The sequence below is a fragment of the Pristiophorus japonicus genome, chromosome 12 (assembly GCF_044704955.1).
Source record: "Pristiophorus japonicus isolate sPriJap1 chromosome 12, sPriJap1.hap1, whole genome shotgun sequence".
Classification (NCBI taxonomy): domain Eukaryota; kingdom Metazoa; phylum Chordata; class Chondrichthyes; family Pristiophoridae; genus Pristiophorus; species Pristiophorus japonicus.
In genome coordinates this window covers 9540397-9684575 of record NC_091988.1, presented here as the reverse complement: position 1 = coordinate 9684575, position 144179 = coordinate 9540397, and the positions used below count along the sequence as shown (strand labels likewise).

General features: G+C 45.7%; 1 protein-coding gene across 2 annotated transcripts; it reads left to right on the top strand.

The window, feature by feature from the left end:
• The first annotated feature begins 50630 nt into the window (after nt 1–50630).
• Nucleotides 50631–135328, top strand: ppp4r2b (protein phosphatase 4, regulatory subunit 2b). 2 transcript variants are annotated; one of them, XM_070895161.1, is made up of 9 exons: nt 50631–50800; nt 50978–51059; nt 94809–94979; nt 120890–120983; nt 123154–123191; nt 123288–123368; nt 124704–124844; nt 127388–127638; nt 133479–135328. In XM_070895161.1, exons 1-9 carry the CDS (start codon nt 50647–50649, stop codon nt 133769–133771), a joined length of 1305 nt encoding a protein of 434 aa, XP_070751262.1. In that variant the 5' UTR covers nt 50631–50646; the 3' UTR covers nt 133772–135328. The 2 variants fall into 2 exon arrangements, with proteins under 2 accessions (XP_070751262.1, XP_070751261.1); XM_070895160.1 differs by having other exon boundaries at nt 50975–51059.
• Nucleotides 135329–144179: the final 8851 nt, after the last annotated feature.

The window sequence follows — 144179 nt, the reverse complement described above, 5'->3', positions numbered from 1 at the left end:
CAGATTCACGGACTATACTGAGCAACCCACCTTGGACCCTATCTTTTTTGAACCACCAACACTCACACCAGTGGCAACCGGCACCACGGTTGACCACGAAGCAGAACCCATCATCCACAGCAGCCCAGCAGGGCCCAACACACCAGGCAGCCCAGCAAGGCCAGCTGCACAGCAGCCCAGCGAGAGCCCAACAGATGATTCAACAACACCAGCTTTCACACCGAGACGATCAACCAGGGCAAGGAGGGTCTCAGATCGACTCACATTGTAAATAGTTACACTATTGACTTTGGAGGGGAGGAGTGTTGTTATATATGTGGACTTGTATTTACCCTGTACAGCCACCAGAGGGCTCATCCCCTGGAGTCATAGAAACACAGAAACATAGAAAAATAGGTGCAGGAGAAGGCCATTCGGCCCTTTGAGCCTGCTCATTCCTTCAGTACCCCTTTCCTGCTTTCTCTCCATACCCCTTGATCCACTTAACCGTAAGAGCCATATCTAACTCCCTCTTGAATATATCCAGTGAACTGGCATCAACAACTTTCTGCGGCAAGGAATTTCACAGGTTAACAACTCTCTGAGTGAAGAAGTTTCTCCTCATCTCAGTCCTAAATGGCCTACCCCTTATCCTAAGACTATGTCCCCTGGTTCTGGACATCCCCAACATCGGGAACATTCTTCCTTCATCTAATCTGTCCCGTCGCGTCAGAATTTTATACGTTTCTATGAGATCTCCTCTCATCCTTCTAAACTTCAGTGAATAAAGGCCCAGTTGATCCAATCTATCCTCATATGACAGCCCAGCCATCCCTGGAATCAGTCTGATAAACCTTCGCTGCACTACCTCAATAGCAAGAACGTCCTTCCTCAGACTAGGAGACCAAAACTGAACACAATATTCCAGGTGAGGCCTCACTAAGGCCCTGTACAACTGCAGTAAGACCTCCCTGCTCCTATACTCAAATCCCCTAGCTATGAAGGCCAACATACCATTTGCCGCCTTTACCACCTGCTGTACCTGCATGCCCACTTTCAGTGACTGATGAACCATGACACCCAGGTCTCGTTGCACCTCCCCTTTTCCTAATCTGCCATCATTCAGATAATATTCAGCCTTCATGTTTTTGCCCCCAAAATGGATAACCTCACATTTATCCACATTATACTACATCTGCCATGCATTTGCCCACTCACCTCACCTGTCCAAGTCACCCTGCAGCCTCTTAGCGTCCTCCTCACAGCTCACTCTGCCACCCAGTTTAGTGTCATCTGCAAACTTGGAGACATTGCACTCTATTCCTTCATCCAAATCGTTAATGTATATTGTAAATAGCTGGGGTCCCAGCACTGAGCCCTGCGGCACTCCACTAGTCACTGCCTGCCATTCTGAAAAGGACCCGTTTATCCCGACTCTGTGCTTCCTGTATGCCAACCAGTTCTCTATCCACGTCAGTATATTATCCCCAATACCATGTGCTTTGATTTTGCACACCAATCTCTTGTGCGGGACCTTGTCAAAAGCCTTCTGAAAGTCCAAATACACCACATCCACTGGTTGTCCCTTGTCCACTCTGCTAGTTACATCCTCAAAAAATTCCAGAAGATTCATCAAACATGATTTCCCTTTCATAAATCCATGCTGACTTGATCCGATCCTGTCACCGCTTTCCAAATGCGCTGCTATTTCGTCCTTAATGATTGATTCCAACATTTTCCCCACTACTGATGTCAAGCTAACCGGTCTATAATTACCCGTTTTCTCTCTCCCTCCTTTTTTAAAAAGTGGTGTTACATTAGCTACCCTCCAGTCCACAGGAACTGATCCAGAGTAGATAGACTGTTGGAAAATGATCACCAATGCATCCACTATTTTTAGGGCCACTTCCTTGAGCACTCTGGGATGCAGACTATCAGGCCCCAGGGATTTATCGGCCTTCAATCCCATCAATTTCCCTAACACAATTTCCCACCTAATAAGGATATCCTTCAGTTCCTCCTTCTCACTAGACCCACTGTCCCCTAGTACCTTCAGAAAGTTATTTGTATCTTCCTTCGTGAAGACAGAACCGAAGTATTGGTTCAATTGGTCTGCCATTTCTTTGTTCCCCATTATAATTTCACCTGAATCCGACTGCAAGGGACCTACGTTTGCGTTTACTAATCTTTTTCTCTTCACATATTTATAGAAACTTTTGCAGTCAGTTTTTATATTCCCTGCAAGCTTCCTCTCGTACTCTATTTTCCCCCTCTTAATTAAACCCTTAGTCCTCCTCTGTTGAATTCTAAATTTCTCCCAGTCCTACGGGATCCCATAATCCCTTGGGAGCACAGGTATTTAAGGAGGCTTCACAGATTGGAGAGGCACTCTGGAGACCTGCAATAAAAGACTAAGGTCACACTTTACTTTGAGCTCACAGTGTTCAGTCTGACTCTTTCTCCATACACTACAACAACAATTTGAGCTTACAGTATAAACAGTCTTGTGGAGTTATTCTGAATATAACATTGTTGAATGGTGGAGCAGGCTCGAGGGGCTGTATGGCCTACTCCTGTTCCTATTTCTTATGTTCTTATGAGGGGTTTTAATAGAGTAACTGGGGAGAAACTTTCCAGTGGCAGAAGGGTTGTTACCAGAGGACACAGATTTAAGGTAATTGGCAAAATAGCCAAAGATAAGATGAGGAAACGTTTTTTAAATGCATCGAGTTGTTGTGATCTCGAATGTGCTGCCTGGAAAGGTGGTGGAAGCAGATTCAATAGAAACATTATAAAGTGAATTGGATAAATGCATGAAGGAAAAAAATGACAGGGCTAGGGGGAAAGAACAGGGGAGTGGGATTAATGGGCGAGTTCTACCAAAGAATTTGCACAGGCACGATGGGCCGAATCGCCTCCTTCCGTGTTGTATCATTCTATAATTCTACCATATAATAGAGTCGCAGTTTCTGCGGTCTCTCGTGGGATGGGCTGTATATTTTACAACCAGACTGCTAAATGGAGCTTCTTTATGCTAAATCTTTCCCCCAGGAGCCTGAAAGATTGGCTTCTGTACGCTGATCACAGAGTGATGTTCCTGACAGTAAAGACAGGACTGGCAGCTTGCAACATTCAAACCTCCCAGCTGAAGGAGCTCATGTGGCAAAGGCACAGAGTTCCTTTTACTGGTGATAGAATTTCTCTTTAATCTGCTGAAAATGATTTTTCATGAAACTTACAATATGTACGTCATTAAACAGGACTGTTTCAAAACTTGGAACTCACAGTTGCCAGCAGTTATTAGTTTCTTGTGGTCATTCCCAAATATCAATTATTTTCCAGTTTTAATTTTCCAGCGTTAATTTTTGAAATCAGCGAATCATCAGATCATCTTTTCAGGGTAATGTTTACAATCTGCTGGAATCGGTGTGGAATTACTGAGAAACAATTGAGAATTTTTTTTGAGAATGAATTTTGTGAACATACCACACAGCCAACGATAAAACACTGCAAACTGCCTTTCTTGTCCACTGGAGAGCTGGGCGAGACTTTCGGCACACCATTGCCCATTTAGCGCCCATATAAGCGCTGAGATTCCGGCGATCGCCCATTTTTGCTGAGAAGTGGAAACTAGCGCCCGATTATAGCCCAGATTATCGCCGAGTGCTACTTCCGGCATTTCGCTCACAATTCGCCCAAATGATCGCTGGCCCAAGAATAGGCTGAAGAAAAGCTTCAATAACTTGGCACTACCGGGAGGATCTGTAGTAAACCTGTAGGAGGCTGACAGGAGAATCAATTTGAAAGTGATTTTAAGGGCCTTTTTGACCCTCAACAAATACAAAGTGATTAGATGATTTGGCAAGGACAAATTAAGGGTGATGGCGGGGGTGGGGGGGGCCTGTAATTTCTCAACCAGTATTGATCACTAATCACATGCTGTAGAATAAAGATGGGAGAATAAAATGAGAAATGTTGCATACAAGTACATTTCTGCAATGTCAGGGTTAATATTAATCATGGATTTTTACACACTACAAGTAGAAGCAGAACTAGGGTATGTCATCCCATGAGGAAGGAAATGGAGTTCACCTCAGTTGGCTGAGATTTTATTTCATAAAGCAACAGGGGCGAGAATAAAAGAAAGGTTCGATAATGTTATTGATGGGGACCAGGTTCTCTGTTCTCTCTGTCAAACCCCGTGGGAAAAGTTCTTTGCCTGAAAAAAAACCGCGCATGCGCAGAACAGCCGTTGCTATGGACGCCAGCCCTGCACGACTGAATACATCGCTAAGGCCCATTTCACATCGCCAAGGCTATCGCCCAAATTAAAAAGGCAAAACTAGCGGTTTTTAAAATGGGCGATATTCCAGCGATCCTGAAAAATAAAAAAAGCACGAAGGCCGGAAACGATCATAGTGGAAAGTCTGATACTTTTGTCAGTTCCGGAGAACTGGAGCCAAGGCTTTGTCACTTTCTGCGACAAGTCGGAGAGTAGGGTTAATTCATTGCTGAGTGACAAGATTGTTAGAACATTAAAAAATGTTTTGCAAATGTGAAATTTAATTTTCCAAATGTATGTGAAACAACTAATTGATAAACAGAGATTGGTAAATTGGTTCATGGTTTGTACTAACATCGAAGCAAAGATTGAGTGTTGAAGTGTTCACTTTAACCTATATATTATGAAATGCACTTGTAATTACTGCTTCGATGAGTAGTGCACTTAGCAATATTATGTATTTCTAGGTATTATCGGAAATGCCAGTCATATTTTTATTTTCTGAATAATTTGTTTGTGGCATAGTTCTTCAGCATCTGCAATCAGTTAGTGTTGTGAACATTGTACATTCTTTTTTTCTTTGTTCCATGGAGTTTAATTTTAGTAAGTGGTTGCTATTATGCTCATAATAAAGGGTGAAACTGAGTACTGTATGCAATGAGTAAGTGTGACCTTAGCTCCTTTAATAAGACTCCAGAGTGCTGGTACAGCGTGGGAGGCCTGCTAATATACAGTGCTCCCAAGGGATGCCAGGATCCCTTGGGACTCCAACAGGTAGGCCCTCTGGTGGTGGTGTGATACAGGTTGCCAAGGGTTACATACATAACAGTTGCAATGACTTTTTTTAGCTTCCTGTTCCTTCATATAAACATACAAAATTGACAGGCAGCAAAAGACCAGCTGCTCCACACTCGTGATGGTTGGAGCCTCCGATGCAGAGATTCAGAAAATAAATTGCTGTTTGTACATTTGAGGTTAAAAAAGGCTGTAAAGAAAGATGTAGCATATTTCACATGCTCAGGATGTCCCAAAGCTCTCTACAGACCATTATTTACTTTTCAAGAGCAGTCAGTGTTGCCATGTCAACAGCCAAATTGCACACAGCAAGATCCCACAAACAGCAATATAATAATGACCAAATAATCTACTTTAGTGATGTGCATTAGGAAGCATACCTCTGCCCTTGCCGTCAGAATCAGGTGAATTTATAATGGGAAACAAAGAAATGGCAGACCAATTGAACAAATACTTTGGTTCTGTCTTCACTAAGTAAGACACAAATAACCTTCCGGAAATACTAGGGGACCGAGGGTCTAGCGAGAAGGAGGAACTGAAGGAAATCCTTATTAGTCAGGAAATTGTGTTAGGGAAATTGATGGGATTGAAGGTCAATAAATCCCCAGGGCCTGATAGTCTGCATCCCAGAGTACTTAAGGAAGTGGCCCTAAAATAGTGGATGCATTGGTGGTCATTTTCCAACATTCTATAGACTCTGGATCAGTTCCTATGGACTGGAGGGTAGCTAATGTAAACCCACTTTTTAAAAAAGGAGGGAGAGAGAAAACAGGGAATTATAGACCGGTTAGCCTGACATCGGTAGTGGGGAAAATTATGGAATCAGTTATTAAAGATGTAATAGCTGCGCATTTGGAAAGCAGTGACAGGATCGGTCCAAGTCAGCATGGATTTATGTGAGATGTGAGGAGGATGCTAAGAGGCTGCAGGGTGACTTGGACAGGTTAGGCAAGTGGGAAAATACATGGCAGATTGTGGATAAATGTGAGGTTATCCACTTTGATGGCAAAAACATGAAGGCAGAATATTATCTGAATGGCGGCAGATTAGGAAAAGGGGAGGTGCAACGAGACCTGGGTGTCATGGTACATCAGTCATTGAAGGTTGGCATGCAGGTACAGCAGGTGGTGAAGAAAGCAAATGGCATGTTGGCCTTCATAGCTAGGGGATTTGAGTACAGGAGCAGGGAGGTCTTACTGCAGCTGTACAGTGCCTTGGTGAGGTCTCAGCTGGAATATTGTGTTCGGTTTTGGTCTCCTAACTTGAGGAAGGACATTCTTGCTATTGAGGGAGTGCAGCGAAGGTTCACCAGACTGATTCCCGGGATGGCAGGACTGACATATGAGGATAGACTGGATCGACTGGGCCTGTATTCACTGGAGTTTAGAAGAATGAGAGGGGATCTCATTGAAACATATAAAATTCTGACAGGCCTGGACAGGTAAATTGTTCCCGATATTGGGGGGAGTCTAGAACCAGGGGTCACAGTCTAAGGATAAGGGGTAAGCCATTTAGGACTGAGATGAGGAGAAACTTCTTCACTCAGAGAGTTGTTAACCTGTGGAATTCTCTATCGCAAAGAGTTGTTGATGCCAGTTCGTTAGCTATATTCAAGAGGGAGTTGGATATGGCCCTTACGTCTAAAGGATCAAGGGGTATGGAGAGAAAGCAGGAAAGGGGTACTCGGGTGAATGATCAGCCATGATCTTATTGAATGGTGGTGCAGGCTCAAAGGGTCGAATGGCCTACTCCTGCACCTATTTTCTATGTTTATGTGTTTCTTCTTCCAACAATGTACGCAATGTTTTACCACCTATGCAATGCCTTTTACTACAACAGAAATGATTGCAGATTGCCGTTTATAATCAGCTTGTCCCACCGATCTAATCGCTCCCAGGATGCCTTCAGGACCGGCGCTCCGTCTGTCTGGATGGCCGAAATCTGAAAACAGTCCAGTTATGAAACAGCCCGCAGGGGATTTCCGGTAACTGACAGGTGCCGCACATAGGCACGGTTCCACGATCGCTTTCTTGTGACCAATCAGGCAAATAAAGAGGTCGTGCAACTCGATACACACACACACACACACACACACATACATACAAAGACTTGTGCTGGGGTCCATTCCCGTGGTGGCTCAGTCACTCCTATCAGCCGTCATTAAAACTCAGTTTTTCTCCAACTTATCAAGTTCTCGCTCAACCTGTGATTTTAATACATGTGGTACCAGCCTTGGTCTACAAAAAATAGGTTTGACATCCGACCTAATCCGAATATATGCATTGTATCCCTTGATCCCTCGTATGAGTTCTTAAATATGTTAGCATATTTCACCAGCGGACTATCTAGCCGAGACATAACCATTTCTGTACTACAGACGCTGTACCAATCCAAAGCACTCTTAGCCCATGAGTGTTGGCCGATTGGCGTATTTCACTGTAATAATAGGTAATCTTGCTTGTTGCCCCTGGTATTGTACTGCACACTCCATTTGTCCAAGTGTCTGCACTTTTCCCGCTGAATATGTTTACAGCTTCACTGGGCTCGGTATTAGTGGTATGCCCCTAAAATTCTTGTAATACACATCCTGATCCGTTATTGAGCAATCAGTCACTGTATCTATTGCCATATTAACCCATCAATATTAATCAATGCTAACGTTCTGAAATCCTGACTTAATGAATGTACTGCCTTGCCCTTCACTGCATATACACCAAAGCTTCTGATCGGTTTCCACCCAATGAAGTCTTTGATTATCGTTGGGCCTCTCCTTGGATTTACATGTGGCTTCAATGTGTCCCCTTACTTGGCCTCTTGAACCAACACTGTTGTGTGGTATGGTTGCCATTACACCTTTGACATCTATTCTTCTTGGTTTCATAAGTCTCCCTCTGACTAGGGTTCACTCTTTTCTGCATTTCTACAGCCCGGTGACTGTGAACTGTTACCACTGCCGGTAATGGGGGAAATTCTTTAATACTTTTTTCTGCCAGCTCCATGGAGGTGGGTATCTTGCAAACTTACTCTAAAGAGAGATCATCCATACCTAACAATTTTGACTTGATGTGTTCATCCGTTAGTTCACATAGAAATTTATTTCGAAGAGCCCTGTTTAGGAATCCTCCAAAGGTGCAGTTTAGAGATTATTTTCTTAATGCAACAATGTATTCACTGATGGTTTCATCAAGCCTTTGAAAACTTACAGAATTGCAAACTTACAGCTCTCTGGTATTTCTAAAGGCTGTGGATCAAACTGATTCTCTAATATCTGTAGTAAGTCTGAGAATGAAGCATCCTTAACCTTTCTTGGGGTTAACAAATTCACTAAGATATTATAATTTTCAGCTCCAATGATTAGAATATAAGAAATAGGAGCAGGAGTAGGCCATTTGGCCCCTCGAGCCTGCTCCGCCATTTAATATCTTGTCTGATCCGATCATGGACTCGGCTCCACTTCTCTGCCCACTCCCCATAACCCTTTATTCCCTTGTCGCTCAAAAAATCTGTCCATCTCCGCCTTAAATATATTCAATGCCCCAGCCTCCACAACTCTCTGAGACAGAGAATTCCACAGATTTACAAGCCTCAGAGAAGAAATTCCTCCTCATCTCAGTTTTAAAAGGGTGGCCCCTTATTCTGAGACTATGTCCCCTAGTTTTAGTTTCCCCTATCAGTGGAAACATCCTCTCTGCATCCACCTTGTTGAGCCCCTTCATTATCTTATGTGTTTCGATAAGATCACCTCTCATTCTTCTGAACTCCAATGAGTATAGGTCCAACCTACTCAACCTATCTTCATGTCAACCCCCTCATCTCCAGAATCAACCAAGTGAACCTTCTCTGAACAGCCTCTAATGCAAGTATATCCTTCCTTAAATACGGAGACCAAAACTGTATGCAGTACTCCAGGTGTGGCCTCACCAATACCCTGTACAGTTGTAGCAGGACTTTTCTGCTTTTATACTCTATCCCCCTTGCATTAAAGGCCAACATTCCATTTGCCTTCCTGATCACTTGCTGTACCTGCATATTAACTTTGTGTGTTTCATGCACAAAGACCTCTAGGTCTGTCTGTACTGCAGCCCTTTGCAATTTTTCTCCATTTAAATTATAATTTGCTTTTCTATTTTTTCTGCCAAAGTGGATAACCTCACATTTTCCCACGTTTTATTCCATCTGCCAAATTTTTGCCCACTCACTTAGCCTGTCTATATCCCTGTCCATATATAACTGACAAAATAGCTTTCATCTTCTCCTGAACTGCTGGATTCCTTAACTGCGAACCTGCCACACCTGCTGGGACTTTATTGATGTCATTACCTTTAAAAAATATTTGTAATCTTTCACTGTAGGATCTAACCGATTCCTTATTCTTGTCAAAAGCTCCGAAATTACTGACATAACTCGGTCATATCCATGTTGTCTTCTTAGCTTAATAGCCGTTTAATCACTCTCAGTAATTTTGTATTGCTTTCCAATGATTCTAAATGGCTTTCCACAAGCTCTTTTTATCAGTTCAAAACCGTCAATATTCACAAAAAAAATGGTACTACCATACGCTCATTCGGGAACCACACTGCCGGTATATCTTCTCACTGGGCTCCCCTTACAGTTGTCTTCTCATAAAAGGAAATTCCACCAAAATTTCTTCATGAAGGAAAGCCCATAGTGGTCACCATTTTTGTCGTGTATTTGCTTCATGGGTTCTTTGTTTAAGCATTTATAGCTACACATTTGCTGTAAAGAACTAGCTGGTTTATTAGCAAAGTTTTAACAATCAAACTGAACACTATCAGTCCATCCACCAGGCTCACAACTGCAGACCTCATCGTGAGAACCTGAACTCAATTAATTGGGGTTTAATTGAATCTTGTGAACCTCATGTGACTGGCGAAGCCACTCATAGTTCAACAGCGCCACAACTATTTTAAACTAAACTTTAAATCAAGTGCCCCCTTTTGATAAGGGCACTAGAACCCATAAATTGATACATTAAACTTTAAAAGAAACTTAGCTCAAATTAAAATTTGGTTAAAGGTGTAATGGTGCACTCCAGTCCCTCCGGTGCCCTCATGGAAGGCCACGAGCATACCGGTGGACACCGTGTGCTCCATCTCCAGGGATACCCTGGTGCAAAGATAGTTGCGGAAGAGAGGCAGGCAGTCGGGCTGAACGACCCCCTCGACCGTCCGCTGCCTGGACCGGTTAATGGCCACCTCCTGGTAGCAGGAGGCCCTCTGACCTGCCCGCTCCCCTCCACACGGGATGCCCAAAGATCAGGAGTGTAGGACTGAAGGGCAGCCAAAAATAGAGGTGCAGCCCCTTCAAATAATGGAAGAGGGGCTGCAACATCACACATTGCACATATACATGGAACACGGACTTCTCCAGACCGCAGAAATTGCAGGCGACCTGGGAGTCTGTGAACCGACTCAAAAACTTATTGCACAGGACTGCTCTATGCAACTCAACAGCTCCACAACTCTTTTGGTCGGATATCAATAAAACAGTTAAGTCAAGTGCCCTCCAATCTGGGGGACACTCCAAACATTTTTCAACTGCCCTTTTTTTGTTTTTTTTGTTGTTTTTTTTTTTACTTTTTTTTTTGGGCAATAAAATCATAAATTTTACAAGTGCCCCCTATAACGGGGGAGGGGGTCACTAAAAATCCGGCAATAAACAAATTAAACTTTAAAACATGTAAAATCATATTAAAATTTGGTTGCCGAGGGTGATGATGCACTCCAGTCCCTCCGGTGCCCACCTCTCACGGAAGGCCGCGAGCGTACCGGTGGACACCGCGTGCTCCATCTCCAAGAGGACACCCTGGCGCAGATGTACGCGCGGAAGAGATGCAGGAAGTCAGGCTGAACGACCCCCTCGACCGCCCGCTGCCTGGACCGGCTGATGGCCCCCTTGGCCGTGCCCATGAGCAGTCCTATGAGGAGGCCCTCGGACTTACCCGCTCCCCTCCGCACAGGATGCCCAAAGATCAGGAGTGTGGGACTGAAGTGCAACCAGAAATTGAGGTGCAGCCCCTTCAAATAATGAAACAGGGGCTGCAACATCACACATTGCACATATACATGGAACACGGACTTCTCCAGACCGCAGAAATTGCAGGCGACCTGGGAGTCTGTGAACCGACTCAAAAACTTATTGCACGGGACTGCTCCATGCAACTCAACAGATCCACAAGCCTCTGAGCATGCTCACAGGTGCACACATTACAGAAACAGACATCAAGCCAAGAAAGGAGAAATTGTGAGGGGTGATCGGAAGCTAGGTTGAAAAGATAGGTTTTTAAAGGTGGAGCGAAGTGAAGAGGTTTAGGTAAGAAGTCCCATAGAGAAGGGTGAGGCAACTGAAAGCTCTGCCACCAATGATATTTTTCTGTTTTATTTAAATACCGGCATTAATCCATTTAAAAAAAGCATAAAAGCTGTTAAAATATTGCAAAATGTAATATCATACCAACCTTTAAACAAAGTGTTCAACATGTTTGCTCATATCCCTAACAGTAATTTTTGGGCTTGATTTTAAAACGAATCACTCAGAATAGTATTCTTCAGTTGGTAACACTTATGCTCCAAGATTTAAATTAATGGGTAATGGTTTAACAGCAGTGTCTATTATTCCAGAGTTGGCCCTATAATCTCTCGCCACCTATTACAACAAACACAGCTAAAAGACATATCATTTCCTGTGCCTAATCATGGGTAAAGCCATAGAAGATTCATAAGCAGTGTAAAAATAGCTCCTCATTTCAGTAATTGTTAGAGAGCCCTACAATCATCATTAGAAGATGGCTTGTTCTGATGAAGGGTCATCGATCTGAAATGTTAACTCTGTTTCTCTCTCCACAGATGCTGCCCGACCCACTGAGATTTCCAGCATTTTCTGTTTTTATATTAGAAAATAACTGCTGTTTGTACCAGGATCTAGTTTACTTCTTTTGGATCCCATTGTTATGTAACTTTTCATGAAAATTTGATTAAGTGAGTGTTAGGCACTTAAGTGGCCCAGAGTCAAACATAAATCCAGTTAAATATTCTTGTTGGGATGTGTGTCAGCATAATACATTTCTCCATACATTGTTAAGTCCCCATATTCATCAACTGTGTGAATATCTAATACAACGTTCACATTTGATTGGAATACAGGGTGTAAATATTTCCACCCCTGGCCATCGACTGAACACCAGCCATTTGAGGAGGAGAAAAGATGATGAGATAGCCATTGTGGTGCAGACACATTTACAGCTCTTCACAAGCACAAGTAAGTCCATACCCAAAAGTTTTATATTTGATTTAGTTCATACTTGCATTTTTCAAGATGTTCCTCAGCAAATGTGAAGAAGCTTCATAAAGTATGGGCTTTGCAGAGTGATTATTTCAGTGTTAGACTGCTTTATCTGCACCTTAGTCCAGGGACGTGAAGGCCAGTTGTAGCATCCCTCTCCCCCCACCGCTGTTTGCACCAAGATCGGCAAACTCAACACAATCCGGGAGTCAAAGCTGGCACCTTCCTCATTTGTGTAGTTCACTGACAGCATGATAAACCGTGAGAGTTAAACTCACTTTACCAACATTTACCAACAAAAACTTGCATTTATAGTGCACCTTTAATGTAGAAAAAAATATCCCAAGGTGTTTCACAGAGGTGTAATCAGGACCCATCGACTTCAATGAAAATAAAAGTCGGGAGAGGTGTAAAATGAGCTGCCAACTCGTAATGTTATCATCCGTTTTACACTTTCGCACAAAGTCAAGATCGACCCCTTTGAATGAAATGGATCGTCATCATAGGCAGTCCCTCAAAGCGAAAAGGGATGAGTTCTGTTGTATGTGAATAAAGAGTCTGACTGGATACTGTGAGCTCAAAGTAAAGTGTGACCTTAGTCTTTTATTGCAGATCTCCAGAGCACCTCTCCAACCTGTGAGGCCTCCTTAAGTACCTGTGCTCCCAAGGGACTATGGAATACGTTAGGACTCCAGGGGACGAGCCCTCTGGTGGCTGTACAAGGTATATACAAGGTTACATATATAACAACACTCCCCCACCCCCAAAGTCAGCAGTGTAACTATTTACAAGGTGAGTCGATTTGGGGCCTTTCTTTCCCTGGTTGATTGTCTTGGTGCAAATGCTGGTTTTGGTGAATCGTTTGTTGGGCCCTCGCTGGGCTGCTGTGCAGCTGGCCTTGCTGGGCTACCTGGTGTGGTGATCCTGCTGGGATGCTGCGGGTGATGGGTTCTGCTTCGTGGCCAACCACGGTGTCGGTTGCCACTGGTGTGTATGTTGGGGGGTCAAAGAAGGTCGGGTTCAAAGTAGGTTGCTCAGGATAGTCCGTGAATCTGAGTTTGATTTGATCCAAGTCTTTCCGGTGAATGAGCCCATTTGAAAGTTTGACCCGAAGCACCCTGCTCCCCTCTTTGGCCACAATAGTGCTAGGAAGCTGCTTGGAACCTTGTCCATAATTCAATACAAATGCAGGATCATTGATTTCAATTTTATGTGACACATTTGCCCTATCATGATATGTACTTTGTTGAAGCCGCCTGCTCTCTACCTGTTCATGTAGATCAGGGTGAACGAACGAGAGCCTTGTCTTAAGTGCCCTTTTCATGAGCAGTTCAGCAGGTGGAATCCCTGTGAGCGAGTGAGGTCTCATGCGGTAGCTAAGCAGAACTCAGGATAGGTGAGTCTGCAGTGAGCCTTGAGTTACCCTCTTCAAGCCCTGCTTGATAGTTTGCACTGCTCTCTCTGCCTGACCATTGGATGCTGGTTTGAACGGGGCAGATGTAACATGTTTGATCCCGTTACGGGTCATGAACTCTTTGAACTCAACACTGGTAAAACATGACCAGTTGTCACTCACAAGGACATCAGGTAGTCCATGCGTGGCAAACATGGCCCGCAGGCTTTCAGTGGTGGCAGTGAACGTGCTTGCCTACATTATCTCACATTCAATCCATTTGTAGTGCGCATCTACAACCACAAGGAACATTTTACCCAAAAACAGGCCTGCATAGTCGATGTGTACCCTGGACCACGGTTTGGAGGGCCAAGACCATAAACTTAGTGGCGTCTCCCTTGGTGCATTGCTTAACTGTGAGCATGTGTTACATCTGTGCACGCAGGACTTTGAGTCCGCATCGATACCGGGCCACCGCACGTGGGATCTGGCTATCGCTTTCATCATTACTTTGCCTGGGTGGGTACCGTGGAGGTCACTGATGAAAGTATCTCTGTCCTTCTTGGGGACCACTACCCGATTGCCCCACAGAAGGCAGTCTGCCTATATAGACATTTCATCTTTGCGCCGCTGGTACGGCTTTATCTCTTCCTGCATTTCCACTGGGACACTGGACCAGCTCCCGTGAAGCACACAATTTTTTACTAGGGACAGTAAGGGGTCCTGGCTCGTTCAGGTTCTAATCTGTCGGGCTGTGGCGGGTGATTGCTCACTCTCGAATGCTTTTACAACCATGACTAAATCTGCGCGCTGCGCCATTTCCAGCTCCGAGGTGGGCAATGGCAGCCTACTGAGAGCATCGGCACAGTTTTCTGTGCCTGGACTATGGTGGATGGCGAAGTTGTATGCGGACAACGTGAGCGCCCATCTCTGGATGTGGGCCGATGCATTGGTATTTATCCCCTTACTCTTGGAAAATAGGGATATTAATGACAAATGGTCCTTTTCCAATTCAAATTTCAGCCCAAACAAGTATTGATGCATTTTCTGTACCTATAGGCACACACGAATGCTTCTTTTTCAATCATGCTGTAGGCTCTCTCAGCCTTAGACAGACTCCTGGATGCAAAAGCAACCGGTTGCAATTTCCCAGATGCATTAGCTTGATGCAATACACACCCAATGCCACACAACGATGCATCACATGCGAGTACGAAACGCTTACATGGATCATACAGTACAAGCAATTTGTTTGAGCATAACAATTTTCTAGCTTTTACAAAGGCATTTTCTTGGCTTTTTCCCAAACCCATTCGTCTCCTTTATGCAATAAGGCATGCAGGGATTCTAACAGTGTGCTGAGACCCGGTAAGAAGTTACCAAAGTAGTTCAGGAGTCCTAGAAATGTCCGCAGATCCGTCACGTTCTGTGGCCTCGGTGCGTTCTCGATTGCCTCCATCTTCGAATCGGTGGGCCTGATGCCGTCCGCCGCGATTCTTCTCCCCAGGAACTCCACTTCAGGCACCAGGAAAAGACACTTCGAGCGTTTCAACCTGAGCCCCAGTTGAGTCAACTAAGAACCTCCTCCAGGTTCTGCAGATGCTCAACTGTGTCCCGATCTGTAACCAAGATGTCGTCCTGGAAGACCACCGTGCACGGGACCGACTTCAGTAAGCTTTCCATGTTTCTCTGGAATATCACCGTGGCTGATTGGATTCCAAATGGGCATCTGTTATAAATGAAGAGACCTTTGTGCGTGTTGATGCAGGTGAGGCCCTTCGATGATACCTCCAGCTCCTGCGTCATGTAGGCCGAGGTCAAGTCCAGCTTCGTGAAAGTCTTTCCTCCTGCTAGCGTAGCAAAAAGGTCGTCAGCCTTTGGTAGTGGGTATTGAGGGAGAAACAATTGATAGTTACTTTGTAATCACCACAGATTCTGATGGTGCCGTCTCCCTTGAGGACTGGAACAATCGGACTGGCCCATTCGTTAAATTCAATCGCCGAAATGATGCCCTCTCCGTGCAGCCGATCTAGCTCGATCTCTACCCTTTCTCTCATCATGTACGGTACTGCTCTCGCCTTGTGATGGATGGGTCGTGCCCCCGGAGTTAGGTGGATCTACACTTTTGCTCCTTGGAACTTCCTGATGCCTGGTTCGAACAGCGAGAGGAACTTGTTTAAGAGCTGGGCACACGAAGTGTCGTGAGCGGACGAGAGCGCTCTGACGTTGTCCCAGTTCCAGCGTATCTTTCCCAGCCAGCTCCTGCCGAGCAGTGTGGGACCATCGCCCGGTACCACCCAGAGTGGTAGCTTGTGCACCGCTCCATTGTAGGAGACCTTTACAGTAGCACTGCCGATTACAGGAATCAGTTCCTTTGTGTTAGTTCTCAGTTTTATGCGAATGGGAGTCAGGAGTGGCCTTGAGGCCTTGCTGCACCACAATTTTTCGAAAGTCTTTTTGCTCATAATGGACTGGCTCGCGCCCGTGTCCAGCTCCATTGACACCGGGAGTCCATTTAATTCAACCTTCAGCATTATCGGGGGACACTTTGTGGTAAATGTGTGCACCCCATATACCTCTGCCTCCTCGGTCTGAGGCTCTGGTTCGTTGTGATCCTCCGTGGATCTGTCCTCCTCCGCAACATGGTGGTTTGCAGGATTAAAAGGCTTTACAGCTCGCCTGCACACTCGTTGGAGGTGTCCCATTGTTCCACAGCCTTTGCAAATGTACCCGTTGAAGCGGCATGAATGGAAACGATGATCACCCTCGCAGCGCCAACAAGGTGTTAATGGCCTTGCATTCATCACCCTTGATGGTGGACTCTGAGACATATGTGGACGTGCAGCTGCAGGCATGTGGGGCCTGCCCTGTATGTTGTGATTTGAAAGCAACATCACTTTGTTCACAGTACTTGTAGCAGCACTCGTGTGCTAAGAGATATGCTTACTATTGTCACTGGTGGCAATGAACGCCTGGACTATCGCTATGGCCTTACTCAAGGTTGGGGTCTCTACAGTCAAAAGTTTGCGAAGTATGGTTTCGTGGACAATGCCAAGTACGAAAAAGTCTCTGAGCATGTGCTCCAAATGTCCTTCAAATTCGCAATGTCCTGCAAGGCGTCTTAGCTCGGAGACATAACTTGCCACTTCCTGGCCTTCAGAATTTTTGTAGGTGTAGAACCAATACCTTGCCATCAGAATGCTTTCCTTCAGGTTCTTGAAACATAGAAACATAGAAAATAGGTGCAGGAGTAGGCCATTCAGCCCTTCTAGCCTGCACCGCCATTCAATGAGTTCATGGCTGAACATGCAACCTCAGTACCCCCTTCCTGCTTTCTCGCCATACCCCTTGATCCCCCTAGTAGTAAGGACTTCATCTAACTCCCTTTTGAATATATTTAGTGAATTGGCCTCAACTACTTTCTGTGGTAGAGAATTCCACAGGTTCACCACTCTCTGGGTGAAGAAGTTTCTCCTCATCTCGGTCCTAAATGGCTTACCCCTTATCCTTAGTCTGTGACCCCTGGTTCTGGACTTCCCCAACATTGGGAACATTCTTCCTGCATCTAACCTGTCCAAACCCATCAGAATTTTAAACGTTTCTATGAGGTCCCCTCTCATTCTTCTGAACTCCAGTGAATACAAGCCCAGTTGATCCAGTCTTTCTTGATAGGTCAGTCCCTCCATCCCGGGAATCAGTCTGGTGAATCTTCGCTGCACTCCCTCAATAGCAAGAATGTCCTTCCTCAAGTTAGGAGACCAAAACTGTACACAATACTCCAGGTGTGGCCTCACCAAGGCCCTGTACAACTGTGGCAACACCTCCCTGCCCCTGTACTCAAATCCTCTCGCTATGAAGGCCAACATGCCATTTGCTTTCTTAACCGCCTGCTGTACCTGCATGCCAACCTTCAATGACTGATGTACCATAACACCCAGGTCTCATTGCACCTCCCCTTTTCCTAATCTGTCACCATTCAGATAATAGTCTGTCTCTCTGTTTTTACCACCAAAGTGGATAACCTCTCATTTATCCACATTATACTTCATCTGCCATGCATTTGCCCACTCACCTAACCTATCCAAGTCACTCTGCAGCCTCATAGCATCCTCCTCGCAGCTCACACTGCCACCCAACTTAGTATCATCCGCAAATTTGGAGATACTACATTTAATCCCCTCGTCTAAATCATTAATGTACAATGTAAACAGCTGGGGCCCCAGCACAGAACCTTGCGGTACCCCACTAGTCACTGCCTGCCATTCTGAAAAGTACCCATTTACTCCTACTCTTTGCTTCCTGTCTGACAACCAGTTCTCAATCCACGTCAGCACACTACCCCCAATCCCATGTGCTTTAACTTTGCACATTAATCTCTTGTGTGGGACCTTGTCGAAAGCCTTCTGAAAGTCCAAATATACCACATCAACTGGTTCTCCCTTGTCCACTTTACTGGAAACATCCTCAAAAAATTCCAGAAGATTTGTCAAGCATGATTTCCCTTTCACAAATCCATGCTGACTTGGACCTATCATGTCACCTTTTTCCAAATGCGTTGCTATGACATCCTTAATAATTGATTCCATCATTTTACCCACTACTGAGGTCAGGCTGACCGGTCTATAATTCCCTGTTTTCTCTCTCCCTCCTTTTTTAAAAAGTGGGGTTACATTGGCTACCCTCCACTCGATAGGAACTGATCCAGAGTCAATGGAATGTTGGAAAATGACTGTCAATGCATCCGCTATTTCCAAGGCCACCTCCTTAAGTACTCTGGGATGCAGTCCATCAGGCCCTGGGGATTTATTGGCCTTCAATCCCATCAATTTCCCCAACACAATTTCCCGACTAATAAAGATTTCCCTCAGTTCCTCCTCCTTACTAGACCCTCTGATGTTCTCGGACCAGTGTGCACAAATCATTGTACGATTTCTCTGTGGGTTTCACTGGAGCAAGCAGGTTCTTCATGAGGCCATACGTTGGTGCCCCGCAGACGGTGAGTAGAATCGCCCTTCGTTTGGCAGCGTTCGCTTCTCCTTCCAGCTCGTTGGCCACGAAGTATTGGTCAAGTCGCTCCACGAAGGTTTCCCAATCTTCTCCCTCCGCGAATTTCTCCAGGATGCCCACTGTTCTCTGCATCGTTGCCTTTGTCATCTGTATCTCATCGCCAGTTGTTACATATGAATAAAGGGTCTGACTGGATACTGTGAGCTCAAAGTAAAGTGTGACCTTAGTCTTTTATTGCAGGTCTCCAGAGTGCCTCTCCAACCTGTGAGGCCTCCTTAAGTACCTGTGCTCCCAAGGGATTGTGGGATCCCTTGGGACTCCGGGGGATGAGCCCTCTGGTGGCTGTACAAGTTATATACAAGTTTACATATATAACAAGTTCACAGGTGTTTCAATGGAGGTCTTAATATTCCAGATTCCAAAATAGAAACATAGAAACAGAGAAACATAGAAAATAGGTGCAGGAGTAGGCCCTTCGGCCCTTCGAGCCTGCACCACCATTCAATCAGATCATGGCTAATCATTCACCTCAGTACCCCTTTCTTGCTTTCTCCCCATACCCCTTGATGCCTTTAGCCATAAGGGCCAAATCTAACTCTCTCTTGTATATATCTAACAAACTGGCATCAACAACTCTCTGTGGTAGGGAATTCCACAGGTTAACAACTCTCTGAGTGAAGACGTTTCTCCTCATCTCGGTTCTAAATGGCTTACCCCTTATCCTTAGACTATGACCCCTGGTTCTGGACTTCCCCAACATCGGGAGCATTCTTCCTCCATCTAACCTTGCCAGTCCCGTCAGATTTTTATATGTTTCTATGAAATCCCCTCTCCTTCTTCTAAACTCCAGTAAATACAGGCCCAGTTGATCCAGTCTCTCCTCATATGTCAGTCCTGCCATCCCGGGAATCAGTCTGGTGAACCTTCGCTGCACTCCCTCAATAGCAAGAATGTCCTTCCTCAGATTAGGAGACCAAAACGGAACACAATATTCCAGGTGAGGCCTCACCAAGGCCCTGTACAACTGCAGTAAGACCTCCCTGCTCCTATACTCAAATCTCCTAGCTATGAAGGCCAACATGCCATTTGCCTTCTTCACCGCCTGTTGTACCTGCATGCCAACTTTCAATGACTGATGTACCATGACACCCAGATCTTGTTGCACCTCCCCTTTTCCTAATCTGCTGCCATTCAGATAATATTCTGCCTTCCTGTTTTTGCCACCAAAGTGGATAACCTCACATTTATCCATATTATACTGCATCTGCCATGAATTTGCCCACTCACCTAACCTGTCCAAGTCACCCTGCAGCCTCTTAGCATTCTCCTTACAGTTCACACCACCACCCAGCTTAGTGTCATCTGCAAACTTGGAGATATTACTCTCAATTCCTTCATCTAAATCATTGTATATTGTAAATAACTGGGGTCCCAGCACTGAGCCCTGCAGCACCCCACGAGACATTGCCTGCCATTCTGAAAAGGACCTGTTTATCCCGACTCTCTGCTTCCTGTATGCGAACAGTTCTCTATCCACGTCAATACATTACCCCCAATACCATGTGCTTTAATTTTGCACACCAATCTCTTGTGTGGGACCTTGTCAAAAGCCTTTTGAAAGTCCAAATACACCACATCCACTGGTTCTCCCTTGTCCACTCTACTAGTTACATCCTCAAAAAATTCTAGACTATTTGTCAAGCATGATTTCCCTTTCATAAATCCATGCTGACTTGGACAGATCCTGTCACTGCTTTCCAAATGCACTGCTATTTCATCTTTAATAACTGATTCCAACATTTTCCCCACTACTGATGTGAGGCTCACCGGTCTGTAATTACCCATTTTCGCTCTCCCTCTTTTTAAAAAAAATGGTGTTACATTATCATTAGCTACCCTCCAATCCATAGGAATTGATCCAGATTCGATAGACTGTTGGAAAATGATCACCAATGCATCCACTATTTCTAGGGCCGCTTCTTTAATTACTCTGGGATGCAGATTATCAGGCCCTGGGGATTTATCGGCCTTCAATCTCATCAATTTCCCTGACATAATTTTCTGACTAATAACGATTTCCTTCAGTTCCTCCTTCTCGCTGGACCCTCGCTCACCTAGTATTTCCGGAAGGTTATTTGTGTCTTTATTCGTGAAGACAGAAACAAAGTATTTGCTCAATTGGTCTGCCATTTCTTTGTTCCCCATTATAAATTCACCTGAATCCAACTGCAAGGGACCTATGTTTGTCTTCACTAATCTTTTTCTCTTCACATATCTATAAAAGCTTTTGCAGTCAGTTTTTATGTTCCCTGCAAGCTTACTCTCATACTCTATTTTCCCTCTCCTAATTAAATCCTTTGTCCTCCTCTGAGTGAATTCTAAATTTCTCCCAGTCCTCAGGTTTGCTGCTTTTTCTGTCCAATTTATACGCCTCTTCCTTGGATTTAACACTATCCTTAATTTCCCTTTTTCGCCACGGTTGAGCCACCTTCCCCTTTTTATTTTTACTCCTGACAGGGATGTACAATTGTTGAAGTTCATCCATGTGATCTTTAAATGTTTGCCATTGCCTATCCACCGTCAACCCTTTAAGTATCATTTGCCAGTATATTCTAGCCAATTCACGTCTCATACCATTGAAGTTACCTTTCCTTAAGTTCAGGACCCTAGTCTCTGAGTTAACTGGGTCACTCTCCATCTTAATAAAGAATTCTACCACATTATGGTCACTCTTCCCCAAGGGGCCTCGCACAACAAGATTGCTAATTAGTCCTTTCTCATTACACATCACCCAGCCTAGGATGGCCAGCCCTCTAGTTGGTTCCTCGACATATTGGTCTAGAAAAACATCCCTAATACACTCCAGGAAATCCTCCTCCACCGCATTGCTACCAGTTTGGTTAGCCCAATCTATATGTAGATTAAAGTCGCCCATGATTACTGCTGTATCTTTATTGCACACATCCCTTATTTCTTGTTTGATGTTGTCCCCAACCTCACTACTATTGTTTGGTGGCCTGTACACAATTCCCACTAGCGTTTTCTGTCCTTTGGTATTCCGCAGCTCTACCCATACAGATGCCACATCATCCAAGCTAATGTCCTTCCTTACTATTGCGTTAATTTCCTCTTTAACCAGCAATGCTACCCCACCTCCTTTTCCTTTCCATCTATCCTTCCTGAATGTTGAATACCCCTGGATGTTGAGTTCCCAGCCTTGGTCACCCTGGAGCCATGTCTCCTTCATCCCAATTATGTCATTTTCGTTAATAGCTGCCTGCGCTGTTAATTGGTCCACCTTATTACGAATACTCCTCGCATTGAGACACAGAGCCTTCAGACTTGACTTTTAACACACTTTGTCCCTTTAGAATTTTGCAGTAATGTGGGCCTTTTTGATTTTTGCCTTGGGTTTCTCTGCCCTCCACTTTTAATTTCTTCTTTCTATCTTTTGCTTCTGCCCCCATTTTACTTCCCTCTGTCTCCCTGCATAGGTTCCCATCCCCCTGCCATATTAGTTTAACCCCTTCCCAACAGCACTAGCAAACAACTCCCCCTAGGACATTGGTTCCAGTCTTGCTCAGGTGCAGACCATCTGGTCCCACCTCCCCCAGAACCGGTTCCAATGTCACAGGAATTTGAATCCCTCCCTCCTGCACCTCTCCTGAAGCCACGTATTCATCTTAGCTATCCTGCGATTCCTACTCTGACTAGCACGTGGTACTGGTAGCAATCCTGAGATTACTACCTTTGAGGTCCTGCTTTTTAATTTAACTCCTAGCTCCCTAAATTCAGCTTGTAGGACCTCATCCCATTTTTTACCTATATCGTTGGTACCTATATGCACCACGACAACTGGCTGTTCACCCTTCCCCTCCAAAATATCCTGAAGCCGCTCCGAGACATCCTTGACTCTTGCACCAGGGAGGCAACATACCATCCTGGAGTCTCTATTCCCTTACAATAGAATCCCCTACCACTATAGCTCTCCCACTCTTTTCCTGTCCTCCTGTGCAGCAGAGCCACCCACGGTGCCATGAACTTGGCTGCTGCTGCCCTCCCCTGATGAGTCATCTCCCCCAACAGTATCCAAAGTGGTATATCTGTTTTGGAGGGGGATGACCGCAGGGGATCCCTGCACTACCTTCCTTCCACTGCTCTGCCTGATGGTCACCCATTCCTTATCTGCCTGAGTAACTTTTACCTGTGGTGTGACCAACTCACTAAATGTACTATTCACACCATCCTCAGCATCGTGGATGCTCCAGAGTGAATCCATGCGCAGATCCTGTGCCACAATGTGGTCTGTCAGGAGCTGCAGCTGGATGCACTTCCTGCACATGTAGTCATCAGGCAAACTGGGAGTGTCCCTGACTTCCCACATAGCACAGAGGGAGCATAACACGGGTCTGGGCTCTCCTGCCATGACTTAACCCTTAAATTAACTTAATTTGACAACAATGTCAAAGGTTACCAACTAATAAGGAAATAAAAAGAAGACAAAAAAGATTAAATACTTACCAATCCACCAGCCAATCACTTGCCCGCTTGGCTGTGACGTCACCCTTCAATTTCTTTCTTCTTCTTTGTTTTACCTTCGGCCTCTGCACCAGCTAGTCCCGAACTGCCGCCGCTCCGACTCACTGCCACCGTCCTTTATCTTCTCGCGCCGCTCCTCTCGCGATGCTGGCCCCTTGCACTGTCACCGCTCCAACTCGCTGCATCCTGAAGGGTGGAAGATGCCTGTGCGTGGATTTTTTTAACGTGTGGTGGCCGTTGCACACCAGCCACCACACGGGCTTGACAGAGCGAGGTCTTGGTCCAGTGGCAAGGGTTAACCAAGACAACTGTGTTATGTCTGCAACACCTTGTAACCAGCATTCTACCGGCACCAGGGGGTGTATCTGTTTGACTCCCAAGGGATCCCAGCATCCCTTGCGAGCACTGCATATAAGCAGGCCTCTCATGCCATGCCAGCATTCTGGAGTCAGAATAAAGAGACTAAGGTCACACTTACTCAAGTCTACAGTACTCAGTCACATTGCTTTATTTGAGACATAACAACTGCAGACGAGTAATAGATAACGAACCATCACGCAAAAATGCAGAGAACTGTTGGTATCCTGGAGAAATTCTCAGAAGGTGATGATTGGGAAGCCTTCATGGAGCGACTCAACCAATACTTCATGGCCAACAAGCTGGAAGGGAATGAGAACGCTGCCAAACGAAGGATGATCCTCCTCACCGTCTGCGGGGCAACAACCTATGGCCTCATGAAGAATCTTCTTGCTCCGGTGAAACCAACAACCAAATCATATGAAGAACTGTGTACGCTGGTCCGGGAGCACCTAAATCCAAAGGAGAGTGTTCTGATGGCAAGGTATCGATTTTATACATGTCAACGGTCTGAAGGCCAGGAAGTGGTGAGCTACGTCGTCGAACTAAGGCGTCTTGCAGGACATTGCGAATTCAATGGATTCCTGCAGCAAATGCTAAGAGACTTCTTTGTGGTTGGCATTGGCCATGAGGTTATCCTTCGTAAACTATTGACTGTTGAAACACCGAACCTGAGCAAAGCCAGAACGATAGCCCAGGCATTTATGTCCACCAGCGATAACACAAAACAAATTTTGCAGCATAAAGATGCATTGGCAAGTACTGTACACAAAGTAACGTCATTTTCAGGCAGGAATGCATATGACAGAATGTACACGCTGGCAGCTGCACGACCTCAGATGACTCAGAGTCCGCCATCAAGCGTTACTGCGAGGCAATCAACACCTTGTTGACGCTGCGGAGGTGGTCATCGAGTCCATCAATGCCGCTTCAAACACTATGCGTGCAAAGGCTGTGGAATAATGAGACACCTCCAGCGAATGTGCAGACGAGCTGCAAACCCTGCAGACCACCACGCTGCAGAGGAAGACCGATCCATGGCAGATCAAATCGAACAAGAGACTCGAACCGAGGAGGCAGAAGTGTACGGGGTAAACACCTTCACCACGAAATGTCCTCCGATCCTGTTAAAACTTTGAACTGAACGGAATTTTAGGATCCATGGAACTGGACACGGGTGCGAGTCAGTCTATCATGAGCAGAAAGGCCTTCACGAGGCTGTGGTGCAACAAGGCACACAGGCCCAAGCTGAGCCCTATTCATACCAAGCTGAGAACTTACACTAAAGAGCTGATCCCTGTAATTGGCAGTGCAGCAGTAAAAGTCTCCTATGATGGATCGGTGCATGAACTACCATTATGGATTGTACCAGGAGGTGGCCCCACACTGTTCGGCTGACTGGGAAAAATCCGCAGGAACTGGGACGACATCCGAGCGCTTTTGTCCATCGATGACGTCTCATGTGCCTAGGTTTTGAGCAAGATCCCGTCGTTGTTTGAGCCAGGCATCGGAAATTTCTTTGGGACGAAGGTGCAGATCCACTTGGTTCCTGGTACACAACCTATCCACCACAAGGCATGTGCGGTGCCATACATGATGCGAGAGAAAGTGGAGATCGAGCTGGACAGGCTGCAACGAGAGGGCATCATCGCACCTGTTGAGTTCAACGAGTGGGCCAGTCCGATTGTTCCGGCTCTCAAAGGCGATGGCATGGTCAGAATTTGTGGGGTCTGTAAAGTAACGATTAACCATTTTTCGCTGCAGGACCAGTACCCACTACCCAAGGCAGACGACCTATTTGCGACCCTGGGAGGAGGGAAGACGTTCACCAAGTTGGACCTGACCTCGGCCTACATGACACAGGAGCTGGCGGAATCTTCGAAAGGCCTCACCTGCATCGACACGCACAAAGGTCTGTTCATCCACAATAGATGCCCGTTTGGGATTCGATCGGCCGCGGCTATTTTTCAAAGGAACATGGAGAGTCTGCTAAAGTCGGTTCCGCGCATCATGGTTTTCCAGGACGACATATTGATCACAGGTCGGGACACCATCGAACACTTGCAGAACCTGGAAGAGATTCTAAGTTGACTAGATCATGTGAGACTCAGGTTGAAATGCTCGAAGTCGAGTTCTTAGGGAGAAGAATCGCGGCAGACAGCATCAGACCCACCGATGCCAAGCCGGAGGCCATCAAGAATGCGCCAAGACCACAGAACGTGATGGAGCTGCGGTCGTTCCTGGGACTCCTCAATTATTTCGGTAATTTCCTACCCAGGTTAAGCACCTTGCTAGAACCCCGACATGTGTTGCTATGCAAGGGAGATGACTGGGTATGGGGCAATCACAAGAGACTGCTTTTGAGAAAGCCAGAAATCTGTTATGTTCCAACAAACTGCTTGTTCTGTATGACCCTTGTAAACGTTTAGTGCTAGCTTGCAATGTGTCTTCGTACGCGGTCGGGTGTGTGTTACAAGAAGCAAACGAATGGGGAACATTGCAACTGATCGCTTATGCATCCAGGAGTTTGTCCAAGGCCGAAAGGGCCTACAGCATGATTGAAAAAGAAGCTCTGGCATGTTTTTACGGGGTAAAAAAAATGCACCAGTATCTGTTTCGGCTTAAGTTTGGGTTAGAAACTGACCATAAGCTGCTCATATCGCTGTTCTCAGAGAGCAAAGGTATTAATACCAATGCCTCTGCTCGCATCCAAAGATGGGTGCTCACGTTGTCTGCATGTATCTATGTAATCCGCCACACACTGGGCACAGAGAACTGCGCTGATGCTCTCAGTCAGCTACCATTGCCCACCACCGGGGTGGAAATGGCACAGCCTGCAGACTTACTCTTGGTGATGGATGCAATTGAAAATGAAAAGTCACCTGTTATGGCCCGCCAGATTAGGACCTGGACCAGCCAGGATCCTTTACTGTCCCTTGTAAAAAATCATGTACTTCATGGGAGCTGGTCCAGTGTCCCAGCAGAGATGCATGAAGAGATCAAGCCGTTCCAGCGGCGCAAAGATGAAATGTCCATACAGGCGGACTGTCTTTTGTGGGGTAATCGCGTGGTTTTGCTTAAGAAAGGCAGGGAAACATTTATACGTGACCTACATAGTACCCACCCAGGCATAGTAATGATGAAAGCTATAGCCAGATCCCATGTGTGGTGGCCCAGCATCGACTCAGATTTGGAGACTTGTGTGCGCCAATGCAACACTTGCTCTCGACTGAGCAATGTACCTAGGGAGGCACCGCTAAGTTTGTGGTCATGGCCCTCCAAACCATTGTCTCGGATCCACGTTGACTTCGCTGGCCCGTCTCTAGGCAAAATGTTTTTGGTTGTTGTGGATGCTTATTCAAAATGGATTGAGTGTGTAATAATGTCTGTAAGCACGTCCAGTGCCACCATCGAAAGCCTACGAGCCACGTTTGCCACGCACGGCCTGCCTGATGTCCTTGTCAGCGACAATGGGCAGTGCTTCACCAGTGCTGAATTCAAGGAATTCATGACCCGCAATGAGATCAAGCACGTCACATCTGCCCCATTGAAGCCCGCATCTAATGGCCAGGCAGAACGGGCAGTCCAAACCATCAAGCAAAGCTTGAAACGCGTGTCGGAAGGCTCCTGCAGACCCACCTGTCCCGAGTCCTGCTCAGCTACCGCACCAGACCCCACTCGCTCACCGGGGTTCCCCCAGCCGAACTGCTCATGAAAAGGGCGCTCAAAACAACGGTCTCTCTAATCCACCCTGATCTCCATGATCATGTCGAGGGCAGGCGGCATCAACAAAGCATGTACCATGATCGCGCAAATTTGTCACGCGATATTGAAATCAATGACTCAACTATTGACATGGTCGCAAATGGCTTGCTGGCACTGTCGTAGCCAAAGAAGGGAGTAGGGTGTTTGATATCAAACTCACAAATGGACTATCTTGCAGAAAGTATTTGGACCAAAACCAAACTGTGATTCACAGCCACGAGCAACCTGAAGAGGACACCACCAACTTCGACCCTCCGACACACTCACAAGTGGCAACTGACATCACGGTTGACCACGAAGCTGAACCCATCACCCCCAGCAGCCCAGCAAGGCCAGCCACGCAGCAGCCCAGCGAAGGCCCAACCAACTCACCTGCACCTGTGTTTGTACCGAGACGATCGGTAGGGAGCGGAAAGCCTGTCAATAAGTATATTTTGACTTTGTGGGGGAGTGATGTTATAAAAACATAGAAAATAGGTGCAGGAGTAGGCCATTCAGCCCTTCGGGCATGCACAACCATTCAATAAGATCATGGCTGATCGTATGTATTGTAACCAGCATTCTACTGCCACCAGAGGGCGCATCTGTTGGAGTCCCAAGGGATCCCAGCATCCCTTGGGAGCACTGCATATAAGCAGGCCTCCAATGCTGTGCCAGCACTCTGGAGTTAGAATAAAGAGACTAAGTTCATACTTACTCAAGTCTACACTGCTCAGTCGCATTGTTTTATTTGAGACATAACAGATTGGAGACCTGCTCTACTGCACGGACCTAGTGCACACACATATCGCAGTGTGGGCTGGCCCGTGCTGCCCCTGGGCCCTCGTCTCTTCTGGGCTCCGAACTCATGCTTGTCCTGATCACATCCCTCTACAATATCTCGCCGCTCCTTCATCCCTCCTGCTGTGCTGCCCGTACTACAATCAGCAACCTGGCTTCAGCCATTGCCCTCCTGCAGCAGCACGCGCTGTTCCCTGCAGTGGTCCTGACCTACTGATGGTCTTAGAAACATAGAAACATAGAAAAATAGGTGCAGGAGTAGGCCATTCGGCCCTTCCAGCCTGCACCTCCATTCAATGAGTTCATGGCTGAACATGCAACTTCAGTACTCCCTTCCTGCTTTCTCACCATACCCCTTGATTCCCCCTAATAGTAAGGACTTCATCTAACTCCCTTTTGAATATATTTAGTGAATTGGCCTCAACAACTTTCTGTGGTAGAGAATTCCACAGGTTCACCACTCTCTGGGTGAAGAAGTTTCTCCTCATCTCGGTCCTAAATGGCTTACCCCTTATCCTTAGACTGTGACCCCTGGTTCTGGACTTCCCCAACATTGGGAACATTCTTCCTGCATCTAACCTGTCTAACCCCGTCAGAATTTTAAACGTTTTCTATGAGGTCCCCTCTCATTCTTCTGAACTCCAGTGAATACAAGCCCAGTTGATCCAGTCTTTCTTGATAGGTCAGTCCCACCATCCCGGGAATCAGTCTGGTGAATCTTCGCTGCACTCCCTCAATAGCAAGAATGCCCTTCCTCAAGTTAGGAGACCAAAACTGTACACAATACTCCAGGTGTGGCCTCACCAAGGCCCTGTACAACTGTAGCAACACCTCCCTGCCGCTGTACTCAAATGCCCTCGCTATGAAGGCCAACATGCCATTTGCTTTCCTAACCGCCTGCTGTACCTGCATGCCAACCTTCAATGACCATGACGCCCAGGTCTCGTTGCACCTCCCCTTTTCCTAATCTGTCACCATTCAGATAATAGTCTGTCTCTCTGTTTTTACCACCAAAGTGGATAACCTCACATTTATCCACATTATACTTCATCTGCCATGCATTTGCCCACTCACCTAACCTATCCAAATCACTCTGCAGCCTCATAGCATCCTCCTCGCAGCTCACACTGCCACCCAACTTAGTATCATCTGCAAATTTGGAGATACTACATTTAATCCCCTCATCTAAATCATTAATGTACAGTGTAAACAGCTGAGGCCCCAGCACAGAACCTTGCGGTACCCCACTAGTCACTGCCTGCCATTCTGAAAAGTACCCAGTTACTCCTACTCTTTGCTTCCTGACTGACAACCAGTTCTCAATCCATGTCAGCACACTACCGCCAATCCCATGTGCTTTAACTTTGCATATTAATCTCTTGTGTGGGACCTTGTCGAAAGCCTTCTGAAAGTCCAAATATACCACATCAACTGGTTCTCTCTTGTCCACTCTACTGGAAACATCCTCAAAAAATTCCAGAAGATTTGTCAAGCATGATTTCCCTTTCACAAATCCATGCTGACTTGGACCTATCATGTCACCTCTTTCCTAATGTGCTGCTATGACATCCTTAATAATTGATTCCATCATTTTACCCACTACCGATGTCAGGCTGACCGGTCTGTAATTCCCTGTTTTCTCTCTCCCTCCTTTTTTAAAAAGTGGGGTTACATTGGCTACCCTCCACTCCATAGGAAATGATCCAGAGTCAATGGAATGTTGGAAACTGACTGTCAATGCATCCGCTATTTCCAAGGACCGGGACCGTGCCGATTTCTGGAAGAAAGGGAGAGGTGAAGGGCAGCAGATTGAGGGTGGTGGGGGGAGTCTCTCATCTTTCACCATCGGTCTTTCGGGGGGAAAGGACAGAAGTTGATGGATGATTAAGGGTGAAGTGAGTGACAACAGAGTTAGGAAAAGGTAGGTTACAGGGCTTGAGTGAGTAGTTCCAAGGGGAATAGCTTGAGATAGTGATGGGAATGAGGGGATGATTGGGGAAGGTGATGGTGGGAAGATGAAGGGATAGGGGACAAAATGGGAGTGAAGGGGTGGGAAGAAGCATAAATGATTGGGGATGGAATGGGAAGGGAGCCACCATAGACTACAATTTGGTCACAAACCTTACCCCGAAATGTAGCCTGCAGCCTCTGGTGACCCCGACCTGAAAGCAAAGAGAAGGAGAGATGTATAAGTGGGCGGAAAGAAAATAAAAACAATTTAGAGAGAGAGAAGCAGAAGAGAAGAGAACGTGAGAGACAGATACAGAAGAGGTGAGACAGAGAGAGGAACATCACCTGCAGACAGAGAGAAACCATATTCTTCAACTTACCGGAGATCGACTAGTATTGCGAGTTAAATCGTAAAACATTTCGTAGTTTGGGGAGCAGAGGAGTAGAACTGTTTGCAGTGTAGGATTTTTTTCGTTTTGTTTTTTTTTCTCAAAAGGGGGTGTTACCAGCCACTGGCGCCAGTTTTGGCCATTTAGGCCACTTTGGCCAGCTAATAGTTACTCCAAATCTACTTAGGCCGAATGGCCTACTCCTGCACCTATTTTCTATAGGCTGAGGAGTTGGGAAGAATAAAACTGAGGCACTAAGGCACCAACACTGGCAGGTGAGTGCAGCACAATAGGACTCAATTTTGGCCAGGAGTTGCTCCGTTTTTTTGGAGCAACTTGATTTTTCTGGAGTATCTTAAAAATCCCCATTTTGCACATTCACTTTGCGCCAGTGTAAGTGAGTTAGTTAGGATTTTTTAATTTAGTTTTTTTCTCAAAAGGGGGCGTTACCAGCCACTGACGCCAGTTTTGACCATTTAGGCCACTTTGGCCAGCTAATGGTTACTCCAAATCTACTTAGGCCAGCGTATGTGGCCACTTGTGATAACCCTTGCGGAGAGTTAAGAAATCAGCGCAGGTAGGTACATCGGAGGCCAGCAGAACTTAATGACTTGACTAAAGAATGTGAATAGGATCAGACAGCTATACAGGACATCATATGACAAACTTCGCAAAATTAATTTGCTATACAACAAGCATTCATGGAAGCTTAAATTACAAAAATAAAAGAAGTAAAAGATAGTTGATTAAATTGCCCTAATCCCTCAACTACTTAAAACAACTATTTGTTTGCAATGACTATACTGGGCCAAAATTGAGCCCATATGATCTCAATAAAGTCTATTTCAATAAATAAGATATTCTCTGTGTTCCTCCGTCACTTATGTTCTTCTTTCACAATAGCACCAGGTGAATAGGCTTGACAAATGGTCACCATTATTCACAAGAGACAAAATATATTTACATAATTTTTTCAAAATATCCAGAAGTCCAGGAAAATGACAAGCCATTAAGAAAGTTCAAAAATAGCTACAGTGCATAAAATGTCAAACCTGAGGTCGATCGCAGGGTCGGGCATCGGGTCCCACGCACACAGCGGCTGCAGCACACACACAGAGAGGCTGGGGGCGAGGAGCTACTGCGCATGTGCAGCCACTCCACTGCGCATGTGCAGATGTCCTGGCCTGTTTTCAGCGCAGGACACTGGCTCCGCCCCCGACTCGATTGGCACGCTGCGCGACGACTGAGGAGAGGCCGGACAGCGGGGCACGATTTTTTCGGTGCACTGATCAAAGGAGAAAAACGGCGCATCTCCGGTAAGTGCGCAGAAAAAAGGAGTGGGCCAAAATTGAGCCCTATATTTGGTGGAAACAACTTTGTAGTTTTATGTGAAAATCTTTATTTTGTTTGATTGAAGTAAAACTGATCTTAGTATATTTGTCCAGCCTTGTTCAGTTTTCTTTTGGACTTAAATCGGTAGAGTAAATGAAAGTAAAAACTATTCCTACTATTAAGGCTCATTCACATGGTGTGATAATGGAGGATAAGTGCTTATTTGATAAGCATTTGATACTGATTCCTTCTGGGATGTAAATCTTTATTCAGACGAGGTCATAGCTGACAGAGATAATTACAGATTGACTGAACATATTATGTATAATGATTTATAACTTTCCTGCAAGCACCAAATGACCAAAGCTTTATTGTAGAGTATTAAATATTCTCTCAAAACATAAATAAAGACCTGAGCAGATGATAAGAAAAAACTACAGATGCTGGAAATTGGAAATTTAAACAAATGAAAGCACTGAAAATACACAACAGGCCCATCAACATTTCAGAAAAGGAAAGTTAAGATGAACATTCTCGATGTAGACCCTGTATCAGAACGACCATCTACCATGCTGAAATGTTTCTTTTTTTCAGATACTGACAGGCTTGCGATGCATTTTCAACATTTTCTGTTTCTGTTTCCAATATCTGAAAATCTTTTCACTTTAGTACTTTGAATTTGAGTTCTTAACACTGTTTACTTTTGAATATCAAACTCATGACATTTTGAACAATTGTGACAAAACCAAATGTCCCAATGCTAAAGTAAAATTTCTTGTTGTTTCTGTAATGATTGACATTATACAGGGTGCAATTTGCTTCTCCAAACTCCCTTCCCTCTCCAAAGCCGTGTTGTCGCCTCCCAATCTGTGCCCATCTTTCCCACAATTCCATGTTTGAATCCCTTCAATCAGGTTTCCGCCCCTGCCACAGCACTGAAATGGCCCCTATCAAAAGTCACAAATGACATCCGATGTGACTGTGACCATGGTAAACTACCCCTCCTCGTCCTTCTCGATGTCTACCGGCTTTGACACACCATCCTCCTCCAACCCCTCTCTTCCGTCGTCCAGCTGGGTGGAACTGCACTCGCCTGGTTCCATTCCTATCTAGTCGTGGCCAGAGAATCACCTGCAATGGCTTCTCTTCCCGCTCCAGCACTGTTACCTCTGGAGTCCCCAAAGGATTGATCCTCGGTCCCCAACTATTTCTCATCTACATGCTGCCCCTCGACAACATCATCCGAAAACATAATGTCACGTGCCAAATGGTCGCAGACGAAACTGAGCTCTACCTCACCAGCATCTCTCTCGACCTTTCCACTGCCTTTGATTTGTCATGATGCTTGTCTGACATCCAATATTTAATGAGCAGGAATTTCCTCAACTTCCATATTGGGAAGACTAAAGCTATTGTCTTCAGTCCTTGCCATAAACTGTTTGTTGCACAAGTGGCAATTTCACTAGTCGTGTGACTAGTCATTGCCTGCGACGGTTCCGGAGTTAAATACCAAATTATACACTAGACAAATGACAGTATCGTTAATGTTCATTTAATACAGGAAAAGTACAAGACTCACTACTTATACTCTATAATTCTTCAATACAGAAGAAGTACAAGACTCACTACTTATACTCTATTTAACTCTGCTTAACTCTGCAGAATGGCATTCCAAAGGGTGTTCCTTGCCACTCAAAATACTAACTCGGTTCCACTCTATTTAACTCAACTCTGTTTAACTCTGCAGAACGGTGTACCATAAGGTGTTCCTCTCCACTCAAAATACTCTGTTTAACTCAACATACTCTCATAGTTACCCAATACATCCCAGGTGATCAATCCGGTCCTGACACTGTTCCTTCAAGGGTCGCTCTCTGATCCCTGCTTCTGTCGAGTGTTGGTCCCGGGTTCTCGCTATGGACTGTCCAAACTTGTATAACTTTATACCTTTTTTGTCCCTCTGTTAACCATATGTGTTGCTACTAATTGCCTGCTTGTTTCTGCAAGATACAGAGACATTCTGCTGTTATCACAACTTGTCTCTCGCCTCCAAGTTATTACCAAGTTGGGAGTCTCCCTTCCCATGTGTTAACATTATCTTGATCAATGAAATCCTTTCTTACCACCCCTTGCTGTCTCCACAGCTGGTCCTGTTACGGTAACTCCCTTGGCCTTCAATCTGTTATTCCGACACCTGACCTTTTGTTCGGTCATTAGCAATTGCCAGAACTTTGTCAACTGGCATTCAGTATTTACACACTATCTCTTACCCAGGGCGACTCCTTTGAATTTGGCTTTATTATCCTGTAGCTTCCCAGCTATTTTACAACTTTACCTCATCTCCTATCTCATTGACCCTGCTTGTTTTTTATGCAAGAGAGTTTATTTGTTTTTTAGACCCCAGGCCTGAACTAACTTCTTAAGCCTTTCTGATATTTCCACACTGTTCCTTAGCCAATGACTCCATCTCTCTCCCTGGCCACTGTCTGAAATTGAACCAGACTGTTCGCAACCTTGGCATGCTGTTTGATCCTGAGCTGAACCTCTGACCCCATATCCTCTCCTTCACCAAGACATTGTGCTTCCACCTCCCATCTCTGGTCCTGCTTCAGCTCATCTGCTGCTGAAACCCTCATCTGTGCCTTTGTTACCTCTAGATGCTACTGTTCCAATGTTCTCCTGGCCAGCCTCTCACCTTGCATTCTCAGTGAACTTTAGCTCATCCAAATCTCGGCTGCCCGTATCTTAACTCGCACCAAGTCCCATCCACCCATCACTTCTGTACTCTCTGACCGACATTGGCTCTCGGTCCAGCAACACCTCAATTTTAAAATTCTCATCCTTGTTTTCAAATCCTTCCATGGCCTCACCTCTCCCTATCTCAGTAACCTCCTCCAGCCCTACAAGCCTCGGAGAACTCTGCGCTCCTCCAATTCTGGCCACTTGCGAATCCCCGATTTTAGTTGCTTTACCATTGTCAGCCATGCGTTTTGATGCTTAGGCCCTAAGCTCTGGAATTCCCTCCCTGAACCTCTCTGCCTCTCTCTCCTCCCTTAAGATGCTCCTTAACACTTATCTCCTCGACCAAGCCTTTGATCACCTGTCCTAATAACTCCTTATAGAAACACAGAAACATAGAAAATAGGTGCAGGAGTAGGTCATTCGGCCCTTCGAGCCTGCACCACCATTCAATAAGATCATGGCTGATCATGCAACTTCAGTACCCCATTCCTGCTTTCTCTCCATACCTCCTGAGCCCTTTAGCCATAAGGGTCACATCTAACTCCCCTTTGAATATGTGGCTCAGTGTCAAATTTTGTTTGATACGCTCCTGTGCAGCGCCTTGGGAATTTTACTACATTAAAAGGTGCTATATAATGCAAGTTGTTGTTATATTTTTCAGTGCATTGAGACTCTGTTGTCTGAATTGATGACACTCCATGACTCCACTCCCACTCCTCCCTCTCACATTGGAACCAGCACATCTCCAGCAATTCTTTATTTTCACTCTCCTGCACTATCACCTGCAGAGTCCCCAAGGATCTCCTGTTGTTCCCCTCCTCTTCTCCAGCTACATGCTACTAGCCAGTGACATTAACTTCAGACAGAGAGTCAGTTTCCATATGTATGTTGATGACACTCAATTCTCCCTCTCCACCATCTCTCCTGGCCCCATCACTACCTCTACATTATTGGGCTGTCTATCTGACACTAAATCATGGATAAATTACAATTCCCTACAATCCCTCACCATCCGCCTTACTGTGGGTAAAGTGCCCAGTCTATAGGCTCTGATGGAAGAATTGAGAACAGGAACTTAGCTGGTGGAAAGTCACAGATGTGAAATCATTGTACTATTTCATGGCTCAGTGCATTATAGTAACACAGTACACCTTTATGGAGCAGTATAAATATATGTGCAAGAATTGCTCTTTCTTGCATGTGTAATTATCATGGTAATTGCGTGGATGTGGATGAGTTAGAAGTATGATAAAGCATCAGTGCAGTAAAAGTATTGATAAGAAAAACATGACTTTGATATAAAAATCTTTAAAATAAGAAAGATTTTTTTCCAGTTTTGCATAAGCCTATTTTTGTTGTGGTATCAGTCGACAGAAAAAACACACCTGGTCCTGGACTCAGTACATTCCAAAGTCACGCAGATCAATGGACCTGATAAGAATGGTGTTATATATGTGGACTTGCATTTATTCTGTACAGCCACCAGAGGGCACTTCCCCTGGAGGTCCAAGGGATCCCATAATCCCTTGGGAGCACAGGTATTTAAGGAGCTTCATAGGTTGGAGAGGCGCTCTGGAGACCTGCAATAAAAGACTACGGTCACACTTTACTTTGAGCTCGCAGTGTTCAGTCTGACTCTTTCATCATACACAATAACTGGCGACGAGATACAGATAGCGAACCCAAAGATGCAGAGAACAGTGGGCATCCTGAAGAAATTTTCAGAAGGAGATGATTAGGCAACTTCTTGGTCAACGAGCTAGATGGGGAAGAGAGCACTGCCAAATGAAGGACAATCCTCCTCACCATCTGTGGGGCACCAACGTATGGCCTCATGAAGAATCTGCTCTATCCAGCAAAACCCACGGAGAAATCATACGACGATTTGTGCACACTGGTCCGAGAGTATTTGAACCCGAAGGAAGGCATTCTGATGGCAAGGTACTGGTTCTACACCTACAAAAGGTCTGAAGGCCAGGAAGTGGTGAGTTATGTCGCCGAGCTAAGACGCCTTGCAGAACATTGCGAATTTGAAGGACATTTGGAGCACATGCTCAGAGACTTTTTCGTACTTGCCGTTGGCCACAAAACCATACTTCACAAACTTTTGACTGTAGAGACCCCAACCTTGAGTAAGGCCATAGCGATAGCCCAGGCGTTCATTGCCACCAGTGACAATATGAAGCAAATCTCTCAGCACACAAGTGCTGCTACAAGTACTGTGAACAAAATGATGTTGTTTTCGAATTGTAACGTACAGGGCAGGTCACACATACCTGCAGCTGCACGTCCGCAGATAACTCAGAGTCCACCATCAAGGGTGATGAATGCAAGGCCATTAACACCTTGTTGGCGCTGCGGGGGTGATTATCGTTTCCATTCATGCCGATTCAAAGAGTACATTTGCAAGGGCTGTGGAACAATGGGACACTTCCAACGAATGTGTCGGCGAGCTGAAAATCCTGTTAAACCTGCAAACCACCATGTTGTAGAGGAGGACAGATCCACGGAGGATCACGACGAACCAGAGCCTCGGATCGAGGAGGCAGAGGTACATGGGGTGCATACATTCACCACGAATTGTCCCCCGATAATGCTGAATGTTAAACTAAATGGACTCCCGGTGTCAATGGAGCTGGACACGGGCGCGAGCCAGTCCATCATGGGCAAAAAGACTTTAGAAAGGTTGTGGTGCAACAAGGCCTCAAGGCCAGTCTTAACTCCAGTTCGCACAAAACTAAGAACTTACACAAAAGACGTCCGAGCGCTATCACCCGCTGACGACACTTTGTGTGCCGAGTTCTTAAACAAATTTCCTTCGCTGTTTGAACCGGGCATCGGAAAATTCCAAGGAGCAAAAGTGCAGATCCACCTAATTCCGGGGGCACGACCCATCCATCACAAGGCGAGAGCAGTACCGTACATGATGAGAGAAAGAGTAGAGATCGAGCTAGATCGACTGCAAAGAGAGGGCATCATTTCACCGATCGAGTCCAGCGAGTGGGCCAGTCCTATTGTCCCAGTCCTCAAGGGAGACGGCACCGTCAGAATCTGTGGTGATTACAAAGCAACTATCAATCGTTTCTCCCTGCAGGACCAATACCCACTACCAAAAGCCGACGACCTCTTTGCAACGCTGGCGGGAGGAAAGACGTTCACGAAGCTGGATCTGACTTCAGCCGACATGACGCAGGAACTGGAGGAATCATCGAAAGCCCTCACCTGCATCAACATGCACAAAGGTCTTTTTGTTTATAACAGATGCCCTTTTGGAATCCGATCAGTGGCGGCGATATTCCAGAGAAACATGGAAAGTTTACTGAAGTCAGTCCCGCATACCGTGGTCTTACAGGACGACATCTTGGTCACAGGTCGGAACACAGTCGAGCACCTGCAGAACCTGGAGGAGGTTCTCAGTCAACTCAACCGCATGTGGCTCAGGTTAAAACACTCGAAGTGCATTTGCCTGCTGCCTGAAGTGGAGTTCCTGGGAAGGAGGATTGCGGTGGACGGCATCACGCCCACCAACACGAAGACGGAGGCAATCGAGAACGCACCGAGGCCACAGAACGTGACGGAGCTGCGGTCGTTTCTGGGACTCTTGAACTACTTTGCTAACTTCTTACCGGGTCTCAGCACCCTGCTAGAACCATTACATATCTTACTACGAAAAGGGGGCGAATGGGTTTGGGGCAAAAGCCAAGAAACTGTCTTTGTAAAAGCGAGAAAATTGTTATGCTCAAACAAATTGCTTGTGTTGTATGATCCATGTCAGCGTTTGGTACTAGCATGTGATGCGTCGTCATATGGCGTCGGGTGTGTATTGCAACAAGCTAATGATTTCGGGAAACTGCAATCAGTTGCTTTTGCATCCAATAGTCTGTCTAAGGCTGAGAGAGCCTACAGCATGATTGAAAAAGAAGCATTAGCTGGTGTCTATGGGGTAAAGAAAATGCATCAATACCTGTTTGGGCTAAAATTCAAATTGGAAACTGACCATAAGCCACTTATATCCCTGTTCTCCGAGAGTAAAGGGATAAATACCAACACATCGGCCCGCATCCAGAGATGGGCGCTCACGTTGTCCACATACAACTACACCATCCGCCACAGGCCAGGCACAGAAAACTGCGCCGATGCTCTCAGTCGGCTGCCATTGCCCACCACAGGGTGGAAATGGCGCAGCCCGCAGATCTAGCCATGGTTATGGAAGCATTTGAGAGTGAACATTCACCCATCACTGCCCGGCAGATCAAAACCTGGACAAGCCAGGACCCCTTATTATCACTAGTGAAAAGCTGTGTGCTTCACGGGAGCTGGTCCAGTGTCCCAGTGGAAATGCAGGAAGAGATAAAGCCGTTCCAGCGGCGCAAAGATGAAATGTCTATACAGGCAGACTGCCTTCTGTGGGGCAATCGAGTAGTGTCCCCAAGAAGGGCAGAGACACCTTCACCAATGACCTCCACAGTACCCACCCCCAGACATCGTAATGATAAAACGATAGCGAGATCCCACGTGTGGTGGCCTGGTATTGATGTGGACTGCGTTCACAGATGTAATACATGCTCGCAGCTAAGCAATGTACCCAGGCAGGCACCGCTAAGTTTATGGTCTTGGCCCTCCAAACCGTGGTCTAGGGTACACGTCGACTAAGCAGGCCCGTTCTTGCGTAAAATTTTCCTTCTGGTTGTAGACGCGTATTCCAAGTGGATTGAATGTGAGGTAATGTCAGCTAGCATGTCCGCTGCAAGCCTGCGGGCCATGTTTGCCACACACGGCTTACCCGATGTCCTGGTGAGCAACAATGGGCCATGTTTTACCAGTGCTGAGTTCAAAGAATTCATGACCCGTTACAGGATCAAACAAGTCACATCTGCACCGTTTAAACCAGCATCCAATGGTCAGGCAGAGAGAGCAATGCAAACCATCAAGCCAGGCTTGAAGAGGGTAACTGAAGGCTCACTGCAGACTCGCCTATCCGAGTCCTGCTTAGCTACCGCACGAGACCCCACTCACTCACTGGGATCCCACCTGCTGAACTGCTCATGAAAAGAGCACTTAAGACAAGGCTCTCGTTAGTTCACCCTGATCTACATGAACAGGTAGAGAGCAGGTGGCTTCAGCAAAGCGCATACCATGATAGCGCAAATGTCTCACGCGAGATTGAAATCAATGATCCTGTATTTGTATTAAATTATGGACAAGGTCCCAAGTATCTTCCCGGCACTGTCGTGGCCAAAGAGGGGAGCAGGGTGTTTCGGGTCAAACTTTCAAATGGACTCATTTATCGGAAACACTTGGACCAAATCAAACTCAGATTCGTGGACTACCCTGAGCAACCCACCTTGGACCCTACCTTTTTTGATCCTCCAACATACACACCAGTGGCAACCGGCACCACGGTTGACCACGAAGAAGAACACATCATCCACAGCAGCTCTGCAGGGCCCAACACACCAGGCAGCCCAGCAAGGCCAGTTGCACAGCAGCCCAGCAAGGGCTCAACAAATGATTCAGATGAATACGTGGCTTGAGCAGTGGTGCAGCAGGGAGGGATTCAAATTCCTGGGGCATTGGAACCAGTTCTGGGGGAGGTGGGACCAGTACAAACCGGACGGTCTGCACCGAGGCAGGACCAGAACCAATGTCCGAGGGGGAGTGTTTGCTAGTGCTGTTGGGGAGGAGTTAAACTAATATGGCAGGGGGATGGGAACCAATGCAGGGAGACAGAGGGAAAAAAAAGGAGACAAAAGCAAAAGACAGAAAGGAGATGAGTAAAAGTGGAGGGCAGAGAAACCCAAGGCAAAAAACAAAAAGGGCCACTGTACAGCAAAATTCTAAAGGGTCAAAGTGTAATAAAAAGGCAAGCATGAAAGCTCAGTGCCTCAATGCAAGTAGTATTCGGAACACAGGAGAGGGCTCTGAGCTAGTTAGAATGGGTGAGAGCGCAGATGAACAGGATCCCAACAAAGAATGCAAAAGGCAGGAGGCAACAGAGCAGAGTAGCACTGGGGTAAGTGTAAACCACAAGGTGATAGGAAGGGACAATATGTATGAATATAAAGGGGCTGCAGGAGGGGTCAAAACTAAAAATCATGGTTTAAAAACTAGTATTAAAACACTCTACCTAAACACACGCAGCATTCGAAATAAAGTAAATGAGTTGATGGCACAAATCATTACAAATGGGTATGATTTGGTGGCCATTACAGAAACGTGGTTGCAGGGTGGCCAAGACTGGGAATTAAACATACAGGGGTATCTGACAATTCGGAAAGATAGACAAGAAGGGAAAGGAGGTGGGGTAGCTCTGTTACTAAAGGAAGATATCAGGGCAGTTGTGAGAGATGATATTGGCTCTAATGAACAAAATGTTGAATTATTGTGGGTGGAGATTGGAGATAGTAAGGGGAAAAAGTCACTGGTGGGCGTAGTTTATAGGCCCCCAAATAATAACTTCACGGTGGGGCAGGCAATAATCAAGGTAATAATGGAAGCATGTGAAAAAGGAATGGCAGTAATCATGGGGGATTTTAACCTACATATCGATTGGTCAAATCAAATCGCACGGGGTAGCCTGGAGGAGGAATTCATAGAATGCATACGGGATTGTTTCTAAGAACAGTATGTTACAGAACCTACAAGGGAGCAAGCAATCTTAGATCTGTCCTGTGTAATGAGACAGGAATAATAAACAATCTCCTAATAAAAGATCCTCTCGGAATGAGTGGTCACAGTATGATTGAATTTGTAATGCAGATTGAGGGTGAGGAAGTAGTGTCTCAAACGAGCGTACTATGCTTAAACAAAGGGAACTGCAGTGGGATGAGGGCAGAGTTGGCTAAAGTAGACTGGAAACACACTAAACGGTGGCACAATTGAGGAACAGTGGTGGACTTTTAAGGAGCTCTTTCATGGTGCTCAACAAAAATATATTCCAGTGAAAAAGAAGGGCGGTAAGAGAAGGGATAACCAGCCGTGGATAACCAAGGAAATAAAGGAGAGTATAAAATTAAAAACCAATGCGTATAAGGTGGCCAAGGTTAGTGGGAAACTAGAAGATTGGGAAAATTTTAAACGACAGCAAAGAATGACTAAGAAAGCAATAAAGAAAGGAAAGATAGATTATGAAAGTAAACTTGCGCAAAACATAAAAAGCTGATAGTAAAAGCTTTTACAGAGATATAAAACGGAAAAGAGTGACTAAAGTAAATGTTGGTCCCTTCGAAGATGAGAAGGGGGATTTAATAATGGGAAATGTGGAAATGGCTGAGACCTTAAACAATTATTTTGCTTCGGTCTTCACAGTGGAAGACACAAAAACCATGCCAAAAATTGCTGGTCACGGGAATGTGGGAAGGGAGGACCTTGAGACAATCACTATCACTAGTGGGGTAGTGCTGGACAGGCTAATGGGACTCAAGATAGACAAGTCCCCTGGTCCTGATGAAATGCATCCCAGGGTATTAAAAGAGATGGCGGAAGTTATAGCAGATGCATTCGTTATAATCTACCAAAATTCTCTGGACTCTGGGGAGGTACCAGCAGATTGGAAAGCAGCTAATGTAACGCCTCTGTTTAAAAAAGGGGGCAGACAAAAGGCAGGTAACTATAGGCCGGTTAGTTTAACATCTGTAGTGGGGAAAATGCTTGAAGTTATCATTAAGGAAGAAATAGCGGGACATCTAGATAGGAATAGTGCAATCAAGCAGACGCAACATGGATTCATGAAGGGGAAATCATGTTTAACTAATTTACTGGAATTCTTTGAGGATATAATGAGCATGGTGGATAGAGGTGTACCGATGGATGTGGTGTATTTAGATTTCCAAAAGGCATTCGATAAGGTGCCACACAAAAGGTTACTGCAGAAGATAAAGGTACGCGGAGTCAGAGGAAATGTATTAGCATGGATAGAGAATTGGCTGGCTAACAGAAAGCAGAGAGTCGGGATAAATGGGTCCTTTTCGGGTTGGAAATCGGTGGTTAGTGATGTGCCACAGGGATCGGTGCTGGGACCACAACTGTTTACAATATACATAGATGACCTGGAAGAGGGGACAGAGTGTAGTGTAACAAAATTTGCAGATGACACAAAGATTAGTGGGAAAGTGGGTTGTGTAGAGGACACAGAGAGGCTGCAAAGAGATTTAGATAGGTTAAGCGAATGGGCTAAGGTTTGGCAGATGGAATACAATGTCAGAAAGTGTGAGGTCATCCACCTTGGAAAAAAACAGAAAAAGGGAATATTATTTGAATGGGGAGAAATTACAACATGCTGCGGTGCAGAGGGACCTGGTGGTCCTTGTGCATGAAACTCTTTTGGAGTCCTTGTGCATGAATCCCAAAAAGTTAGTTTGCAGGTGCAGCAGGTAATCAGGAAGGCGAATGGAATGTTGGCCTTCATTGCGAGAGGGATGGAGTACAAAAGCAGGGAGGTCCTGCTGCAACTGTATAGGGTATTGGTGAGGCCGCACCTGGAGTACTGCATGCAGTTTTGGTCACCTTACTTAAGGAAGGATATACTAGCTTTGGAGGGGGTACAGAGACGATTCACTCGGCTGATTCTGGAGATGCGGGGGTTACCTTGTGATGATAGATTGAGTAGACTGGGTCTTTACGCGTTGGAGTTCAGAAGGATGAGGGGTGATTTTATAGAAACATTTAAAATAATGAAAGGGATAGACAAGATAGAGGCAGAGAGGTTGTTTCCACTGGTCGGGGAGACTAGAACTAGGTGGCACAGCCTCAAATTACGGGGGAGCCAATTTAAAACCGAGTTGAGAAGGAATTTCTTCTCCCAGAGGGTTGTGAATCTGTGGAATTCTCTGCCCAAGGAAGCAGTTGAAGCTAGCTCATTGAGTGTATTCAAATCACAGATCGATAGATTTTTAACCAATAAGGGAATTAAGGGTTACGGGGAGCGGGCGGGTAAGTGGAGCTGAGTCCACGGCCAGATCAGCCATGATCTTGTTGAATAGCGGAGCAGGCTCGAGGGGCGAGATGGCCTACTCCTGTTCCTAATTCTTATGTTCTTATGTTTATGTTCAACATCACCAGCTTTCACACCGAGACGATCAACCAGGGCAAGGGCCCCAGATCGACTCACATTGTAAATAGTTACACTATTGACTTTGGGCGGGCGGGGGGATGGGGGGGCAGTGTTGTTTCTATGTGGACTTGTATTTACTCTGTACAGCCACCAGAGGGCTCGTCCCCTGGAGTCCCAAGGGATCCCATAATCCCTTGGGAGCACGGGTATTTAAGGAGGCTTCACAGGTTGGAGAGGCACTCTGAAAACCTGCAATAAAAGACTAAGATTGCACTTTACTTTGAGCTCACAGTGTTCAGTCTGACTCTTTCTCCATACACAACAAATGGCTTCCTGTATCACGCCTCAACCTGTACAACATTGGAGAAGTGTGGCTCTGTGCAAAATCACGACTGAAACAGCACCCTAAATATTGCCAACACAGGCAACAAACATTTCTGCCAGGAACTCGGGATGATAGCTGGAAATCAATTATTTTTAAATCAAATACAAAAAAGGTCTGTTTAGAATATCAGTGGTGAAGTTTCGCACATTCTGCTGCTTGTCTGTGAAGCTCTTCCTTGACTGAACCCCTCTTGCAAAGTTGCACCAGTTGTATGCACAAGCAACTGAGATACGCTGAAGCAGGTTTGCTGGAATGTGCACTCGGACAAGGCAAAATCTCTGGCTTGTTACACCAGTACAATTAAGAATGAGAGGTGATCTTATCGAAACGTATAAGATTATGAGGGGGCTTGAAAAGGTGGATGCAGAGAGGATGTTTCCACTGATGGGGAGACTAGAACCAGGGGGCATAATCTTAGAATTAGGTGCCGCCCATTTAAAACTAAGATGAGGAGGAATTTCTTCTCTCAAAGGGTTGTAAATTTTTGGAATTCGCTGCCTCAGAGAGCTGTGGCAGCCAGGACATTGAATAAATTTAAGACAGAGATAGACAGTTTCTTAACCGATAATGGGTTATGGGGTTATGAGGAGCAGGCAGGGAAGTGGGGATGAGTCCATGATCTTATTAAATGGGGGAGCAGGCTCGAGGGCCGCATGGACTACTCCTGCTCCTATTTCCTATGTTCTTATTACAACTTCTCAAAAGTCTTTGTGGCAAGGGTTGAATTTGTGACAGTTCTCTGGCTGCACTTTGTTATTATGGTAGACAGAGATTTAAAAAAAAATAAAAATAAATATGTGCAATTATGATCTATTTTCTAATGACTGATGTGCACATTATGTGTGTGTTTTGTTGGGTTTGTTGTGTTATGTTGTGCAGGGGACACACAGTGAGGGGCACAGGTGACTCTACAGGGCACACAGGGAGGGGGGCACAGGTGACTCTACAGGGCACACAGTGAGGGGTCTCAGGTGGCTCTGCAGGGCACACACTGAGGGGGCTCAGGTGGCTCCGCAGGGCACACAGTGAGGGTGGCTCAGGTGGCTCTGCACAGCACACAGTGAGGGGGGCACAGGTGACAGCAGGGCACACAGTGAGGGGGCACAGGTGGCTCTGCAGAGCACGCAGTGAGGGGGGCACAGGTGGCTCTGCAGGGCACACAGGGAGGGGGGCACAGATGACTGCAGGGCACAGTGAGAGGGGGCACAGGTAGCTCGGCAGGACACGCAGTGAAGGAGCACACGTTGCTCTGCAGGGGACACACAGTGAGGGGGCAAATGTGACTCTGCAGGACACACTATGAGGGGGCACAGGTGGCTCTGCAGGGCACACAGTGAGGCGGGTAACGGCGACTGCAGGACACATAGTGAGGGTGCACAGGTGGCTCTGCAGGAGACACGGTGAGGGGGGCACAGGTGGCTCTGCAGGGCACACAATGAAGGGGCACAGGTGGCACTGCAGGGGACACAGTGAGGGGGCACAGGTGGCTCGCAGGGCACACAGTGAGGGGGCACAGCTGGCTTTGCAGGGCATGCAGTGAGGGGGCACAAGTGGCTCTGCAGGGTAAACAGTGAGGGGGCACAGGTGTCACTGCAGGACACACAGTGAGGGGGCACAGGTGGCTCTGCTGGGCACACAGTGATGCGGCAAATGTGACTCTGCAGGGCACACAGTGAGGGTGGCACAGGTAGCTCTGCAGCGCACACAGTGAGGAGGCACAGGTGAGTCTGCAGGTGAGGCACAGTGAGGGGACAAATGTGACTCTGCAGGGGACACAGTGAGGGGGGCACAGGTGGCTCTGCAGGGCACACAATGAAAGGGCACAGGTGGCAATGTAGGGTACACAGTGAGCGGGCACAGGAGACTTTGCAGGGGCACAGTGAGGTTGTACAGGTGGCTCTGCAGAACACACAGTGAGGGGACACAGGTGGCTCTGCAGGGGACACACAGTGAGGAGGCAAATGTGACTCTGCAGGGCACACATTGAGGGCGCACAAGGACCTCATGAGGGGGCACAGGTGGCTTGGCAGGGCAAAAAGTGAGGGGGCACAGGTGATTCTGCAGGGGACAAGGTGAGGGGGCACAGGTGACTCTGCAGGATACACAGTGAGGGGACACAGGTGGCTCTGCAGGGCACACAGTGAGGGGGGCACAGGTGGCTCTGCAGGGCACACCTTGAGGGGGCACATGTAGCTCTGCAGGGGACGCAGTGAGTGGGGCACAGGTGACTTTGCAGGGGCACAGTGAGGGGGTATAGGTGGCACTGCAGGACACACAGTGAGGGGGCACAGGTGGCTCTGCAGGACACACAGTGAGGGGGCACAGGTGGCCCTGCAGGGCACACAGTGAGGGGGCACAGGTGGCTCTGCAGGACACACAGTGAGGGGGCACAGGTGGCTCTGCAGGGGACACAGTGAGGGAGCACTGGTGGCATTGCAGGGCACACAATCCGGGGCGCACAGGTGGCTCTGCAGGGCACACAGTGAAGGGGCACAGGTGGCACTGCAGGGGACACAGTGAGCGGGCACAGGTGACTTTGCAGGGGCACAGTGAGGGGCTACAGGTGGCTCTGCAGGACACACAGTGAGGGGGCACATGTGGATCTGCAGGGCGCACAGTGAGGGGGGCACAGCACAAAGTGAGGGGGGCACAGATGGCTCTGCAGGGCACACAGTGAGGGGACAAATGTGACTCTGCAGGGCACACAGTGAGGGGGCACCAGTGGCTCTGCAAGACACACAGTGAGGGTGGCACAGGTGGCTCTGCAGGAGAGACGGTGAGGGGGCACAGGTGGCTCTGCAAGGCACACAGTGAGGGGGCACAGGTGAGTCTGCAGGGCACACAGTGATGGGGCACAGGTGGCTCTGCAGGGGACACGGTGAGTGGGCACAGGTGGCTCTGCAGGTCACACAGTGAGGGTGCACAGGTGGCTCTGCAGGGGACACAGTGAGAGGGCACCGGTGGCTTTTCAGGGCACACAGTGAGGTGGCACAGGTAGCTTAGCAGGGCACACCGTGAGGGGGCACAGGTGAATCTTCAGGGGACACACAGTGAGGGGGCAAATGTGACTCTGCAGAGCACACAGTGAGGGGGCACAAGGACCTCTGCAGGGGTCACGGTGAGGGAGCACAGATGACTCTGCAGGGCATAAAGTGAGGGGACACAGGTGACTCTGTAGGGGACACGGTGAGGAGGCACAGGTGGCTCTGCAGGGCACACAGTGAGGGGGCACAGATGGCTCTGCAGGGCACACAGTGAGGGGGCACAGATGGCTCTGCAGGGCACACATTGAGGGGGCACAGATGGCTCTGCAGGGCACAAATTGAGGGGGCACAGGTGACTCTGCACGGCACACAGTGAGGGGGGCACAGGTGACTCTGCAGGGCACACTTTGAGGGGGCACAGATGGCTCTGCACGGCACACAGTGAGGGGGGCACAGGTGGCTCTGCAGGGCACACAGTGAGGGGGGGCACAGGTGGCTCTGCAGGGCACACAGTGAGGGGGGCACGGGTGGCTCTGCAGGGCACACAGTGAGGGGGGCACAGGTGGCTCTGCAGGGCACACATTGAGGGGGGCACAGGTGGCTATGCCCGGCACACAGTGAGGGGGGCACAGGTGGCTCTGCAGGGCACACGGTGAGGGGGCACAGGTGACTCTGCAGGGCACACTTTGAGGGGGGCACAGATGGCTCTGCAGGGCACACAGTGAGGGGGCACAGGTGACTCTGCAGGGCACACAGTGAAGGGGGCACAGATGGCTCTGCAGGGCAGACAGTGAGGGGGGCACAGGTGACTCTGCAGGGCACACAGTGAGGAGGGCACAAGTGGCTCTGCAGGGCACACAGTGAGGGTGGCACAGGTGGCTCTGCAGGGCACACAGTGAGGGGGGGCACAGGTGGCTCTGCAGGGCACACAGTGAGGGGGCACAGGTGGTCCTGCAGGGCACACAGTGAGGGGGGCACAGGTGGCTATGCCCGGCACACAGTGAGGGGGGCACAGGTGGCTCTGCATGGGACACAGTGAGGGGGGCACAGGTGGCTCTGCATGGGACACAGTGAGGGGGGCACAGGTGGCTCTGCAGGGCACACATTAAGGGGGGCACAGGTGGCTCTGCAGGGCACACAGTGAGGGGGCACAGGTGGCTCTGCAGGGCACATAGTGAGGGGGCACAGGTGATTCTGCAGGGGACACGGTGAGGGGGCACAGGTGATTCTGCAGGATACACAGTGAGGGGACACAGGTGGCTCTGCAGGGCACACAGTGAGGATGGCACAGGTGGCTCTGCAGGGCACACCTTGAGGGGGCACATGTAGCTCTGCAGGGGACGCAGTGAGTGGGGCACAGGTGACTTTGCAGGGGCACAGTGAGAGGGTACAGGTGGCACTGCAGGACACACAGTGAGGGGGCACAGGTGACTCTGCATGACACACGGTGAGGGGGCACAGGTGGCACTACAGGACACACAGTGAGGGGGCACAGGTGGCTCTGCAGGACACACAGTGAGGGGGCACAGGTGGCCCTGCAGGGCACACAGTGAGGGGGCACAGGTGGCACTGCAGGACACACAGTGAGGGGGCACAGGTGACTCTGCATGGCACACAGTGAGGGGACACAGGTGGCACTGCAGGACACACAGTGAGGGGGCACAGGTGGCTCTGCAGGACACACAGTGAGGGGGCACAGGTGGCTCTGCAGGGGACACAGTGAGGGAGCACTGGTGGCTTTGCAGGGCACACAATCCGGGGTGCACAGGTGGCTCTGCAGGGCACACAGTGAAGGGGCACAGGTGGCACTGCAGGGGGCACAGTGAGCGGGCACGGGTGACTTTGCAGGGGCACAGTGATGGGCTACAGGTGGCTCTGCAGGACACACAGTGAGGGAGCACATGTGGATCTGCAGGGCGCACAGTGAGGGGGGCACAGCTGGCTATGCACGGCACAAAGTGAGGGGGGCACAGATGGCTCTGCAGGGCACACAGTGAGGGGACAAATGTGACTCTGCAGGGCACACAGTGAGGGGGCACCAGTGGCTCTGCAAGACACACAGTGAGGGTGGCACAGGTGGCTCTGCAGGAGAGACGGTGAGGGGGCACAGGTGGCTCTGCAGGGCACACAGTGAGGGGCACAGGTGAGTCTGTAGGACACACAGTGAGGGGGCACAGGTGAGTCTGCAGGGCACACAGTGAGGGGGCACAGGTGAGTCTGCAGGGCACACAGTGAGGGGGCACAGGTGGCTCTGCAGGGGACACAGTGAGTGGGCACAGGTGGCTCTGCAGGTCACACAGTGAGGGTGCACAGGTGGCTCTGCAGGTGACACAGTGAGAGGGCACCGGTGGCTTTTCAAGGGCACACAGTGAGGTGGCACAGGTAGCTTAGCAGGGCACACCGTGAGGGGGCACAGGTGGCTCTGCATGGCACACAGTGAGGGGGCACAGATGGCTCTGCAGGGCACACATTGAGGGGGCACAGATGGCTCTGCAGGGCACAAATTGAGGTTGCACAGGTGACTCTGCACGGCACACAGTGAGGGGGGCACAGATGGCTCTGCACGGCACACAGTGAGGGGGGCACAGGTGGCTCTGCAGGGCACACAGTGAGGGGGGCACAGGTGGCTCTGCAGGGCACACAGTGAGGGGGGTACAGATGGCTCTGCAGGGCAGACAGTGAGGGGGGCACAGGTGGCTCTGCAGGGCACACAGTGAGAGGGGCACAGGTGGCTCTGCAGGGCACACAGTGAGGGGGGCACAGGTGACTCTGTATGGCACACAGTGAGGGGGCACAGGTGATTCTGCAGGGGACACGGTGAGGGGGGCACAGGTGACTCTGCAGGATACACAGTGAGGGGACACAGGTGGCTCTGCAGAGCACACCTTGAGGGGGCACATGTAGCTCTGCAGGGGACGCAGTGAGTGGGGCACAGGTGACTTTGCAGGGGCACAGTGAGGGGGTACAGGTGGCACTGCAGGACACACAGTGAGGGGGCACAGGTGACTCTGCATAGCACACAGTGATGGGGCACAGGTGGCTCTGCAGGACACACAGTGAGGGGGCACAGGTGACTCTGCATAGCACACAGTGATGGGGCTGCAGGGGATGCAGTGAGTGGGGCACAGGTGTCTCTGCAGGGCACACAGTGAGGGGGCACAGGTGACTTTGCAGGGGCTCAGTGAGGGGGCACAGGTGACTTTGCAGGGGCACAGTGAGGGGGTACAGGTGGCACTGCAGGACACACAGTGAGGGGGCACAGGTGACCCTGCAGGGCACACAGTGAGGGGGGCACAGGTGGCTCTGCAGGGCACACAGTGAGGGGGGGGCACAGGTGACCCTGCAGGGCACACAGTGAGGGGGGGGGGCACAGGTGGCCCTGCAGGGCACACAGTGAGGGGGGGGGGCACAGGTGGCTCTGCAGGGCACACAGTGAGGGGGGGGGGGGGCACAGGTGGCCCTGCAGGGCACACAGTGAGGGGGGGGCGGCGGCACAGGTGGCTCTGCAGACTGTGGGCCACCTGTGCAGCGCGCGTGCGCGGCGGCGCGCCCCGACCTTGCGGGCGGGCGGGGGGGGGGGGATGGGGGGCGGATGACGTCAGCGGGCGGCGCCATGTTGTGTGTGCCTCAGTCGGTGCCGGGGCCGCTGACTGGCGCGGGGGAAAGTTTACCGGGCGGCACTCGCCTTGCCGGTCAGTGGCGCGGGGCGGACGCTCTCGGTTGCACCGCCAAGATGGAGTCCGAAAGCCTCCTGGAAGCTGTGGCAGGTCGGTGGCCGGCGGGCGGGTGTTTGCGGGCGATGTGTGGCGGGCGGGCGGGCGGGCGGGAGGGCCGAGGGATGTGCTGCCCCTGCACTGGGGGCTGTGAAGCGGCCGGCTTTCCCCTCCGACCCGATAACTCGCCTCTCTCTCTCTCTCTCTCTCTCTCTTCCCCCCCACCAGCAGATTTCGAGAAAAAATCCAAGAAGGAAGTGTCGTCGCTGCTGGACCAGTTCCTTTGTCATGTCGCCAAGACCGGAGAAACCCTGTGAGTGAGAGTGTGGGGCCTGATGATGATTATGTGGTGGGGGAGAGGGAACTGAGGCCAACTCAGCCAGTGGCGGCGGGGAGGGAGGGGGCCGGGGTGGGTGAGGGACCTCAGGCCAACTCTCAGCCAGTTGGGTTGGGGGAACTGAGGCAGTGGAGGGGGCGGGGGGGGGGAGGTGGTGAGGGAACTGAGGTCAACTCTCAGCCAGTTTGGGGGGGGGGGGGGGTGGTGGAACTGAGGCCAACTCTCAGCCAGTTGGGGGGTGGTGGAACTGAGGCCAACTCTCAGCCAGTGGATGGTGAGGGAACTGAGGTCAACTCTCAGCCAGTTAGCGGGGGTGGTGGAACTGAGGCCAACCCTCAGCCAGTTGGGGGGGGGGTGGTGGAACTGAGGCCAACTCTCAGCCAGTTGGGGGGTGGTGGAACTGAGGCCAACTCTCAGCCAGTGGATGGTGAGGGAACTGAGGCCAACTCTCAGCCACTTGATTCGGGGGTAAGGGAACAGAGGCCAACTCTCAGCCAGGGGGGGGGGCGGGGGGGTGTGAGGGAACCGAGGCCAACTCAGCCAGTTGATTGAGATTGTGGGTTGTGTGCGTGGGCGGAGGGGATGAGGGAACTGAGGCCAACTCTCAACCAGTTGATTGGGGTTTGAGCCCCCAACAGGATGTGCCCGGCCGCACACCGCCCTGTGGAGCACTTTACCAGGGAGAGAGAGGAGAGAGCTGGGATCAGAGGAGTGCAAGGGATGGGATTACTTTCAGTTGTCGGGAGCTTTCAACTTGGGACCAGGGAGTCTTGGATTACATAGAAACATAGAAAATAGGTGCAGGAGTAGGCCATTCGGCCCTTCTAGCCTGCACCGCCATTCAATGAGTTCATGGCTGAACATGCAACTTCAGTACCCTATTCCTGCTTTCTCGCCATACCCCTTGATCCCCCGAGTAGTAAGGACTTCATCTAACTCCTTTTTGAATATATTTAGTGAATTGGCCTCAACAACTTTCTGTGGTAGAGAATTCCACAGCTTCACCACTCTCTGGGTGAAGAAGTTTCTCCTCGTTTCGGTCCTAAATGGCCTACCCCTTATCCTTAGACTGTGACCCCTGGTTCTGGACTTCCCCAACATTGGGAACATTCTTCCTGCATCTAACCTGTCTAAACCCATCAGAATATTAAACGTTTCTATGAGGTCCCCTCTCATTCTTCTGAACTCCAGTGAATACAAGCCCAGTTGATCCAGTCTTTCTTGATAGGTCAGTCCCGCCATCCTGGGAATCAGTCTGGTGAACCTTCGCTGCACTCCCTCAATAGCAAGAATGTCCTTCCTCAAGTTAGGAGACCAAAACTGTACACAATACTCCAGGTGTGGCCTCACCAAGGCCCTGTACAACTGTAGCAACACCTCCCTGCCCCTGTACTCAAATCCCCTTGCTATGAAGGCCAACATGCCATTTGCTTTCTTAACCGCTTGCTGTACCTGCATGCCAACCTTCAATGACTGATGTACCGTGACACCCAGGTCTCGTTGCACCTCCCCTTTTCCTAATCTGTCACCATTCAGATAATAGTCTGTCTCTCTGTTTTTACCACCAAAGTGGATAACCTCACATTTATCCACATTATACTTCATCTGCCATGCATTTGCCCACTCACCTAACCTATCCAAGTCACTCTGCAGCCTCATAGCATCCTCCTCGCAGCTCACACTGCCACCCAACTTAGTGTCATCCGCAAATTTGGAGATACTACATTTAATCCCCTCGTCTAAATCATTAATGTACAGTGTAAACAGCTGGGGCCCCAGAACCTTGTGGTACCCCACTAGGGGACACTTGTAAATTATATGGTTTTAATGCCCCCCAAAAAATAATAAACCCCCCCCCCCCAAAAAAAAAACTAAACAAAAGGGCAGTTAATAGTGTTTGGAGTGTCTTCCAGATCGGGGGGCACTCGATCTAATGTTTATTTGTTCCCCCCCCAAAAGAGTTGTGGTACCCCACGAGTCACTGCCTGCCATTCTGAAAAGTCCCCATTTACTCCTACTCTTTGCTTCCTGTCTGACAACCAGTTCTCAATCCACATCAGCACACTACCCCCAATCCCATGTGCTTTAACTTTGCACATTAATCTCTTGTGTGGGACCTTGGCAAAAGCCTTCTGAAAGTCCAAATACACCACATCAACTGGTTCTCCCTTGTCCACTCTACTGGAAACATCCTCAAAAAATTCCAGAAGATTTGTCAAGCATGATTTCCCTTTCACAAATCCATGCTGACTTGGACCTATCATGTCACCTCTTTCCAAATGCACTGCTATGACATCCTTAATAATTGATTCCATCATTTTACCCACTACCGATGTCAGGCTGACTGGTCTATAAATCCCTGTTTTCTCTCCCTCCTTTTTTTAAAAAGTGGGGTTACATTGGCGACCCTCCACTCGATAGAAACTGATCCAGAGTCAGTGGAATGTTGGAAAATGACTGTCAATGCATCCGCTATTTCCAAGGCCACCTCCTTAAGTACTCTGGGATGCAGTCCATCAGGCCCTGGGGATTTATCGGCCTTCAATCCCATCAATTTCCCCAACACAATTTCCCGACTAATAAGGATTTCCCTCAGTTCCTCCTCCTTACTAGACCCTCTGACCCCTTTTATATCCGGAAGGTTGTTTGTGTCCTCCTTAGTGAATACCGAACCAAAGTACTTGTTCAATTGGTCCGCCATTTCTCTGTTCCCCGTTATGACTTCCCCTGATTCTGACTGCAGGGGACCTACGTTTGTCTTTACAAACCTTTTTCTCTTTACATATCTATAGAAACGTTTGCAATCCGTCTTAATGTTCCCTGTAAGCTTCTTCTCGTACTCCATTTTCCCTGCCCTAATCAAACCCTTTGTCCTCCTCTGCTGAGTTCTAAATTTCTCCCAGTCCCCCAACAAAGAAATCATCAAACTTCCCCCAGGTGGGCAACATGGGCACGATATCTTTAGATAGCGTTGGGGCTAAAAGCTGACCTACCCCCTGGACGTGGATCCTAGGGTTTTAGAAGAGGTGGTTGCCAGGGATACTGGATGTATTAGTTGTGATCTTCCAGAATTCCCTAGATTCTAGATCGGTTCCCAGCGGATTGGAAGGTGGCAAATGTAACCACGTTGTTCGAGAGGAGGGAGAGAAAACAGGGAACTACAGGCCAGTTAGCCTGACATCAAATTTTGGAATCCATTATAGAAGAAGCGGTAACAGGGTACTTAGAAAACCGTAATATAATTAGGCAGAGTCAAAATCGTTTTACAAAAGGGAAATCGTGTGTAACAAATTTGTTTTTGGAGAATATAACTAGCAAGGTAGATAAAGGGGAAACCAGTAGATGTTGGGTATATTTGGATTTCGAAAAGCATTCTCTAAGGGGCCGCATAACAGACAAGATGGGCCAAATGGTATCCTTTTGTGTCGTAATTTTCTGTGATTCTGTAAAGGGTTGTTACGCAAGATAAGGGCTCATTGGGATGGGGGTAATGTATTAGCATGGGTCGAGGATTGGTTAATAGACAGAAAACAGAGGAGTGATAACCTGAAAATTACCAGTTTAACAGGCTGTAACCAGCAGGGTGTGGCAAGGATCACTGTTAGGTCTCAGCTTTTCACAATCTACATTATTGATTTAGATGAAGGGACTGAGTGCAATGTATCCAAGTTTTCTGTCGATACAAAAGTAGGTGGGAATGTAAGCTGTGAGGAAGTCTCAGCAAAGGGATATAGACAGCTTAAGTGAGTGGGCAATAAGGTGGCAGATGGAGTATAATGTGGGGGAAAGTGAGGTTATTCACTTTGATAGGAAGAATAGAAAAACATTTTTTTTTAAATAGTGAGAAACTATTAAATGTTGGTGTTCAGAAAGACTTGGGTGACCTCGTACAGGAAACACAAAGTTAGCATGCAGGTACAGCAAGTCATTCGGAACGCAAATGGCATGTTGGCTTCTATTGCAAAGGGGTTGGAGTACAACATAAGGGAAGTCTTATTACAATTGTACAGGACTTTGGTGAAACCACACCTGGAGTACTATGTGCAGTTTTGGCCTCCTATTCTGAGAAAGAATATACTTGCCTTAGAGGTGGTGCAATAAAGGTTCACTCGATTGATTCCTGAGGTGAGAGGGATGTCCTTATAAGATCATCATCATAGGCAGTCCCTCGGAATCAAGGAAGACTTGCTTCCACTCCTGAAATGAATTCTTTGGTGGCTGAACAGTCCAATACGAGAGCCACAGACCCTGTCACAGGTGGGACAGACAGTCGCCTGAGGGAAGGGTTGGGTCGGACTCATTTGCTGCGCACTCCTTTCGCTGTCTGCGCTGGACCTCTTCGCGCTCTCGGCGTGGAGACCCAAGAGCTCAACACCCTCCCAGATGCATTTTCTCCATCTCGGGTGGTCTTTGGCCAGGGACTCCCAGGTGTCAGTGGGGATGTCGCACTTTATCAGGGAGGCTTTGAGGATGACCTTGTAACGTTTCCGCTGCCCACCTTTGGCTCTTTTGCCGTGAAGGAGCTCCGGATAGAGCACTTGCTGAGGGAGTCTCGTGTCTGGCATGCAAACTATGTGGCCTGCCCAGTGAAGCTGATGGAGTGTGGTCAGTGCTTCAATACTGGGGATGTTAGCCTGGACGAGGACACTGATGTTGGTGCGCCTGTCCTCCCAGGGGATTTGCAGGATCTTGCGGCGACATCGGTGGTGATATATCTCCAGCAACTTGAGGTGTCTTCTATACATCATCCATGCCTCTGTGCCATGCAGGAGGGCAGGTATTACTACAGCTCTGTCGACCATGAGCTGGGTGGTAGATTTGAGGGCCTGGTCTTCAAACACTCTTCCTCAGGCGGCCGAAGGCTGTACTGGCGCACTGGAGGCGGTGTTGAATCTCCGCATAAATGTCTGCTTTTGTTGGTTAGAGGCTCCCGAGGTATGGGAAGTGGTCCACGTTGTCGAGGACCGCGCCGTGAATCTTGATGACTGGGGTGCTGTGCTGTGTGGCGAGGACAGGCTGGTGGGAGGACCTTTGTCTTACGGATGTTCAGCGTAATGGAGAGATTGAGTATATTGTGACGATACTCTCTGGATTTTAAAAGAATTACAGGTGATCTCATTTAAACATATCCATTCTGAGGGTGATTGACAGGATAGATGCTGAGGGGTTGTTTCCCCTGGCTGGAGAGTCTAAAATTAGGGGGCACAGTCTCAGGATAAGGAGTTGGACATTTAAGACTGAGATGAGGAGAAATTTCTTCACTCAGTGGGTTGTGAATCTTTGAAATTCTCTGCCCCATCGGCGTGTGGATGCTGAATCGTTGAATATATTCCAGCCTGAGATAGATAGATTTTTGGACTCTGGGGAAATCAAGGGATATGGAGATCAGGCAGGAAGTGGGTTTGAATTTTAAGATCAGCCATGATCTTACTGAACGGTGGAGCGGGTTCGAGTGGCCATATGGCCTACTCCTGTTCCTAATTTATTTTCTTATTAGGATGGGGTTGGGGGGGAGGGAATTGAAAGGGAGAGGTCATCTGGGGTGGCCTGGGGGAGGGAGGATAGAGGGGGAAGTGGTCTGGGGGAGGGAGGATAGAGGAGGAAGTGGTCGGAAGGTGAGGCAGTGGGAATTGGGGTCGATATTGGCTCACAGCAATTGAGTCTTGGGTCCCACTTTCATCTGGCAAGGCTTCAGATGCTTCTGGCTGTTGGACCGTGGGAACAATAATTATCCTCCAATCCAAACAGATGAGATTTGTGTTTCAAGTGGACCAATCTGGAAAAACACTCTTTCCTGCTCATTCGCAGTCCCCACATCATCTGATCACCAGGCAGCCATGGTGCGTGGCAGAGTGCACTGAAACAATTGATTTGTAAACCAGAGACCCAAGGCACCCCTTCCAGAATTGAGAGTTGTGTCCAATTGAAGGTGAAAGATGAAATACAAAGAGTCTGTATTGTTGGCCTTTTGGTGGATGGACAAAGTTTGTTTCCCAAAGGCATTAAATGAGCTCAGACTTCACCATCCCAAGTTAGGATTTTTGTTTATTTTAAGTGTGGATGAGATATTCATATATGTGTGTTTGATAAACTGGCATTTAGTGACTTTAATTTGGTGATAAATCCCACAGGAAATGGAAGTCAGCGCAAAGCCCCTTAATTTTATTTCTCACTCTCTTCCCTCGGCCAGTGAAAAGATCAAACTGTTTGAGAGGAACCTTAAAACAAACCTGATTCATACTTTAGATTTAAATTTGAATTCCTCCCTCCCCGGGTCTTTGGTAATTTACTCAACACTGAAGAGAATCCTGGCGCCCAACTGAGTCCTCAGTGAGCGGATTAAATACTGAGATGAAATCTCCATCCCGTGCAGTGTTGGCATGGTGGTTCCGAGCTTTACATGAACTTTTTGTTGGGGATCCCTGGGATGAGAGGGCCCAGCTCTTCGCCCTCCTTTTGTTACCGACTGTGGTTCGGGCGCTGTCGCCTTTCCCCAGGCCCGGTTGTTGGGAAAGTGCAGACACAGAGAGCCACAGGTTGAGTCGCACCTTGTCCCATCAGTTGCATAGTTTCTGTTGCAGAGGATTTCGGGCCTCGGGCGAGGCCTAAAACCTACAACCGGCATTTCTATTTTTAAATGCGACCGACACCGTGGCCTCTGCTGTCGTGTAAACTGGAAGCTGGACCGGGTGGGTGGGGTGCCATGTGAGGTGAAGGGTATAGAAGGAGGAAGAAAATCTTGGGCCGCGACTGTTCACCGGCTTTTGGACATGTTGACGGGGGGCCTAACCGCAGCCTGAGCTCTGGGTACGAAATTTGAACCGGCTCAGCGGCTTGCGGTGGGGTTCAGGCTCGGCCTAGTGTGGAGTCCTTGGTCATGGGGCCTGGAGCAGCATTGTGCAAAAGGCTGTTGAAAAAGGCTTTCAGGGGTTGGGAGCTTGTCAGCTGGATTGGCTTCACTGTGAGGTGAATGAGAGGTGATCTTATCGAAATGTATATGAGGGGGCTTTACAAGGTGGATGCAGAGAGGATGTTTCCACTGATGGGGGAGACTAGAACTCGGGGGCATAATCTTAGAATAAGAGGCTGCCCATTTAAAACTGAGATGAGGAGACATTTTTTCTCTGTGGGTTGTAAATCTGTGGAATTCGCTGCCTCAGAGAGCTGTGGAAGCCGGGACATTGAATAAATTGAAGACAGAGCTGGACAGTCTCTTAACCAATGAGGGGTTATGGGGAGCGGGCGGGGAAGTGGACCTGAGTCCATGATCGGATCAGCCATGATCGTATTAAATGGCGGAGCAGGCTCGAGGGGCCGTATGGCCTACTCCTGCTCCTAATTCTTATGTTCTTATGTTGCCGCCTTTCTGAATAAAATGTTCATTATCCACACATCCTTCACTGGCAGTATCTCAAACACACTCCGTTTGAACAGTGACAAATGTCCTTACCCACTGAATTACTTTGAAAGGTTGTGTGATGCTGGACTTTCTTTATAGGTTCACAGCAAATCTGGGGTTTGTAGGTTATTTTAGTTGTTCCGCTGAGAAACAAAGTATCTTGCTTTTTTGGTCTGGTGAGTATCTTGAATTGGAAGCTTCAGCTTGTAAATTGTCAACGATTTGGAGTACTTTACAACTCACTTGGTCTCTGCAGGAAATCTGTAATGTATCTGCTAATCATTTTTGTTTAAATTTAAATTAACTTTTTGTTCAATTAGTTTTAAAAGTGCTGACCATGTATGGACACCAATGGAGGGATTGCTGACCCATTGTGAGGAAGCAGGATTATCAATTCAAGCAGAAGCAGTTTGATCTACTTGTTGTAATTCACCCATCACAATGCGGCTCCAAAACGTGCCCAACCTTTCTACCGTTGTTATCCATACAATGTTTGGTAAAGCATGGTAAATATTTCATGGATGAATCTGATCTACGATTCTGTTGCCTTAAAACTGCGAATTTAGCAGACAAGTAAAATGGATGTCGTATTTTCTCTGTTTTTCTGCCAGTTTGTGTAGGTGGGGCAAGATCATTGTGTTGAAGGATGAGCTGGTTATAAGGGTGATTGTTTCAGGTATTGAGTCTGTAACCCCGTTTTCTGATCAGGACTTATAATTGCTTTGTGGCTCTGACCAGGGTACATGTGGATCCAGCTCAATTCGGAGCTTGGGAAGTTGTTCTTGACTTGTCTGCAGCCTTTGATACGGCTGACCACTCCATCCTCCTCCAATGCCTCTCCACTGTCATCCAGCTGGGTGGGACTGCACTCACCTGGTTCCATTCTTATCTATCTAATCATAGCCAGAGAATCACCTGCTATGGCTTCTCTTTCCACTCCCACATCGTTACCTCTGGTGTCCTCCAAGAATCTAACCTTGGGGCCTCCTCCTATTTCTCATCTACATGTTGCCCCTTGGCGACATTATCCGAAAACACATGTCTGTTTTCATATGTGCACTGATGACACCCAGCTCTACCTTACTACCACTTTTCTCGACCCCTCCTCAGTCTCTAAATTGTCAGACTGCTTGTCCGACATCCAGTTCTGGATGAGCAGAAATTTTCTCCAATTAAATATTGGGCAAGACTGAAGCCATTGTTTTTGGTCCTCGCCACAAACTCCATTCCCTAGCCACTGACTCCATCCCTCTCCCCAACTTCTGTCTCGGGCTGAACCAGACTGTTCGTAACTTTGGTGTCATATTTGACCCCGAAATGAGCTTTCCACTACATATCATATATATCAGCAGTCCCTCAAAGCGAAGATGACTTGCTTCCACACCAAAAAGGGATGAGTTCACAGGTGTTTCAATGAAGGACCTAATATTCCAGATCCCGAACTACATGTTGAAGGGTGGAAGATGCCTGTGCGTGAATTTTTTTAACGTGTGGTGGCCGTTGCACACCAGCCACCACACAGGCTTGACAGAGCTCGGTCTTGGTCCAGTGGCAAAGGTTACCCAAGACGACTGGAGATTTGCTTTGCTGCAAGGACCTAGTGCGCACACATATTGCAGTGTGTGCTGGCCTGTGCTGCCCCTGGGCCCTTGCCTCTTCTGAGCCCCAACCTCACGCCTCTCCTGGGCCCCAGTCACTTCCCTCTACAAACTCTTGGCTCTCCTTCGCCGCTCCTGCTGTGCGTGTCCACACTGCAATCAGTGACTTCGCAGCCGTCGCCCTCCTGCAGCAGCACGCGCTGCTCCCTGCAGTGGCAAGCCGCTGTACGCTGCTCCCTCCAATGGCCCCGGCCTGCTGATGGTCTTACAGGCCGGGACCGCGCTGATTTCCGGGCCGGGCCCTGCACGCTGCTCTCTTGATACAGCATAACTAAGACCACCTATTTCCACCTCTGTAATATCACCCGTCTTCGGCCTTGCCTCAGCTTATCCACTGCTGAAGCCCTCATCCATGCCTTTATTACCTCTAGACTTGACTATTCTAATGCACTCCTGGCTGCCTCCCACATTCTACTCTACCTAAAGTAGAGGTGATCCAAAACTCGGCTGCCCGTATCCTAACTCGCACCAAGTCCTGCTCACCCATCATCCTGTGCTCGCTGACCCATATTGGCTTCCGGTTAAGCATCGACTCGATTTGAAAATTCTCATCCTTGTTTTCAAATTCCTCCATGGCCTCACCCTTCCCTATCTCTCTAATCTCCTCCAGCCCCACAACCCCCTCCGGGATGTCTGCGCTCCTTTAATTCTGCCTTCTTGAGCATCACTGATTATAATCGCTCAACCATTGGTGATCGTGCCTTCTGTTGCCTGGGCCCCAAGCTATGGAATTCCCTCCTAAACCTCTTGGCCTCTCTACCTCTCTTTCCTCCTGGATGGAGTACCAAAGCAGGGAGGTCCTGCTGCAACTGTATAGGGTATTGGTAAGGCCGCTCCTGGAGTACTGCGTGCAATTTTGGTCACCTTACTTAAGGGAGGATATACTGGCTTTGGAGGGGGTACAGAGACGATTCACGAGGCTGATTCCGGAGATGAGGGGGTTACCTTATGATGATAGATTGAGTAGACTGTCTTTACTCGTTGGAGTTCAGAAGGATGAGGGGTGATCTTATAGAAACATTTAAAATCATGAAAGGGATAGACAAGATAGAGGCAGAGAGGTTGTTTCCACTGGTCGGGGAGACTAGAACTAGGGGGCACAGTCTCAAAATACGGGGGAGCCAATTTAAAACCGAGTTGAGAAGGAATTTCTTCTCCCAGAGGGTTGTGAATCTGTGAAATTCTCTGCCCAAGGAAGCAGTTGAGGCTAGCTCATTGAATGTATTCAAGTCACAGATAGATAGATTTTTAACCAATAAGGGAATTAAGGGTTACGGGGAGAGGGCGGGTAAGTGGAGCTGAGTCCACGGCCAGATGAGCCATGACCTTATTGAATGGCGGAGCAGGCTCGAGGGGCTAGATGGCCTACTCCTGTTCCTAATTCTTGTGTTCTTATGTTCTTATGTTCTATACGCTGATTAAAACCTACCTCTTTGATCAAGCTTTCAGTCACCTGCCCTAATTTCTCCTTTTGTGGCTCAGTATCAAATTTGTTGTCTCCTAATACTCCTGTGAAGCGCCTTGCAGTTGAAGGCGCTATATAAATACAAGTTGTTGTTGGGCTTCCTATAAAGCATTGTTAGATTTGCCTTAAATTTTATATAAATCCCTTGTTTGTAGAACGAAGCTGGTTATTGATGATGCCGGCTTTTCAATTGGTTGGTGTCATCTTGCTGTAGTTCGTAACCCATTGGCCTCTTTCGTCTAAAGTTTGCAGGTTGAAATGCAACTCTATCATTTGATATTATCTTGGTTAGGATGCTGTACTTCAGATTAAATGTTATAACAACACCTGTCTGTCTGTTTAAGTGTACATCAAAGATCCCATGACACTGAAGAAAAGCAGTGCGATCTCTGTTCTGGCCAGTCACATTCAACCAATAATCGATTAACTGAACATGGTAAGAGATGTCATCCTTGATCTCTGCAGACTTAGCTGATCTCAGCCTTGACATTGGTTGAGGTGCTACCATCAGCTTCAGCACTGCTGGACTATGGTGGAGAAAAATCGGCCTGGAACCACACTCCCGATCACTATCCAGTAATCGGTGTTGCAAAGTGTGGGTGTTGTGTAAAGACAGGATTCATCTGTGCTACTGGTGTCTGCAAAATTGTTAAGGAGCGAAAGATAGGAGGTCAGCAATGACCGTATTGATTGCTTTAAAGGAATATTTGAGAGTTCTTGTAAGGCAGTTAAACACACCATTTTGGAAAAAAAACATTAATTTTCAGGTAGTCCTGCCTGATCACATGCCTCATGAGAGTTTCACCTTTGCACCTGAGCAATTATACTCCTTCAGTAACGCAACAGTGTTTCATAGAATGATACAGCACAGAAGAAAGTCATTCAGCCCATTGTGCCTGTTGGCGTTTTGGTAAAGCTCCTATCCAATTAATTCCATGATCAGCCATGATCTTAAATAGCGGAGCAGGCTCGAGGAGCCAGATGGCCTCCTCTTGCTCCTATTTCTTATCCCACTCCCCTGCCTTTTCCCCAGAAACTGTAAATATTTTCCCTTCAAATATTTATCCGATTCTCTTTTGAATGTTATAAATGAATCTGCTTCCACCACCCTTTAGGCAGTGCATCCCAGATCACAACAACTCACTGTGTTTTTAAAAAAAAATCTTTCCTCATGTTGAAACATAGGACCATAGAAAATAGGTGCAGGAGTAGGCCATTCGGCTCTTCGAGCCTGCACTGCCATTCAACATATGATCATGGCTGATTCTGCAACTTCAGTTCCCCATTCCTGCTTTCTCTCTGTACCCCTTGATCCCTTTATCTGTAAGGGCTACATCTAACTCCCTTTTGAATATATCCAACGAACTGGCCTCAACAATTTTCTGTGGTAGAGAATTCCACAGGTTCACAATTTTCTGAGTGAAGAAGTTTCTCCCCATCTCGGTCAGAAATGGCTTACCCCTTACCCTTAGACTGTGACCCCTGGTTCTGGACTTCCCCGACATCGGGAACATTCTTCCTGCATCTGACTCTCTTATTTTGCCAATCACCTTAAATCTGTGTCCTCTGGTTAATAACCCTTCTGCCACTGAAAACAGTTTCTCCTTATTCACTCTTATCAAAACCATTCATGATTTTGAACAACTCTCAAATCTTCTCTTAACCGTTTCTGCTCTAAGAACAATCCCAGCTTCTGCACTCCCTCCACATAACTGAAGTTCCTCATCCCTGGTACAGTTCTAGTATGTCTCTTCTACACCCGCTCCAAATTCTTGACATCCTTCTCAAAGTCTTGCCCAGAATTGAACACCGTACAGTAGCTGAGGCCTAACTAGAGTTTTATAAAGGTTTAGCATAACTTGCTTGCTTTTGTAGTCTCTTCCTCTATTAATGAAGCCAAGGATCTTATATGCTTTAATAGTCGTTAAAGGAGCTACATAAATACAAGTTGTTGCGAACAAGTCTATTATGTGGCACTTGTCAAACGCCTTTTGAAAGTCCATATACACATCATCAACTGCACTAACGAAGTAACGGTGGGGGTTGATTAGGGTAAAGAACTTGATTCAATCAGTCAAACACAATTAGCCTTTGACAAATCCGTGCTGACTTTCATTTATCAGCCCATACTTTTCCAAATGCCAATTAATTTTGTCCCCGGTTAATGTGTCCCAAAGGTTCCCACCACTGCGTTAGGCTGACTGACCTGTAGTTGCTGGGTTTATCCCTCTTCCCTTTTTTTTTAAACAAGGTTGTAACATTTGCAGTCCTTTGACACACCTCCATTGTTGTCGTTAAGCCCGTCTTTTGTATGGAGCTAGAACTTTGACTAGACTTGGTATTCTGCCGAGGCATCCATGCAAATCCAAGTCCCGTTTTCTAATTGCACTTTTTTCCCCACAGGTAGGTAAATGATTCTATTTTGGCTTATTGCTGGCAATTTCAGTAACGACCATCTCATTCTGCGATATAAACCCAACCTCCAACAACTTCTCGCAATGTCATCTTTAGACTGGTATTTGGGCAGCTCTGAAATGAATCACATGACCTACATTATCAGTGTAACCCCTGGGTGTGATGAGAGGTCTGCAATCTTGTAACTAGGTTGTAAAGTGCATCAGAAAGATATTTAGTTTGTTTGAAAAAAGTTGTAGATAGCTATATTTCACGGTAGATTACTTCCCAAAGGCTCATCGGATGACTTGCGAGGTAAACACACCATGTGGCGATGGAGTTATCCTTAGACACCAGCGAGGTCCCAGATTATTTTCTGTATGCCGGCCATATGCTGTAGCTCCCAGCAGAAATTCTCAGCATTTCATCTCCACGATGATCTGTTTCAAAGTGCATGTTTATTTACTGATTGCAGCTTTGATTGTCGTGAAGAGGTGGCTCATAGCCTTTCTGTTGAGCCAGATGGTCCTGGTGGATTGCTAACTGCTTACTGAAATGGCAAGGAAATGTCAGAGTTGGATGCATGGAGTTAATTTTGATATTTCTTCACCCTATCCCCGAGTGCAAAATAGAATATGACACTATTTAAGAATTCTGCTTTAAAACTCCCCCATGTTGACTATAGTTTTCCTGTGTATTTGGCCAGATAAGTGATGAATGCTGCGAATGGTTTATCGCAGTCAGTACAGATATGTTTTTCCTGAGTTGGTGGTACGAAAGGTAATTTGTTGCTTGGAACTAGATGTTGGAGTTTCCCTTTTAGTGTGGTCTGTTTGAAAGAAGGTGAGATTATTTTTGTGCGCCAACTTACTGACACAACAATTGGTGCCTATAACCACTCAAGTTTTCAATGTAGCCTAAAGGACAAGTTATGCTGAAGTTTCCGACCTTGTATGTGTTTCGATCAGCTTCTGCAATGAGGCAAATGATTGCTGTGGCAACTGCTGATTAATGCATTTGATCCCTGCAGAGCTGCACCGATAAGTGGGCCCCAATCACACTGAGTTGTTGATCATGCTGCTTGCATAATTTCAGCCAATCACCTAGCCAGTGTAATAACTGTCCTATAATCTTGTGTGCTCTTGTTTGGTAATCGCCACAAATTTTATCAAATGCATTTTGAAAGTCCGAAATACAGAACATCAACCAGATTCACTGCGTCTATCATTCTGGTCACTTCCTCAAAGGAACCCAATCAAATTACTGAGGCAGGTTTATGTTTCATCACGCACAAAACATTAAGAAATGCCGTATATCGCTGATGCGCATCACCCTATCTCTGTAATTGGCATTCATTAAATTGTAAATATTATCGGCTGTCCTGCCTTCCGAGAGCGAGTGGAACTGCACACATTGAACTACAATGAACTGTTAATGGGTAAACCTACAAACAAGCGTTCAACAAACTATTTGGTATGGAACAAAACCAGTACATTTCCTTAAAAGGCAAAGGCCCCACTTTTGTAGTTAAGCGCCCTTGGTTGACATATGAGGTAAGAGACACTATCAAGCTAAAAGAAAAGGCTTACAGAAGTGCAAGGAAAAGTGGAAACCAAGCAGACTGGGAGAGTTATAAAAAGAAAAGGGTTACAAAGAAAGTAAGTGAAATATTGAATATGAAAAAAAACTTGCAAGGATTATTAAAACTAACACAGTTTTTATAAATATATTGAGAAAGAGTGGTAAAAGGGAGTGTTGGCCTATTAAAGATGGATGCAGGCAAAGCTATAATAGTTTTCCACATTACAACAGTAACTACACTCCAAATGCACTTCATTGGCTATAAAGCGCTTTGAGACGTCCGGTGGTCATGAAAGACGCTATATAAATCCAAGCCTTTTCTTTAAGGAAATGGCTGAATGTTTAGCGATTATAACTCCTTTGCACCCCAGTCACAAATCACTTTGACCAAAACTCTTTCAATGTATTGTCTCATCTGTACATTAGTGCCTTACTAAAGATGCTCTTCTAAGGTTAGTCATTTCAACATCCTGAAGGCTGAGCATTTTTCTCAGATGATAATTGCAACCCCCAGCCCCTGATTGTTTCAAGTTCCAGCACAATCTAAACCAATGATTTCTTTTTAAAATAGTTGCTGATCATCATCATAAAACAGTTCTTATTTTTCATTGAGAACGCTTAAAAGGAATCCTCCGTCGACATCAGATTCGGCACCACAACATTGACATTTTTGTTTATTTTCTTCCAATTTTCTTTCCTCAGCTGAAAGAATTGACTTGCTGGAGTATTGTTCGGTGCAAGCTTCTCTCTGATACATAATCCAAATGCCGATTCTTCGTGCGAGCCTAGTATTGACATGGCTGTTGGATTGCGGGAATGCCAGTAGAGACCAATCTTTGCTTCACTGGATGTCTGTGGAAACTATTTCCCAGCAGAATTCCCTGGATAATGGTTGGGAGTAAGAATCATTGGTTGGTTTAGATTTCTCCTAGCCTAGTGGTACTGAGGCCGATTCTCATGGCCCAATTGCAACTTTTGGCTGAGATCAACTAAGTGAGCAGAGACCGGGGATCAGCTCTATGACCTGTGTGATTCATGTATCACACCAGATTGTGCGTTATAGTCAGGACTTGATTCAGCCTGTGGGAATAAATATTTTCTAGGCATTCATGTCTGGAGTGTTCACTCCTATGTTAGCTTCGATAGTATTGACCAAATTCTTAATTTAGATTTTCCAACTCCCTCCCTCACCACCTCTCCTCGTGTTCTCCCCGCCCTCTCCTCCCTGCCCCCCCCAAAGTGGTTGTGACCTCCCAAAACAATGTATACTGATAACCTAATAGGCGTGCAAGGGCAACAATGGTTGACTCTGATCTTTCCTTTTCTGTGGAGCGGTGTCTCGTCAGCACAAAATCTGGTTTTCAGAGTGATATTTGAAACTGCCCGTGTAGAGTTGCAGATGCTAATCTGCTCTGACTGATGTTCACCATACAGTGACTTAAGCCCCATACTGCTTTTATTTTTTTGTAAAGTTCTGTTAACATTTGGTGTTGATTTTTTTTAATCAAGTGGATCAATATTTTATACATGTTGATCCATAACCACTAATTCTTACCAGTTACTGGTGAAGTAATTTAACATTTTAATTCTGAAATGAATCACAATTGAAGAACCGTTAATCTTTTAACTGTTAATGACATTTATATGTGTAAAATGCTAAGATTGTGAGCTGAATTTGAATGTTCTAAATATAGCATTGTAAAATGATATAAGAACAGAAAGAAAACAAGAACACAAATAGGAGTAGGCCATTCGTCCCCTCGAGCCTGCTCCATGATTCAATAAGATCATGGCTGATCTTCCACCTTAACTCCACTTTCCTGCACTATCCCCATATCTCTTGATTCCCTTAATATCAAAAATCTATCGAACTCTGTCTTGAATATACTCAATGACTGATCCTTCACAGCCCTCGAATAGAAAATTCCAAAGATTCACCACCTTCTTGAATGAAGAAATTTCTCCTCATCTCAGTCCTAAATGACCGACCCCTTAGTCTGAGATTATGACCCCTGGTTCTGGACTCCGGAGGAAACATCCTCCCTGCATCTACCCTGTCAAGCCCTGTAAGAATTTTGTATGTTTCAATGAGATCACACCTCATTCTTCTAAAGACTAGAGAATATAGGCCTAGTTTACTCAATCTCTCATAGGACAATCTCCTCATCCCAGGAATCAGTTGCATTTCCTCTATGGCAAGTATATCCTTCCTTGGGTATGGAGACCAAAACTGTACACACTACTCCAGGTGTGGTCTCACCAGGGCCCTACATAATTGCAGTAAGATGTCTTCACTCTTATACTCAAATTCTCTTGTAATAAAGGCCAACATGATATTTGCATTCATAATTCCTTGCTGTACCTGCATGTTAACTTTCAGTGATTTGTGTACAAGGACATGCAGGTCCCTCTGAACACCAACATTTCCCCATCTCTTACCATTTAAAAAAAATACTCTGCTCTTCTATTTTTCCTACCTAAGTGGATAACTTCACATTTCCCCGTATAATATTCCATTTGCCAAGTTCTTGCCCACTCACTTAGTCTGTCTATATCCCCTTGAAGCCTCTTTGCATCCTCTCCACAACTTACATTCCCACCTAGCTTTGTATCATCAGTAAACATGGATATATTACATTTGATTCCCCTCATCCAAATCATTGATATAGATTGTGAATAGCTGAGGCCCAAGCACTGATCCTTGCGATACCCCACTAGTTACAGCCTGCTAACCTGAAAATGACCCGTTTATTCCCACTCTCTGTTTTCTGTCCGTTAACCAATCCTCAATCCGTGCGAATATATTACCCCCAATCCCATGAGCCCTAATTTTGTTCAATAACCTCTTGTATGTCACCTTTATCGAATGTCTTCTAAAAATCCAAATACACCATATCCACCGGTTCCTCCTTATCTATTCTACTAGTTTACATCCTCAAAAACTCTTACTAGATTGGTCAAACATGATTTCCCCTTCATAAATCCATGTTGACTCTGCCCAATCCTATTATTATTTTCTGAGTGCACTGTTACCACATCCTTAATAGATTCTAGCATTTTCCCCACTACTGATGTCCGGCTAACTGATCTGTAGTCCCATGTTTTCTCTCTCCCTCCTTTGTTAAATAACGGAGATACATTTGCTACCTTCCAATCCCCGGGAACCGTTCTAGAATCTATGGAATTTTGGAAGATGACAACCAATACATCCACTATATAGTCACCTCTTTTAAAACCCTAGGCTGTCGGCCATTAGGTCTAGGGGATTTATTGGCTTTTTAGTCCTATTAATTGCACCAGTATTTTTTTTTTACCTAATACTAATCTCCGGTATTTTTTTTACCTAATAATTTCTTTCAGTTCCTCATTCTCGCTTGATTATTTCCGGGAGGTTTTTGGCATCATCTGTGAAGACAGAAACAAAGTATTTAATTTCTCTGCCATTTCCTTATTCCCCATTATAATTTCTCCTGTCTCAGCCTGCTAGGGTTTTACTTTCGCTAATAGTTTCCTTTTTACATACCTATAGAAGCTTTTACAGTCCGTTTTTAATGTCTCTCGCTAGTTTTCTCATTTCTTGGACCTCCTTTTCTTTTCACGTATCTATAGAAGCTTTTGAAGTCAGTTTTTATGTTCCCATGGGTGACTTTAATCTACATATTGATTGGGCTAACCAAACTGGTAGCAATACTGTGGAGGAGGATTTTCTAGAGTGTATGAGGGATGGTTTTCTAGACTAATATGTCAAGGAACCAACTAGAGAGCAGGCCATCCTAGACTGGGTCTTGCGTAATGAGAGAGGATTAATTAGCAATCTGGTTGCGCGGGGCCCTTTGGGGAAGTGTGACCATAATATAGTAGAATTCTTCATTTAAGATGGAGAGTGACACAGTTAATTCAGAGACTAGGATCCTGAACTTAAAGAAAGGAAACTTTGATGGTATGAGATGTGAATTGGCGAGGATAGACTGGCGAATGATACTTAAAGGGTTGACGGTGGATAGGCAATGGCAGACATTTAAATATCACATGGATGAACTACAACAATTGTACATCCCTGTGTAGCGTAAGAATAAAAAAGGGAAGGTGGCTCAACCGTGGCTAACGAGGGAAATTAGGGAAAGTATTAAATCCAAGGAAGAGGCATATAAATTGGCCAGAAAAAGCAGCAAACCCGAGGACTAGGAGAAATTTAGAATTCAGCAGAGGAGGACTAGGGTTTAATTAGGAGGCGGAAAATCGAGTATGAGAGTAAGCTTGCAGGGAATATAAAAACTGACTGCAAAAACTTCTATAGATATGTGAAGAGAAAAAGATTAGTGAAGACTAATGTAGGTCCCTTGCAGTCAGAATCAGATGAATACATAATGGATAACAAGGAAATGGCAGACCAATTGAACAAATACTTTGGTTTTGTCTTCACTAAGGAAGACAGGAATAACGTCCCAAAAATAATAGGGGACCGAGGGTCTAGCGAGAAGGGGGAACTGACGGAAATCCTTATTAGTCAGGAAATGGTGTTCGGGAAATTGAAGGGACTGAAGGCCAATAAATCCCCAGGGCCTGATAGTCTGCATCCCAGAGTACTTAAGGAAGTGGCCCTAGAAATAGTAGATGCATTGGTGGTAATTTTCCAACGTTCCATGGACTCTGGTTCAGTTCCTATGGATTGGAGGGTAGCTAAAAAAGGAGGGAGAGAGAAAACAAGGAATTATAGACCGGTTAGCCTGACATCAGTGGTGGGGAAAATGTTGGAATCAATTATTAAAGATGTAATAGTAGCGCATTTGGAAAGCAGTAACAGGATCTGTCCAAGTCAGCATGGATTTATGAAAGGGAAATCATGCTTGACAAATCTAGAGTTTTTTGAGGATGTAACTAGTAGAGTGGATAAGGGAGAACCAGTGTATGTGGTGTATTTGGACTTTCAGAAGGCTTTTGACAAGGTCCCACACAAGAGATTAGTGTGCAAAATTAAGGCACATAGTATTGGGGGTAATGTATTGACGTGAATAGAGAACTGGTTGGCAGATAGGAAGCAAAGAGTGGGAATAAACGGGTCCTTTTCAGAATGGCAGGCAGTGACTAGTGGGGTGCTGCAGGGTTCAGTGCTGGGACCACAGATATTTACAATATACATTAGTGATTTAGAGTGAGGAATTGAATGTAATATCTCCAAGTTTACAGATGACAGTAAGCTGGGTGGCAGTGCGAGCTGTGAGGAGGATGCTCGGAGGCTGCAGGGGGACTTGGACAGGTTCGGTGAATGGGCAAATGCATGGCAGATGCAGTATAATGTGGATAAATTTGAGGTTATCCACTTTGTTGGCAAAAACAGATTATTATCTGAATGGTGACAGATTAGTAAAAGGGGAGGTGCAACGAGACCTGGGTGTCATGGTACATCAGTCTTTGAAGGTAGGCATGCAGGTACAGCAGGCAGTAAAGAAAGAAAATGACATGCTGGCCTTCATAGCGAGGGGATTTGAGTATCGGAGCAGGGAGATCTTACTGCAGTTGTACAGAGCCTTGGTGAAACTGATCCAGACTGATTCCTGGGATGGCAGGTCTGACATATGAAGAAAGACTGGATCGACTAGGCTTATATTCACTGGAATTTAGAAGAATGCGAGGGAATCTCATAGAAACATGTAATATTCAGACGGGATTGGACAGGTTAGATGCAGGGAGAATGTTCCCACTGTCGGGGAAGTCCAGAACCAGGGGTCACAGTCTAAGGATAAGGGGTAAGCCATTTAGGACCGAGATGAGGAGAAACTTCTTCACTCAGAGAATTGTGAACCTGTGGAATTCTCTGCCACAGAAAGTTGTTGTGGCAGTTCGTTAGATATATTCAAAAGGGAGTTAGATGTGGTCCTTACGGCTAAAGGGATCAAGGGGTATGGAGAGAAAGCAGGAATGGAGTACTGAAGTTGCATGATCAGCCATGATCTTATCGAATGGTGGTACAGGCTCGAAGGGCCGAATGGCCGACTCCTGCATCTATTTTCTATGTTTGCTGAATTCTAAAATCCTCCCAATCCTCAAGTTTATTACTATTTTTGGCAACATTATAAACCTCTTTAATCTAATATCTTTAATTTCTCTTGTTAGCTACAGATGGGCCATTTTCCCGTGGGTTTTTTTATGCCTTAAGGGAATGTATATCAGTTGCAAATTATGAATTATTTCTTTAAATATTTGCCATTACTTTTCTACTATCTTATCTTTTAATCTGGTTTCCCACCCTACCTCAGCCAACTCGTGTCACATACCTACGTAGGTTGCTTTGTTCAGGTTTAGGACCCTAGTTTCGGACTTAACTAAATCATGCTCAAACTCAATGTAAAATTCTAACACATTATGATCACTGCTCCCCAGAGGCAGTTCTAGAAAACCAGCTTGAATGCATTTCATGAACTCTTCCTCTGCACTATTTCTGCAAATTTGGTTTGCTTAGTCTATATGAAAGTTAAAATCTCCCATGATTAATGTATGAGCCTTGTTACATGCATCCCCAATTTCTTGATTATTACTCTGCCAGACGCTACAACTACTGTTAGGGGGCCTATAAGACTACTCACTCCCGCTAGTGTTTTCTGCCCCTTGTTTCTTAGCTTCACCCAAACTGATTCTACATTTTGTTTTTCCGTGCCAAGATCCTTTCTCTCTACTATCTTTATTCCCTCCTTTATTATTAAAGCTACCGTTTCCATTCTGTCTGTCTCTCCTAAAAGTCAAATATCCTGGAATATTTAGTTCCCAACCTTGAGAATTCTGCAACCATGTCTCCCTAATGGCTATTAAATCAAACCCATTTATTGCTATCTGCGCTATTTATTCTATTTTGTTGCGAATGCTTCGTGCGTTCAGATATAGAGCCTTTATCTTTAACTTTTTTCTATTTTTCACTGATGTCACTAATGTCCGCTTACCTTTATTAATCTTTCTGTCCCTTCCTGAGCCACTTTACTTATCTTTACCCAGGTCACTACTCTGCTCTACAGCCTTTACATTTCTCTTACTGCTTTTGAATTTACCCTCTTCTGAATCCTCCCACCCCCTTCATTAGTTTAAAGCCCTATCTACCACCCTGGTTATTCAATTCACCAGGGCACTGGTCCCAGCCCGGTTTAAGTGGAGCCCGTCTCCATGGAACAGCTCTCTTTACCTGGTACTGGTGGTAGTGCCCCATGAATTGAATCCTCTGCCTCCCACACCACTTTTTGAGCCATGCATTTAACCTTCTAATCTGTTTGCCCCTCTGCCAATTTGCACGTGTCTTGGGTAACAATCCAGAGATTATTACCTGCGAGTTTCTGCGTTTTAATTTCAACCCTAGCTCCTCAAACTCTTTCAGCAGAATCTAATTCCTAGTTCTACCGATGTTGTTGGTTCCTACATGAACCACGTCATCTGGATCCTCCCACTCCCAAGTTCCTCTCCAGCCACGAGGAGGCATCCTTTACCCTGGCATCGGGCAGGCAACACAACCATCGGAACTCCCACTCGCGGCTGCAGAGAACAGTATTTATCCCTCTGACTCTACTGTCCCCTACTGCTGCCACATTCCTTTTCACTCCCCACACTTGAATGGCCTCCTGTACCACAGGGATGAGAACAAGGACTGCTCATCCACCCTGCAGTCCTTGTTCTCATCCCCATGCTGGAAATATTCAGTAGGTTAGGAAACATGTGTGGAGAGAGAAACAGAGTTAATGTTGCAGGTCGATGACCTTTCACCAGAATGGTAAAACTGTGTTGCCTTTTGACCCATGACTGAAGGGGAGACATGAGTTGAGTTGCTCTTTTCCTGGGTAAAGTAAAAACTAGCTATGAGAAACTATTATGTTTGAAGAACAGTTAGATATTTGGCTTATGATGCAAGACCAACATCAGTATTTCAAGTATCATGTCTCTCTTTCGTTGTCTCTTGCAGTTATCTCCTGCTCTCACTGCTTCTCGTCTCTTTCGATTGTTCTGTCGCAGTCTTTCCATTGGTCTATTTGTCTGTATAATCTATATCGAGGACGAAGACATGAATAGTCGTTACAGCAGTAATGAGGAGAATATTTCAAAGTTAGAAATAAGCAATCTTAGTAATGGACTTGAGTGTGTAGTTTGCAGCTTTGCTCAGGTTGAGCAGGACGTTATTCAACTTGAGTAAACAGTTGGGGAGAGGACTCATTTTGTAATTTTCCAAGGCTATGTCACTTATTTTTCAAAATCATTGCTGTCGAACAATACATTAACTTTTTATTAACTTTGGAATCATTGGCTTAATCCATCCATGTTCCTGCTTGGCTGTGAAACCAACAGTTTGTATTGATAGGTTGTGAAATTGCAATTGAGGAAAAAATAGTTACCAGCAAGCTTGTCAATGTGGGGTGCTGAGCTGCCTATTGGTGGTTGGAGTAGCTGTGGACACTTTGAAGTGTGTAGAGTGTGAATATGACCCTGTTTGCTGCCAATTTAAAATTTGAATATTTCAGAAGAGTGAGGAATTGGGGAAGTGTTTTTTTAATCAAAGGTTTCTTTCCGCAACTACTGGCCACCTGGTATTTTGCCATTATTCATATAACTCGATAGTTAGTGTTGGCATACCATTGACCATGGAAATCGTCACAACTGAGCCAAATCCTGTTCTCATCTGATAACTGCATGAACAGTTAGTACAATTCCAATAGAAATCGGAACTCTGATTTTAATTTCCCCCTCCCAACCTAGGGATATTGAGGCCAGTCATAACACTTCAGTTAAGATCAATCTTGGGACAAACTACAGATCTAACCTAGGATTTTTCTGATCTGTATAACAGCTGCTCACCAGATAAATTCACATTCAATGGGAAAACGCTGACAAGTTATTTCAAGAGCAAAACTCTGCATCCTGGTCAGTACCGAGCATTGTGGCACAAGCTGCCGAAATAGATAATGGTTGCAACCACTGTTTAAAGCTTCACTTGGAAATTTGTTTTTATGATGTAGATTAGTGGTTTTCAAACCTTTGTGTTGAGACTGCAACAATTAATGACAGGCTCTTGGGGACTCTCTGTCCTAACATCTCGGGGATATTGGCACGACCCAAAGGAAAACAGTGCTGATAAATAAAAAATGTAATGATACATGGACAGCAACCTGATGATCTCAGTTAAATTAGAGCTGGGATTTGGAATATTTGAGCGTTCAAATGTTCCTTTAATTGGGGCACAGAACTAAGTTGTAAGAGCACCATAATCCCGATGGGAAAATTCCACCATCTCTGGGTCATTTGTCTTTTTTAACTTGCCACAAAATTCCCCCTTTGGGCACAAAATCCATTGTTTTCTAAGTTTCTGTTGACTGCTGTACCCTTGAGCCTTCTGCAGGTCAAGTCTAAATCTCCAGAATATAGTTTCTCTTGCAAAAAAAACTCATCCTGCTCAGCAATGGGAACTTTCCTTCAAAGTAGCACAGTACTCGGGCTTTGAACAGGGTCAGACTTGGGTTCAATATCATTTAAGCAAGAGGCCACGGATGCAACCTTTTGGTTCTTAGTACTGCTTCATTTAGAGGCAATTTAATGCTTTCCCCGCCCCCATCTCTCCAAGCAGTATATACAGGTTTTACTCGTGTTTACTTTTATTGGGTTTGAGAAATCAGTTGGCCTTTATCCCATTTTGGATCAAGTAATTTACTCCATTCCTGAAGTTGGAGGAGTCCCAAGTTTTTTTTACCCTCTCACACAGTACCAATGATGTGTCTAGGCCAGCAGTCAGAGTTCTGAAAGATGCAAATTTTCTTCGAGTGATTTTGGATTTAAGTTGACAGATGTTTCGGTTTCATTATCACGTAGTAAGTGACCAGTCGAGAGCTCTTTTAGCCATTTCCTGGGATCCTAGATTCAACATATGTTGATACGCAATAATGACTGCACCCCTGCATCAGTAGCGCATTCTCGTATACCTGCATTTGCACAATTGGTTAGTCTGAGCATTCACTTGTTAGATGCTGGTCTAGTAGATAATCTATGCTTTCCAAGCTTTAGGTCAATTACAAAGTCACAGTTGGGCCTCTCGCAGGATCTTGTGTTTGTCAGAGTGCAGTTATAGACTGTTCAGGCACATGGCACTCCTGTCTAGATACAGTTTTGTGGTGATCAGAGATCGACTATACTCCTCTCCTCCCCCCACCCTTTTCAGAGAACACAGCCAATGTTTATCGATAGATATTGGAGCTTATGGCAGCTGTCATCTTTGTGATGCCTGATGCACATTTGCTGATTAAAGCCCTAAATTACATTTGCTCAGGTAGTGATCCCCAGCAGACTGCCGTATCTAGTTCAGGTCGTCAGCAGTAGATTTCTTATGGACAGAAAACAAATTTTTATACGAGGGATTCTTCATTCACGTCCCTCTCAGCTTACAATGTCAGGGTGGGGTTCTCACCTCTGAGAAAAACGAGTGTGAGGAAAATAGACATTTCTGCAATCCACGTGACACTTGTGTGGCTTGGAAATTCTTGCCATATGCTGGTGTGGCAGTTTCGTTCTGCCTTTATTCCAAGGAACAATGACCTGCATTTGGACAGATAATAACTCCATATTTTGTTGCATTAACAAATGCGGAGACTTGTGTCTTTACTCTCTTGGGACCTGATATGGCAAATATTATGGTAACTGGCACAAGGCATATCTCTCTCAGCCTGTCGGAGTGGACTGTTTACGAGTGGAAGATCCATCCTCTGGTACAAGGAATATTTCACATCTGGTGTGTCCAGTGATCAAAATGATTACACTTGCAGATAATCATCAGCTCTGTTCTGCAGGAGAGAAGCTGCATTCATGCGCGAGAAGAACAACCAAATTTTGGTATGTTTTTCTCCCGTTTCTCCTGATCCCTCTAGTGCTGCAGAAGTCGCATGCAGACCAGCTAAAACTCTCACCGGGCGCTGGCATAGTCAGCTGTGGTTCTGTGATCTTGGTGATAAGCAGAGCTATTATTCTCCCCTGCTATTGCATGGGGAGTGTGTTTCTGTATCCAGAGTTAGAAAACCTTTAGCTGGTGGCATGGTTATTTTGCGGAGTCAACTTCTTGATGAAGATCTTCCCATTGGCTGAGATCCTACTCCCTACTGAGTTTTATTATGTCCAAGTGGCAGAAGTTTGCCAAATGATGCAGACTAGGTTTATTCACCCTGCCACAGTTGAGGTTCATTATATCCTAGAATATCCTGTGACTGAGTTAGGACTAAAGCCCAATACTGTTTTAGTATGTCACTGTCATGACCTCCTTAACCATTAGCTTCATGTCTGCTGTGGTCATCGCTTCCTGTCTCATTTTATGTCAGCTGTGGAAGTTGCATACAAGTAAACTTCCCTTGGTTCATCATGGGACCTTAAACTATGGATACTTTTTGCGATTTTAAATGTCTTGCATGGAAGACAAAATTAGTCGTGTTTAACTAAAATGAATGAATTTTTTGATGCGGTAACACAGAGGGTTGATGAGGACAATGTGGTTCATGTGGTGTACATGGAATTCCAAAAGGTGTTTGATTAAGTGCCATATAATAGGCCCGCAAAGTTGAAGCCCATGGATTGAAAGGGACAGTGGCAACATGGATATGAAATTGGCTAAGTGGGGGGGAGAGGGGGGGCGGGAAGGTTGGAGAGGGGGTGAGGGGGGGGGAGGGGAGATTGGAGCAGGGGGGAGGGGGGAGGGGAGATTGGAGAGGGGGGGGAGGGGGGGGAAAGGAGGGGGGGGAGGTGAGATTGGAGAGGGGGGGGAGGGGAGGGGGGGAGAGGGGAGATTGGAGAGGGGGGGGAAGGAGGGGGGGAGAGGGGAGATTGGAGAGGGGGGAGAAGGAGGGGGGGAGGGGAGATTGGAGAGGGGGGAGGGGAGATTGGAGAGGGGGGAAGGAGGGGGGGGGAGATTGGAGAGGGGGGGGAAGGAGGGGGGGGAGGGGAGATTGGAGGGGGGGGGGAGGAGGGGGGGGAGGGGAGATTGGCGAGGGGGGGGAAGGAGGGGGGGGAGGGGAGATTGGAGAGGGGGGGAAGGAGGGGGGGGAGGGGAGATTGGAGAGGGGGGGGAAGGAGGGGGGAGGGAAGATTGGAGAGAGGGGGGGTGGGGAGATTGGAGAGAGGGGGGGTGGGGAGATTGGAGAGAGGGGGGGTGGGGAGATTGGAGAGAGGGGGGGTGGGGAGATTGGAGAGAGGGGGGTGGGGAGATTGGAGGGGGGGAGGAGGAGGGGGGGTGGGGAGATTGGAGAGGGGGGGTGGGGAGATTGGAGAGGGGGGGTGGGGAGATTGGAGAGGGGGGGTGGGGAGATTGGAGAGGGGGGGTGGGGAGATTGGAGAGGGGGGGAGGGGAGATTGGAGAGGGGGGGTGGGGAGATTGGAGAGGGGGGGAGGAGGAGGGGGGGTGGGGAGATTGGAGAGGGGGGAGGAGGAGGAGGGGGGGCGGGGAGATTGGAGGAGGAGGGGGGGTGGGGAGATTGGAGAGGGGGGGAGGAGGAGGGGGCGGGGAGATTGGAGGGGGAGGGGGGCGGGGAGATTGGAGGGAGGGAGGGGGGAAGGGGAGGGGGGGGAGATTGGAGGGGGGGCGGGGGGGGAGATTGGAGAGGGAGGCGGGTGGGGAGATTGGAGATTGGAGAGGGAGGGAGGGGGTAGATTGGAGAGGGAGGGAGGGGGTAGATTGGAGAGGGAGGGAGGGGGTAGATTGGAGAGGGAGGGAGGGGGGAGATTGGAGAGGGAGGGAGGGAGGGAGGGGGGAGATTGGAGAGGGAGGGAGGGGGGGAGATTGGAGAGGGAGGGAGGGGGGAGATGGAGAGGGAGGGAGGGGGGAGATTGGAGAGGGAGGGAGGGGGGAGATTGGAGAGGGAGGGAGGGGGGAGATTGGAGAGGGAGGGAGGGGGGAGATTGGAGAGGGAGGGAGGTGGGGGGAGATTGGAGAGGGAGGGAGGTGGGGGGAGATTGGAGAGGGAGGGAGGTGGGGGGAGATTGGAGAGGGAGGGAGGTGGGGGGGAGAGATTGGAGAGGGAGGGAGGTGGGGGGGAGAGATTGGAGAGGGGGGAGGTGGGGGGAGAGATTGGAGAGGGGGGGCGGGGATTGGAGCGGGGGGGCGGGGATTGGAGCGGGGGGGTGGGGGGAATTGGAGAGGGGTGGGGGGGGGGGCGAGGGTCGGGCCAGAGATTGGTGAGGCATTGGAGGGGGGAGATGGGGTCGAGGGGGGGGTGCATATATCGGGGAGATGTGGGGGGGGGGGGGACGCAGAGATCAGACCGAGGGCGAGGTGGGGGGTGGGAGATCGAAGAGATGAGGAGAGAGATGCGAAGGGGGGGGGGGGGGGAGGGGAGAGAAGAGAGATGCGAAGGGAGGGGGGGGTGGGGGAGAGAAGAGAGATGCGAGGGGGGGGGAGAGAAGAGAGATGCGAAGGGGGGGGGGGAAGAGAAGAGAGATGCGAGGGGGGGGAGAGAAGAGAGATGCGAAGCGGGGGGAGAGAAGAGAGATGCGAAGGGGGGGGGAGAGAAGAGAGATGCGAAGTGGGGGGAGAGAAGAGAGATGCGAAGAGGGGGGGGAAGAAAAGAGAGATGCGAAGGGGGGGGGGAAGAGAAGAGAGATGCGAGGGGGGGGAGAGAAGAGAGATGCGAAGCGGGGGGAGAGAAGAGAGATGCGAAGGGGGGGGAGAAGAGAGATGCGAAGTGGGGGGGGGGAGAAGAGTTATGCGAGGCGGGGGGGAGAGAAGAGTGATGTGAGGGGAGGGGGGGAGGAGAGAAGAGTGATGCGAGGGGGGGGGAGAAGAGTGATGCGGGGGAGGAGAAGAGTGATGCGAGGGAGTGGGGAGAAGAGTGATGCGGGGGGGGAGGAGTGATGCGGGGGGGGAGAAGAGTGATGCGGGGGGGGAGAAGAGTGATGCGGGGGGGGAGAAGAGTGATGCGGGGGGGGAGAAGAGTGATGCGGGGGGGGAGAAGAGTGATGCGGGGGGGGAGAAGAGTGATGCGGGGGGGGAGAAGAGTGATGCGGGGGGGGAGAAGAGTGATGCGGGGGGGGAGAAGAGTGATGCGGGGGGGGAGAAGAGTGATGCGGGGGGGGAGAAGAGTGATGCGGGGGGGGAGAAGAGTGATGCGGGGGGGGAGAAGAGTGATGCGGGGGGGGAGAAGAGTGATGCGGGGGAGGAGAAGAGTGATGCGAGGGAGTGGGGAGAAGAGTGATGCGGGGGGGGAGAAGAGTGATGCGGGGGGGAGAAGAGTGATGCGGGGGGGGAGAAGAGTGATGCGGGGGGGGAGAAGAGTGATGCGGGGGGGGAGAAGAGTGATGCGGGGGGGGAGAAGAGTGATGCGGGGGGGGAGAAGAGTGATGCGGGGGGGGAGAAGAGTGATGCGGGGGGGGAGAAGAGTGATGCGGGGGGGGAGAAGAGTGATGCGGGGGGGGAGAAGAGTGATGCGGGGGGGGAGAAGAGTGATGCGGGGGGGGAGAAGAGTGATGCGGGGGGGGAGAAGAGTGATGCGGGGGGGGAGAAGAGTGATGCGGGGGGGGAGAAGAGTGATGCGGGGGGGGAGAAGAGTGATGCGGGGGGGGAGAAGAGTGATGCGGGGGGGGAGAAGAGTGATGCGGGGGGGGAGAGAGAGTGATGCGGGGGGGGAGAAGAGTGATGCGGGGGGGGAGAAGAGTGATGCGGGGGGGGAGAAGAGTGATGCGGGGGGGGAGAAGAGTGATGCGGGGGGGGAGAAGAGTGATGCGGGGGGGGAGAAGAGTGATGCGGGGGGGGAGAAGAGTGATGCGGGGGGGGAGAAGAGTGATGCGGGGGGGGAGAAGAGTGATGCGGGGGGGGAGAAGAGTGATGCGGGGGGGGAGAAGAGTGATGCGGGGGGGGAGAAGAGTGATGCGGGGGGGGAGAAGAGTGATGCGGGGGGGGAGAAGAGTGATGCGGGGGGGGAGAAGAGTGATGCGGGGGGGGAGAAGAGTGATGCGGGGGGGGAGAAGAGTGATGCGGGGGGGGAGAAGAGTGATGCGGGGGGGGAGAAGAGTGATGCGGGGGGGGAGAAGAGTGATGCGGGGGGGGAGAAGAGTGATGCGGGGGGGGAGAAGAGTGATGCGGGGGGGGAGAAGAGTGATGCGGGGGGGGAGAAGAGTGATGCGGGGGGGGAGAAGAGTGATGCGGGGGGGGAGAAGAGTGATGCGGGGGGGGAGAAGAGTGATGCGGGGGGGGAGAAGAGTGATGCGGGGGGGGAGAAGAGTGATGCGGGGGGGGAGAAGAGTGATGCGGGGGGGGAGAAGAGTGATGCGGGGGGGGAGAAGAGTGATGCGGGGGGGGAGAAGAGTGATGCGGGGGGGGAGAAGAGTGATGCGGGGGGGGAGAAGAGTGATGCGGGGGGGGGAGAAGAGTGATGCGGGGGGGGAGAAGAGTGATGCGGGGGGGGAGAAGAGTGATGCGGGGGGGAGAAGAGTGATGCGGGGGGGGAGAAGAGTGATGCGGGGGGGGAGAAGAGTGATGCGGGGGGGGAGAAGAGTGATGCGGGGGGGGAGAAGAGTGATGCGAGGGAATGGGGGAGAAGAGTGATGCGGGGGGGGAGAAGAGTGATGCGGGGGGGGAGAAGAGTGATGCGAGGGAATGGGGGAGAAGAGTGATGCGGGGGAATGGGGGAGAAGAGTGATGCGGGGGAATGGGGGAGAAGAGTGATGCGAGGGAATGGGGGAGAAGAGTGATGCGAGGGAATGGGGGAGAAGAGTGATGCGAGGGAATGGGGGAGAAGAGTGATGCGAGGGAATGGGGGAGAAGAGTGATGCGAGGGAATGGGGGAGAAGAGTGATGCGAGGGAATGGGGGAGAAGAGTGATGCGAGGGAATGGGGGAGAAGAGTGATGCGAGGGAATGGGGGAGAAGAGTGATGCGAGGGAATGGGGGAGAAGAGTGATGCGAGGGAATGGGGGAGAAGAGTGATGCGAGGGAATGGGGGAGAAGAGTGATGCGAGGGAATGGGGGAGAAGAGTGATGCGAGGGAATGGGGGAGAAGAGTGATGCGAGGGAATGGGGGAGAAGAGTGATGCGAGGGAATGGGGGAGAAGAGTGATGCGAGGGAATGGGGGAGAAGAGTGATGCGAGGGAATGGGGGAGAAGAGTGATGCGAGGGAATGGGGGAGAAGAGTGATGCGAGGGAATGGGGGAGAAGAGTGATGCGAGGGAATGGGGGAGAAGAGTGATGCGAGGGAATGGGGGAGAAGAGTGATGCGAGGGGTGGGGGGGAGCGAAATGCGAGGGGGGGGAGAAGCGAGATGCGAGGGGGGGAGGGGAGCGATGTGAGCGGTTGAGTGGGGATAGATCGGAGAGAGAGGGAGGAGGAAATTGGAGAGAGGGAGGTGAGATTGGAGAGGGAGATGGGGGACAGATCAGAGGGAGGAAGAGATAAGAGAGAATGGCGGGGGAGGGGGCAGAGGTGAGAGATCAGAGAGAGGGAGGGGGAAGAGATCGGAGAGATTGAGGGGGGAGGGGAAGAGATCATGGGGAGCGCGAGAGAGAAAGGGAGGGATGATGAGAGAGCGTAGGGGGAGATCGGAGAGAGGGGCAGGGGAGAGGAGAGAGAAAGGGGCAGATTGGGGAGTGGGGGAGGAATGAGGGCGGTGGGGGGGAGGCGAATAGAGGAGGGGGTAAAGAGTATGGAAAACACTGGGGATAGAGAAGTACGTAATCCAGGTCTAAAGGGGGTGCGGGGGGAGGTTGAGAGCGAGATCATGAGCCAGATGGTAAGACTGGACGAAATCCGGAAGTCATAAGAACATAAGAATTAGGAACAGGAGTAGGTCATCTCGCCCCTCGAGCCTGCTCCGCCATTCAATAAGATCATGGCTGGTCTGGCTGTGGACTCAGCTCCACTTACCCGCCCGCTCCCCGTAACCCTTAATTCCCTTATTGGTTAAAAATCTATCTATCTGTGACTTGAATACATTCAATGAGCTAGCCTCAACTGCTTCCTTGGGCAGAGAATTTCACAGATTCACAACCCTCTGGGAGAAGAAATTCCTTCTCAACTCGGTTTTAAATTGGCTCCCCCGTATTTTGAGGCTGTGCCCCCTAGTTCTAGTCTCCCCGACCAGTGGAAACAACCTCTCTGCCTCTATCTTGTCTATCCCTTTCATGATTTTAAATGTTTCTATAAGATCACCCCTCATCCTTCTGAACTCCAACGAATAAAGACACAGTCTACTCAATCTATCATCATAAGGTAACCCCCTCATCTCCGGAATCAGCCAAGTGAATCGTCTCTGTGCCCCCTCCAAAGCCAGTATATCCTTCCTTAAGTAAGGTGACCAAAACTGCACGCAGTACTCCAGATGCGGCCTCACCAATACCCTGTACAGTTGCAGCAGGACCTTCCTGCTTTTGTACTCCATCCCTCTTGCAATGAAGGCCAACATTCCATTCGCCTTTCTGATTACCTGCTGCACCTGAAAACTAACTTTTTGGGATTCATGCTGGGAGAAATGTTCCGGACTCCTGGTGGGTCAGTGGCGGGTGGACTCCCTGCCGGAGGAGCTCAGGCCTTTTGCCTGGAGCACGACCCATCTCCTCTATCTGGGAGTCTACCTTAGCCCCGACGAGGGAGCCTGGCCGGCGAACTGGCAGGAGCTGGAGGCCAAGGTCGCCGCTCGCCTAGGGCGCTGGACAGGACTGCTCCGAGTGCTGTCCTACAGGGGTCGAGCGCTAGTCATAAACCAGCTGGTGGCCGCAATGTTGTGGTACCGGCTGGTCACTTTGACCCCTCCCCCTGCGTTTGTCGCCAAGATACAGAAGAAGCTGGTGGACTTCTTCTGGAACAACAGGAAGCACTGGGTCTCTGCCGCGGTCTTGAGTCTCCCGCTTGAGGAGGGCGGTCAGTCGTTGGTGTGCGTCAGCGCCCAGCTCGCGACTTTCCGTCTTCAGACCCTGCAGAGATACCTTTACGTCGAGCCCCCTCCTAGGTGGTGTGCTCTGGCGAGGTATTTCTTCCGCCAGCAGCTCGACCTCAATTATGACACGCAGCTCCTGTTTGTGAACTTGGGGGGTGCCAGGACCGCCCTCCGGGAGCTGCCTGTCTTTTACAGGGAACTCATCAGGGTCTGGAACAAAGTCTCCACCAAGCGCAGCTCTCCGCCGGCTGGAGTGGCGGCCGTCCTGCAGGAACCGCTGCTCGGGAATCCGTACCTCCACGGCCGAGGCTTTATGTGGCGGTCGGAAGAGAGGGCTGTGGCTGGTGAGGTGACCAGGGTCAGGGACCTGCTCGATGGCGGAGGAGCGGGCTGGATGGCGCCAGACACGCTGGCGCGGCGCCTAAATTCTGCCAACGTCCGCCACGCGGCCGATGCCATCGAGTCGCTAAAAACAGCTCTGGGCCCTGACTCCGTTAGGTGTATCGAGGAGGCTCAAGCACGTGGGGAGATCCCGTCCGAACTGACCCCCGTCCGGACGGAATTCCTCATCGGCGCCAAACCCCGGAACCTCCCTCGGGGGCCGGCGCCTCACAACTTGAGCCGCCTCGGGGAAATCCCCTCCGTGCCTTTCAGTTCCGCGCGGAGGGGTTTCCTGTACGGGCTGCTCCTGCACACCCTCAACTTTGCCATCCTCGCCGGCCGTCCGGACACGCCATGGCGTACCATCTTGCCGTCCGGAGGAGGCGGGGGTCCCCGATGGAGGGCACTCTACGCAGGGGCCCTCCCACTATTCATCGGGGACTTGGCCTGGAGGGTGGTGCACGGAGCAGTGCCGTGCAATAAATTTTTAAGCCGGTTCACGGACTCCCAGGCCGCCTGCAATTTCTGCGGTCTGGAGGAGTCCGTGTTCCATGTTTTTATTGAATGCACGAGGTTGCAGCCCCTGTTCCACTATTTGAAGGGGCTGCTCCTGAAATTCTGGCTGCACTTCAGTCCCACTCTCCTGATCTTTGGGCACCCTGTGCGGAGGGGAGCGGGTAGGTCCGAAGGCCTCCTCGTAGGACTGCTCCTGGGCACGGTCCAGGCAGCGGGCGGTCGAGGGGGTCGTTCAACCTGACTGCCTGCCTCTCTTCCGCTCTTACATCCGATCCAGGGTGTCCTTGGAGATGGAGCACGCGGTGTCCACCGGTACGCTCGCGGCCTTCCGCGAGAGGTGGGCACCGGAGGGACTGGAGTGCATCATCACGCCCGGCAACCAAATTTTAATTTGATTTTACGTTTTAAAGTTTAATTTGTTTTAATTGCCGGTGCTTTTAGTGTCCCCCTCTCCTTTTATAGGGGGCACTGGAAAAATTTGATTTTAGCGCCAAAAAAAAAAGAAAAAAAAAAAAGGGCCTTGTAAATGTCTTGTGTGTGTCATCCAGGTCGGGTGGCACGGATACATGTTTTATGTTTTCACAGGTAAACTCAAAAGAGTTTCATGCACAAGGACCCCCAGGTCCCTCTGCACCGCAGCATGTTGTAATTTCTCCCCATTCAAATAATATTCCCTTTTACTGTTTTTTTTTCCCAAGGTGGATGACCTCACATTTTCCGACATTGTATTCCATCTGCCAAACCTTAGCCCATTCGGTTAACCTATCTAAATCTCTTTGCAGCCTCTCTGTGTCCTCTACACAACCCGCTTTCCCACTAATCTTTGTGTCATCTGCAAATTTTGTTACACTACACTCTGTCCCCTCTTCCATGTCATCTATGTATATTGTAAACAGTTGTGGTCCCAGCACCGATCCCTGTGGCACACCACTAATCACCGATTTCCAACCCAAAAAGGACCATTTATCCCGACTCTCTGCTTTCTGTTAGCCAACCAATTCTCGATCCATGCTAATACATTTCCTCTGACTCCGCGTACCTTTACCTTCTGCAGTAACCTTTTGTGTGGCACCTTATCGAATGCCTTTTGGAAATCCTAATACACCACATCCATCGGTACACCTCTATCCACCATGCTCGTTATATCCTCAAAGAATTCCAGTAAATTAGTTAAGCATGATTTCCCCTTCATGAATCTATGTTGCGTCTGCTTGGTTGCACTATTCCTATCTAGATGTCTCGCTATTTCTTCCTTAATGATAGCTTCAAGCATTTTCCCCACTACAGATGTTAAGCTCACCGGCCTATAGTTACCTGCCTTTTGCCTGCCACCTTTTTTTAAACTGAGGCGTTACATTAGCTGCTTTCCAATCCGATGGTACCTCCCCAGAGTCCAGAGAATTTTGGTAGATATAACGAATGCATCTGCTATAACTTCCGCCATCTCTTTTAATACCCTGGGATGCATTTCATCAGGACCAGGGGACTTGTCTACCTTGAGTCCCATTAGCCTGTCCAGCACTATCCCCCCTAGTGATAGTGATTGTCTCAAGGTCCTCCCTTCCCACATTCCTGTGACCAGCAATTTTTGGCATGGTTTTTGTGTCTTCCACTGTGAAGACCGAAGCAAAATAATTGTTTATGACACTGTTAGTATTAATTTCATACCTAATAAACTTGTTAACAATCCATGCCCCACACACAATGCCCCATGGGCGGGGGTGGGAGGTGAAGGTTGGGAACTTGGGTGAGGGTGGGAGAAATTTGGGAAGACTGGGTGGGAGGGAGAAGGACACGACCTTGATGGGGGGGAGGGAGGGAAAGGAAGGGGCGGGGGGGAGGAGGTCGGAGCTGAGTAGGTCAGGAACTTTGCCGTGGATTGTGGAGTCGGTCAGGAACTTGGACTGGGGTGGTGGGGTTCTGAACTCGGGGGGACGGGGGGGAACAGGAACTTGTTTGGGGGTCAGAGATCTTAACCCGTGAGAGTGAGCCCTTTCTGTTCCAAGTGGGCTCTATCTGGAGTCAGCAGTCAGAATGGCTCGAATTACACTTTGCAAAGTCACTGATTTTGTCGGCAGGGTGGTTCTAAACACACATTCCAGGGGTACTGCTGGATGTGTCTTATCCTCGAAGGGGACCATTCAGCAATCGGGTCCTGAGCGGCGTGGAGGCCCCGACCTGCGGGAGAACACCAGCGGCAGGTCGGGCCCATAAAAGGAGCGGAGGAGCAGTGGCCTGGGAGCAGCGTGGAGGCCACTTCAGGAAACAGCGCGAGCTGGTGCAGGAGGGCGATGGCAATGAAGAGTGACATCATCAAGGTCCAGGTTGGTGATTGGACCGTGGGCAGATACAGCAGGAGCGGTGAGAGACACTGGAGGGATGTGATCGGGGCCCAGGGGAGGCGTGAGTTCGGGGCCAGGGGCCTTGGGGCAGCATGGGCCCAGCCCACACTGCGACATGTGTGCGCACTCGGTCTGTGCTGCAGAGCTGGTCTCCAGTCGTCTTGGGTAATCCTTGCCACTGGACCAGGACCTAGCTCTGTCAAGCCCGTGTGGTGGCTGGTGTGCAACGGTCACCACACGTTAAAATAAAATCCACGCACGGGCATCTTCCACCCTTCAGGATGTAGTTCGGGATCTGGAATATTAGCCTTTCATTGAAGCACCTGTGAACTCATCCCTTTTTTGGTGTGGAAGCAAGTCATCCTCGTTTCGAGGGACTGCCGATGATAACTTGTCATCAGTTGGACCCAATCAGAGCTTTAGGTGTTGCAAATTAACGGGTCCTTTTTTTAAAAAAAAGCATACAGGATCCTGGGCTTCATAAAATGGTTAGAGAGTACTAAAGCAAGGAAGTTATGATGAACCTTTATAAAACACTGGTCCGGCCACAAGTATTGTATCCAATTCTGGGCACCGCACTTTAGAAAGGATGTGAAGGTTTAGAGAGAGTGCCGCAAAGATTTACAAGAATGATTCCAGGGTGAGGGACTTCAGTGACGTGAATAGACTGGAAAAGCTGGGGTTGTTCTCCTTCGAGCAGAGGAGATTTGATAGAACTGTTCAAATCATGAGGGGACGATACAGAGTAGCTGGAGAGAAATTGTTCCCATTGGCAGAAGGGCCGAGAATCAGAGGACACAGTTTTAAGATAATTGGCAGAAGGTCCAAAGGTGACTTGAAGAAAAACTTTTTGACGCAGCAGTGGTTAGGATCTGGAATGCACGGCCTGAAAGGGTGGTGGAGGCAGATTCAATCGTGGCTTTCAAAAGGGAATTGGATAAGTACCTGAAGGAAAAAAAATTGTGGGACTGCGGGGAAAGGGTGGGATAGTGGAACTAGCTAAAGTGCTATTGCAGAGAGCCGGCACGGGCTCGAGTGGCCTCTGCTGTAACCATTCTATATTTACAGTGGATCTTTTTCACTAGCATGGATTGGGCTCGCTCTGTTATGGCCTTGCTCTTTCTAACTTGTACTAGTTTGTATGGCTTTTAGGGATGCCTGAATGAGGAATGCCTAACTTGTACGATGTTCATTCTTTGAATGATAGTGTCATCACTCACCACAATCTCTCCTGACCCATTCCTTCAGGAGTTGGGTTGTTGTGGTTTTATAGTTGGGCAGTTTTGAAGCAGTTTTTGCAGTGTTGTAGGTTAAAGAAGAACTGGGCTGTCGCACAGCTCTTGGAGCTTGATAAACATTGGCAGCAGGACTTGTGTGGAAGTGGTCCCAAAAACATTTGGACAAAAAGTGATACTTCACAACCAGTTAAAATTGGATAAGTTCCTACTGTTTGTGAGGATGTTATTGTTTGAAGAGTGACTAAAATCCAACCAGATTGATAATTGTTGTTTAAGTGAGAGAGTTGGGATTTGAGTAATCTCCACAACATTTTAGTGATGTGTTTGGGACAATCTTTATTAATATTTATTTGGAAGGTTTAATGATAAGTGGTGTTTGGGAAGAAGTGAAAATTGTTTCATAACCATGGTGTTGGAATGTCTCACCTGTAACTTGCACACCTGTACAGTATAAAAGATTGCACATAAGCTCCAAATATATATTGCTCGCTCCAGTCCAAACTGCATGACCAAGTCATATTTGAATTTGCTTGTTTTTGGATTTCCCCCATGTAAGCAGTATTGTATGCTGTTAAATAGCTTATATTCAGTATATTAGCTTTGCGCTGAAATAGTTATATCTGGTGAATTGAGACTAATCAGAACATTTAATACAGCAAGAAATTAGACAGTCTTTAATATTGTAAGGAATGGCCACATTGTCCTGATGCAATTTTGGATTGGGTCATGGAAATACATAGAGGCAACAATATTGAAACCGGTCATTTGGCTCAACCAGTCCATGTTGGCGTGTTCTTCTAAAGAATTAACTGTAGCTTCTATTTTGGTATCATTTGCAAATTTTGGCACTGCTTCCTGTAGGCCTATATCCAAATCATTGATAAACACAGTGGACAGATCATTGAGGGACACTACGACCCACTTCCAAACACTCTCAAATGTTGCCATTAACTCCTACTCTCTTTTGTCCCTTCTCACCAAAACCATGTCACTTCTCTATCCGAGTTGCAGGGCCCGTATTGTTAGCGATTGCCATGCACAGATTGTTGGTTTAAGTTTTTAGTAATCAAATCCTATTTGCCATTTGTGTTCTGAACAAGAACAGGATTCCACATCTATCTGTCTAGAAATACCACTGCTTTACAAACGGGGTTATTTAGAATTAGGAGAGGGCTGCTCTTAGCATAGTAAGTTGTGATGAGAAATGACTCGAGCACTGTTTTGGAAGGGAGTGGCAGTATAATAACAAGCAGGCAGTCTCGTCCTGTTTCGCTTTGCTGCTAATTCAGTCATTTGAGCTTGCCAGTATCAAGTGGCAGGAGCTCGGTTACTTGCAGCGCATTTAAAATACATGAAAACCACCAGAAGTGTGGATTTTGTTTGAATTTGATTAAATCTGTCTTTTTATCGTAAACAGCAGCTGCAGCATGTTTTTTTTTAAAAAGACTGCAACAAAAAGTTATAGAAGCAAGTGTATTAAAATGGTAAATGCAGTGAATTGCATCAATTTGATTTTTTCCATAAAAGAAGCTTAAAAAAATATAGCAATTGTTTAGTGTTGTCTTTCCTGAATGAAAATACAGCTGCATTTTCTGTCGTGAACCTATTGTCATGGCGGACTGACATTTATCAAGGAGTCATGGAGGTGCTTTGATCAGCCGTGTTTTTCTTTCAAATGGCAGAATTCTACTCCCAGTTGCACTGTGCAACAGGCCAGAAATAACCTGGAAAAGCAAGGAAGCTTTAATTAACTGGAACCCTGCAAAACATCAATTTGCAAACTTCAGCTGTGCCAGCATCATATAATTTTAAATTTAGATCCAATTGCATGAATGACGTGTTTCATGAGTTAATAGCAAAGTTACAAATATGTAACATTTTTTAATGCAGAATGAATTGCTGTAGGTTTTGTTTTACATTGAAACCACACCATCTTGTTGAATTGTGCTTCAGCAAATTGTAGTAGACTGAACTCTTTCTGTATACCAGAATGAACTTTGGAGTTTGTGTGCAACTGCGAGAGGCTTCCTGACATGAAAACTTGCCTCTCTGTTTTTTTTGGTAACAGTTGAGTAGGTAGTCAAGCTAATATCTCCAGTCCAGCAATTGGATTACTTTTGTTAGCATCTGTTATCAGCCTTTGTGGGAAATTGTCTGTAATGGATATGTTATGGCAGAATCTCTGCTAACTTGGGACTAGGGATGATTGTTGGCTGAAGCTTTCGGTATGGGTTGCCAGTTCCTTGTTATAGAAACAGCCGAGTTGAGATGAGAAACTGGGCTACTCTGATTTTATCCATTCTAATAATTTCATTCTGTGTTGGGGGAACATACTTGATGTAAGCAGCCATACAAGATGCAGTTTCAAGTGGTGAGACGTGAATAGAATTGTTTACAGTTTAAATTTTAGTATTATGAAATCAAAACTAAAGTTTTATTCAGGATTTGTGTCGTTTTGTTTAATTAAAGCAACTCTTGATTCATTACTTGTTGAGATCCTGTGATGATCTTGATTGCACCAAGTAAAGTTTTTAGCTGCAATAGGGGTTCGAGGGCTGGCATAATTAGACCTTGGGCACAGAAGTAATTCAGTCCCCGTTTTAAAGTCATACAATCTGTGCATATTGTTATGAAGTACTTGGATTTGGTGCGATTCATAGTGACACAGCAAAACTTGGGATAAACCTGAATTGGTTGGAAATTTGGAGTTTCTCTGCAATACGAACGCAAGAGGTGGCAGATGGTACAAAGGTGAAGTGCTCCTGTGTCACCACTTGCAGGAGGATGTCATTACAGCACGAGAAGTTTATGTAAGCAGTTGCTACTATAAATGTGGTCATAGGAATTTAGAATGGGGGTGTGACAAACATGGCAACAAGAAGTCAGGATTAGTAAGTCCTGAAAATGCATCGTGGCCCTTCAAATCAACCTGCTGCCTGGCCTGCTATATGTGAGAGTACTCATGCCACCCATCCGGCCCCCTCCTCTGCTGCTAAACATTTGACTGTTCTGATATATTTTGAAGATGATGATGCCAATCCTGAAGATCTTGAAGATCCAGAAGAAGAACCAGAAGAACAAGATGCAGACGATCCAGACCAAGGGTGGCTGCAGGCATGGACTGAAATGTCTTCAGCGGAGACCTTAGAACTTAATATTTATGAGCCCACATTAACGGACATCAGTGTTTCAAACCCTTGCAGAGGTTCTGGTTCCACCTTTCATGGTTTCACAGATTCCGATGTTGCGGGTCCCAGTGGTACTGCTGATGTAATGCAGTAGTTTACACCCACTGCTCCACCATTCCAGCCTGCACCTCCCACTGGAGTGGTGCCAGATGCAAGACCCAGGGTCCCACCGTCCCAGCCCGCGGCTCCCACTGGAGTGGTGCCGCGCGGCAGACCCAAGCAGAGGAGAAGGAGATTGGAAACACGCACTCCTGAGATGCAGCATGCAACATTGGCATTGAGTGTGGAGAGCAATGACCTTACTCGATCACTCGTGGGCAGTGTCAGAGCAGTGGGTGAAGAGGTGACGGTACTGACGGGAGAAATAGCAGTAATGACACAGGAAATGAGGAAGGGAATGTCAGAGGGAGTGCAAGTGATGACACAGGCCGTCAGGGAGGGTATGCAAATGACAGCACAGGCCATCAGGGAGGGCCTGGGTGAGCTAGCTGCTGCAATAAGGGCACACAGCCCGGCCAATCAAATGACACCCCCATGAAGAAGTGAACATTCACCGAGATGTGGATGAGAGACGGTTGCAGCCTTTCTTTGCTGCTTTTGTTCTTCTTCTTCATGTAACTCTCGTAACTTTTTTCAAATTGAAATTGTTTTGTAAGTTTTGTAACTTTACAACTTATAAGTGATCTTAGAGTTTTTAAGTGATCTTATAGTGTAAATGCTCTCACATTTTGTAACTTATTTAATTTTGCAGCTAAAAAGTGATCTTGAAGTTTCAGTGATCTTAAGAGTGTAAGATTTTTCACATTCTTTTGTAACTTTACAAATTTATAAGTGATCTTAAAGTTTTTAAGTGATCTTAAAGAGTCATATTAAAAAGTAAAGTTTGATACAACAAATATTTTATTACACTAACGTTAACTTTTCAATAAAATATTTTTTCATTAAAACTGATTTTCATTAAACATGAGAGAGTATTAATTAGCAGTCTCATTGTGCGAGGCCCCTTGGGGAAGAGTGACCATAAATATGGTGGATTCTGCATTAGGATGGAGAATGAAACAGTTAATTCAGAGACCATGGTCCAGAACTTAAAGAAGGGTAACTTTGAAGGTATGAGGCGTGAATTGGCTAGGATAGATTGGCGAATGATACTTAAGGGGTTGACTGTGGATGGGCAATGGCAGACATTTAGAGACCGCATGGATGAACTACAACAATTGTACATTCCTGTCTGGCGTAAAAATAAAAAAGGGAAGGTGGCTCAACCTCGGCTATCAAGGGAAATCAGGGATAGTATTAAAGCCAAGGAAGTGGCATACAAATTGGCCAGAAATAGCAGCGAACCCGGGGACTGGGAGAAATTTAGAACTCAGCAGAGGAGGACAAAGGGTTTGATTAGGGCAGGGAAAATGGAGTACGAGAAGAAGCTTGCAGGAAACATTAAGGCGGATTGCAAAAGTTTCTATAGATATGTAAAGAGAAAAAGGTTAGTAAAGACAAACGTAGGTCCCCTGCAGTCAGAATCAGGGGAAGTCATAACGGGGAACAAAGAAATGGCAGACCAATTGAACAAGTACTTTGGTTCAGTATTCACTAAGGAGGACACAAACAACCTTCCGGATATAAAAGGGGTCAGAGGGTCTAGTAAGGAGGAGGAACTGAGGGAAATCTTTATTAGTCGGGAAATTGTGTTGGGGAAATTGATGGGATTGAAGGCCGATAAATCCCCAGGGCCTGATGGACTGCATCCCAGAGCACTTGAGGAGGTGGCCTTGGAAATAGCGGATGCATTGACAGTCATTTTCCAACATTCCATTGACTCTGGATCAGTTCCTATCGAGTGGAGGGTAGCCAATGTAACCCCACTTTTTAAAAAAGGAGGGAGAGAGAAAACAGGGAATTATAGACCGGTCAGCCTGACCTCAGTAGTGGGTAAAATGATGGAATCAATTATTAAGGATGTCATAGCAGCGCATTTGGAAAGAGGTGACATGATAGGTCCAAGTCAGCATGGATTTGTGAAAGGGAAATCAAGCTTGACAAACCTTCTGGAATTTTTTGAGGATGTTTCCAGTAAAGTGGACAAGGGAGAACCAGTTGATGTGGTATATTTGGACTTTCAGAAGGCTTTCGACAAGGTCCCACACAAGAGATTAATGTGCAATGTTAAAGCACATGGGATTGGGGGTAGTATGCTGACGTGGATTGAGAACTGGTTGTCAGACAGGAAGCAAAGAGTAGGAGTAAATGGGTACTTTTCAGAATGGCAGGCAGTGACTAGTGGGGTTCCGCAAGGTTCTGTGCTGGGGCCCCAGCTGTTTACATTGTACATTAATGATTTAGACGAGGGGATTAAATGTAGTATCTCCAAATTTGCAGATGACACTAAGTTGAGCTGCGAGGAGGATGCTATGAGGCTGCAGAGTGACTTGGATAGGTTAGGTGAGTGGGCAAATGCATGGCAGATGAAGTATAATGTGGATAAATGTGAGGTTATCCACTTTGGTGGTAAAAACAGAGAGACAGACTATTATCTGAATGGTGACAGATTAGGAAAAGGGGAGGTGCAACGAGACCTGGGTGTCATGGTACATCAGTCATTGAAGGTTGGCATGCAGGTACAGCAGGCTGTTAAGAAAGCAAATGGCATGTTGGCCTTCATAGCGAGGGGATTTGAGTACAGGGGCAGGGAGGTGTTGCTACAGTTGTACAGGGCCTTGGTGAGGCCACACCTGGAGTATTGTGTACAGTTTTGGTCTCCTAACTTGAAGAAGGACATGCTTGCTATTGAGGGAGTGCAGCGAAGGTTCACCAGACTGATTCCCGGGATGGAGGGACTGACCTATCAAGAAAGACTGGATCAACTGGGCTTGTATTCACTGGAGTTCAGAAGAATGAGAGGGGACCTCATAGAAACGTTTAAAATTCTGACGGGTTTAGACAGGTTAGATGCAGGAAGAATATTTCTAATGTTGGGGAAGTCCAGAACCAGGGGTCACAGTCTAAGGATAAGGGGTAAGCCATTTAGGACCGAGATGAGGAGAAACTTCTTCATCCAGAGAGTGGTGAACCTGTGAAATTCTCTACCACAGAAAGTAGTTGAGGCCAATTCACTAAATATATTCAAAAGGGAGTTAGATGAAGTCCTTACTACTAGGGGGATCAAGGGGTATGGCGAGAAAGCAGGAAGGGGGTACTGAAGTTGCATGTTCAGCCATGAACTCATTGAATGGCGGTGCAGGCTAGAAGGGCTGAATGGCCTACTCCTGCACCTATTTTCTATGTTTCTATGTAGAACAGAAAGTGGATGCAGACAAAGTTTTCAATATGGACGGTGTGCCAGGTTACTTCTTGAAAAAAAATGTGTTTGTAGTCTGACTATTTTTACAAATGTCAATCTATTAAAAAAAAAATTGCATAACAGCATGTCACTGGGGAAGTGAACAAAAGTTTCTCATTCGATTTTGGGTTCACAATATTTAGGTCGGATTTATGTCCGAGCTAAATTGAACTCCACAGGACTTGTTCCGTTTGATTTTTGCTTTAGGTTTAGTATTGGGCTTGGAGACTAGACTTAATGAGAGCACGTCTGAACCTCTGAAGATACTCTGTTGTCTAGTCTGATTTATGATCAGGTATTATTAATTCTAGCCCAATACACTTTTTTTTGTACACTAATTTATTCCTGGGTTGTAATTTCAGGATTCCTTGGTCACAGTTTAAAAGCTACTTTGTATTCAAATTGGAGAAAGTCATGGATGACTTCAGAGCCTCAGCCCCTGAACCCAGAGCTCCACCCAATCCAAATGTGGAATACGTTCCTTATGAAGAAATGAAGGATCGAATTCTTAAAATCGTTAATGGGTTTACGGGGTAAGTCGATCACTGATGATTTTTTTAAAAATTCCATTTAGTTAATATTGCATTGAAAATGCACGAGAAATTAAAAGGTGTGTAAAAATACTTGCTTACGACGGTTATGCTATCAATTTAGAGTTGATTCAAAAATATTATCTGATTCCTTTAAATCTGTAATCTGTAGCACGCGCACTTTTTTTCCAGGGATTTTTTTTTTCAATTGTGGAATTTTTTTAAATAAAAAAAGCATTTCAGTGCTATCTCAGAAAATTGTATTGAGCTGTGTTTTTATTTATATTGTACCTCATAGAACAGATAGCAGAAGGTGTAACTGATTTTCAGGCTGTAAAATGTCATTTTGTTTATTGAACAGCTATTTACTGTTGAATAAAGTGCAACTGATGGTCCTTTTATAATGGATAACTGCTTCCTATTGGCTCGCAGCTCCACTCCTGCAGGAACTGTCGTGTTGATATAGCAGGTAATTTCAGCAGCAGCTCGATGGACTTTAAGACAGCTTTGCATGTGTAAATGGTTACACGTGCATTGTTTGCCAGTCACTGCAAACATTTCCTTTCTATGATAGCAGACTTTTTGTCTTTTGTCAAATCGGAAACTACTCGGGATGAAAAACTGTCGTTCTGAAGAGAGACTTGATACTAGTGCTATTTTCACTGGATCAGAGAATTATCAGAAGATTTGAAGTTTTTAAAACCATCAAGGGTCAGTAGAGAAAGACTTATTTCATCTTGTTAGTGATGAGGGGTCATCCATCTATTTAATTTGTCAGCTAATGTGAGGAGCAAGAATTTACATTGTAAACGGAGTTGTCGGCACATGGCATGTTTTGCCAAAGGGAATAATTGAGGCACAATCCATAAAATCTTGTAAGGGAAAATTGAAAAGATATTTGAGGAAGAGGAAGAGAGAGCTATTGGGATAGAGTAGAACTTTGGGATAAATTTTTGATTGCCATCACAAAAAAATAACACACATCCAATGGGCCAAATTGCCTGGCTTCTGTGAGGTAAACTTGTATGGTGCTACGGAACATTTATTTAATTGTTCTAAAAATATCTGAAATGAAAGCTGTCTTTTTTTAACATTTGAAATAAGAGACCAGAGTTTAGTTGTTTACAGAATATTTCAGGTTGTTCTGCAAATGAGTAAGAATACAAAGACGTTGCCTTGGGTGCTAACTAATTTGTACTTGGTTGAAACATTAACAGGTCCTAGATAAATATGTGAACAACTCACCAGTTATTTCATACAAATGTTTGCTCCATTGTGTCCTTGATCTTAGTTGATTGATGGCTGTCATCGGGGCCTTTGTTCTGAAATATATATCGGATATTTCTACCTTTCCTCTCCTGTTTAGAGTTTTGAACACTTGCGGGTTGCTGATTTGTACTGAACATTATTCGCCGAAGAGGTTTACAACAGACCATTTTACCCATATGCAGCGTTCCTGCTAAGCTCTGCGGCCGTGCAGCAGTCTAGAGGTCCCGCGCAGGCTGCTCACTAGCTTTTATTTGGAAGAAATTGCGTATGCGCGAAAATTTTAATGGGCCGTGCAGTCGTTTAAAGGGACCGAGCGGAAAAAAATTAGAGGGGACATTACCGACGAGTTCTGTCAGTTGTCAAGATGCTTAAGAAATACATTCTAGAAAGTTATTTTAATTCTTGTGAATGCGAAGTCCAAGACTGCACCTGACCTATACCCAGTTCTGTGTCTGAGAATTTGCCGATCAAACTGGCTACCACCCTCCTAGATATGGGCGTCCCTGGAATCAGCACCTACTGGGCTCTTGACTGAAGTTATTTTGATATTATATCCAGTTTCCTCAATGGGATGTGTTAACAGATCTCATTATCCCAAGCTAGGCAAGCATATGAGAGAGAAGGGAATAGATGGTGATACTGAGAGTTAGATGAGGAAGGATAGGAGGAGGATCGAGTGGAGCATAAATGCCAGCACGGACTGGTTGGGCTGAATGGCCTGTTTCTATACAGTATATTCTCAATTCTTCATGGGGCAAACATGAATCCAATTTGCCACCTTTTTCTCTTTGCGCCCCCCCCCCCCCCCCTCCCCCCTCCTCCCTGTCCTATGACAGGTCTTTTGTGTGAATTTATCCTATGGCTTGTTCGGGAAGGCTGTTCACCCTGTCCTAGGTATGCCGCTATGACTGAACATCTTCCTGGACCTCGGCTCCATAGGATGTATGGAATCTTGCCAGAGAGATGTGCCACTGCAGTGCCTGGCATCTCAGATTGTTTACTCCAACTATGGTTACATGTTTGTGCAGAAGGGTCTGTTAGCTCTGGCTAACTGTTTCTGAATTGTCTGCTAGGTTCCTGTGGTCGAGCCGTCTGAATCTCCATCTTTATCCTACAATTGCAGCCGGGTGCTCCCTCTAGCATTCCCGTGTGACCCCCTCTCCGTATCTCTTCCTGTGTCACCTTAGCTGCTGCCTTTCTGAGTAGCTTGCCTATAAACCCCTTTGGTATCTGTGGTATTCGCAATCAATACCTCAAATAGCATAGTTCTGTCACTATTGCTTAAGTGAAATATTCTAGACAAATTTTGGCCATGAATATCTCTGGTTTTCCAAAATCCCTGAATGGGGCATCTTTGCCTCTCCACAATAGTGTATGCCGACCTGGTGTACGATTTCCATTGTCGTGAAGGAATAGCTGCTATCGTGCAGTCCCTTTATCTCATTCGCTCTATTGGGGTGAAGGAAGGGAGTCAGTTTGTCTCTACCCGCACCATGTAACTAGCTATCTCGTACTTTGAGGCCTTGTGGATTTTGAAAGACTAGTAGAGGCTTATCTTATGCCTTCCTTTCCACACTTAACGCACCTGATTTAATTACCTTAAAATTCTGTTTGGCTACCCTGATCCAGACTTGCTATGTATGGGCTGAACTGCTTGCTCACCGAATGGTTCATCTGTGGGATGGCGCGAGACATTTGGCCTCCCACCATGTAATAGCTCATCTATTTTTGAGAGATCATAATTGCTTGGCACATTTACCCAACTGCTTTACATTCCTGATCAAGGGCTCGATTTTGGCCAGGAGTTGCTCCTTTTTTTTGGAGCAACTTGATTTTTCTGGAGTATCTTAAAAATCCCCATTTTGCACATTCAATTTGCGCCAGTGTAAGTGAGTTAGTTAGGATTTTTTAATTTAGTTTTTTTTCTCAAAAGGGGGCGTTACCAGCCACTGACGCCAGTTTTGGCCATTTAGGCCACTTTGGCCAGCTAATGGTTACTCCAAATCTACTTAGGCCAGCGTATGTGGCCACTTGTGAAAACCTTTGCGGAGAGTTAAGAAATCAGCGCAGGTAGGTACCTCGGAGGCCAGCAGAACTTAATGACTTGACTAAAGAATGTGAATAGGATCAAACAGCTATACAGGACATCATATGACAAACTTCGCAAAATTAATTTGCTATACAACAAGCATTCATGGAAGCTTAAACTACAAAAATAAAAGAAGTAAAAGATTGTTGAATTAAATTGCCCTAATCTCTCAACTAATTTAAACAACTGTTTGTTTGCAATGATTATACTGGGCCAAAATTGAGCCCATATGATCTCAATAAAGTCGACTTCAATAAATAAGAGATTCTCTCAGTGTTCCTCTGTCACTTATGTTCTTTCACAATAGCACCAGGTGAATAGGCTTGACAAATGGTCACCATTATTCACAAGAGACAAAACATATTTGCATAATTTTTTCAAAATATCCAAAAGTCCAGGAAAATGACGAGCCATTAAGAAAGTTCAAAAATATCTACAGTGCATAAAATTTAAAACCTGAGGTCGATCGCACCGGGGGGCCACTCGGCTAGGGTCGGGCATCGGGTCCCACGCACACAGAGGCTGCAGCACGCACACAGAGAGGCTGGGGGCGAGGAGCTACTGCGCATGTGCAGACGTCTCGGCACTGTTTTCGGCGCAGGACGCTGGCTCCGTCCCCGACTCGCCCGAGGAGAAGGCTGGACAGCGGTCAAAGTGGGGAGCGATTTTTTTTTTTTTCCGGCCGCACTTATCCATGGAGAAAAGCGGCGCATCTTCGGTCTGTACGCCGAAAAAAGGGGTGGGCCAAAATTTGAGCCCCAAGTAACTAAATTCCTAAATTATCTGCAACTATTTCCAAAAACCTGTCCTTTTAGATTAGGTGACCGATTCCCCTTTCATCTGTTACATTTTCACCTTCTGACCAAAGCTTCCATACATCTTAGAAAAACTTAAACTGAATTATATGTACTGAATATATTTTTCCTTAATTTCTCGAGCTTCTGAGTGTACACTTTGGTGTTAAATCATATACATTAAAAGCAGCACATTTTACTACCTCATTGTTTGCTGGATTGGTGCAAGAAAAGGCAGCAAGTGCTCTATCACTTGAAGTTGTGAGCTGACTGGCCTATATGTTTTGATCCAATCTATGACGACCAGCTGATATTCAAATGCCAGAGTAAAAGTATTAAGGTGATCTCCTTTAAAAAATAGGAGCAAAGTGTTCTGTAAATTAATTTTGTGCATTTGCAGTTGAAGTGCGATCCTCTGCCAGTTCAAGTTCAGCGTTGCTTTTTCTCTTCCTCGGCCACTTCCTGTCATTGTTTCTCTTTCTCATTGACTTCAAATTTAAATTGTTCTCTCCTGATCTGTGTTGCATGTCCTCGCTGTCACTCCACCATCAATCAAAACTTGCCCTCTTTTCCACAGTCAATCCAGCAATTCAATTTCTGCCTTTTGATCTGGTTGACATTTTTAAATATCTGTTTCTGTCCATTCAGTTTTAAACTTCAAACATTTTAAATTGTGTGTCATCAGTGCAAATCAGTATCCCAGGTAGCTGCCACCAGTCTTTACAAATTTCGGGCCTGCGTGAGGGGCTCTGATTTCAGCAGTGATTAATGTGGACATTTGATTTTTTTCATGCAAAACCTCCAGCAATTCAATTTGATTTTGTCTTTCCAAATTGAAGTTGTTTGGAAAGTAGTTTGAGCCGTATAATAATGGGAGATATTGCATTTGGATTAGAGGTTTAGCGCTGATGGGAGCAATTTAAAATGATTTAAGAGCATTGTACAACATTACAGCATGTTGCCTTGGGTGCAATAACATAAGCCTATGATGATGCTCGTTGAGGACAAACCAAAAGGTTCAGATCAAGATTTGCATACTGACTCTGAAGTACTGACGCCGCTTGTTGTACCCCCTACTGCTGCACCGGTTGAGAAGTAATTCAGTACTGAGTGGTGATCAAACCTGGGAACTAACTGGTCCGTATGCCTCAGTTATATATTCTTAGTAAGCTGAATTAGTGCAGGAAATACAAGCTGAATTATTGTTAAAATTTCAGTATATACAGAGCAGAGCTTGCTTTTGGTAAGTCGAACATTTTTCAAGTACAAGCAGCACCCTTTTGGTGGTGTGAAAGTCTGCACGGTTTGCTGCTGTGACTCTTCTGGATTTCAGTGCTCCCTCCTCTGTCCACAAATGAAACTGCAGCTGCAATCTTAATAGAACTCTATTTCATCATCTCTTCTGTTGAACATTTTTAGGATCAGATGTTTATGATCAATGAACAATTGGTTTTGGATCTCCTTGGGTCAAGGAGTGGGTAAATAGGGGAGGATTCCCACTGTGATTGCACTTAATAATCATGAACGAAAGGGCATGTTTCCATCTCTGGATGAAGACTGGGTTGAGCTCTGTTCTGATGATCCCCATGTTCAAATGGCCCCCTACTGTTCACTGTCCAAGGCTACATGTGAAGAATGATTATTTGGACAAGGTGCAGAAGTGCTGTTTCTGCCGATGAAATCCTGCTGTAATGTATTTCACCATCTTTGGGAGAGGAGAAAATCAATAAGAAATTGCTACTTGGTTTATAGGTTAATCAGTCATTGAGAGGCGCTGATAAACATGCATCAGATCTGATGTTTCTTTGATTCAATTGGTAAACTGGTGTGGTGGCAGATACATGGAAATTTTCCCTGGGTTCACTTTTAATTTTCAGCCCACACTTGTAGTGAAACATTATGCGATTAATCAGGAGAAGCTTTATCAATGTAAAACTAAAATAACTGGAAAGGCACAACTTCAACCCATCCCTTGTTCTTGTTTCCTATTCTGTGCACTATTTTTAACTTTTCCCTGCACACTATTTTACATTGGATAGATAATATAACCTCCTGGCTGGGATTTTTCAGTCAGAAGTGAGCCAGTGACACTTGCCATTCATTACACTTGCACTTGCCCACAGACTTTCTGTGAGCTTTGAACACTGATTTGCGGTGATTCGAGAGCCGAAACAGCACGATGCCCTCGACAGGGGATCTGGGACCTGTATGAACTGGGCAAGCAAAGGCGTGTCTCTGCAGCCAATCAGCTTGAAGAATTCTTCTTGAATCAGGAAATGTAAGCTCGAATAGTTAATTCAATGTGAAAATCATGTACAGATCGAAAAATAAAGAGAGGGAAAGAAAGATGGAATTGAGAGGGAGATAAAAGAGACACACAGTTTTTTAAATGTTTAAATTTCCAACAGTAATGAAAAACTGAAGGAATGAGACTCCACACTTTTAAAAGTAAATTTTCAGTGCCAGAGAGGTTGTTTGGCAGTAATTAATACATAGCACGCTGTTAAACATTCACCTACACTTGAATGGACAAGCTGTAACTTTTTCTGGTGGGTTTAGTGGGTATCTCGTCGCTAAGTGCCACAACTTCACACCATTACATGTAAATAACAAGTCTCAGCGAGGTGCTGGTGCAGTGAAGTTCGTGGCGAAGCAGGACAAGTCGGACGGCAACTTCCAAATTTCCACGTTTAAGTGCACGTGTGGACACCGGAAGTTGCAGTCCGAGTTGTCCTGCTTCCCCACAAGCTTCGCTATACCTCGCTGTGAAACGCCACATTTACTGTTTGGTAACGGTGAGCGCTGAAAGCTTCACTGTTACTTTTACCGCAAAATCCGGCCCAATGCTTCCTTCATTTTCCCTTTAAAAGAGAAATTTTTTAATCTTTTAGCTTATTTTTTGAGAATGTGAAACTTGCTTCCACAGGGAGTGGTTGAAGGGAATGGTATCGATGCATTTAAGCGGAGGCTAGACAAGCATATAAGGGAGAAAGGAATAGAGGGTTATGTTGATAGATTTAGGTGGTGAAAGACTGGAGGAGGCTCGAGTGGAGCATACACGCCGACATGGACTGGTTGGGCCGAACGGCCTGCTTCTGTGCTGTATATCCTATGTAACTTCTCCAAAACTGACCCCAACTAACCTCACTGCCGCCTTGGGTTTGGGGAATTTAACCACTTGATTCATTTTTCTTATTTGAGCTCCATTTGGAATTGGAGTTTATTTATTTCTTTGGTTGTATGTTTAACTTCATAAACACAATGGACGTTAAGGGGAAAGTGAAACATAAGGAATTATTACTGAGTCAAAAGGCGGAGGAATATGATCACTAGTTGAACAACTGAAGTCACTGCACTTTCCATTGGATGTGGAGCATGGAGCCCCGGTGACTGGGGTTTGTCAGCATTTGATCGGGTGTAGTTTGCTGTGAAAGAGTGTCCAGAATCAATCTCGAGCTGCTCAAATCCTCCCTCCCCTTCCGATGTGAAGGATAAGCTCCACACGCAGTCGCCTTGTGGCGAGGTGTTTTCGACTTCGCAAAATTAACTTTAGTAGTCCTCCAGGAAACGCAGCCTTGTGGTTTATTAGTAACAGAATAAAAGGGACAACAGTCCCTCTTTTGTGGGCATATGATGTTTAAAAATTACCTCATATCGTTAGCTATCGGGTGTGTCTTTTAAAAATGCCCAGAATATGTGATTTTAACTTCAATGCAGTATGGAAATGTTCCATCAAGTCAATGTTTGGAAAGATTTATTGAAACTGACATTTGTCTCTTTCTTCAACTGTTAGACGTTAAATTGTATTTTGAAATGGTAGTATTTAAACCAATGCAATTAATGAAATACAAGGTCCAGACTTTCCTGGTCACACCTTAGAGACAGAGATTAAACAAATTACTTCACAGATAATACTTTGAGGCACAATGCTACATTACAAAAAAAAATCCATTTTGTAAGAAACACAAAATAGATTAAAGTCAAGTTATTTGTGAGCCATAGAAATAGATTATTACATAGCATTCACCCTGTTTATTTCAAGCTTTAACTGACATTAAAGAATTAAAACAAGTTCCAAGGACTGTAGGGATCCATTCTAATAGGCTGTTGTGTGTAAGACTACAATAAGATCAGTAAATGTGTAAGATATCTATAATGCAGATCAAGGAGTCTGGTTGTTTCAGGTGGTGATGTTTGAATAATTAACGTACATACAGTGCATCCCTCCTAACTGTACAACTTCTTCCTACACCCTTATCTCGGGTATACCCAAGAACAAAATATATAATTTAGACGATAAGTGGACTAACACATGTTTTATAGTTACCATAAAATGAATATAATTTAAAATTTAAATTTTTTGGTGAAGATGCCAATACTAAACGGTGCGCATTAAATTGTGGTCAGAGACTTCCTGCGGGCGGGCGGATGCCTCTGATGGAATTTTTTTTACGAAAGTACCTAGCGGTCCCGGAGGAACGAACACTTCGGCTCCGATGCCCAGCTGCGCAGTCCAGCGCAGAGGCCCACGCATCCCACGAGCGTACAGGCACCCTGGGATCACATGGGCCTGGACCACCAATGAACATGGAGTATTCTCATTGATAATTATGGTGAGTTCCGTTTGTACGAGCTCCCATTACAATCAATAAGAATACCCCCAAAAACACACAGTACAACAAAATAAATAAAAAAACATCTATTTAAAATTAAATGAAATTGAATTGAAGTAAATGTTTTAGGGAAAAAAAATGTTTTGAAAATGTTTTAATAGGGTTAAAAATAAACTTACCTTAATGGGCAGGGTTTTTAAATTAAAAATTAGTGAGAACATTTAATTTTTCAACTCTTTTTCAGCGTTTGCCAGGCGTAAGAGTTTTAAGGACATTCGCTGGGCAAGAGTTGGGCAAATAGCCTAAATCTCCGTTCATGAGGCCCTTCTCCCGGGGATGCGTTGGATCTGCCAAAAGAACGTTTGACAGTTCTCGAGTATCGGATTTCGGTGCATGCACTTTGCACATCGTACGCACCCAGAGAGGCCGCAATTTTAGGGCCAGTAAGGTGTTAACGCTCATTTTGAGAAACAATTCACAGAGTGGCATTAGAAAAGTAAGAACAGGGTAATTATTTTGCACTGTCCAATATCATACATTTCCATGTGATTTTAGAGAACAAAATAACCAATAAAAATGAGTAATGAATACTGGATTGCATGTTAACATCTCCGTGAAATAGATGAGAGAACTTTTTATAACGCCAATAAAAACTTAATGGTCTTCCCGATTTTTATTGGAGGAAATTGCTACTCATCCAGTGCTGGATGTTGGGACAAGCAGTCTGATGGTGTAGATATGGTTGAGGTGGAGGAGAGAGAGAGCTTGGCAGTGTTCATGTGAAAACTCACGTCGTGTTGTCGGATGATGTCACCGAGGGGCTGCATGTCGGTGAGAAAAAAGAAGGGTGTAAATCTGAATGGGGATAGTTTGGTTAGTGGAGTAGTGAGATAAATCCTTGGACACCAGAGGTGACCGTGCGGGATCGGGAAGTGAAGCCATTGCAGGTGATTGTATGGTTATGGCTCGAAAGATAGCAATGAAACCAGGCGAATGCAGTCCTGTCAAGCTGGACGATGGTGGCGAGGCGTTGGAGCAGAACTTTGTGGTCAACCATGTCAAAGACTGCAGACTGGTCCAGAAGGATGAGAAGGGATGGATTATCTTTGTCGCAGTCAATTAGGATGTTATGTGTGCCCTCTGAGAGCAGTTTCAGTCCTGTGGCGGGGCGGAAACCTGATTGGAGGGATTCAAACCAGGAGTTCTGGTAAAGATGGGCACGGATTTGGGAAGCGACAACACGTTCAAGAACTTTGGAGAGGATAGGGAGGTTGGAAGGATGGACGGGTCAAGGATTGTTTTTTTGAGGAGAGGGGTGATGGCAGATTTAAAGGAAAGGGGGACAGCACCTGAGGAGAGAGAATTGTTAACACTATCCGCTGACGTGGGAGCCAGGAAGGAAAGTTGAGTTGTCAACAATTTAGTAGGAATAAGGTCGAGAGAGCAGGAAGTCGATCTCATTGACAAGATGAGCTTTGAAAGGACATGGGAGAGAAATCTGAAAATTTAGGGTTAGGGCAGGGAACTTAAATTGGCCCTTATGTGGATCCTGCTGCCTCAGGAGGTGCTTTCGATGGGATTTGCTGCCTCATTTACTTCAGTGCTGTTGCCAATATTCCAAAAGGTTCCATAATATGGCTTTGGTTCACGCTTGTTTCATGTTGTTTGTGTGTGCCTTACAAGATCCACGGCGCGGCCTTGGACAACGTGGACCACTTCCCATATCTCGGGAGTCTCCTATCAACAAGAGCAGGCATTGACGATGAGATCCAACACCACCTCCAGTGCGCCAGTGCAGCCTCTGGCTGCCTGAGGAAAAGGGTGTTTGAAGACCAGGCCCTCAAAACTGCTACCAAGCTCAACTTGCTTTGGAGGCAGTTCAGAGAAGGTTCACTTGGTTGATTCCATGGATGAGGGAGTTGACTTAATGAGGAAAGGTTGAGTAGGTTGGGCCCTACTCATTGGAATCAGAAGAATGAGAGGTGATCTTAATCGAAACGTATAAGATTATGAGGGGGCTTGACAAGGGGGTTGCAGAGAGGATGTTGCCACGGATGGGAGAGACTAGAACTAGAGGGCATGATCTTAGAATAAGGGGTCACCATTTAAAGATGAGATGAGAAATTTCCTCTGAGGGTTGTAAATCTGGAATTCGCAGCCTCAGACAGCTGTGGAAGCTGGGACATTGAATACATTTAAGCGAGAAATAGACAGTTTCTTAAACGATAAGGGGTTATGGGCAGGGAAGTAGAGCTGAGTCCATGATTAGATCAGCCATGATCTTATTGAATGACGGAGCAGGCTCAAGGGGTTGTATGGCCTACTCCTGTTCCTATTTCTTATGTTGTTATGTTAGTCATGGGTTATATAGTATAAGTAAACCTTCAGATCTGAGTCTTTGGTTTGCACTGAAGGACATTAGTAGAAAAAAGCTTCCATTTATATAATGGATTATGTCGTTTCAAAGCATTTTGCATGCAATGCGTTATTTTACATACTGCATAGTACAGGTTGAGTCCCGGCACCCTCGGAACCTGGTCTGTTCTGGATGAGGGGAGCTCACGCTAAATTGAATGGTACAGGCACTGAGCAGGGAGATATCAGAGCTGGCTGGCTTGGGGTTGGGAGTGCAGCAGAGAGATCATGGAAGGAGGGAGGCGGGTAGTGGCGGTGGATTGCCGGGTCAGGCCAGCGATTGCGGGAGTCGACAGCGTGGAAGGACTTCTATTTGTTCATGTCGGAGTTCTGTGCATGCGCCACCCGGTGGCCGGATGAGGGGTGGTTCCGGATAAGGGAGGTTCAACCTGTATTGTATTGGCCAAGAATTTGCAGGGATTTATTATCATGGAGAAATTTGACATTCCACAAATATAAAATGAGTTTTTCAGGGCCATAAAGGTTATTCAGCAGTCAATATGCCGTTAAAATCCCAGTTAGACCTCATTGAACAAGGTTTAACTTTTTATGGGGTGTTTAACAGCGTAATTAGAGTGGAGAAGGGGAAATTTTTGTCATTTCAAGTGATTTCACCGATTGCCAGGATGTTCAATGAGTTACTGAGTGATGCAGTATCTGCATCTTGCCACTAGAGAGCTCTGTTTGCACAATTCCTGGTCTTTAAGTGACAGAAATAAGATACTGCATTTAACAAAATCTTCAACTTAGTTTACTGTGAATATTTTTTGCCTTTGGTGCTCTGGACCAGCATTTTTAAATCAATTTGTTTAGTAAATCTCTACTTTTTGTTGTGAGTAACGTAGATCAACTAAAGCCCATCATTCAGCATCCTGCAAACTTTGAAACATGCAAGTGTACACAAGATAAATGAAATAGTGATTGTTGGGTTGCTGCTAAACCTTTTGATCTTAAAACTATAAGGTCCCAGAGGGACCCTGGTTCCAAATGATTTGAGGTTTACCTGTATTGGGGACAGCGATTTAACTTTTTTCAGCACAAGCAAGACTCAGTGCATTACAGTATTCGAGCAACAATTTACAGAGTATAATTGAAACTTGTATTACCACTTATACTCTGGGTACAAGCCACAACCGTGAATATACTGCACCCTGTCTCTTTTGTGTCTCATTTCTCCTCGTCTCTCTGGTGTCTCTTTGATTTGTCCTGTAATCTTCTACTTCGGAAATCTTCTACAATTTGTGGTGGTTAAGACCCCTTTCTTATACCCTTACACTCATTCAAAACCTATGGAATCCTAAACCAATCACTGGCTGACACCCAAACCCAAAATCGAATCATAAAGATGCCACTTTCGTAGCACCCTGGCTTATACAGGTTTTTAGTCTTGTGACACTCTTGCATCACCTGTTTTTGACCAAGACTCCTATCTGGGGTAGTTATGGCAATACAAAAGGAATACGTCGCCATAGGTTGAGATATGGCCCTTGCTATTGGCCTTTGCTTTTATAATTCACTGCGGATGTAATAACATTCCAGCACAATGGTAACTGCACCTAACCTTGGTTCCAGGCTAACTGCAGTCGATTTGACCATGGCAATCTCAGGTTATCTAGTTACAGCTTACTCTCAGACTTTTAAGCATAAGAAAAAGGGTTACATGTTATACATAATTCAGGTTATCATTGCATGCAGTTGATGATTATAAACTTCTACATTTAATCCTTGCACACGATTACAGATCAGTTACTGCTGATTGAAAGCTATCATAACCAAAGTCTTGAAAAAAAAAACAACTAACATATAATTCAGAACAATCTTATGGTTCCTGTCTCTTATCTCAGTCTTTGGAATTCCATTAATTCTTTCAGCTTTTCTCACAGACAAACAGTCGCTTTGCTAACAAGGCTTGTTGGGTTCTGAACGCCTTTCTTCCATTTTAAAATCTAACCGGGTCTACCCAAGGCACATTACATTAGTTTATAAGCATGATTCTTCAAGAATCGGTGTGCATTGACTAACAATTACATAATACAAAATTAAACCTATAACTAATAATGTTTATTTCATTTTGTCTATTTCATTTTAGTTAGTGGGAATCTGTAATGGAGATTTCTCAGGATTCTTAGAAATCCTTTTAAGAGGAAGCAAGACAGACAGGTGATTCTACTCTTTGGAGGTATTGAAAGATTGCACAATAAGCTGCGTGCTCAAGCTTCTTTCATATTTAGGACATATTTTCATTGTGTGGAATTTAGTTGCTGAAAAACCTAAGTTGCAAAATGTGAAGAGTTATTGTAGTCAAGCTGCGAATGGGCAAAAATACTGAAGACGAGAACATGCTGGTATGCTACTGTTGATTCCTTTCTGAATTTCTTCCCTCAGGAAATACTCTAGGTTGGATATAGCATGGAGCAGATCCTGGGTAACCCACTCTTAATGAGCTTATATACTGAAATAAAGTTGGTTGTTGCTTCCAGTGTTAGTCCCGCTTATATCACTGGACTTTCAATGATGGCTAGGTAAGAACTGACTAAGCCAGCAATGTAAAAATTGCTGTGATGTGAACAATCAGCTGGCATGAACACTCAGCAAACTTTTTGGAAAATGTTTACTGCTCCACAAATTTGCTCAGAGTTCCATGCAAGTGAGAATTATTGCACAGGAAGAGTCAGGAGAATGTCAACCATTGATGTTGGTTGTTGCTATTTCTCCAATACTTTTGTCTACAATTTCAGTGCTGCTAATACTAAAGGCATGTGTCAAATCTTAGGGCTGCCTCCAGTCTTCTTACAAATGGGCCCTTCCTGGCCTGCCTTCTCTTGTCAAATTCACTCCATTTATATTTTGAGGCATATTTGGGAATTCCATGCACAAAAGGCAAACATGACTTCCGCATTTTGGTTGCAGACTGTTACTGATAATTGGGAGATTGGTCCTAAAGTCTAGCAATATCAAAATTGTATTGCTGACTCATACAGTTCAGACAGCTGTGCACCATTAAAAATTGTAACCTGACAGCAAATGGTGGTATCTGTTTACTTTTCCCCAGCTCTAGTTTGTTTCTGGATGTAGGGATCCAAAACACTTGGCGTGGTAGTTTCCGTTCATGGAGGCATTTATGCTGCTTGATCTACATTGCAGTCCTTCCAGTGAGAGTGTTGCAACTAAAGGCTGTTATTCAATGCAAGTGTTGGAAATAACATTATTTTTGTACGTATAATCTAATCAGCTGCATTGACCATAATTAGTGAATTAAATAGGCATTTGCTGTCTAATGTCTGTGAATTTAAATCTTAAATTTTAGGTTTTAGTTTTGCAAGATTAGTTTTTAATGTTTAGCTATTAGAGAGCAGCACATAGTGCTGTAATGGGCACAAACTCCGTGCTTCTGTTTGAAGCTTGCAAAAACCCAAGGACATGACTGAACCCTCGGGGTGGAGCTGTGGAGTGCAGAGTGCCTGTTTCATCGTGTGAATACTGTATTGAGCCACATGGGTTGTCCCTCTGCATATGCATAACCCTCCCCCTTGGCCTGGAAATAAAACCGTCCTGCTCCAAGTTTGCAGTTTAAAAAGATAATTTAAATTTGGTTTGATTTTCCCTGTGGAGCCAATTGTGCTACTATATGCAAATCATCCCTAAATGGATTGTTTCCAATTGTATTCATTACTGCATTTAACCGGTCATCCTCCTTGGTGTTGCGGTCAAATCAAAGTTGCATCGACAAATTAGCTTAACAGGTAATGTTCAATGATAGACAACATGTTTATTGTATGGTGCCTTTGATTCCACATAATTAATATCCTGTCCCATATTAAATCCTGACATTAGCCCTATTGGGACAGGTGTGTATGTCAGCTGGCCGCTGTCTTTTGTTTCTGTATTACAAACAGGACATTGCTGTAGCTGCCACTGTTATTCTAATGTCCTTCTTTCAGAATCTGTTCAGGTAGAAGTAGAACTTTGTATTCACTGTGGTGTTTCTGGACATGTATAGAACACAGCAGTTTCATCTACATTGTTCATATGGTCTAATCATTAATACTACTTACGCAGCCGCATTCCAAACAGCTTTTTCATCGAAGCATCTGGCAAGTTAATTGTTGTATGATGTTATAATGGAAAGCTCATCATCATCATAGGCAGTCCCTCGAAATTGAGGAAGACTTGCTTCCATTCTAAGAGTTCTCAGGTGACTGTCCAGTCCAATGCAACATGCTGCGGTGCAGAGGGACCTGGGGGTCCTTGTGCATGAAACTCTTTTTGGATCCTTGTGCATGAAACTCTTTTTGGAACGCAAAATCACCAGATAAAATTAGTTTGCAGGTGCAGCAGGTAATCAGGAAGGCGAATGGAATGTTGGCCTTCATTGCGAAAGGGATGGAGTACAAAAGCAGGGAGGTGTTGCTGCAACTGTACAGGGTATTGGTGAGGCCGCATCTGGAGTACTGCGTGCAGTTTTGGTCACCTTACTTAAGGAAGGATATACTAGCTTTGGAGGGGGTACAGAGACGATTCACTAGGCTGATTCCGGAGATGAAGGGGTTACCTTATGATGATAGATTGAGTAGACTGGGTCTTTACTTGTTGGAGTTCAGAAGGATGAGGGGTGATCTTATAGAAACATTTAAAATAATGAAAGGGATAAACAAGATAGAGGCAGAGAGGTTGTTTCCACTGGTCGGGGAGACTAGAACTAGGGGGCACAGCCTCAAGATACGGGGGAGCCAATTTAAAACTGAGTTGAGAAGGAATTTCTTCTCCCAGAGGGTTGTGAATCTGTGGAATTCTCTGCCCAAGGAAGCAGTTGAGGCTAGCTCATTGAATGTATTCAAATTACAGATCGATAGATTTTTAACCAATAAGGGAATTAAGGGTTATGGGGAGCGGGCGGGTAAGTGGAGCAGAGTCCACGGCCAGATCAGCCATGATCTTGTTGAATGTCGGAGCAGGTTCGAGGGGCTAGATGGCCTACTCCTGTTCCTAATTCTTATGTTCTTATGCAGGAATTACAGTCTCTAACAGATGGGGCAGACAGTGGTTGAAGGAAAGGGTGGGTGGGGAGCCTGGTTTGCCGCACGCTCCTTCCGCTGTCTGCGCTTGATTTCTGCATGCTCTCGGCGACAAGACTCAAGGTGCTCCGCACCCTCCCGGATGCTCTTCCTCCACTTTGGGCAGTCTTGGGCCAGGGACTCCCAGGTGTCGGTGGGGATGTTACACTTTATCAAAGAGACTTTGAGAGTGTCCTTGTAACGCTTCCTCTGCCCACCTGGGGCTCGCTTTCCGTGTAGGAGTTCCGAGTAGAGCACTTGCTTAGGGAGTCTCGGGTTGGGCATGCGGACGATGTGGTCCGCCCAATGGGGATGTTGGCCTGGGCGAGGACACTGACATTGCCTTAGTCCTCTCACTGGATTTGCAGGATCTTGTGGAGGCAGCGTTGGTGGTACTTCTCCAGTGCTTTGAGGTGTCAGCTGTATATAGTCTACGTCTCTGAGCCAAATATGAGGGCAGGTATCACTACTGCCCTGTAGACCATAAGCTTTGTGCCAGATTTGAGGTCTTGGAAAACCGGTGAACTTGAGAAACAATACACTCATCCTTCGCTTGCATCAAACTCCTCATCGGGGACATTTTTGCTCAGTGTCCTTTGTCGTGTTTTGGTCTGATTAACCCACCGCATAACCATTTGTTTCGTCTTTCTCAGACTGTTTTACTCATCATTTTTTGGGTGATCTGATGATGGTGCCTTCTAAATGCTTTCTGTTATGCAAATATAGCAGCAGTTATCTGTTTCTGGGAACAGCAAGCACTTTTCCCATCCAGATCTCAATTCTCAAAGTTGAACAAATGCGTGATTTTTCTGTGTTGGTGAATCTTGCAGTCTTTGTCACTTATTAGCTAACATGTTCAGCTGCATCATCAACCAAGTTACTCACACATCGTTTCAGCATTTCTCTATTTACACTACACATGATGAGTCAGAAAGGCCAGTGAAGGTGTTAGAAATTGAATCTCCCCTCAACTCAACCAATTAAAAAAAAAATATATATATATATATTCTATTAATTGGCATAATTCGTCTATTAATTGGCATAATTTGTCATTATGGTATTTTTTACTGTAACTTTTTACATCTTGTTGTATGCAGGCCTGTTAATTAGCATACAGGTGCAGGTGGTGGGAGGGAGGATCTAATTGCCAATATGACTTAATCATTATAAATAGCTTTCCTTTCGGAGACTGAATCTTAACAGTTCAAAATTACAGGGTGGTAAAATGTTTGTGTCTGCAACTGCAATTTGCTGTCATTCAGTGATGTTAGCTGCTCTTAGTTTTAGACATGCATTAGATTGAACCTAATTGAATTTTTGAGTTATAATAAGTTTAATTGCTTAACCAGTCATGTTAAATTTGAGCATCTAAAATTTACAGTTACTGAAAATAAACAGTTTACATTGTTCACCAACTGAAACCTGGCCAAAAATTCATATGGCTTCAGCAAATTATTTTCAATTGTAAAATAATTAAACTTGCTTAATTGGAGTATTTCTCGATTATAGAAAGATACATTTGTCTGCTTCCTGGTGGCTGGTACTAGACACAGGAGCAAACTGCATACCCTTTTCAGCTAATGTGTAACACAGCATGAGGAGAATTGGAAATACTTGTAGCAGGTTTGGAGAAGTGAACAGAACTGCAACTTGTCTTTCCTGAACCGTTGAAGTTGTAAATCATGTACCTCAAACTTTTTTTTTCCTGTGTGGGGTAACAGAATTGATTAGTTGGAAGATCTAAGCTGGGGAGGTGTTTAGGCTGAACATTAGTTCTGCTCTGTGCCCAGCTGGCCAGTGTGCTGTTGCTTGGCATGATTGCATCTAATAACTAACTTCTCTGGAGAGATCACATCAGCATTGGCAGTCCCTCGGAGTCGAGGATGACTTGCTTCGACATTAAACATGAGTTCTCGGATGACTGTTAAGTCCAATGCGGAAGCTGCAGTCTCTGTCACAGGTTGGATAGATGGCGATTGAAAGTATGTTGGTTGAAGTTCTGGAGAGATATTGGCCCTGAAATTCCGATGTCCCTGGTCCGTAAGAAGTTCCAACACACGGGAAGGCATCGGAAAAGCCAGTTTCCAGCGCACAATGCGCATGCGCTGAAAACCAACATTTCAGATCTGTCAAGTTTTTGGTCTTGACAGATGGCCTTATCTCGGGAGCGAGGACACTTGCAGGGTAAGATTTACGAATATCTTGCCCTGCAAATGTCCTTTAAAATCCTGCGCCTGAAAAAGCAGCCATATAAAAAATAAAGTTATAAAAACACTTTTTATGTTTAAAAACCCCACTACAGTAAGTTTATTTTAAGTGTTGTTAAATTTTTTTTTAAGTCAGAAAACTTTTTTATAACAAGTTTAATTTGAATGGTAATTGTGTACTTTATTTTCTATTTTTTTTATTGGCTTTTAAGTGGGGGGGGGTTTCTCATTCACCAAACTCCTATTGCTATGAATGAGAAACTATACCGTACCTGATTGGCTGCTGTCACTAGATCCCGGCCTGCGCATGTCCCCACGTGCACGAGCTGCGCGCGCAGTCACCTCTGGGCCTCAGGCTCGGAAGTTCGGACAGTCGCAGCAGCAGCGGGTAAGTGTGTAATTTTTTGCTTTTTTTAGGTCGTTTCCCCGCGGGAAGAGGTCGAACGGAATTTCAGGGCCATTATTTTATTGGAAAGTGCGTTTAACGAAGTCTCAAATTCTTGGTTGTTATTTCTGCTATTTTTCTTGACTTGTTCTTCAATGACATATGCCTTGTGAAAGAGAGTTTGATCCTGTTTATCTGATAACTTGCTCCTTTTTGGTTTGATCAGATTTCTGCAAAATTTCACATGTCATGCTGAATTTTTTTTGCAAGTGAGCATGCTGGGAACTGTGTACAAAGTGACGTGATCCGTATTACCCATGAACAATGTGGGGGAGGGGAGGCAAAACGATGAATAGAGGAGAAAATGACAAATGGTCATTGATTGGTCCTTCAATAGTCATTGAATCAATGGATCGGGAATGAATTTTAAAGACAGCTAATAGATTTAATTTGCTTCAATTGTTGATTTTCTAATTTTAACTTGATTTATGGTTATTGTACATATTTAATTTTCTTTAATATAATCAATCTTGATTTACTGATTCTACTATTGTAGAATCCTTATTGTATTTACCATGTAAATTGAATGTCTCTCTTTTTCTTGCTTGTATCTATTCGCGTGCACATTTTGGCTGCCGCTTCAGACCCGAGCTATTGACGTCTTTTTACACTTCCTGCTCCCGTTTCTTTTTCTCTTTCTCCCTCTCTGGTCAATATTGAATGTCGACATGCCACCTCTCATCTATCCTCTCTCATATACTCTGTCCTTCAAAATTCTTACACATAAAATTCATTACTCTTCAGCCTTCCTCCTCTCCTGCTGCCGTCCCAGGCTTGACTCCCTTTTAGATAAGCCTGCAGCTTCCCTCTGTGCCTCTCTTGATATTCTCCGAAGAGCCCACTGTGGCAATCGTCGCTGCCTCCTCGCAAGCAGCGATCCTACCTGTCCTATCCTAATCCCTCACCGACCAGCTTGCCCTGGGAAGGCTAACCTTGCAAATCTTCTCCCCGTGTAACTCCTTCCTCCAACCAATGATTGTGTGTATTCTGGTAGTTTTCACAGATGTTCTCAAAATCTCCTTCCAAAATGTCCGTTCACTTTCAAGCAAAGGCCCTTGCCATCGATGACATTATCATGGATGAATGCATTGACATCATGGCACTAACGGAAACTTGGCTGAAGGATAATGACACACTTCTTTTAATCGAAGCTTCCCCTCCCGGCTATACCTTCTACCACTTGCCCCGCCCAGACTACCATGGTGGGGGCGTAGCTCTCATCACTCAATCATACCTTGGTCTGTCCCCTTACTCCTGCGGCACTTTCTCATCTTTTGAACATCTCTCCTTATTCTACCCCTCTAACCTCTCATTTAAAATTCTCGTTCTCTCCGCCCATCCAAACATGATTAAAAACTTCATCACTGCTATCCTCCCTCAGCCTTTGCACCGAGCGAATTCTCATTTTCTGTGATTTCAACCTACATCTCAATTTATTTTCTTCTCTCTCTCCTCGGAATTCACTACCCTCCTGTCCTCCCTTAACCTCTCCCTCCATGTAAATTCCTCAGCCCAGATTCACGGCCATCCCCTTGACCTTGCTTTACCTCGTGGCCTTGCTATCCCAAGTGTATCAGTTAAAGATAAAGCCATCTCTGACTAGTTCCTTGTATCGCTCTCGACCCACATTTCCCCTTCCCCAATCTAAACCTACTTCCTTTTGCATCCACCCCTGGAAAAAAAACACTCCAAATTCTATTACAACTGCACTTATCAACTCGAAACTGTCCAACCTTTGACCCTCTTTTAACCATGACATTTCTTCAGCCGCCAATCTGCTCAATCACACTCTCACTACAACCTTTGGTGCCCTAGTCCCTATTAAAATGATTACTCTCTCCTGCTCTTACCGTTCTCCCGGTACAGCCCTCATCTTCGCTCCCTCAAGTCGAAAGGGCATTGACTTGGGATGTGGCGGGCAGCTGGTTTAGCCATTCACCGCCAGACCTGGCTCGAACACACAAAACACTATCGGTTCTTAATCTTGTCTACAAAAACTGCTCACTATTCCAGAATCATTCTGGATTTCAAAAATCACCCCAGGTTAATATTTTCTACTGCTAACCGTCTCCTTAAACCCTCTCCCCAGTCACTACCGCACTCACCTCCAACAACAAGTGTGAGGAGCTCATGGACTTCATTGCATCAAAGATTGAGACCATCCAATCGGCTGCCTCTGCGAGTTCCCTTCCTTCATGTAGCCCACACGGCCTAACTTCAACTGACACTCCCACCTGCCCTAGCCCTAAACTCATCTTTTTCTTTAGTTTCTCTTTGACACCCCCTCTTAATCTCTCAACTCATCTTATCCATGAAATCCACTTCCTGTTCTCTTGACCCTATTCCCACTAAACTGCTGACCACCCAACTTCCTTTTCTGGCTCCCATGTTAGCCGACATTGTTAACGGTTCTCCCTCCTCAGGTACTGCTCCCCTCTCCTTCAAATCTGCCGTCATCACCCCTCTCAAAAAACCAACCCTTGACCCCACTTGCTAGCTATCGCCCCATCTCCAACCTCCCTTTCCTGTCCAAAGTACTTGAACGTGTTGTTGCCTCCGAAATCCGTGACCATCTTTCCATGAATTTAATATTTGAATCCCTTCAATCTGGCTTTCTCACCTGCTACAGTACCGAAACTGCTCTCATCAAAATCACAAATTACATCCTTTGCGACTGATAAAGGTAAACTATCCCGCCTCATCTTTCTGGAGCTGTCTGCAGCCTTTGACCACTCTATCCTCCTCCAAAGCCTCTCCACCACCATCCAGCTGGGTGGGACTGCACTCGCCTGGTTTCATTCTTATCTATCTAATCGTAGCCAGAAAATCTCCAGCAACGGCTTCTCTTCCCACTCCCACACATTGTTCCCTCTGGTGTCCCCCAAGGATCTGTCTTAGGTCCCCTCCTATTTCTCATCTGTATGTGCCCCTTGGCGATATCATCCAAAAACATGGAGTCAGTTTCCACATGTACGCATACGACACCCAGCTTTACCTCTCCACCACTTCTCTTGACCCCTGCTTGGTATCTAAATTGTCAGATTGCTTGTCCGACATCCAATACTGGATGAGCAGAAATTTTGTCCAATTAAATATTGGGAAGACCGAAGCCATTGTCTTTGGTCCCCGACACAAACTGCGTTCCCTAACCACTGACTCCACCCCTCTCCCTAGCATCAACCTGAGGGTGAACAAGACTGTTCGCAACCTAGGTGTCATCTTTGATCCTGAAATGAGTTTCCAGCCACATATCCGTGGCATAACTAAAACCGCCTATTTCCACTTCAGTAACATCGCCCGCCTCCACACCTGCCTCAGCTCTTCTGCTGCTGAAACCCTCATTCATGCCTTTGTTACCTCTAGACTTGACCACTCCAACTCACTTCTGGCCGGCCTCCCACATTCCACACTACGTAAACTTGAAGTCATCCAAAACTCAGCAGCCCGTGTCCTAACACGCACCAAGATCACCCATCACCCCTGTGCTTTCTGACCTACATTGGCTCCCAGTTAACAACGCCTCGATTTCAAAATTCTCATGGCCTTCAAATCACTCCATGGCCTTGCCCCTCCCTATCTCTATAATCTTTTTCAGCCTCACAACCCCACAAGATGTCTGCGCTCCTCAAATTCTGGCCTCTTGAACATCCCTCATTATAACTGCTCAACCATCGGTGGCTGTGCCTTCAGCTATTTGGGGCCTAAGCTCTGGAACTCCCTCCCTAAACCCCTCTGCCTCTCTACCCCTTTTTCCTCCTTTAAGACACTCGTTAAAACCTACCTCTTTAAACAACTTTTGATCATCTGCATTAATTTCTTCTGTGGCTCGGTGTCAAATTTATCTGTTTGTCTGTAGCACTGTTGTGAAGTGCCATGGAATGTTTTACTACGTTAAAGGTGGTAAATAAATAAAAGTTGTTATAATTATTATTTATTATTATTATTACTTTTATTACTATTATAGATCTTGAATGCCTGAGTGGTATTTTAAGATTTTGGGTAGTTTTTGATTTGTTTTTGTGAATGTTTTTTGTTTTGAAATAGTTTTTAGTGAATATGGAATTTGAGCTAATTGGGATGCTTTGTGCTCAACATATGTTCCATATGGCAGAAACCAAACTTTCTATTATATAGACTGATTGTATGGAACTTTTGTAGATTCAGTGTTCCACAGTGCTTTATTCTTCTGTGCCAGAATAACATTTCTAGTGCTCTAGGCTTAGATGTCCAAATACATTTCAGAAATTGTTCCACTTCAATTTACTTCTACTGTCAAAACAACATTTTAATAATTTTTTTAACACTTCCACTGAATGCTTTAGAAAATAGTTAGTAGATGCTATGATTAGTTTTGAATGTGTGGTATGTTTACAAATATGGCTCTCCCATTTATCAGCTGTGGCTCAGTGGGTAGCACTCTTGTTTCTGAGTCAGAAGGTTGTGGGTTTAAGTCCCAGTCCAGGTCACCACACCGCACGTGAGCGCAAAATCTAGGCCAACTCTTGAATGCCATACTGAGGGAGTGCTGCAATGTCTGAGGTCCCATCTTTCGTTTGAGATGTTAAACTAAGGACCTGTCTGCCCTCTCGGGTGGACATAAAAACTCCCATGGCATTATTTTGGAGAAAAGCAAGAGCGTTCTCCCCATGTCTTAGCTAATCCCTTAACCAATATCACTAAAAAGCAGATTATCTGGTCATTATCGCATCGCTGTTTGTGGGAGCTTGCTGGGCACCTATTGGCTGCCGTGTTTCCTACATTTTAAGAGTGCCTGCACTTTATTGGTTATAAAACGCTTTGGAATGTCCTGATAATGTGAAAGGTCCTATATAAATGCAAGCATTATTTTTCTTTCTAATTTGGTATAAAAATGGCAGCCTGTCAAAGTGCATCTGCTTTTCCTGTTCCTGTGAATTTGTATCTGCTACTTGAAAGACCTCTGCTGCATTATGCAGGCATCTTTCCCAGTTGCTGATTTCAGAATCTGGTCCATATCATCATCATCACCATCATCATAGGCAGTCCCTCGAACGAGGATAGCTTGTTTCCACACCAAAAGGGATGAGTTCATAGATGTTTCAATGAAGGACTGTGCGTGGATTTTTTTAACGTGTGGTGGCCGTTGCACACCAGCGACCACACGGGCTTGACAGAGCTAGGCATTTATCCAGAGGCAAGGCAAGGGTTAACCAGGATGACTGGAGACCTGCTCTGCTGCACAGACCTTGGTACGTACACATATCGCAGTGTGGGCTGGCCCGTGCTGCCCCTGGGCCCTCGGCTCTTCTGGGCTCCGTACCCTCATTCACTGCACCTCCGCCACAACCTTCCCGCTCCTCCGCTGTGCCTGGGCCCCGCCGATGTTCCAGCCCACGCTCTAACCAGCGACCTGGGCCTTGATGACGTCACCCAGTCGCCTACCTCAACGTCGTCACACACTTGGAACGACTCATGCTGGAAGCTGTCGTGACATGCTCCAGCTCTTTATACTCCCAACCTGCGGTGGTGTCCTACGTCATGGGCCACCCCGGGAGTATAAAGAGCTGGAGCGCCGGGCCCCTGGAACATCGATCCATATAGATCCAAATGGCTGCACATACTGATAAATTCAACCCTGTCTCTGCCATCTCTCGAAGTGTAAATATATATATTTTATTTGAGGGGCATGGTCTAATGGAAAATGCTCACAATAGGATAGTGCAATTTTTTGTGGACAGTTCAAATTAAACCTGTTGTGTATCTGTAAAGCATGCACTCCCATGTTTCTGCCACCAGGGAGCTCATCCCCTGAAGTCCCAAGGGATCCCAGCATCCCTTGGGAGCACTGTATATAAGCCGGCCCCTAAGGCCTGTTCCTCACTCTGGAGTGTCTTATTAAAGACTGAGGTCACTGTCACTTTAACCTCCCTGTGTGCAGTCTCATCTGTGTTAGGAACTCAACAAAACCGATCATTAAAAACTGCAAATTTTTGTCTGTTCATAAAAGATGTGCCAAATTAGGATTGAGTCGCAATCTTTATGCAAGTCATTATTTTGTTTTACAACCAAAAACAAAAAAATTGAACCCTTTCTCAGCTGTTGAGAAGTTTTTCAAAAAATCTCTCTGATTTACAAATACATAAACTTAAGAAAATTCACACACAAAACTGTAGACTGCACAGTTAAATGTCTCAGAAAAAACTTGCAATTATATAGCACCTTTCATGTTGTGAAGATGCCCAGAGCCCTTCACAGCTAATGAATTACTTGTAAAATGTCATTCATGTTAGTGTGCAAATTGATTGCCATTTTTGCCTTCTGTAAAGTAGGAAGGTCCCACAAGCAATAATGAGATGAATGACCAGTTAATTTGTTTTTGGTGATGTTGGTTGAGAGATAAATGATGGCCAGAACACTGGGGGAGCTTTAAAAAGTGCCATAGGATCTTTCATGTCCACCTAAGTGGCTTGATTTGAAGTGTCATCCAAAAGACAGCACTCCTGCGTACTATACTGAAGTGTCAAAGTGCCGATGTGCTGCGGTCCTGAAGTGGTGCTTGAATGCATGACCTTCCAACTCTGAAGTGATTATGCTACCACTGAGACAAGCTGGTATTAATGATTAATGTGTGATGGATCGATTAAAGACATCAAGCAACAGATAATTCCACCAATCTGCTTCCTATTTTTGTGAATGATCAAAATTGTCACTTTGCTATAAATCTGAATTTGCTTTCCTATGCTTCCCCACTAGGTCTGTTAAGGGATTTTGTCTGTCTTGTGACATAGTTGCTGTTCAGTAGAATAGTTTGAGAGGGGAAGCAGATTTAGGAATGGGAATCTGAGAACTTTGGTTCACTGTTTTAATAAGGAACTCTGATGTTACATTGTTTTAAATATTAAATTTAACAGATGCTTCCACACAATGTAACATTTTCCTCTGTTTTGAAAGCCACCTCCGCCCCCCTCAAACATGTATGTTCCCCCTACCTCAGCTCTTTTTATTGCAAGTTCTGGTTAATGCATAATGTACTTGTTTGTGTCTGCAGTATTCCCTTCACTATCCAGCGTTTATGTGAGCTGCTTACAGATCCTAAGAAGAATTACACTGGGACAGACAAATTTCTCAGGGGAGTTGAAAAGGTAACCAAGAATCTAGAAACTGGTATCAACCTTGTTACTTAGTGCTTAGTCCACTAAACCTGGGTTTTATCAATTGAAGTCTTATCAAGTTATCAAAAGATTCAGGGTGGTAATAGGTGAAATAACATCCAAATAAGAGTTCGGTTTCTCCTTCCTCCAATTATCTTCAGAAAACCGTATGTTGATTCTTCAGGGGTTTGTGTCTTTATTTTAAGGATGTGTTAATTTGCAATACCTAAAGCTCTGATTTTGATCACAAGACCTGATTGGTACCTTGGAGGATAAGACACACCTAGCAGTTTCTCTGGAATGTGCAATTAGAACCGTCCTGCCTAGGTAATCGGTGACTTTGCAAAGTGTAATTCGAGTTATTCTGCCAACCTCAGACAGAACAGAGCTCACTTGGAACAGACAGGGCTCACTCTCACGGGTTAAAACCTTGTCCCACCCCTCCCAAACAAGTTCCTGCCCCCCCCACCCCCCAAGCAACGGATTAATGACAGTCTCCCCCCAAGAAGTTTCTGACTCCCCCAGCCATAGTTGGGGAATTGTGTGTGAGTCACAGGTTTATTGGGTATGAAGTGAATAGCAACAGTGTCGTGACTTCCGGATTTTGTCCAATCCATTGATGTCACTTGCCGCAAACACCGAGCTGTCCGAGAAATCACCCAGGCGCAGGGGGAGGAGAGAGAACATGGTCCGGGTGTAAAGGGGGTGTGGTTGGAAGAGCGTGATCCATCTTATCAGGTGGATCACATTCTCACTCTCAACTCCCGCCCCCCCCCCCCCCCCCCCTCTTCCCCCATACCTGGACCATGTACTTCTCTCATCTCCCGCTGTGCTCTCCGTGCTCTTTACCCTCCCCCCCCCCCCCCCCCCAAACCGAGTTCCTGACCTCCTCTCAGTTCCCTCTCTTTCTCTCCTCTGATCACCTCTCACCCATCCCCCTCTCTGCCGCCCCCCAGTCAGTTTCTTCCCCTATCTCCAGTCTCTCTCTCTCCCCCAAGTCTATCTCTCCCCCAAGTCTATCTCTCTCACTTCTACCCCCCAGCCCCCCAAGACTATCTCTCACTCTCTTCCCCCAAGTAGAAACATAGAAATTAGGTGCAGGAGTAGGCCATTCGGCCCTTCGAGCCTGCACCACCATTCAATAAGATCATGGCTGATCATTCAACCTCAGCACCCCTTTCCTGCTTTCTCTTCATACCCCTTGATCCCTTTAGCTGTAAGGGCCATATCTAACTCGCTTTTGAATATATCTAACGAACTGGCCTCAACAACTTTCTGCGGTCAAGAATTCCACAGGTTAACCACTCTGAGTGAAGTTTCTCCTCATCTCAGTCCAAAATCCCCCCCTCTCTCTCTCTCTCTCTCTCTCTCTCTCTCTCTCTACTTTTCTGCTGCCCCCCGTCTCGCGCGCCCCCTCCCTCACACACACACACACACACACTTGCTTCCTCTCTCTCCCCCCCCCCCCCCTCTTGCGCTCTCCCTGCCCCCGCTCTCTCACTCCGTCCTCCCCCTTCTGCCCCCATTTTCTCGCTCCCACTTCGGATTTCTTCTCTTTTGACGGCCGCAAAAATGTCGGTGTAGATAATCACAGGTCCTGGATGGGCAAAGGTCCTGGAGGTTCCTGTAGTACAGTAGTTGATTTTCAGACGATTACCCAAAAGCCCCAGTAGCAGGCTCAGGCTCGAGCAGTAGCTTCAGACTCAACATGGTACGACCCCACTTCCAGTTTCCTCATGTATCGTGCTGCGTGTACGCAACCGGATCGTGCGAGTGTGTGCAAAAAGTAGTGGAATCCACGACGCACCAGCACAGAAGGACACAAAATAATTCTGTTGTTATAATTTGGTTGACTTTGCTATTGTTGAGTAAGGCCGCTCGATGTCATTGCAGAGAGACTGTCTCTCTCGTTTTCCATCTGGGGAGAAATTCGTCATACAGAGCTCTTGATCTCAACTAGAATAGCCAGGAAAGACGGGTTTACCATCTCTAAGATTACTGTCTGAAATCCAATAAAAGTAAAACATGCTCTTTGAACATATTACACTGTAGCTGAAATGTTTTACAGTTAATAAACTACATGGAATTATATTATAGCAAGATTTTAGCTGCAGAAATGCCTTGCCTTTAGTCTCATGTACTTTTTTTTGTAAATTTACAGAACGTTATGGTTGTCAGCTGTGTGTATCCTTCTACAGAGTAAGTAAAACTTAAAATCCTATATAATGCAATCCTTGTATTCCTAGAACTGTTTAATATTTCAAGGATTTAAAATCTCCCTGATAATTTCTTTAGGAAGTACAACTTTGGCTCGAATAGTTTGAATCGAGTGAATGGCATCATGCTATCAGGAAGCCATACTGGTTATACAGACAGGTGAGCCACAGTGTTTATTTTCTTTATGGTATTGTCAAATGTCGGTGAAAGATTGCCTTTTTAATTCCCTTAGCTGGGGAAGTAGCTGGCCCAGGCTAAAGCCTTTTGAAAACAACCAGTACTGTTCCATGATGCTTTTCCTTAAAGGCATGCTTACAAGGCCATCAGGGTGAGAAATTATGACTTTGTCCCACATGTGGCAGTGTTGATGGGTAGCTGTGGGCTATAGCTCCAAATTAATGCAATTCTTTGTCCACTACTCGCCCTGTAAACTCAGTCTGTAGAACCATACTTTCTATTTCCATTACTTGAATATTCAAACTGAGAATGCTTTGGAAATCGTTGTCACATTTTATATCTTGCTGTTACGTTAACAACTTTTAGCATTTGGCCTTTTCTGTTTCACAACTCTTGTGGGGATTGGTGAAGAATGCCTTCCTGGTTGCCTAATTACAGTTAGACTCTTGAGGACACTAAAGCATTCAGCTATTCCTGAACAGGAAATTGTCGTAGACTTAATTCATACCTGTGGGCCCTTCCTGTGCACCTTCACTGTGTTTGTTACTGAGAGGAAAATAGAAACCCAGGAAAGGAAATGTGAACATGTTAAAAATAGTAGTGGGGGTGAGACATTATGTAACATTGAGTGAAACTTGTGAAATACAAGTATGGAACGGATGTGGAAGAGTATAATCTAAGTGTATAATGTCAAACACTGTTTACACCTAAAAACTTGATCATTTCATGGTATCCGTGATAACTTCAACATTGTGCAGGACATGCCACAGGTTAAACCTTGAAATGAACTTCAAATCGTTCCTCTGGTTGAGCCTGAAAATAAGCTGCATATGTTTACTTGTGCCCTTTGTTAAAACTTAAGTCGATTTTAATTTCCTTTGAGCCACTGGATTTAGTTTCATTTATAGTGTGCTGCATGAAATTCTAGTTGTTTCTCCATTGAGAGAAAAAGAAAATCAAAACACAGGGCCCTCTGGTGGTAACGTGTAGATGGGAGATCGGAAATCACTTCAGCTACGGATGGTGCAAAGAAGAGATGGTTGGGTGTACTTTTTAAAAAAAAAAATAATAATAAATTAGTAAATAAGCATAAATAACTGGATTAAAGTTTTTTTTTTCCCCATGTTACCGAATGTGGAGTATTATTTAGTTTTACAGGCAAATATGTTTGAAATGTTCAAAATGGGTGTGAAAATTCAGTATGTGCACTAACATTTCAATCAGTCTTTAATTCTTGGTTTTGTCTAACTGGATCATATGAGCTGATTATTTATTATTCAGTATAATCTAAGCTTGGAGTACTTGATTTGCTTTCAGATCAAATATCAATGGTCCTGGTACTCCAAGGCCTCTGAGTCGATCTAAGGTTTCATTATCAAGCCCTTTAACAACAAACGGTTTGCCCGACAGCTCTGATAGAGAAATAAATGTGCAACAAACGGAAGACAAATCACGCAGGTATATTTTCCAAATCTTTGAATACGGTTGGTAATCTTTATAAAAACTCCGATAAAAGATCATTCGTTCACGTAGGTAGGATGTGTGCAAGTGTCCCATTAAGAACTAGTGTGAATTATTAATTTTTACTGGAAATAATAATTAAATATTCCAGTTCAACTAAAATATGCTGTGTTCTCGGCAATTGATTTGCTAAGCTCGAGCCAGACTGAGTACAACCAGTTAAAGGTGTAGCTCTGCGTTCAGTATAACAAATGTGTTGGCGAATTTTAGGTCAAATCTCACTCATTTTTTACCCATAACAATAGTGTTAGTTTATTGTGTGGATCTAATCTTTATGGAGCATATGAAGCCATTCGCATGTCCGTCAAAATGATATGTTGTATTTTATGCATGCTTTCTTTGGCCCCAAGTTTCCACATGATTTGCTCCTGATTTTTAGAAGCAACTGGTGTAGAATGGAGTATCTTAGAAATCGGAATTCTCATCATTTAGTTTGCTCCAGTTCTAGTCAGTTAGAACAGTTTCACTTTGGAACATTTTTTTTTTTCAAAAGGGGGCGTGTCCGGCCACTTACGTCTGATTTCAAAGTTTCGTGAGTGAAAACTTACTCCAAACTAACTTAGAATGGAGTAAGTGAAGATTTTTATACGCTCGAAAAAACCTTGTCTACACTTTAGAAAATCAGGCGTAGGTTACAAATCAGGCGTAGGGAATGGTGGGGGGGGGGGGGGTGTTTAAAGGGAAGTTTACAAACATTAAACACTTCAGTTTTACAAATAAAGAGCCATCATCATTAATAAATGATAAATACATCAATAAATCAACCAATAAATCAATCAAAAAAAATCAATAAATGAAACATTTTTTACTTACCGACTGCAGCACCGGGAACCCTCCAACAGTGTGCTGAGATGCCCCCCTCAGTGTGTCTCTGTCAGTGTCTCTATCTCTCTCTGTCTGTCTGTGTCTGTGTTTCTGACAGCGAGGGGAGGGGGGTAGAGGGAGAGAGGGGGGAAGCAGAGGGATGGAGGAGAAAGGGGAGGAGATTGGGGGTGGGGGGGGAGGAGATTGGGGGTGGGGGGGGAGGAGATTGGGGTGGGGGGGGAGGAGATTGGGGTGGAGGAGATTGGGGGTGGGGGGGAGGAGATTGGGGGTGGGGGGGAGGAGATTGGGGGGTGGGGGGGAGGAGATTGGGGGGTGGGGGGGGAGGAGATTGGGGGTGGGGGGGGAGGAGATTGGGGGTGGGGGGGAGGAGATTGGGGGTGGGGGGGGAGGAGATTGGGGGTGGGGGGGAGGAGGGGATTGGGGGGGGAAGGGGGGTGGGGGTGGGGGTGGGGGGGGAGGAGGAGATTGGGGGTGGGGGGGAGGAGGAGATTGGGGGTGGGGGGGAGGAGGAGATTGGGGGTGGGGGGGGAGGAGGAGATTGGGGGTGGGGGTGGGGGGGGAGGAGGAGATTGGGGGTGGGGGTGGGGGGGGTAGGAGGAGATTGGGGGGGGTAGGAGGAGGGTGGGGGTGGGGGGGTAGGAGGAGATTGGGGGTGGGGGGGGGGGAGGAGGGAAGGAGATTGGGGGGGGGGGTGGAAGGAGAAGAGGGTGGGGAGGCTGAACGGGCCGGGCCCGAGACTTTGGGCAGGGCCCATCCCCAGCACCAGATTTTACAGGTCGGTGGCGTTGGGTCGGGTTGGTGGGAGGGAGGTTGGTTCGGTTCGGGGAGGGGGGAGGGAGGTCAGGTCGGATCCAGTCCGGAGGCGGTGGGGGAGCGGGTGTCGGGTGCGGGGCGGGTCCGGTCCGGGGGTGGGGGAGAGCAGGTGTCGGGTCCGCTCCGGGGGTGGGGGGGGGGGGGGGGAAAGAGCGGGTGTCGGGTCCGCTCCGGAAGCGGGAGTCGGGTCGGGAGGAAGCAGGAGCTGGCCGTGGGAGGAGCCTTATTCACGTAGCCCCAGTGAGGCCATTTGGCCAGGGCTAGGGGGCTGCGTGCTTCGGGCCCCTCCCACACAGTTTCGGGCGCCTGGAGCTACTGCACTTGCGCGCCCACTGTTGCACGCATGTGCAGAGGTCCCGGCACTGTTTTTGGCGCAGGGACCTGGCTCCGCCCCCTACAGCTCCTGCTGTGCTGCGCTGAGGGCCAGAGGACCTGCAGGGAGCTGGAGAATACGGAGGGTTTTTTTAGGCGCACTTTGTGGCGCGAAAAACGGGCGTCCAGGTCGGGACTGCGCCGTTCTAGGCACGGCTCGAAACTTGGGCCCCATAAATCTGAGGGTTTTGTAATTATCTACAATCCACCAACTTGCTCAAAACTGGTGTTGGGCTGTTTTGCTCAGGCAGTTTTTTTCTCTTATTTAATACGGTAGTGATATCTAGTCGCAAAAAAACAACTTTCTGTGGCAACTTTGATTTTTTTTTTGTCCATTTTTGGGGAGAATGATGTATGTACTATTAAAGTTGATTGCGTTCCTAAGCTTATTGGCATGTTCAAGCTTTACTTTGACTTGTGTAGGAATTGTTACAGTGGCTGCACATTTTAATGTTTTTATTTTTAAACAGTGATTCACCCACATCCCATGGAGAAGACGTTCAGAGTAGCTGTTCGAAAAATAAACATTTAGAGGACACAATGGAAGCCGAGGCACCTGAGGTGAAACGACTGAAATTTGACAAAGAAGATGAGGAGGAAGACGAGCCTGTACATTCTGAGAGTTCTTCAGAAATGCCTGAAGAAATTGAGAACACAGGAAAGCAGGAAGAAGCCAAAGACGAGAGTGAATGGACTGAAACGGCTAATGTAGATAAACAAGGTACCTTCCTGAATATATACAGCAGGACAATAGTCAGCTAGAATCGCCTTTTGAAAAGCGAATTTGCTGTGTCCATTCTACTGCTAGGAAAGTGACAGTGCAGCCCGGTGGGCAAATCAGCAATTTCAGTCTTCACTATTAGTATTAGGCAATCGCTCATATTGAGAATGACTTGTTTCCACACCAAAAAGGGATGAGTTCACATGTGTTTCAATGAGGGACCTGACATTCTAGGTACCAAACTATATATTGAAGGGTGGAAGATGCCTGTGCGTGGATTTTTTTAACGTGGGGTGACCGTTGCACACCAGCCACCACACGGGCTTGACAGAGCTAGGTCTTGGTCCAGTGGCAAGGGTTAATCAAGATGACTGGAGACCAGCTCTGCTGCACGGGCCTAGTGTGCACACATATCGCAGTGTGGGCTGGCCCGTGCTGCCCCTGGGCCCTCGCCTCTCCTGGGCCCCGAACAAATAAAGGTACCACTTCCGCAGCCCTCCAGTTCTCTGGCACCAGACCTGAAGCCAGAGAAGATTGGAAAATGATGGTCAGAGCCTCTGCTATTTCCTCTTTTGCTTTGCTTCGCTTAACAGCCTGGGATACATTTCATCCAGGCCTGGGAATTTGCCCACTTTCAAAGCTGCTAAATCCCTTAATACCTCCTCTCTCACTGTTTATTTTTATCTAATATTTCACACTCCTCTTCCCTGATCATGTCTACATCGCCCCTCTCTTTTGTGAAAACAGATGCAAAGTATTCATTAAGAACCATACCCACATCGCCCGCCTCCACACACACATATTACCTTCGTGGTCTCTAATAGGCCCTACCCTTTCTTTAGTAATCCTCTTGCTCTTAATATATTTATAAAACATCTTTGGGTTTTCCTTGATTTTACTTGCCAATATTTGCTCATGCTCTCTCTTTGCTTTCCTAATTTCCTTTTTAATTTCACCCCTACACTTTCTATACTCTTCTAGAGTTTCTGCAGTATTGAGTGCTTGGTATTTGTCATAAGCCTCCCTTTTTTTCTTCCTTTTTATAATATGACGAACTGTATGTAGTACTCCAAGTGTGGTCTAACCTAGGTTTGATATAAATTCAGCATAACTTTCCTACATTTCAATTCTATAGGCTAGAATTTTGGTTTTCAGTGAAAACGGTAGTTTTACGCCAAAATTACCGTTTTTGCTGCGCTATCAATTTTAGGCCCGCTTTTTGGCCTTTAATAAAAATCGGCGTATCAAAGATTTGTGGCGCAAACTGCAAATTTCGGCAACTTTAATCCGGGTCCGATAGCGCTGCGAGAGAGGCCATGGGAGGGGGGAAAAAACAACAAAAAAATTGCAAAAAAAAAACATTCACAAAACCCTTCCCTACTAAATTTCTGAAAAAGAATTTTAAAATACAATTAAGCCAAGTGAGAAATGTAAAACTAGGGTTACGCCTTGAAAGTACAGGCCAGACGTCAGGAAGTAATCTTGTACCACTTTGGCTTTACATCAGAGTCAGTACAAGTACAGCCGAGTGAGAAGCCAAGATAAAAATATTAAACTTGTATTTCATGAATTTTTATGTCGAAAACCCATGTGTTCTCACATGTAGCAAGCAAAGCTCTCTGAATGTTTACTTGCACACAATACAAACATACAAAATTGACAGGCAGAAAAAGACCAGCTGGTCCATTTAACCTGTCCCAACACCATGATGGCAGAACACTTCTTCCCACCCCCACAGTCATGTAATATCCTGGAGAGGGAAAAACAAATTCATATTTCCCTCTGGGCATCAATCAGGTGTGGCCGTGCAGTGCACTCGGCAAGTGTTAATTTAAGGGCATTACTTGTATATATTCGTCTTGAACACAAAATTGGTGCAATTAGTCCATTCAATCAGTTAGATTTAATCCAGCTCTCTGGATTTCTTTGTCTTCCTGTATCATCTCCAACTTTCTCGCTAGTGAATACACAATACACAACCTTAATAGCATTTACTTCACGGCTGTATTTCGTAGTTCATCCATGGAACTCGTGAAATCAGCACAGTAATATTCTAGCAATGTTACTCTACTTTTGTTTAAGTACAGGAAATAAACTTGAGTTTTGAAATCTTTTGAATTTTTTGTTTAGTGTAGTATTGATGGTTTCTTAGTGATTTAATCATAGAATGCTTACAGCACAGAAGGAGGCCATGCTAAGAACAATTCAGCTCGTCTCACTCCCCGCCCTTTCCCTGTAGCCCTGTACATTTCTTCCTTCAGGTACTTATCCAATTCCCTTTTGAAAGACACGATTTCAGGCAGTGCAGTCCAGATCCTACCCACTCGCTGCATAAAAAAGTTTCCCCTTGTGTCGCCTTTGGCTCTTTTGCCATTTGCCTTAAATCTGTGTCCTCTGGTTCTCGACCCTTCCACCAATGGGAACAGTTTCCCTCTACTCTGTCTAAAGCCCTCATGATTTTGAACACCTCTATCAAATCTCCCCTCAACCTTCTCTGTTCTAAGGAGAACAACCCCAGCCTCTCCAGTCTATCCACACAACTGAAGTTCCTCATCCCTGGAACCATTCTTGTAAATCTTTTCTGCCCCCTCTCTGAGGCCTTCACATCCTTCCTAAAGTGCGGTGCCCAGAATTGGACACAATACTCCAGTTGAGGCCGAACCAATGTTTTTTCACGCTTCTTCATAACTTCCTTGCTCTTTTTATCAAGCCCAGGATCCTGTCTGCACTTTAACTGCTTTCTCAACCTGCCCTGCCACCTTCAACGATTTGTGCACACATACCCCCAGTCTCTCTGTTCATGCACCCCCTTTAGATTGTACCCTTTAGTTTATATTGCCTCTCCTCGTTCTTCCTACCAAAATCTATCTCTGCATTTTCTGCATTAAATTTGATCTGCCACGTGTCTGCCCATTTCACCAGCCTGTCTGACTTCTTGAAATCTATCACCATCGTTCTTACTGTTCACTCTACTTCCAAGTTTTGTGTCATTTGAAAATTTTGAAATTGTGCCCTTTTCACCCAAGTCCAAGTCATTAATTTATATCAAGAAAACAGTGGTCCGAGTACAGAACGCTGGGGAACACCACTGTATACCTTCCTCCAGTCCGGAAAAACAACCATTCACCACTACTCTGTTTCCTGTCACTGAACCAATTTCGTATCCATGCTGCCACTGTCCTTTTTATTACATGGGCTTCAACTTTGCTGGCAAGCCTATTATGTGGCACTTTATCAAACGCCTTTTGAAAGTCCATGTACACCACGTCAACCCTCTGTTACCTCAAGTTAGTTGAACACAATTGACCTTAAACAAATCCGTGCTGGCTTTCCTTAGTTAATCCACACTTGTCCAAGTGACTGTTAACTTTGTCCCTGATTATCGTTTCTAAAAGCTTCCTCACTACTGAGGTTAAACTGACTGGCCTGTCATTACTGGATTTATCCTTACAGCCTTTTTTGAACAAGGATGTAACACTTGCAATTCTCCAGTCCTCTGGCACCACTCCTGTATCTAAGGAGGATTGGAAGATTATGACCAGTACCATCGTGATTTCCTTAACTTCCCTCAGCATCCTAAGATGCATCCCATCCGGTCCTGGTGACTCATTAACTTAAAGTACAGCCAGCCTTTCTAGTACCTCCTCTTTTATCAATGTTTATCTCATCCATTGCCTCCTCTTTCACTGACTTTGGCAGCATCTTCCTTGATGAAGACAGATGCAAAGTACTAATTTAGTCCCTCAGCCATGCCCTCTGTCTCCACGCATTGGTTTCCATTTTGGTCCTTAATCAGCCCTATCCCTCTTACTACTTGTTTATTATTTATATGCCTATGGAAGACTTTTGAATTCCCTTTTATGTTTGCTGTCAATCTATTCTCATACTTCCTCTTCTTTTATTTTTCACTTCCTCTTTGAACTTTCTATATTCAGCCTGATCCTCACGTATTCTCAACCTGTCTACTTCATCTCTCGCTCGATTGTCATCCAGGGAGTTCTGGCTTTAGTTGCCCTACCATTTATCCCTTGTGGGAATGTACCTTGACTGTACCCGAATCATCTCTTTAAAGGCAGCACATTGTTCGATTACAGTTTTGTCTGCCAATCTTTGATTCCAATTTACTGGGACCAGATCTGTTCTCAACTCACTGAAGTTGGCCTTCCTTCAATTGAGTATTTTACATTGCCCTGTCCTTTTCCAAAGTTCATCTAAACCTTATGATACTGTGATCACTGTTCCCTAAATGTTCCCCTATTGACTCATGCTCCATTTAACCCACCTCATTCCCTAGAACTAGATCCAGCAATGCCTCCTTCCTCGTTAGACCGGAAACGTACTGATCAAGAAAGTTCTCCTGGACATACTTCAGAAATTCTTCTCCCTCTCTGCCCTTTGCACTATTACTATATTAGGATAGTTGAAGTCTCCCATTATCACGACTCTATAGTTCTTTCATCTCACTGTAATTCCCCTGTCAATTTGCTTCTCTGTATCATTCCCATTAGTTGGTAGCCTATAGAATACACCTAGTAGTGTAATGGCATCTCTATTATTTCTTAACTCTAACCAAATAGATCCTGTCCATGACCCCTCCAGGACATCCTGTATCTCCAGCACTATAATGTTAAGTATCCACATTTGTTCCCTTGTGATGTATGCAATATATGGCAGGGATTCATAGAATCACAGATTCTTACAGTGCAGAAGGAGGCCATTCGGCCCATCATAGCCGTGCTGGCTCTTTGAAAGAGCGATCCATTATACCACTCCCCTGCTCTTTCCCCATAGTCCTGCATTTATTTTCCTTTTTTGAAATACATCTCCAGTTCCCTTTTGAAAGCTACTGGTGAATCAGTGGGCAGTGGATTTCATTGCATATTTTGTGTTACTGCCATTAAATATTGAGGTATAACTTGCCTTTGTAGTGTTTGGATTCACTAAGATCCACTAAATTCAACTTTTTTCTGCTTAAAATTGTAGTTAGTATATATATATATATAACATTCAGAACTTCATTGACATTTGTCTGACTTCTCCAAGGCTTTTAATGCTCAAGCCACTGATAGATCCAAGGAATTGATTCGATCCCAGGGTTGACCATTGTGTAAACTTTCAATTCATGCATTGTAAAGATGAAACACATAGATCAGTGAAGTTCTAGCATGCTTCTACTGGCTGTTGCCTACCATTTTGGAGATGAAAGTACCATTTTAAAAAAAAAAGACATGGACTGACTAACCTGACTTTTAAAGTCCCTTTTTTTTCTTAATCAGTTGGAAGTTTGCAGGGAAATGATTTAGTGAAGTAATTGGCATGTGTAAATGAATCTAATATTGAATTATCAAATTGTTAATAGGTTCTTGGGCCTGAATTCACGAACATCTTTATAATTTTATGTTTTGGCATGCCCTTTGTCTGAGCTACCAATAACTGCTTGTTCGCCAGCTGTCTACCACTATTCTGATGTGTAATCTATTATTCGACATCAAAACAGGAATTTTGTTTATAGATTTATTTGCTGTTCCTCCTGTGTACATGAATATCAGGTGTCACAAAGTCTCTTGTAAGTGCTGAAATTAATTTTTGAACAGTAATGCATAAAATCTCCTGCACACCAAATTTGTTTTTCAATGGTTATGTCCGCCTAATTGCAATGGTTTCAATTCGTATGGGGTACTGAAGTTGCATGATCAGCCATGATCATATTGAATGATGGTGCAGGCTCGAAGGGCCGAATGGGCCTACTCCTGCACCTACTTTCTATGTTTAACTGAAAGCTGACAGCTGCACAGCACTGGAGAAAAAGTGGCGCCTGATGACATTTTGTTTATTTACAGAGTCCTCAAGCATACAAGTGAAAGCCATGTTTGAATCTGAGCAAGAGAAAGCTGAAGTTTCATCTGAAAATGTCAAAACTTCAGATGAAAACCAAATGGACCAATCGGAGCCAACCAAGACATTAATTTCTGAGGCAAGTGAAATCAGTGAAAACACTGGCGCTGTTAGTAACAGTGTGGACTGCAGTGATACAGAAAAACCAGATACACCTCCCGAAACTCCAGAGATGCCTTCTGAGAGCCCAATGGAGAACAGTGCAGATGCCACAGAAGAGCCAATGGAACAGGACTAAATATTGAGATGCTCTGTGGAGTATTTTCCATGAGGTGTTGATTTTACACTGTATAAAATTTTATGTAATAAAGTGGACCTTTGTTTTCCAGGAGAAGGAAGGACAAACCTTCTCCAAGAAATACCTGGAAGAGCTGTACGAGATGAGAACTGTGAAACCAGCTCCTTCAGGTCTTATCTACTGCTCCCATTTTTTTTTTTTTGTTTGGTCAAATCAGTGGTTTGTGTATAGATTTTTATTTAGAGAGTTTTTAAACTGGAAAGTAAAACTATAATTGTCAAGTTATTTTGCAATTCATTGGACTAGGCCATTTACCATAATTTTCTTTTTGTCTAGTTTTTAAACCTCAGCAAAGTTTAATTTCCTACATGGTCATTGTTTCAACATTTAATACATATACTTTAAACAACAGGTCAAGACACATTCCAGGAAAAATGCAAAACAATACATCACTTTCATTTACTTCTGATGTTCCTGTATTGATGGGATTCATAAATCAAAAGGGAGTGTGTGGTTCACATTAATGTGAAACAGCAAAGTTTAGGACTTTTCAAGATCAGTTTGTTTTGGTTGCAGAATAAATGCTTTTTTTGATTCACTGTTCAAGCAGCAAAAGGTGGGAGGCAGTCACTCAATTTATACTCAGTGGTTTGAACATTGTGAATATTTGAGTAGGTTCCTTTCAGTTACATTTTTTGTAGCATGAGGACAGCATTGTTACACTTACACCACTGACTGCATCGATGAGCTATTGCAATTAACCTGTTAATTTAGTCTTGTGCCAGATCTTATGTGCTGGTAATGCAATTTTAGGGGGTGCATTGAACCACCGTGATTTGTACAAAATTTTGAAGTGAATGAGATATTTTATAACATGCTACTACATTTTGACAGCCAGTGGTTGTACATTTTTGGAGACGAGAACTCAAAGCACAAATCTTAATCTGTACTTCTGATGTTTTCTGATATCCAGCTTGTAAATTCAGAATCCTTTAACTGTAACTTTGTCACAATTACTGGCTGCCAAGTTTGTACTTGTTTCTGGCAACTGTACTTTTTGATATTTAGAATTTTTAAATTTCTGTAAGTAGATTTTGTAGATTGTAATTGTTCACTGCCTTTGTGAAACGTTATATAATTGTATAATTTGTGTGTAAACTGAATGCTTTGGCTTTCAATACAGTATTCATATAAAGCAATAAATGTTATATCTGGACACAGAGTCTGGAGATACACTCCAGTTCCCGTTGATAAAATTTGCACAGGTTTACCAGAGGCCATAATGACTGCACGTAACTGACAATCTGCAAGATTGACAGTTTTGTCTTTCCTGTGAATGTAGTATTTTGCACTTGTTAAGGTGAATATTCTAAAGATATAGTTTTGTGGGATCTTAAATTCACTTTCTTATGAGAGAATTAACAGTCTACATCCTAACCAGTATGTAAAGTTTTTCAGGATGCATAAGCGCTGTAAAATTGTTTCTCTTCAGTGCTGTGGTTGGGAAGAATATGCATCTTAAGTTGCTAATTAAACAATAGTTTTCACAAGTTTTTACCAATCTGATCAGCAAAAATGTTTTTGAATCTTAATCTTGTTGTCAATATCACTGGCTGAACTTTAGCAGTATAGGGGGCTTGAATTTTTCCTCTTTCTAGAGTACCCACTAATTCCACTTGTAAAAGCCAAGTTCATGTTTCATGTACTTGGGTGTGGGGAAGAAGGGCAAATTTCTTCATCATTGCACCAGCGTGACTTGCAACCTAGCTCTTCATCTGTGTAACATATGTGAACTGCTTGGTTTCCCGTAAGCTGAATATTTGTGATGCAGTTGAGCAGAAAAACCTGGCTGTGTTCTTGGATTGTAAATGTGACAAAACAAACTATGGAAGGTGACAGAAGAAAGATGGATGAAGGTTGAAATTAACTTTTTCCCCTTCCTCCCCCCACCCCCCACTTGAAAGTTTGTCCAGTTTTAGCTTTGAAGGAAGAAAATCAATTTGTGGGAACAGTAATGTTGCCCAACATTATTATTTGAAAAGATTCTAAATGAAAATTTCTTCTCACCTTTGAGAAAAGCTGTTAATTAGTAACTAAAATCTATAATGCAAATTATATCTTAGAATGTTATAGTACATATGCTGTAATTCAGCCAGTGCTGGCTCTGAGCTATCCACTTAGTCCCTTTTCCCTACTTCTTCCCAGTGCACTTTTACACTTTTCCTTTTAAAATATTTGTGGAGTTATAGCAAAATTACGACATAGAAGGAACCCATTTGGCAAATCATGTCTGTGCTGTTTGAAAAGAGCTACCCAGCTTAATCCTGCCTTCCAGCACTAGGTCCAAAGCCCTGTAGATTATGGCTCTTTAAGTGCACAACCAAGTACTTTTTAAAATGTGATGAGAGTTTCTGCCCTTTCAGGCAATGAGTTCCAGACCCCCGCCACCCTCTGGGTGAAATGTTTCCTCATCTCCCCTATAATCCTTCCACCAACTACTTTAAATCTATGCCCCCTGGTTATTGATACCTCTGCTAAGGGAAATAGGTCCTTCCTATCCATTCTATCTAGGCCCCTCATAAATTTTGTACACCTCAATTAAATCTCCCCTCAGCCTCCTCTGTTCCAAGAAAAACAACACCAGCCTATCCAATCTTTCCTCATAACTCAAGTTTTCCAGTCCTGGCAACATCTTCATAAATCTACTCTGCACCCTTTCTAGTGCAATCACATTCGTCCTGTAATGTGACCAGAACTGCACGCAGTACTCAAGCTATGCCCTAACAATTGTTGTATACAGTTCTAGCGTAACTTCCCTGCTCTTGTATTCTATGCCTCGGCTAATAAAGGAAAGCATTCTGTATGCCTTTTTTAACTACCTTATCGGCCTGCCCTGCTACCTTTAAGAATCTGTGGACATATACTCCAAGGTCTCTCTGTTCCTCCATACCTCTCCGTATCCTCCCATTTATTGTATCGGTTGCCCTTTTTAAAAGCTGTTCGATTCTGCTTCTACCAGTGCTTCTGTGCTGGCTTAATTAACCCAAGTCATCTTTGCGTGAGTAAGTTTATTTTGTAACTTAGCCTCTGAAGCTTACCCTCTACCATTGTTGGGCTGGCTTGTCTGTAGTTACTTCATTTCTAGCTTTTTAAAATGTTTTCAAGAATAAATTTTCATAACTTGCCTACAGTCAAATTTATGTTAACTTGAATGTCATAGTTTCTCTTCCTGTTTTTGCTTACACCTGATATACCAGGGAAAAGTTATTCAGACTCCCAAAGAAGGCCACTTGTTTAATTCTAAGGCTAGTTACATGATCAGATAAGACCAAATTTATCTTGCATTCAATATTGGCCCGTAATTTGCGGCCAGCAGCGAAGTGATGGCGATCACCGCTGACCTTTAAGAAAGCTGCCCACAAAGATCTTGCGATCTCAGTGTTGAGAACTTTAGCTTTCTCAACCATGAAATTAATTGTAGCTGGGTCAATTGGGTTTCCTCATTGTGATGCACAGTGATGTCATCAAGCTATCTGAGCAGCCAATCACATTGAAGATTTCTCACAGACAGAATTCCATGGTTCTGTAGGATGTTCTCCAATAACGTTCACTCAAGTTAGGTTATATTGAAGATAACACCAACATCAACTCTCAATAAACTTCAAGCTCTTGGCACGCAGAATTTATAGGACAAAAGCTCTGGCATTTAAATGAACAGAGGGACCTTGGGAGTTCATGTCCACAGATTCCTGAAGGTAGCAGGACTGTGAGATAAGGTGGTTAAGAAGGCATATGTGATACTTTCCTTTATTAGCCAAGGCATAGAATACAAGAGCAGGGAGGTTTTGCTTGAACTGTATGAAACACTAGTTCGGCTACAGCTTAGAGTTCAACGTACAGTTCTGGTCATTATGCAAAAGATGTGATTGCACTTGAGAGAGTACAGAGGAGATATACGAGGATCTTGTCAGGAATGGAGAATTTTAGCTATGAGGAAAGATTGGATAGGCTGAGGTGTTTTCTTTGGAGCAGAGGAGGCTGAGGAGAGACTTGATTGAGGTGTATAAAATTGAGGAGTCTAGATAGAGTGGATAGGAACTACCTATTTCCCGTAGCAGAGAGGTCAATAACCAGAGGGCATAGATTTCAAGTAATTATTAGAAGGATCAGAGGGGAGTTGAGAACTTTTATCACCCAAGTGCCGGGGGGGGGGGGGGGGGGGGGGGTGGTGTCTTGAACTCTCTCAGCCTTAAAGGGTGGTAGAGGCAGTAATGCTCATTATATTTTGGATATGCACTTGAAGTGCCGTAACCTACAAAGCTATGGATCAAAAGCTGGAAAGTGGGATTTGGCTGGAAAGCTCTTCAGCTAGCACAGACAAGGTGGGTCGAATGGCTTCCTGTGCCATAAATTTCTCTGACAGCAAAACAGGAATTAAAAAGCACTGATTATCTGCACTTTTTTAAAAAAAAAAATGTTTGAGTGTGAAATGAAGATTCATCCGTACACGTGGGGTTAAGGTAGAAACTGAAATATTAACAAACTTTAAAAAAAATATATATATTTTTTAAAAAATCAAAATTTTTATCATGGAGAAATTTGACATTCCACAAATATAAAATTAGTTTTTTATGGCCCGAACGTTTGCTTAGCAGTCAATACGCTGTTAAGACCGCAGTTACATCTATTCCACCCAGGCTTAACATTTAATGGGGTGTTTAGCAGTGATAGTGCAGAAAAGCTTAGTTTTCATCAGTTTCACTGATTGCCAGCTATGGGGTGTAAGGTGGAGACTGCAGTGCAGCCTATATCGGAGCAGTGACTGACCACAACTTCAGGATTTTCGTGTTTAACTATGCATGCGTTAAACCCTGAACCAGCGGTCAGTTTCAGATAGTTTGCCATCATGACCACCGCAAAATTTGGGCCATAGTGAATTTGAAGTATTAGTGAATGTAAAAACATGAAATTTTGTAAAGGTGTTCACTTCATTTCATGTATTTTGGCCATTTATTTTGAGTTTAGGTTTGCACATTGACTGCAAACCCTGAGAATGAAGAGTAATAGATGCCACAACAAAATTCTTACTTTCTGGCTCTTGTTTAATGTTGGGCTTCAGCTCTGGATTCATATTTGTCTTTGTAGATGTTTTATAGTAGATGAAGCGCAAATTGGTTCCTTAATATAGCACAAACTCTCATTTTACCTTTGCAAAGAAAGAATAGGCATGATCATCTGCCTCACTTAATGTAACCGTTGTCAGTAGAGCAAGTAGTTTATCAATGAACGGGGGCTATTCTAGCTCTATTTACAATCTGGAATTGGCTTCTGTAATTATCTTCTGCCTGCCCCCAATCTCCCTGTTAAGTTGTGTTGTGATAGTGGACTTATGTGGCTCTTTGCCCGGAAGTTCACTGCTTGGTACTCCAGCAGAGGCTGTACTTAATACTAGCAAATGTCTTACAGGTACTTAATCCACACTGAAGGGTGGGGGGAGGGGCATTTAATTTCAGCATAGTGGGGGTTGAACCTTCTCACCATTTTGTCGCAAATTGTGCCAGTCTTTGCACACGTGGGGATGGGCCCAGCAAACAGGGAAATATGTCTTGAAGACCTCACTGAAGAATATTGTGAAACTATTGAGATGCTCCAGAGATCAGGCATAATGAGCTCCTAACTTTGGAGGTGTGTGGTAGATGGGTTGGTTTTGTGCCGCTCTTGTCTGTCAGTTACAAAATTGGAGAAATTGGGAATATTTCACCTGTTCCCTCATGCCCAGATCAGATTTCCCTCAAGTAGATAACTGGATAAATGGAGTAAGTCGTTTAAAAAGTCGTTTAATTTTCCTATCCGGTGGTTTAAATACTTGTTAAATCCACCACAAAGGGAGCTCTCTACGCAATTCAGTTCTAACGGTAAAGTTTGATTAGAGTTGCGTTTAGATAGATATTTCCAAGCTGAAATTCTTCTGTTGAATATTCTATATCTTTTAATTCTATAGTTTTTAAAATTAAAACGTTCTAACTGAATTTGGAGTTTTCGCATCGAGCTCTCCTCTAACTCCATTATGCAGTTGCATGAGATGCTTACATTTTCCTAAACCATTTCTACCTTGTGCAGGAGTTTTCTTTTGACCAGAAACTTGTGTGAGTGTGGTTTGCCAACCTACCATGCTAAATCTGATTGTTAAGTAAGTTTGTTTATGCTCCCAAGAGGTTTTTATAAAATGATTTGTTTTCTAATTCCTTTAAATTAAACATCATTTTTGGTCCTGCTTAATCTTTTATATTTTTATTACTATTAAAATTATTCCTAGGTTGCATCTCCTATTGTTCAGCTGGAGCAAAAGTTCAGTTTTTGCATTGTGTGCTCTTTCTTTAAAAAAATTCTCTCTGCCAGGCAAATTATTTGATGTATTGACTTCATTTCTGTTTTGAATGCTGGAAATTAAGTTAAGCTGAATGACATTGACTTCTGAGTGTTCCGTTAGAATCGGTAAGTTCTTAAGCACTGGTCTTCCAAGTTATCTTCACTTAAAAACTGTTTTGTTAAATCTTTAGATTCATTCCCTAACTGTATTGATATTTTGATCTCGAGAGAACTGGGTTGTGGTGTTGCCTAGCTAACAAAGTGGCAGATAATGGCATATTCATCCAAATTCCTAATAGCTGCTGTCGGTGAGAAGGGATAGAGATAATGGCAAGAACTGCTAACTTGCTTTGGAGTTGCCCTTCTAAGCCTGGGACAACAGGATTCTGTTTGAAACATGCATACTTGAAGTTCCATACTTGTGATACCTTCAAATATCTGTGTCGCATACAGGGAATCGGGGTGGCGAAACATCAAATATTAAAAACCTTTGTTTGCATTTATACCATTTTAAACCATGAAATAAAAATTCTGAGGTAATGGTGTTTGGTATGAGGGCTTTTTATGCAAAGAGGAACCTGATGTTTATGCCCAGGGAGGGAGGGAGTAGGGGCTGGGGGGGGGGCGAGACGAAACGATGAGAGGAGAGGAGAGGAGAGGAGAGGAGAGGAGAGGAGAGGAGAGGAGAGGAGAGGAGAGGAGAGACGAGACACAGGGCTGCTTGCAGAGTTCACTGAGGCAGTCAGGTCCCGATCTGGCAAACGACCATCTGTTCTGCGCAGGTTGCTGTTGACTTGAACAGTGTCAAAATAGTCCTGGAGATTGCTGCACTACCTTGAGTAAGGACCACAACTCCCATTGTGGGAAGTAAAGGGGAGATTTTTTTTTCCCCACAGTTATTGGCATGAATAGAAAAGATAAGATGTTTGGCTGAGGAGAAGGGATGAATAAACGATTTGCATTGGACATATACCAGGAATGAGAGGTTATACTTCTGGAGAAAGTCTTGAAAAAGATTTTTTCACTGGAACAGAGAAAGTTATGGAAGGCTTTCAACATTATGGAAGATTTTGAGTTGATAAAATAATTTGATAGTTGCTGCTGGTTGGCATACAAAGTAGCATAAACTCAAGATTGACAAGTATGAAGGGGAAATTAGAAGGATTTTTATAATTATAACTGGGCATGCTTTCCAAATGGCTACTGGGGCAGAAGCCATAATATCTAAAGGGAATTGGATAAGTGTTTGAAAAGGAAGGATACAAAAGGCTTGGGAGAAAGGACAGGGAAATGGGAATACATAAGAAATAGGAGTAGGCCATACGGCCCCTTAAGCCTGCTCCGCCATTCAATAAGATCATGGCTGAACTGATCATGGACTCGGGTCCACTTCCCCGCCTGCTCCCCATAACCCTTTATCCCCTTATTGTTTAAGAAACACTCTATTTCTGCATGAAATTTATTCAATGTCACAGCTCTGAGGCAATGAATTCCACAGATTTACAACCCTCAGAGGAAATTTCTCATCTGTTTTAAATGGGTAGCCCCTTTTTCTAAGATTGTGCCCTCTAGTTCTAGTCTCCCCCATCAATGGAAATATCCTCTCTGCATCCACTTGTCAAGCCCCCTCATAATCTTATACGTTTCGATAAGATCACCTCTCATTCTTCTGAACTCCAATGAGTAGAAGCCCAACTGACTCAACCTTTCCTCATAAGTCAACCCCTCATCCCTGAAATCAACCTAGTGAACCTTCTCTGAACGGCCTCCAAAGCAAGTGTATCCTTTCGTAAATATGGAAACCAAAACTGCACGCAGTATTCCAGGTGTGGCCTCACCAATACCTTTATATAGCTGTAGTAAGACGTCCCTGCTTTTATACTCCATCCCCTTTGCGATAAAGGCCAAGATACCATTGGCCTTCCTGATCACTTGCTGTACCTGCATACTATCCTTTTGTGTTTCATGCACAAGTACCCCCAGGTCCTGCTGTAGTGCGGCACTTTGCAATCTTTCTCCATTTAAATAATAACTTGCTCTTTGAATTTTTCTGCCAAAGTGCATGACCTTGCATTTTCCGACATTATACTCTACATCTGTCAAATTTTTGCCCACTCACTTAGCCTGTCTATGTTCTTTTGCATATTTTTTGTGTCCTCTCACATTGCTTTTCCTCCCATCTTTGTATCGTCAGCAAACTTGGCTATGTTACACTCAGTCCCTTCCAGTTGCCTCGGTAAATTTGGTGTGTTTATGATGGGCAAAGCATTGTAACAAGCTAATTACAGTTGAGTGAGGTCATTTGATCCATCCATCTAAAATGACCCTAAAGTCCCTCCATTGCAACATTCTTAAATGATTCCAGGTTTTTTTGCCTCCACAGCTTTACGTGTATTCCATGTATCGATCACTCTATCAAGAACTTACATCAATCCTAGATTTACCTTTTACTACTTTAAACCTGTTACAGCTTGTCCTCTCAATTCAAAGTAATTTTCTGGATTTACCTTTTCCATCCCATTTACAATCTTGAATAACTCTCTTAAGTTATGTCAGACTGGGAATCATACTTGTGGTTTTTTGCACCATCTCCAGAACTTGAATGTCTCCCTTGCATCATGGTGACCAGAACCAGTAGCCAAACTGATTTTACCAGAACTCTGGTTTAATCTTGACTTCTGCAGGTGTTCTATTGTTTTGGTTGTGTAGTTTACATCCTGTTGCCTTTGTTTGCTGCTCTACAGTGGTTGGACATTGAGTGCTGAGACTCCTCGGTCTTTCAACTTCATCCTTTGTTACTTCAACACCATTTATGGGGCCACATCTATTGATACTTTTTCTTCCTACATGTAGTCCTTTACACTTCCTCCTGCGGTGTGAATCTGGAGCCCAGAAGAGGCGAAAGCCCATGGGCAGCACAGGCCAGCCCACACTGCGATATGTGTGCACTCGGTCTGTGCTGCAGAGCAGGTCTCCAATCATCCTGGTTAACACTTACTTGCCACTGGACCAAGCCCGTGTGGTGGCTGGTGTGCAACGGTCACCACACGTTAAAAAAAATCCAAGCACAGGCATCTTCCACCCTTCAGGATGTAGTTCGGTATCTGGAATATTAGGTCCATCATTGAAACACCTGTGAACTCATCCCTTTTTTGGCGTGGAAGCAAGTCATCCTTGCTTTGAGGGACTGTCTATGATGATGATGAGTCCTTTACATTAGTATGCATTATATTTTATCTGATGTTCTGCCCACTTATTTTGTCTGGCTCATTTTATAATTTTTGAGCTGGCTCCTTTAATTCCATTGCCTCTCATTTGGTTTTATCTGAAAATTTGACTGATTTGCATTGAGTTTCTGAATTCAAGTCATTGACACAAATTCAAAACCATCATGGACCCAACGTTGCACCCGGGGCACCCCAATCCTCTACCCCACCTCCCCTGAAGTTGAAGGCACAGCGGTCAATGGTGGAGCAATTAAAATTGGGGCTGCGTAAGAGGTCAGAATTGAAGGAGTGCACATATCTCGGAGGGTTGTAGGGCTGGAGTAGGTTAGAGATGGGGAGGGGCGATGCCATGGAGGGATTTGAAAACAAGGATGAAGATGTAATTGAGACATTGCTTAACTGGGGGCCAACGCAAAGTGAACAAGCACGGGTGATGGGTGACAGGGACTTGGTGCGAGTTAGAATACAGGCAGCTGAGTTTTGGATGAGCTTAAGTTCATGGAAATTATCAAACTTCCTTGATTGAATTATGTACAGTCTTGTATCATAATACCAATAATTAATTAATTCTAACACAAAGGAGCATATGGGTATGCTGTGAAAGAATTCCTGGGTACAGATCATTTTGAAACCTGCTCTAATATCACTTCTCAAATAAATTCACTAAACAATGTCATTTTTCATATATAAGTTGTCAGCTCATTAACAAGTTCATCAAAGTCAGCATTAATGTTACGTTAAAACACTGATTTGTCAAGGGTGAATGGATTTTGTGACTTTGCACAATGCATTGATTTTGGATTTAGAACTGC

What these genes read in the sequence shown, in the direction of transcription:
- ppp4r2b (XM_070895160.1), top strand. Translation starts at nt 50,647, where the DNA reads ATGTTGTGTGTGCCTCAGTCGGTGCCGGGGCCGCTGACTGGCGCGGGG. An exon ending in ATCGTTAATGGGTTTACGGG is followed by an intron (nt 94,980 to 120,889) that starts GTAAGTCGATCA and finishes TTGTGTCTGCAG; the next exon opens with TATTCCCTTCACTATCCAGC. An exon ending in ACGGAAGACAAATCACGCAG is followed by an intron (nt 124,845 to 127,387) that starts GTATATTTTCCA and finishes ATTTTTAAACAG; the next exon opens with TGATTCACCCACATCCCATG.